This window comes from Zea mays, chromosome 2 (genome assembly GCF_902167145.1).
Source record: "Zea mays cultivar B73 chromosome 2, Zm-B73-REFERENCE-NAM-5.0, whole genome shotgun sequence".
Lineage (NCBI taxonomy): Eukaryota > Viridiplantae > Streptophyta > Magnoliopsida > Poales > Poaceae > Zea > Zea mays.
Window position 1 is genome coordinate 35,097,779 of NC_050097.1, and position 144,179 is coordinate 35,241,957.

At 48.3% G+C, this 144,179-nt stretch overlaps 1 pseudogene; it reads left to right on the forward strand.

Annotated features, from left to right (window-relative positions):
• The first annotated feature begins 1,834 nt into the window (after positions 1–1,834).
• LOC109944153 (uncharacterized) lies at positions 1,835–106,083 on the forward strand (annotated as a pseudogene).
• The last annotated feature ends 38,096 nt before the right edge of the window (positions 106,084–144,179 follow it).

Here is a 144,179-nt window from a genome sequence, read left to right on the forward strand (position 1 = left end):
ATACAAAGGGATTGAACTTTTTTTTTTCAAATTACAACTTTGTAGTCCTTTTGGCTAAAATAAATTGTAATATTTGTTATTACGTGTCATTGCAACGTAAAATTATTGTACTAGTTTATACTTAAAAAGCGAATTAAATAAAACTAAAATATGCCGCAGCAGGCTGAACTGCTGAGCGGACAGAACCCAATCAAAGCAATCTTTCGCCTCCTCGCTTGGTCCAGTCGAATGTCCAACAACATCTGTATATGGTCCTGAATTCCAAATATAGCAGTTTATGTGCTTCTTTTCTTCTCCAACAAAGGCCGGTAAAAGGTGCGCTAAAATAGAGGACCATCACCGCGTCCGCTATCTGTGGACGATTCTGTTGGTCTGTTGGTCCGCTATCTAGCACTGACACGGCTTGATTGGCGCTGTGTACATGCAAGCAACAATATATCTGTCCTTGAACCACATGCTTGTAGTGTAAACAATAGTGCAGTTTTTGTTTAGCTATTTTACTGCAGCCAGCAGTATTTCTTTAATATTATAGATGATGGAATTAAGAGGACGTTGTTGGAGACGGTGGAGATATTGAGAACGAAATCTTTTAGAAAGAACTGTAAAAGACAAAGAATATTTCTTTAGGGGATCAAATTTAGAGAATGTTGCTGGAGATAGCCTTAACCCTATCCCTCCGCTTCCATCTCCGCTTCCTAGATCCGACGCCGCCACCGTTGGTCTTCAGGTAACCGTAACACGGTGACGCCTCTGTCTGTGTGGATAGCTTTCTGGATCTGGGTGCCTCCCCATTATGTTTGCGACTTTGTGTAGGGTTTTAGAATGCTTATTAGGTGCGGGATTAGGATGGGTGAGGGGAGCCTTTCCATTTTTTAAGTTTGGATTGCTGGGCGATGGAAGGGTTGATATTGGCAGCTCCACTTGACATGCCAGCAAATAACTAGGATGATATTGTACTGCTATTCCCTGATTGTGTTTTGTATGCTGAAAATGAGAATCAGGGGCCGCAGAATGTCCCCAATCCATTTCACAATTTGGAGCACGTGGAATGGAATTTAAAGTTAGGAGTTAGGACTACTTACTGGTTATGTACTGCGTATACCTAGCTTTCAAGATAAGTATCAACTTTAACTGTTATGATCTGCTAAAGTTTCACTTTGTTGGATAGGACATCCACCATTTTACTCTTCATTACTCTTGTAGTCTGACTCCTTATTAAAAATATTACAACATTCTTTTATAGGGTGTTTGGTTTGAGGAATAAGCTAGTCCATCATCATCTCACTTCTCATTTTTTATTTGGTTTGTGTAATGGAATGAGTTGATCCGTCATCACCTCATTCCTCATAGTTAATTAGTTAGTAATAACATGAGGAATGAGGTCATTCCACCAAGTTTGAGGAATTGATTCGTGATACACCACTTCATCTTGGATGAAATGATTCCTCAAACCAAACAACCCCTTAGTCTTTCACAACATCCATGCAGAACTCAAGTTCTGAAATGGAAACGTATGAGCAAAGTCATGCCCTCGTGTTGGATAGAAGATCAGATCATCTTGCTTTCTTTAAGTAAAATTTGTGACTTCTGGAGTTCTTCGGAATAATTTGATCTGTGACTACTGTCTACTACTAGTGACTAAAAACTGCTATGTCATAGAACAGAAGCTATGTCGTTTTGCTTTATATTGTTTGAGTTGATACTGATTCTACATTCAGATAAGCTACACTCTTGTCTCAGATTCATGTGTGCTTGTACTTACATCTCCGTTTCAGTTGTACTGTGTTAGGCCTTTTGGCTCTAAGCTATTCTTTGATTCAAGAAGTACGGAAACATGAGCTACTTCCACACTACAATACACAAGCCTCATAGTGTTCTCGCTCTGTATAGGCCAGTAGCCGGTCTTGGAAGGGCCCATGAGCTACTTCATCAACATTCGCTATGCCCACATTCTACCAGATCTTTCGAGCTGCAGGGGGCAGGTGTATCCAAGGCTTGTTCTTGTTTCTGCTTGCCATAAAAGGCTCGGTCCTGTATATGCTTCGAGTAGGAAAGAGAACCCTAAGATTATCAGTGATGTAACAAGTGCTGCTTTTCCCCTGGATTATTTCTTTCCTTCTCCGATTCTAAGCTATTGTAGTGCAGTAACTGTTTGTTTTACCTAACGCGGACCATACTGTAAGACCCTTGACACTGCAGAATAAACTCTCCACCGCCAGAACACACAAGAACCAAATCTGAGATAACGAGCACGACTCCTGGTACTCTCCTCCTCTCACGAAGATCAAATTTAACTGGGGTTTCCAGAGTACAGGTGGGAATTCGCTATTACAGAGATCGAGTCTAGCTCTCTCTCACCAGATCGCCGCACGCAGTCGGTATTCAGACTCCAGTTCCAACCCAAAAACCCTACTCTTCCCCCGGCTGGCTAAAAACCAGGAATGCTCCCCGGGCACCGCTTCACGCGTCATTTGGCCCATTCCGGCCCAACCCATTTCATGTTGGGCCTTCTCTCCCATCTTGGTTTCTCTGGCTTCAAGTTTGTGTCTAGTTCTGTGACATTCCTCCCCCCTTGAAAAGAGGCTTGACCCCAAGCCGACGCTTTAGGAAAACGACGCTTGAGGTGATCTTCCACTTCCCATGTTGCAAGTTCTTCTGGCCACTCCGACCACTTGACCAGGACCTGTGTTACTTCTCCATTGTCAGTAGCCACCTTCCTGCGCTGCAAGATAGACTCTGGCCATTGTAAGGGATCAGAAAAAGGAGGTAGAGTTGGACTGACTTGCACCTAGGACCCACAACTTTTTTCAAAAGGGACACATGAAAAACTGGGTGTATTGAGGTCTATTCAGGGAGGCCAAGTTTATATGCGACCGCGCCTACTTTGGCCACCACTAGAAAAGGCCCAAAGTATTTAAAAGTCAGTTTATGGTTTGCTCTTTTCACTAAGGAGGATTGCACATATGGCTGCAACTTCAAGTATACCATGTCCCCAACCTCAAAAGTTCTCTCCGAGCGATGCTTATCCGCTTGGGTTTTGTAACACTGCTGAGCACGAGCGAGCTGTTGTTGCACCAACTGAACCATTAGTTTCCTTTCGTGCATCCAATCTTGTAGTGCAGGGACTGTACAGGAATCCCTCAGGTCCAGACCGAGTTGCCTTGGAAGGTGTCCATACAAAACTTCAAAAGGAGTGTATCCCAGAGATGAGTGGTAACTGGTGTTGTACCAGTACTCCGCGAGTGAAAGCCACTTCCTCCATTTTGAGGGGCACGCATGAACAAAACAGCTCAAGTAGGTCTCTAGGCATTGGTTCACCCTTTCGGTTTGGCCGTCAGACTATGGGTGATATGCTGTGGTCATGCGAAGGTCTACTCCCACCAACTTGAATAATTCCTTCCAGAAGGCGCTGGTAAAGATCATGTCCCGATCAGAAATAATGGCTTGAGGCAACCCGTGAAGTTTGAACACTTGATCCATGAACTGTTGTGCCACAGACAGAGCTGTGAAAGGATGAGTCATAGGGATAAAATGACCATATTTAGAAAAAGTATCCACAATCAATAAAATGCAAGTTGGAGTGACAAGAATGAGGGAGTCCTTCAATAAAATCCATTGAAATTGTTTTCCAAGCACCATCAGGACAGGTATTGGTTGGAGAAGTCCTGGGTATTTGACTTTTTTAGGTTTTGCTTGTTGGCACACGGAGCACTCACTACACCAAGTTTTGATCATCTTTTTCATTCCTGTCCAAACAAAAAGCTCCTTGATTTTATGATACGTAACTGCAAACCCTGAGTGACCACCAATTGGAGCTGCATGAAGACTAAGGAATACTTTCCACGGAAATCCTGATGTTGCTGGCAACAAAATTCGGTTTTTGAGGTATATGAGACCATCTTTCAAAGAGTAAGATCCTGAATAAGAATCAGTAGCTAGAGCTTGAAGGAGTTCGATAGTTTCAGGAAACTGGAGATAAGCATCAGATATATCCTGCAGCCATGTGGGTTGAGTAACCGAAACTGCTAAGAGTTGCTCCACAGTTCTCCTAGATAAGGCATCAGCCACCCTATTGTTTTTCCTGCTTTATAACATATTTTATATCTTAGCCCCAATAGTTTCGTGAGCGCTTTTTGTTGCCATTGAGTGGTCATGCGTTGATCATCAAGATCTACCAGACTGCGTTGATCAGTGCGTATGATGAATTCGCCCCCTAACAGATACGAGCGCCAATGGTCCACAGCCATGAGAATGGCTAAACATTTTTTTTCATACGTTGACAATCCCAGGTGTCGAGGACCCAAGGTTTTATTGATAAAAGCTATTGGATGGCCTGTTTGGTGTAACACTGCCCCAATACCTTTGTCCGAAGCATCAATTTCTATTTCAAAAGGTTGACTGAAATTAGGCAGAGCTAGCACTGGAGCAGAAGTAAGAGTTGTTTTCAGGGCCAGAAATGCTTGTTGTTGATCATCCAACCATACAAAAGCCTGTCCTTTCTTCAGCAATTTTTTCAAGGGTTGACTGATAATGCCAAAATTTTGGACGAATTTTCTGTAATACCCAGCTAGACCCAGGAAACTGCGAATATCTTTCACATTTTTGGGCGTAGGCCATGATTTGATCACTGCTACCTTGTCCGGGTCTGTTGCAACCCCTTCTCTGCTGACCACGTAACCCAAATACTGCAGTTTGTTTTGGGCAAAAGCACACTTTGACAATTTTACCTTGAACTGGTTTTTGTCTAATATGGAGAATACTGCCTTCACATGTGCCATGTGGTCTTCCCAAGTTTGACTGTAAATTAAAATGTCATCTATGAAGACTGAAAGTCGCCTAGAGAGGGGGTGAATAGGGCGAAACTGAAATTTACAAAAATAATCACAACTACAAGCCGGGTTAGCGTTAGAAATATAATTGAGTCCGCGAGAGAGGGTGGAAAAACAAATCGCAAGCAAATAAAGAGTGTGACACGCGGATTTGTTTTACCGAGGTTCGGTTCTTGCAAACCTACTCCCCGTTGAGGTGGTCACAAAGACCGGGTCTCTTTCAACCCTTTCCCTCTCTCAAACGGTCCCGCGGACCTAGTGAGCTTTTCTTCTCAATCACTTGGAACACAAAGTTCCCACAAGGACCACCACAAGATTGGTGTCTCTTGCCTCAATTACAAGTGAGTTTGATCGCAATGAAGAATCAAAGAAAGAAGAAAGCAATCCAAGCGCAAGAGCTCGAAAGAACACAAGCAAATCTCTCTCACTAATCACTAGGGCGCTGTGTGGAGTTTGGAGAGGATTTGATAACTTGGGTGTGTCTAGAATTGAATGCTAGAGTTCTTGTAAGTAGTTGAAGTGGGAAAACTTGGATGACTTGAATGTGGGGTGGTTGGGGGTATTTATAGCCCCAACCACCAAACTAGCCGTTTGGTGGTGGCTGACTGTCGTATGGTGCACCGGACAGTCCGGTGCACACCAGACATGTCCGGTGCGCCAGCCACGTCATCAGGTCGTTGGGATTCGACCGTTGGAGCTTCTGATTTCTGGGCCCGCCTGGCTGTCCGGTGTACACCGGACAAGTACTATAGATTGTCCGGTGCACCGTCTCGCGCGTGCCTGACTTCTGCGCGCTTCTGGCGCACATTAAATGTGCCTGCAGGTGACCGTTGGCGCGAAGTAGTCGTTGCTCCGCTGGCTCACCGGACAGTCCGGTGTACACCGGACAGTCCGGTGTACACCGGACAGTCCGGTGAATTATAGCGGAGCGAATTCCCGAGGCTGGCGAGTTCCAGAGCCACTCTTCCTTGGGGCACCGGACACAGTCCGGTGTACACCGGACGGTCCGGTGAATTATAGCGGAGCGCCTCTGGATTTTCCCGAAGGTGAAGAGTTCAGCGTGAAGTCCCCTGGTGCACCGAACACTGTCCGGTGGTGCACCGGACACTGTCCGGTGCGCCAGACCAGAGGTGCCTTCGGTTATCTCTTGCTCTCTTTGTTGAACCCCATACTTGGTCTTTTTATTGGCTAAGTGTGAACCTTTGGCACCTGTATAACTTGTACACTAGAGCAAACTAGTTAGTCCAATTATTTGTGTTGGGCAATTCAACCACCAAAATCATTTAGGAAATAGGTGTAAGCCTAATTCCCTTTCAATCTCCCCCTTTTTGGTGATTGATGCCAACACAAACCAAAGCAAATATAGAAGTGCATAATTAAACTAGTTTGCATAATGTAAGTGCAAAGGTTGCTTGGAATTGAGCCAATATGAATACTTATAAGATATGCATGGATTGTTTCTTCAATTTTTAACATTTTGGACCACGCTTGCACCACATGTTTTGTTTTTGCAAATTCTTTTGTAAATTCTTTTCAAAGTCCTTTTGTAAATAGTCAAAGGTAAATGAATAAGATTTTGCGAAGCATTTTCAAGATTTGAAATTTTCTCCCCCTGTTTCAAATGCTCTTCCTTTGACTTAAACAAAACTCCCCCTAGATGAAACTCTCCTCTTAGTGTTCAAGAGGGTTTTGATATATCATTTTTGAAATACTACTTTTCTCCCCCTTTTGAACACAATAAGATACCAATTTTTTAAATTTATCAATTGAGAATCATACCAATTGAAAAACTCTTTTTAGAATTAGGTGGTGGTGCGGTCCTTTTGCTTTGGGCTATTACTCTCTCCCCCTTTGGCATGAATCGCCAAAAACGGAGTTATTAGAGCCCTTAGAATTACTTTCTCCCCTTTTGGTCATAAATAAATGAGTAAAGATTATACCAAAGTAGGAGAGATGCTTTCTCCCCCAAAGATGGAGAGTTGCTCGGAGTGATGGCGAAGAATGAGTTATGGAGTGGAAGCCTTTGTCTTCGCCGAAGACTCCAATTTCCTTTCAATACACCTATGACTTGGTTTGAAATAGACTTGAGAACACATTTGTCGGCGTTTCGAGACTGGGGGGGTCCCCGGGCCGATGTCACACCCGGTTTTAGAAGGCAAACCGAATGCGAACCATGTACATGCCAGGATCAGTTATTCACGTACACAGCAGTTACATAACATGGACATCATCACACAGTGCTCAAAATAGTATTAAAAGGGAACTAATAGTCGATTACATCATACGTCTGAGACGTCCATATAGTTCTTACAATAAATCAAAGTGCGGAAAAGAAACGTAGATAACCGCGGCCTTCACAGGCAGCCGACTGGGGGTTGCCGCTAACCCACGCCTAGAACTCGTCGTAGTCTTGGAACTCCTGGAAGTCTCCTTCCACAGCTTCATCTTCGCCTGAGCAGTGGTTGCAATGCTGACAACCTGGGGATGGGGGGGGGGGGTTTGGTGTGTAGAGCAAGGGTGAGTACACATCAACATACTCAGCAAGTATCCTGTTTGGCTGTAGTGGACTAGCTTTATGTGGGGATAAGTCAAGCAGTTGCTTTTAGTTGGTCAGATTATTATTTACCTATAGAAAGCCAAGTTTTAGCACTAACCCAAGTTATTAGCCCGATGTATCCTTTCCAAACGGAAAGAATACCACTTACCAGCACCATAGTCATAACCAAAACCATCAATCTCATTGCCACCTGTAAACCAAAAGGTCTCTGATCAAGTACCACTAATCACTGGAGCTCCCTTGGCCGCTCATAACCGTGAGCACGGCTGATATATCAGTTTTTCAAACACTCTGCAGAGGTTGTGCACTTTACCCATAAGCCGTGATTCCCTCTTGCCTCGGGCCGATCAAACCCTTAAACACTACCAAGGTGAACAGGCAGGGTCTCACTACGTAGCCTTTACAAAGATTCCTCGGGGCTGTAGCCGCTCGTTAAATTTCCTAAATGTACCGCACTCCTCCCCAAGGGACGAATCAACCTTGGCAGAGCGAGCCGCATACACCGAGCCCCATTGACGGCACGACGGCGAAGTGAACTACACCCCGGATCCTCTAATTATTCAGCTAAGGGCACCCCATTCTACCCTCATGGTTGCACTGTTTTCCCGGGCGGTCATCCATAGAACAGGTCCTTACAGAGAGGCACTCGAGAAACCGCTCGAGCCCCCTTGAAGACCACAAGTACAACATCATAATAAGAGAAGGGAAAACAGCGTATCATAGATAATCTCATCATGTTCATTGATTAGAGTTGAGCAATAGCATAAAGCTAAACAATAATAATCCAACCCAAATAGGTAAACAAGGACATGGATAACAAAAGCTAGTCAATCCTTAGGTATAAAGGTGTAATGCGGGAGGTGAATTAAGTAATGAATAGGACAAAGATAGGTCAAAGGACACTTGCCTCCACCAACCGACTGCTGCTCAGGGGCTTCTCCTGCGAGTTCTTCGGGCTCTCCAACCGGATCGTTCTCTATGCGATTGCAAGCATACATACATTCATCCATTCAAATTGGGAAACAAACAGTACATCATACAAGGGAACAAATAAAGTAAATATGCATCAAGTATGACATTCGATATCGCATTCATTATGGTTAGAAAGAAACGGGAAAGGGTCTCGCGGGGGGGGGGGGGTTTAAAGCTTATGCACTAATGACTAGTTACAATTGGTTCTAACAAAAGAATTTAGTTATATGCACTAATGGAAACCTAGTCATTTTTAGTTGATCAACATTGAACTGGATAAACAATTGATTATATGAATCAACTAGCGTAACGGAATTCTAAATTAAGTTTCCTATTTCAATAACATGAACAATGATTAACCTGCCTAAAATAAAATATATAACAGTAATGAAAGAAAATAAAATAAAATAAAATAAAATAAAAAAATAAATAAAAAAATGGGGGCGGTTGAACCGGCCAGGGGGCGGTTGAACCGGCCTGGGGCAGGGGCGGCTGGGCAGGGCGCGGGCGCGGGGCAGGGGGCGGCCGAGCCGGCCAGGGGGCGGGGCAGGGCGCGCAGGGGCGGCCGAGCCGGCCAGGGGCGGCCGAGCTGGGCGCGCAGGGGCGACGGCGGCCGAGGGCGGGGCAGGGCGCGCAGGGGCGGCCGAGCCGGCCAGGGGCGGCCGAGCTGGGCGCGCAGGGGTGGCGGCGGCCGAGCCGGCCATGGGGCGGCCGAGCCGGGCGACGGTTGGGCCGGGGAGGGGGGGGGAAGGGAGAGGGAAGGGAGGAGAGGGGAAGGGGGACCTCACCGAGGACGGGGACGGGCGGCCGAACCGGCGACGAGCAGGGGCGACGGCTAGGGCAGGGGCGGCGGCTAGGGCAGGGGGCGGTGGCTAGAGAGAAAATGGGAGAAAGGGAGGGAGAGAGGGGGATTTGGGGAAAAGAGGGAGGGGCGGCTGGGCGAGCTGGGCCCAAAGGGGGCGCGGGGGGGGGGGGCGACTGGGCCGGCTGGGGCGGCCCACGGCGCGGGAGAGAGAAAAAGGAGGAGGGAGAGAAAGAAAAAGAAAAAGAAAGAAAAGGTTTTTTCTCCTTTTTGAAATCCGATCTTCCTAGATGAATGCACTTACATTTCTAAGCAATCAAAGAATGCATAGTTCGGCATGGTGCTTCACCCAAAATAAAGTATTTTAAGGTTTTGCTTTACACGGGGTCTAAAGCCAAAACCCGCTATAACTTTGGAAAAGATCAAGGTTTAGCGGGGGAACGAGAAAAGAAAAGGGTAACGCCTGAATTTGGTGAGAGAAAAGAAGAAAAAAAATTCTACCCCCAAATTCAGGGCGTTACAAACCTATCCCCCTTAAAAGAATCTCGCCCTCGAGATTGAGGCGTGGCTAGCAAAGAGCTCTGGGTACTTGGCCATCAGATCATCTTCACGCTCCCAGGTTGCTTCTTCCTCAGAGTGGTGATTCCATCTGACTTTGCACATTCTAATGGTCTTCCTTCGGGTGACTCTGTCTGCAACCTCAAGGATTTGCACTGGCTTCTCAACGTAGGTCAAGTCCTCCTGGACTTCAAGACCTTCCACTGGCAACTGCTCTTCTGGCACACACAAGCACTTCTTCAACTAAGACACATGAAAGACATCATGCACAACAGACAAATTCTCTGGCAAATTGAGCTGATATGCCACTTCTCCACGTCTCGCAAGAATCTGATACGGACCAATGTAGCGGGGTGCTAGCTTGCCTTTCACTCCGAATCTTCTGACTCCTCGGATCGGTGACACTTTCAGATAGACAAAGTCTCCGACTTCAAAACTCAGCTCTCTTCTTCTTGTGTCTGCATAGCTTCGCTGCCTCATATTCAACTCTTACTGAGTGAATATGTACTTCAGACTCTTGTGATCTGTGTAAACATCGCATTTCTGTCCATACAGGTAGTGCCTCCATGTCTTCAGTGCGTGAACCACTGCTGCCAACTCTAGATCATGGATTGGGTAATTCTTCTCATGAACCTTCAACTGTCGGGACGAGTAGGCCACAACTCTTCCCTCTTGCATCAACACACATCCCAAACCTGTGTAACAAGCATCACAATACACCGAGAAGGGCTTGTGCACATCAGGCAAGACTAGGACAGGCGCTGTAGTCAACTTCTCTTTCAGCGCTTCAAAGGCCTCTTGGCATTTCTCGGTCAACTTGAACTCAACCTTGTTGCCTAGCAACGCTGTCATTGGTTTCGCAATCTTCGAAAACCCTTCAATGAATCGCCGATAATATCCGGCCATTCCAATGAAACTCTTGATTCCTCGAGCATCTGTTGGCGCTTTCCAGTTCAGAATGTCTGCCACTTTCTTCGGATCCACAGCCAATCCTTCTTTGTTGATTATGTGACCCAAGAACAGGACTTCATTGATCCAGAATTCACACTTGCTCAACTTTGCATACAACTGGTGCTCTCGCAATCTCTGCAATACCATCCTCAAATGATCTGCATGCTCTTCTTCGCTTTGAGAATAAACCAGAATGTCATCAATGAATACCACCACAAACTTATCAAGATAATCCATGAATACACTATTCATCAAGTTCATAAAGAACGCTGGCGCATTGGTCAAACCAAAAGACATCATGGTGAACTCATACAACCCATACTTGGAAATGAATGCCGTCTTCGGAATGTCCGAAGGTCGGATTCTGAGCTGATGATAACCTGACCTCAGATCAATCTTGGAAAACACACTGGCTCCTCTCAACTGGTCGAACAGATCTTCTATTCTGGGCAAGGGGTACTTGTTCTTGATCGTGACTTCATTCAAAGATCGATAATCGATACACATCCTTTTGGTGCCATCTTTCTTTTCCACGAACAAGACAGGGGCGGCCCAAGGCGAGGTGCTTGGCCGGATGTAACCTTTCTCTGACAGCTCATCAATCTGCTTCTTAAGCTCAACCAACTCTGGTCCAGATATTCTGTAGGCTCTCTTAAAGATAGGGGCGGTTCCAGGAAGAAGCTCTATAGCAAACTCAACTTTCCGCTCTGGTGGCATACCCGGTAAGTCCTTTGGAAACACATCCGGGAACTCGGACACAACCCTGATACTCTCAATTGGGTCTGCTTCACTGCTATCAACAGCTAGCTGATAACAACTTCCTTTCTTTGGCTCAGGCGGGACTAACTCGGTCACCACTTCCTCTCCTAGTGGGGACACCAACTTGATTGTCCTTTTATCACAACTGATAACTGCCTGATACTTATCTAGCCAATTCATCCCTAGGATGACATCTATTCCCTGAGTACCCATTACTATAAGGTTAGCGGGAAACGCTATCCCCCTTATTTCCACACATATATTCAAACAAATGCTATCGGCTCGAATTCTACCACCGGCTGAGTCAATTTGAATGGGGGTTGACATGGTAGTAATTGGAAGATTATGTGCTTCTACCCATGATGCAGTAATGAAAGAATGCGTTGCTCCAGTATCAAATAACACTTCTGTAATATGGGAGTCGACTGGGAACATACCTACTATCATGCCGGGGGTCTCCTGAACTGCTTCAGCCTCCAAGTGATTCAGCCTTCCATGATTATAGCGCGGCTGAGGGCGATTGCCTGCTCCAGGCTGAGGCACATTCTGCTTTGCTGGGGCATTGGGGCCTGACTGCTGCTGGGCTGCCTTCTTCGGACATTGCATCACCCAATGGCCTTGCTCTCCACAGTGGAAACATGCCCTGTTTCCAACCTGAGCTGGTGCTGCCTGATTGTTCTGCTGATTTGCTGGGGCAGGAAGACGAGATGCCTGCTGATTCTGCTTCTGAAACTGACCTCCTGACTGATTGCTCTGACGGTTCTGGTACTGGTGCTGAGGATACTGCCTTTGAAACTGCTGATGCTGCTGAGGTGGACGCTGGTTCTGCCTGAACTGCTGAGGTTGATTGCTTGAGAAACGAGGACGATTGCTGCTTCCAGGCTGGGGTCCACTGATCTTGCGCTTACGATCCTCCATCTCCTTACGCTTCCTCTCTGTCATGATTGCTCTATCAATCAGGTGCTGGAATGTCGGGAAGGTGTGATTCATCAGCTGATAATGTAGAGGGTCAACCAAGCCTCTCAGGAAACGGTACTGCCGCTTGGCGTCGGTGTTGACATCTTCAGGAGCATAGCGAGACAATTGCAGAAACCTGTCTCGGTACTCACTGACAGACAATGGCCCTTGCTTGAGGGCCAGGAACTCTTCCTTCTTCACTGTCATCAGACCTGCAGGCACGTGGTACTGACGAAAGCTTCCTCTGAACTCTTCCCAGGTGATGGCGTCAGGGTGGGCATGGGTGGCGAGATAAGACTCCCACCATGATTGGGCTGCTCCTCTCAACAGACGGGGACCATACAGAACTTTCTCTCTGTCATCGCACTGAGCGGTATGCAACTCCCGCTCCACAGTGTGCAGCCAATCTTCAGCATCCATGGGGTCAGAAGAGTGAGCGAACGTTGGTGGATGACCTCTCATGAATTCAGCACGCTTGTCTCTGGGCATCTGAGGCATCTGAGGCTGAGGTGGGGCCTGCTGCTGTTGTTGCTGCTGCTGCTGAATGGCGGCCAAAGTCTGACCGATGGCTTGAACTGCCTGAGTCTGCATCAGAAACATCTGCTCGATCGACATCGGGGGCGGAGGCGGCAGGTGCTGCTGCTGAGGCACCTCCTCCTGTTGAGCGGCTCGCTCCTGCTGAGCACACCTTCCTCCTCTGCGCCTGTTTTCTGACATCTGCAGAATGCAACCACACATCAGAACTGATCTGGCAAAACTTGCAGCATAAGAAAAGAGTATAGAATTCTTCAACAGCACTGAACATATGAGCATCTTCACTGATCTCCAACACAGACCACACAGCTTCTCAGATAAAGAGGAAAGTAGAATAAAGGGTTTCCCAACTATATAACTAACTCCATTAACATAATAGGTAAACCAAAATGCAGGGGATACCCACACTCTGGTGACAATCATTACAAAGATCCAAACCAAACAAAGTTCATCATGACAAACATAAATGCACAGGATATAGCAAACTACCCTGTCTAACTAAGACTAACTAAGAGCGAGACTAACGCTAAGACTGTAGCTTCCACGTATATATTTTGTATTAATTACAAGATCCAACTCTAACGAGCTATAGTTCTAGAGTTATCTTGGTCTTACAGTCGGGATTGCCATAAGACTAGTGTCCACGCCGAGGTGAGCGGTACAGGTGCTGAGTCCCGACGGGAGCGGGGGAACCATCATCCAGGTGACGACGTTCCGCGCGCTCAGCCCGCAGCAGGGCGATCTCAGCACGAGCCCTACTCAGCTCGTCTAGTGCATGGTCCAGCTCCGTGTTTAGCACGGCGGCTAGGTTGACTGTGCTGCTCAACCTAGGATTGCCCTCACCGACCGGTGAGACAATCACGCCTCCTGTGCTGCCAGATGGACGGCGGGGGTAATACTTCAGGTCAAGACCGTCAGCTACCCCACCGAAAACCGAGGAGTAGTGCGAAAGCGCCCGCCGTGCAGCATCTTGCATGGCTGCCTCAGCTGAGCCCCGCTCAGAGATAGAATAGTGCTCTGAGCAGGCCTCCGCACCCTGGAGACTGTTCTCCGGGCGGCGCACCAAGCTGGTTGCCTCCCAGCGGTCCGGGTAGACCCCGCGACTATGCTGGTAGACCACACAGCGATACTCGATGGACCAAGTATGCCGGTTAAGTGCCCGACGTAGCAGGGTGTCGAGCGCATCGTGGAAGTGACACCCGCGAGCGGCGTCGCGAGTGATGGATCGAGCAAACCATCCTTCCAGCTCATGGTTAGTAGAGAAGTCAGTGTCGTGGCTCAAGCTGTCGTCGCCATCTCCGTCGTCTGGGTCTCCTCCAGCAGCTACTCCAGAAGCTGGGGCACCCAGTGGTGGTGCAGGGGGCCCCTCCAGGGGAAGCACAGGGGAGCAGCTCCTCACAGACTCTATCTCCTGCTGGAGCGAGAAGGAAGAGCCCTGCTGCTCCTGCCGTCGACGTTCCTGCTCCTCATGCAGGCGGTGGTGCAGTCTCTCCAAGTGGCTGGACTGTCCGGCCACGGGACGGCGAAGCGGACGCTCAGCAAGGCGGGAGGGTAAGAAGGGGATGACGGACTTTCGTGCAGTGTGTCTAAGTCGAGCCATCTACAAAAGACATCGCAAGCAAAAGGGTGAGAACAGAATCAATATGACCAGCAAGTAATGAATCATAAGTAAATGAAGGATTAGAATAAAACATGATTTTCAGCAAGGTATAATATATAGTAGAACATAGGTGTGGTCGGTATGACCAACTTTTTGAAGGGATATCAAAGTCAAGGAAGGGACAGAGGTCTATAGTCCTTAGAACGACCATTCTATTCTAGGTTAGCGGTCCTACAGTCAGCACGGCTTTGATACCACTTATGTCACACCCGGTTTTAGAAGGCAAACCGAATGCGAACCATGTACGTGCCAGGATCAGTTATTCACGTACACAGCAGTTACATAACATGGACATCATCACACAGTGCTCAAAATAGTATTAAAAGGGAACTAATAGTCGATTACATCATACGTCTGAGACGTCCATATAGTTCTTACAATAAATCAAAGTGCGGAAAAGAAACGTAGATAACCGCGGCCTTCACAGGCAGCCGACTGGGGGTTGCCGCTAACCCACGCCTAGAACTCGTCGTAGTCTTGGAACTCCTGGAAGTCTCCTTCCACAGCTTCATCTTCGCCTGAGTAGTGGTTGCAATGCTGACAACCTGGGGATGGGGGGGTTTGGTGTGTAGAGCAAGGGTGAGTACACATCAACATACTCAGCAAGTATCCTGTTTGGCTGTAGTGGACTAGCTTTATGTGGGGATAAGTCAAGCAGTTGCTTTTAGTTGGTCAGATTATTATTTACCTATAGAAAGCCAAGTTTTAGCATTAACCCAAGTTATTAGCCTGATGTATCCTTTCCAAACGGAAAGAATACCACTTACCAGCACCATAGTCATAACCAAAACCATCAATCTCATTGCCACCTATAAACCAAAAGGTCTCTGATCAAGTACCACTAATCACTGGAGCTCCCTTGGCCGCTCATAACCGTGAGCACGGCTGATATATCAGTTTTTCAAACACTCTGCAGAGGTTGTGCACTTTACCCATAAGCCGTGATTCCCTCTTGCCTCGGGCCGATCAAACCCTTAAACACTACCAAGGTGAACAGGCAGGGTCTCACTACGTAGCCTTTACAAAGATTCCTCGGGGCTGTAGCCGCCCGTTAGGTTTCCTAAATGTACCGCACTCCTCCCCAAGGGACGAATCAACCTTGGCAGAGCGAGCCGCATACACCGAGCCCCATTGACGGCACGACGGCGAAGCGAACTACACCCCGGATCCTCTAATTATTCAGCTAAGGGCACCCCATTCTACCCTCATGGTTGCACTGTTTTCCCGGGCGGTCATCCATAGAACAGGTCCTTACGGAGAGGCACTCGAGAAACCGCTCGAGCCCCCTTGAAGACCACAAGTACAACATCATAATAAGAGAAGGGAAAACAACGTATCATAGATAATCTCATCATGTTCATTGATTAGAGTTGAGCAATAGCATAAAGCTAAACAATAATAATCCAACCCAAATAGGTAAACAAGGACATGGATAACAAAAGCTAGTCAATCCTTAGGTATAAAGGTGTAATGCGGGAGGTGAATTAAGTAATGAATAGGACAGAGATAGGTCAAAGGACACTTGCCTCCACCAACCGACTGCTGCTCAGGGGCTTCTCCTGCGAGTTCTTCGGGCTCTCCAACCGGATCGTTCTCTATGCGATTGCAAGCATACATACATACATCCATTCAAATTGGGAAACAAACAGTACATCATACAAGGGAACAAATAAAGTAAATATGCATCAAGTATGACATTCGATATCGCATTCATTATGGTTAGAAAGAAACGGGAAAGGGTCTCGCGGGGGGGGGGGGGGTTCAAAGCTTATGCACTAATGACTAGTTACAATTGGTTCTAACAAAAGAATTTAGTTATATGCACTAATGGAAACCTAGTCATTTTTAGTTGATCAACATTGAACTGGATAAACAATTGATTATATGAATCAACTAGCGTAACGGAATTCTAAATTAAGTTTCCTATTTCAATAACATGAACAATGATTAACCTGCCTAAAATAAAATATATAACAGTAATGAAAGAAAATAAAATAAAATAAAATAAAATAAAAAAAATAAATAAAAAAGGGGGGCGGTTGAACCGGCCAGGGGGCGGTTGAACCGGCCTGGGGCAGGGGCGGCTGGGCAGGGCGCGGGCGCGGGGCCGGGGGCGGCCGAGCCGGCCAGGGGGCGGGGCAGGGCGCGCAGGGGCGGCCGAGCCGGCCAGGGGCGGCCGAGCTGGGCGCGCAGGGGCGGCGGCGGCCGAGGGCGGGGCAGGGCGCGCAGGGGCGGCCGAGCCGGCCAGGGGCGGCCGAGCTGGGCGCGCAGGGGCGGCGGCGGCCGAGCCGGTGTTGGGGCGAAGGCAGAGACGCCACCCTTCGCTCGTCGCCTTTCGCTGCAGTCGCTGGTTTGACAAAGACAAAACGGGCAGGGACACCCTTCGCTTCATTCAGCACCAGACGAAGGCCTGCGGTGACGTCTCCCCGCGGCACGGCCTCGTCCTGCTCTGAGGCCCACGTGTGATCTGGCCCATTGTAACGGGCCCCGCGTGACCGCCGTTGTGTTACGGGCCTAGTTTGTAAAGGCATTCTTGTAAGTACAGCTTGTAACCCTGCTTTATGGGAATATTCTGGGGATAAACTAGGTGTCCGAGGGCACATGCGTCCTTAACACGAGGCGCTGGGCACTCAGATACCTATAAATACCCCCACACAGTGCCCGTGAGAGGCTAGACATTAACAGAGCTATTTGCCCCCGAGCACGTATCCCTGTTGTCACCACTGTTCATCCTTGTTGGCCTCCTTGCTGCTGAGAGCAAGTTCCAACATTTGGCGCCCACCGTGGGGCAACGACAAGACCACCCGCGATGGCACCCAAGAGAGCTAACCCGAAGGCTGACGAGGCTGCGAAGGCAGCACTGCTGGCCGTGAGAAAGGGCAAGGCCCTCGTCCTCACCCAATCCACCCACCAAGAGCCCACTGAAGACAACATTCCCCGCACCTGCGAAGACGACACCTTCCGCACCTGCGGGCCCGAAGGACAATCGCAGCCGCCCCCAGGCTTCGACCCAGTGGAGGGCACGGATCTCACCGAGGACGGCGAGGTCCTCGGCGTCTCAACAGAAGAACAGTTACAGCTGCGCGCCCTGCGCCTCAAGAACCGCAATCTCCAGAGGCAGAAAGAGATACTGGAAGCCAAGCGCCAACGTTTGTCCGCACTAGCCAAGGTGCGGCAGATGATACGCGACGAGGAGCAGAAGGCCCAAGACCTCGAGCGCGAGATCGCGCTGATGCAGCGCGAAGGCCACTTCGGTCTACAGCAAGAGCCACCCCTCCAGCAGCGCGCGCAACCGGAGGACACGCGCGAAGGCCACCTCGGCCTGCAGCATGGCCCACCCCTGCAACACCGGGCGCAGCCGGAGAACCCGCGTTTCCCCCAGCATGACCACGCCTTCCAGCACGGCGCGCCATTCCAAGGGGTCAACTACCTCGACGAGCGAAGTCCCCTGGCGCCACACCTCCAAGTGACGCCTTGGCCAGCTAACTTCCGAGCAGGGGCATATCCCAAGTACAACGGCAGCACCGATCCGGCGCAGTACATAATGAGTTATCAAGTCGCCGTTGCATCCGCCGGAGGGGACGACGCCACTATGGCGAAGTCTTTCATCATCGCCCTAGAGGGCCCAGCACTCACCTGGTTCACCAGATTGCCTCCGCTGTCCATTGATTCATGGAGAAGTCTCAGAGACAAGTTCCTGCTCAACTTCCAAGGGTACCGCCCAGACACCGACGCCCTGGCCGAGCTCTCGCTTTGCAAGCAGCTGGAAAAGGAGACTCTGCGGGAGTATTACCGCAAATTCCTAACACTCAAGTCACAGCTGCCCTCCGTCGATGATCAGATCGCTATCCACTACGCCATCAGTGGCCTTCGTGCCGGCGTCCTCTACAGTCATTGTATCAGAGATCCACCCAAAAACCTCCAGGAGCTATATCAGCTCTTTGAAAAATATGCCAAATCCGAAGAGCTCCACCAGCGCAAGATTGAGTCGCAGCGGAAGCCCAAAGATGCCCCGCAGTCCAGCCGCACGTGGACGAGGACTCCGCAACCAGACTCCGGTCGAGATGGCCGCAGTCAACAGCAAGTGCACAACATCGCCAACCAGCAGCCTGCTGCTGACCCCCCTCGTCGCCAGGAATATCCCCCCCAGGGCCACGGAAACGGAACTCGCGGCAGGGGCCGAGGGCGCGCGCAGCCGCCGCGCCGGTTCTACTGCCTTTTCCACGGCGAAGACTGCGCCCACCAAACCAAAGACTGCCCCGAAACGAAGGCCACCAGAGACAGAATGGCGCGGGCGCAGCCAGCCGACAATCCTAGAATTGTCGCGCATAATTACCAACCACCCCCTCCACCATATATCCATGCTCCCGCTCCGCATCCACCGCACCACGCTTACCAACACCATCAGGAAGTACAAATCGTACCTCCTCCACCCCCACCACCACACCAGCAACACCAAAACATCCCCCATGCCCCAAAGCAGGAAGACTTCGCCGATCAACCATATCGCGGAGTCATTCACATGATAACAGGGGGGTCCAGCACTGACTTCGACACCAAGCGGCAGAAGCGGGACCACTACCGCAGCATCAACCATGTCGCGGTCACCGGCCCAGTCGTGCAGATGAAGTGGTCCCACATACCGCTAACCTTCGATGCACGAGACGTCGACCTGCGCAGCGCCCCCCACATCGACGCTATGGTCATCAATTGCAGCGTGGCAGGCTGGGACCTACACAAAGTCCTAGTCGACAACGGCAGCTAGGCGGATATCATCTTCCTCCACGCCTTCGACCGCATGGGTATAAGCCACAGTCTGCTCAAGCCTTCGGACAATCCGTTGTATGGCTTCGGTGGCAAGGGCACCTTTCCCGTTGGCAAAATAGAGCTTCCCCTCTCCTTCGGTGTAGCACCCAATGCCCGAAGTGAGCAGGTAACCTTCGACATTGTCGACATGGTATATCCGTACAACGCCATCATGGGCCGGGGCTCCATCAATAAGTTCGAAGCTGCCATCCACGGACTGTACCTATGTATGAAGATACCAGGTCCGCTAGGCGCTATCACGATCTACGGCAACCAGCAGACGACGCGCAACATAGAGCGGGACTTCGTGCCTGGTCAGAGGAACGTACACTGCCTCACGACCCAGCGCGAGGTCCCCGCGCCCGCCAGCCCAGCCGACAAGCAGCACGAGAAGGCACAGTTGCAGAGCCAAGACGGAACCAAGACTGTTCCCCTTGATCAGGCCACGCCCAAGCAGACAGTCACTATCAGCGAAGACCTCACGTCACATGAAGAAGAGAAGCTTCTCTGCTGCCTGGCCAAGAATAAAGATGTCTTCGCCTGGTCCGCCCTAGACCTGGTCGGAGTCAGCCGATCCATAATTGAGCACAACTTGGGAATTGACCCTTCGGTGCGACCAAAAAAGCAAAGGCTCCGCAAAATGTCCGACGAAAAGACAGAGGCCGCCAAGGCGGAAGTGCACCGCCTCCTAGAAGCTAAATTCATCGAGCCAGTGGCTTACCCCACGTGGCTCTCCAATGTCGTAATGGTGCAGAAAAAAGCGGGAAATGGCGAATGTGCATAGACTTCACCAGTCTCAATAAGGCCTGCCCGAAGGACAATTTCCCGTTGCCGCGGATCGACAAGATAGTCGATAGCGTGGCCGGATGCGAGGTCATGTCACTCCTCGACTGCTTCTCCGGCTATCACCAGATATACATGAGGGAGGAAGACAAGGCTAGCACCAGTTTTATAACACCCTTCGGCACTTATTGCTTCACCAGGATGCCGGAGGGACTCAAGAATGCGGGGTCCACTTTCTCCAGACTCACCAGAACAGTACTCGAAGGGCAGGTCGGTAGAAACATATTTACATATGTGGACGACATCATCGTCGCCGGCAAGAATAAGGAGGACCACCTCGCCGACCTCGCCGAGACATTCGCGAAAATGCGAGATGCACGACTCCGCCTGAACCCGGAAAAGTGCGTCTTCGGTGTTCGCCAGGGCAAGATATTGGGTTACCTGGTGTCACACCGCGGCATCGAGGCCAACCCAACCAAGATCCAGGCCATCGTCGACATGTCGCCTCCGCAGTCCGTCAGGGACGTCCAGCGTCTGACAGGCAGACTGGCCGCTCTCAACAGATTCATCTCCAGGTCCGCCGAGCGAAGTCTCCCCTTCCTCAAAACACTCCGCGGCGCGAAAGACTTCGCCTGGGGACCGGAGCAAGCAGCGGCCTTCGCCTCACTCAAACAGTACCTGTCGGAGCTGGCCATCCTCACCAGCCCCGACTCCTCGCTCCCCCTATTGCTCTATGTCGCGGCTTCGCCGCACGCGGTCAGCGCGGCACTAGTGCAGGAGCAGTCAGTCGAAGGCGCAGTCAGACAGTGCCCTGTTTACTATGTCTCCGAAGTCCTGACACCGTCCAAATGCAACATGACAGAGCTGGAGAAGATCGCCTACGCAGTTGTCATGTCCTCGCGCAAACTGCGCCATTACTTCGAAGCATTCAAGGTCTGAGTCACCTCTGACAGAGGGCTCGGCGAACTATTCAGAAACCCGGAGGCATCGGTGAGGATTGCCAAGTGGGCAGCCGAACTCTCCGGCTACCACATCAGCTTCGAGCCCGGGACAGCCATCAAGTCGCAAGTCCTGGCAGACTTCGTCGTCGACTGGACTGGGCCAGCAACACAGCCGGACCCGTCCACAGAGAAGATCTGGACCATCCACTGCGACGGTGCATGGTGCCATGCGGGGGCAGGCGTCGCTGCAGTCGTCACCTCACCAGCCGGAGTCAAGCACAGATATGCAGCACGCCTCAACTTCGCTCTGGAATCCGACAAATGTACAAACAATATAGCAGAGTATGAAGCGGTTATCCTCGGCCTCCGCAAGCTAAGGGCCCTCGGAGTCACCACATGTATCATCAAGACAGACTCCAAGATAGTTGCCGGACAGGTCGAGAAAGACTATGCAGCAAAAGACCCTGCCCTCATGCAATACCTCGCGGCTATCCGAAGTCTCGAGAGACAATTCAAGGGATTCACCCTGCAGCATGTGGATAGGGCCAGGAACGAGGAGGCCGATGCCTTAGCCAAGGCCGCCGCCAGGGGCGAGCCCCTGCCCTCCGACGTGTTCTTCCACACCATCGGCACGCCAGCCGTCCGGAGCCCCGAAGGGCTCCAGAAAACTAATGATAGCGAAGGCCACCGTATAGTCAACCTAATCATGACCGAAGACTGGAGGGCACCAATAACCCTGTTCCTACAGGGGTACTATCATCCAGCCGACGTCAGTGAGGCAAAGCGCCTCAGACATCGAAGTCGGGACTTCGCTCTGATCGAGGGCCAACTATACAAGAAAGGGGTCAGTCAGCCAATGCTCAAATGCGTCACCGAAACCGAAGGCATGCAGATCCTACGCGAAGTCCACAGTGGCACGTGCGGCTCGCACGCAGGGCCAAGGGCCCTGGCAGCCAAGGTGATCCGACAAGGGTTTTACTGGCCTGCAATGATCTGCGCCGCAAATCGAGTCACAAGGTCCTGTGAAGCCTGCCAGAAGTTCTCTCCTCGGTCAGGCAACCCCTCGCAATATACAAAGCTGATCGCCCATACATGGCCTCTCCAGCGCTGGGGCCTGGACATTGTCGGGCCCCTGCCCACCGCTCAGGGGAACCTTAAGTTCGCCTTCGTAGCCGTCGAATACTTCACCAAATGGATTGAAGCGAGGGCTGTTTCCACAATCACATCAAAGACTGCCCAAAAATTCTTTTGGCAGAACGTTGTTTGCCGCTTCGGAGTGCCGTCCGAGCTAACAGTCGACAACGGCAAGCAGTTTGACAGCCAAGATTTCAAGGATTTTTGTTTCTCCATCGGCACCAAGCTTGCCTTCGCTTCAGTCTATCATCCGCAGTCCAACGGGGTCGTGGAGCGTGCCAATGGGAAAATCTTCACAGCTGTCAAGAAGATGCTCCTCGATGAAAAAAAGGCAGATGGACCGATTTGTTACCGGAGGCAGTCTGGGCGCTAAACACAACTGAGTGCAGGGCGACCGGGTTCACTCCTTTCCGCCTTCTATACGGATCGAAGGCAATGACCCCGCAAGAAATAAAGCATGGGTCCCTGCGTACAGTTCCGTCAGCCGTCCCTGACGTGGACGAGCCAACTTCAAAAGATCTCATTGACGGAGACCGGGTCTTCGCCCTACAGGCCCTAAACAAATACCAAGCCCAGACCAAAGCATGGCGCGACCACGCAGTCATCCCGAGGGAGTTCAGCGAGGGGGACCTCGTACTCATCCGAACAGCTCGGACGGAGTCCAAGGGCAAGTTGGAGCCCAAGTGGGAGGGCCCCTTCATAGTCAAAACAAAAGCTTCCCCCAGCGCCTACAGGCTCACAACGCCAAATGGCGAGGACCTGGAGCACTCCTGGAACATCGACAACCTTCGCAAATTTTTTGTTTGATCCACTTAGGGCTGATTTCGCCCTTGTAATTCACCGCAAACACTCTTGTACCGGCCCGCACTCTTTTCCTCCCGGGGGGTGAGGTTTTTAACGAGGCGGAGCCATGTAATATATGTGAGAAAAATCCCCCGCAAAAACATGTGTCGAAAGAAGACCGCGACACCGGTCTTCGGCATTCGACCAATTCGAAGTCACCGCGAGGCTAAGCGCTAGCCACCCTCGCGTGCGACAAGTCCGCGCAGAAGTCGCCTAAGGGTGCAGCCGGACTTAGCACAACAAGTGCGAAAAAATTCCGATGTCTATCGCGAAGACTATCCGCGCAGAAGTCGCCTAAGGGTGCAGCCGGACTTAGCACAACAAGTGCGAAAAAATTCCGATGTCTATCGCGAAGACTATCCGCGCAGAAGTCGCCTAAGGGTGCAGCCGGACTTAGCACAACAAGTGCGAAAAATTCCGACGTCTATCGCGAAGACTATCCGCGCAGAAGTCGCCTAAGGGTGCAGCCGGACTTAGCACAACAAGTGCAAAAAATTCCAATGTCTATCGCGAAGACTATCCGCGCAGAAGTCGCCTAAGGGTGCAGCCGGACTTAGCACAACAAGTGCGAAAAAATTCTGATGTCTATCGCGAAGACTATCCGCGCAGAAGTCGCCTAAGGGTGCAGCCGGACTTAGCACAACAAGTGCGAAAAAATTCCGATGTCTATCGCGAAGACTATCCGCGCAGAAGTCGCCTAAGGGTGCAGCCGGACTTAGCACAACAAGTGCGAAAAATTCCGACGTCTATCGCGAAGACTATCCGCGCAGAAGTCGCCTAAGGGTGCAGCCGGACTTAGCACAACAAGTGCGAAAAATTCTGACGTCTATCGCGAAGACCATCCGCGCAGAAGTCGCCTAAGGGTGCAGCCGGACTTAGCACAACAAGTGCGAGAAATTCCGATGTCTCTCACAAAGACTCCGCGCAGAAGCCGCCTCAGGGCGCGGTCAAACCAGTACAGCAAAATCAGAAGCGACAGCATCAAACCAACCGCGCTAAGACCGACTATAATCACACCAGCACAGCATAGCCAACCATGCCACACAAAGTACACAGCGCCCTCGAAGGCACAGGCACGCGAGGGCACACAACTTCATCTTACAACCCTTTACACATATACAAGCGAGGGCACCACACTCTACATCGGCTCCACCTTAGGAATAATCCCCATCTCCCTATAATTAAATAACATTATCCTAAGCTCCTCACCCGCAAAAAGACTTCGCAGTTCCCCTTCCCCTGTGCTCGCGGCAGCCGGCAAAGACAACAGTTCCTGCCGACCAACCCTACTCACGCGAAGCCGAGCCCCTTCCTCCGCGCTAACCCTACGCTTTGCAACCGCCCTTCGTCGCCGGCGCCCGGTGCTAGGACCCGGCACGTCTGGCGCGTCCGCAGCGTGTGGCGAAGCCTCCGCCGCAGCCACGTCCAAGGCCGCGAAATAATCCAAGTCCTCCTCCGACGACTCCTCACTCCACTCAACCGAGCTCCCAGAGTCAGTAAAATCAAAAAACTCAGATACAGACCCACCATATTCATTTCCACCTTCCGCGGTCGAAGCCGCCAAAAACTCAGTAGTAGCGGTTGCGTGCGCAGGCCCAAACTCTTGAACCTGCGCAGCAACCAAAGTTCAGTACAACATCCAAAAAGTCCCCAACCCTAAACACCCACTACGCCACCTGCGAAGGCCCTGCCGCTGCGGGAGCCTCCGCTGTCGCCTCCGCCGCTGCTTCCGCCACCACCGCCGCGGAATCTTCAGCGCTCGGCGCAGCAGCTGCGGGGGCGTCAGGCGCGCCTTCGGCCACCTTTGGGGGCAGGCCTTCGCCGGCCACAGCAGAGGTGGGGACGCCCGGCGCGTCTTCCGCAGTCTCCAGGGTTGTTTCCAGGGCGACTCCAGTCGCAGCCTCCGCGAGGGTCAGCTCCGGGTCCGGCAGCGCGTTGTTCAGGGCCCCGAAGTCGTCCACCCGCTCGCCGCGCTCCGCCTAGAACAAGACACACAGATTCAGCAAACACACGCACAGCCCGCATACAGCAAACGCCAAACAAACGACGTTACCTGAGCCCTCGCAGCCTCGGCCCGCTCCCTGACCACCTCACGACCGTACAGACCCCACATCCGGTCATAGAGGGCCCCGGCGGATTCCTTCACCACGGGGTCTTCGACCTTATAGATATCTCGATCAAAATCTTCATCCGCCTGGTCGAAGGCCTCGAAGTGCCAGCACCCTTCGCGGGAGAGCGCGTTCATCGCCCCCTCGCAGGTGACCAGGGAGGCGTACGACATCAACCCCCCCACGACGGCGGGAAGTTCCAGCAGCTCCTCCTGCACCCATTGCAGACAATGAAGCCCGGACTCTCGGTCCGGCACTTCGAAGTCTCCGGTCCGCGCACCCAGCTCACGATATGTATCCATAAGCTGCGTGCGCGTCCGTTCGGCCTCCGCATGCGTTGCGGCCTCGGCCTCCTTAGCGCGGCTCTCCAGGGCGGTGAGCCGCTCCTGCAGATGTTCGGCGAGCTCCTTGGCAAGATTGCCCTCCGCCCGCGCCAGCTTGGCCTCCGCCTGCGCAGCCTGCCCCTTGGCGACGGCCTCGTTAGCTTCCCTCCTCTCCGCCGCCAGTTGGCGCCGGAGGTCAGCCTTCTCCCTCTCCAGGGCGGCCACCCTGTCCGTCAGCTTACGGCACTTGCTGTCGGAGGCCGACTTCTCACGGACAACGTCAGCATGTTGTGTCCGAAGTCTCTCGACTTCGGCAGACACAGCTGCCGTGAGGGCCCCCGACGCAGTACGGCTGGCAAAGTCAGCCACCTGCAGAGCCGCGACGCAGTACGTAAGGCCGTCGCCCCAAAAGAGGTGGGGGAGAGAGTATGGCTCAACGGACCTGACTCAGCGCCTCCGTTGCCTGACTCAGCGCCTCCGTCACCACCTTCAGCCGGCGGGTCGCCGCGCCCGCCTCGTCCCTGACCAGCGCGAGGACCGACACCTCGCCTCCGGCGCCAAGCGCCTCGCCCCCCGCCTTCGGCGCCTTGGCGGCCGTCGCGATCGCCGCGCCAGGCGCAACTATAGCAAGCTGGCCCTCGTCCGGCCCTGCAACGCATCCACAAATTTAAAAAAAACAATAATAGACCAGTGACTTACCACCAAGATAGTCATCCACAGTAATGTCGGTGCCGAAGTCGGCAACACGTTTGCCCGCCAACGGCAGCGCTCGGGCCGCCTTCGAAGCCTCCGCCACTCCGCTGGCCGGGGGCGCCACCTTCGTTGACTTGGAGTCTCCGGCGCCCGCCGTTGCCTCCGGCGCCTTGCTAGGCGCAGAGGCGCCCGCCTTCACCGCCAGCGGCGGCTTGCCTCCACCGGAGGCCGCAGCCTTCGCAGTTCCCCGCTGCTTTTTCGGCCGAGCTTCGTGAATCCTGACAGTCGCCTGGCGTTTTTGCGCCGCCCCTTGGCGATCCTTGTCCATCACTGTCCACACAACAGCACCGATATTTCGCCCGTATGGAAAAACTCTCCACCGATGAACCATACGAGATGTAAAACAGTCCTCCTCAGCCGCGCAGGGGATAGGAACATTTTTCGGCCAGCAACCCCCGGTAACCCTCAGCATCCGAGCCGAAGACTCCCGGAGCTCGGGCGAAGACATCCTTTCCCCCGGGGCCGCACACGTCCTCATTAACTCTCTAGCAAAACTATCAGACACCCCAAGTTCCCCCATCGCAGTACCTAATTTTCTCTTTTTTGAGGAGGGGGCGGCCGCCAGCGCAGGGTCGCCTCCAGTCTCCACCGCCGGTTTCTTCCCACGGCGGTCCGCTTCGTCTTGACCAGGATAACCGTCGTACGGCAATTGATTTAATTCGAAGACCCTGTTCAAGCGCTCATTTGACCCGCGGATATCAAAGCTGCGCTGGCCTTCAGTCCTCGGCACGTAACGTCCCACGAGCCGCACCGCCAAGTCCTCCGCATCACGCACAAAGGCGGCCGGGTCACGATTTCGCAAGTTCAGTGCGAAGGCAGGACTTCGCACCACCCTTCCTCCGTGAAAAGGCATCTGGCGAGGGCACACTTCGCCCAGCGCCCAGCCGTGCGCCAAGGGCCAGACCCCGTACGCCACGAACTCTTCAACTAAATCACGCCCACTGCTCTGACCGGCAGCGCATCGGAGGGCCCCTTCGTCTGCATCCTCTTCTGCCACTTCAAAAGGCGGATACGCAGAATAATAATGAGAGCACATCTCAGACACGGGGAGTCCTTTATGGCCTTCGACAGTACCCTCCGCAACATAAAACCAAAATTCATTCCAATTGCCCCACTTGTTGCGGGCGCACGGAACCAACTCCACTACTGGCATTGTGGTCTTGCCAGTCTTCGGCGTGAATGTGCATGACCCGAACTGGGCAACTCCGTCCCCAACCATCCTCTTCTGCCAATGCAAACAATAATTCTTTGCAAAAACTTCAACAGACGGCTGCCCGCCATACGAAGTCGTCGCCCAGACATACTTCGCCAGCGCCACCATGACATTCGGTGTCAGCTGATGTATCTGAACATTGAATCTACGCAGGACTTCGCCGACAAACCGGTGCGCAGGCAAGCGGAGACCGGCGGCGAAGAACGCCTCGAAAACGACCAACTCACCCTCCGGCTCGGGGACTTCCTCCGTCCCCGGAGCACGAGCAACTCCGCCGCCAAAGTAGCCCAACCGCTGCATATCTTCAACGCGGGCTGACGTCATCCGTGACACACCAAAATCAACAGAGTCGCCGGCGCGCAACTCCTCCACCATCACGCTACTCAACGTCTCCTCAGACGAGGCGGCGGCCAGCGGCGTGGTGTCGGAGGAAGAAGAAGAGGACGGCATTGCTACGTACCGTCGGCGGCGGCGGGCGGTTTGCTTCACTCGAGCCAGCACTCCGGCGAGCAAAAGGAGCAGCGGAAGAAGAAGAGCAGCAAGACGGCGGGAGGCTAGGGTTTTTACGGAGCGCGGAAGGCAAAGTTCAAACAGCGCCGACCCCCGCCCCCTTTTATAGGCAGGGCGCGGCTCTTCGGGAAATCCGCAATCCGACAGGGCGCGACGCTTCGGGAAACCCGCAATCCAACAGTACGCCGTCCATCAACGGTCACATCAAAAACCCCCGCGGAACCACTTCGAGCGAGGGCAGCGTCTCCGCCATCTAGCGACGTCTTCGGCACCAGGTGACTTTGTCGAACTGGTCCCTCGGAGGGCAAATGTTGGGGCGAAGGCAGAGACGCCACCCTTCGCTCGTTGCCTTTCGCTGCAGTCGCTGGTTTGACGAAGACAAAACGGGCAGGGACACCCTTCGCTTCATTCAGCACCAGACGAAGGCCTGCGGTGACGTCTCCCCGCGGCACGGCCTCGTCCTGCTCTGAGGCCCACGTGTGATCTGGCCCATTGTAACGGGCCCCGCGTGACCGCCGTTGTGTTACGGGCCTAGTTTGTAAAGGCATTCTTGTAAGTACAGCTTGTAACCCTGCTTTATGGGAATATTCTGGGGATAAACTAGGTGTCCGAGGGCACATGCGTCCTTAACATGAGGCGCTGGGCACTCAGATACCTATAAATACCCCCACACAGTGCCCGTGAGAGGCTAGACATTAACAGAGCTATTTGCCCCCGAGCACGTATCCCTGTTGTCACCACTGTTCATCCTTGTTGGCCTCCTTGCTGCTGAGAGCAAGTTCCAACAGCCGGCCATGGGGCGGCCGAGCCGGGCGGCGGTTGGGCCGGGGAGGGGGGGAGGGAAGGGAGAGGGAAGGGAGGAGAGGTGAAGGGGGACCTCACCGGGGACGGGGACGGGCGGCCGAACCGGCGACGAGCAGGGGCGGCGGCTAGGGCAGGGGGCGGCGGCTAGAGAGAAAATGGGAGAAAGGGAGGGAGAGAGGGGGATTTGGGGAAAAGAGGGAGGGGCAGCTGGGCCAGCTGGGCCCAAAGGGGGCACGCGGGGGGGGGGGCGGCTGGGCCGGCTGGGGCGGCCCACGGCGCGGGAGAGAGAAAAAGGAGGAGGGAGAGAAAGAAAAAGAAAAAGAAAGAAAAGGTTTCTTCTCCTTTTTGAAATCCGATCTTCCTAGATGAATGCACTTACATTTCTAAGCAATCAAAGAATGCATAGTTCGGCATGGTGCTTCACCCAAAATAAAGTATTTTAAGGTTTTGCTTTACACGGGGTCTAAAGCCAAAACCCGCTATAACTTTGGAAAAGATCAAGGTTTAGCGGGGGAACGAGAAAAGAAAAGGGTAACACCTGAATTTGGTGAGAGAAAAGAAGAAAAAAAATTCTACCCCCAAATTCAGGGCGTTACAGCCGACGAGTGAAATGTCGCCGCGTGCCCCAGCCCAGATGGGTCGGCGCGAGGCTGAGCGCGAAGGGGGGAAGTGAGGTCGCCGGAGGCGGGCGTGAGAGAGGTGGAAATCCCGCGGCCTTCGTGTTCGTCCCGCGCCCAGGTCGGGTGCGCTTGCAGTAGGGGGTTACAAGCGTCCACGCGGGAGAGGGAGCGAGCGGCCTCACGCGAGCGCCTGTCTCGTCCTCGTCCCCGCGCGGCCAACCCTCTGTAAGAGGGCCCTGGACCTTCCTTTTATAGGCGTAAGGAGAGGATCCAGGTGTACAATGGGGGGTGTAGCAGAGTGCTACGTGTCTAGCGGAGGGGAGCTAGCGCCCTAAGTACATGCCATCGTGGCAGCCGGAGAGGTTTTGGCACCCGGTTCGTGTGATGTCGTGGCCGTCGGAGGAGCGCCGGAGCCTCGCGGAAGGACAGCTGTCGGGGTTGTCGAGTCCTTGCTGACGTCCTCTTGCTTCCGTAAGGGGGCGAAGAGCTGCCGTCGTCAGGGAGCGTGCGGGGCGCCATCATTGCCTATCTGGCGGAGCGAGCCAGATGGGACGCCGGTCTTGTTCCCCGTAGCCTGAGTCAGCTTGGGGTAGGGTAATGATGGCGCCTCCTGTTGACGTGGCCGGCCCGTGCCCTAGGTTGGGCGATGTGGAGGCTCCTCCGAGGTCGAGGTCGAGTCTGTCTTCCGTGGCCGTGGTCGAGTCCGAGCCTCTAGGTCGGGCGAGACGGAGATCCTCCGGGGTCGGCTGCCCTTGTCCGAGGCTAGGCTCGGGCGAGGCGTGATCGAGTCCCTCGAATGGACCGATCCTTGACTTAGTCGCACCCATCAGGCCTTTGCAGCTTTGTGTTGATGGGGGTTACCAGCTGAGAATTAGGAGTCTTGAGGGTACCCCTAATTATGGTCCCCGACAGTAGCCCCCGAGCCTCGAAGGGAGTGTTAGCACTCGCTTGGAGGCTTTTGTCGCACTTTTTTGCAAGGGGACCAGCCTTTCTCGGTTGCGTTTTGTTCCGGTGGGTGCGCGCGAGCGCACCCGCCGGGTGTAGCCCCCGAGGCCTCGGAGGAGTGGTTTGACTCCTCTGAGGTCTTAATGCCTCGCGTAATGCTTCGGCTGGTCTGGTCGTTCCCTCATGCGAGCTGGCCATAGCCCGGGTGCACGGTCGGGTTCCAAGTTCTCGGGCTGGTATGTTGACGCTGTCAACGGTTTGGCCGGAGCCGGGTTTGCGAGAGCAGCCCCCGAGCCTCTGCACAGGGCGAGAGGACGATCGGGGACAGACTCGGCTTTTTTACATACGCCCCTGCGTCGCCTTTCCGCAAGGAGGGGGGGGGGAAAGCGCCATGTTGCCCTCGGTGGGCGCCGAACATGGTGTCTCCGGTGAGTTGCTGGCGGGTAATCCGAGCGGACGTCCGTTCCCCATTTGCTAGGGGTCGGCTAGAGGCCCAGAGGCGCGCCCAAAAGTACCTGCGGGTGATCTGCCGGACCCGGTCCCCTGTCGACGGGGTCCGAGGGCTCGATGCCTCCCTCTGATGGGATTCCGTTACAAGATCGTTCCCGCTGGTCTCGGAAATGTCCTAGGGTACCTCGGGAGCACAGCCCGAGCCTTGGTTATGTATCGAACGTACCCATGGTCATCCCTCGCTCTGTGTCTGAGGCGGATGTGAACCCTTCGAGGGCCAGCCTTCGAACCCTTGATCAGTAGTGGGCGCGGAGCCCGAGTAGCCTGAGGCGGTCGTTGAACCCTTCCGAGGGGCCGGCCTTCGAACCTCTGACCAGTAGTGGGTGTGGAGCCCACGCGCTCTGAGGCGGCTGTTGAACCCCTCCGAGGGGCCAGCCTTCGAACCTCTGATCAGTAGGGAGGCTCGGAGCCTGGTTCCTTCACGGGGAAGGATCCTTTTCGGGGTATCCCCCTTTCCCGGTCCCTGTTGTAAGAGAGAGAAAGAGGAAAAAGGAAAAGGATTCGAAATCGAATGACGTGGCGTACCTTTTTTTTTGACGCGGTCATTATGGCGAAGGCGAAGCGCCGCTCGCTTCCCCTGCCAGAGGCGCCGCCTTTCCCACCGCGGAGTTAATGCGACGGGGCGTGCGGTTCACGGGGCGGCCGTTGCGCGTGCGCGAGCTGTTCGAGGAACGGAACACGGGTGCGTTGTCTTCACGCCGTGAGAGTGGGTTCTCTCGCTGCCCCCGGATGGGACGTAAGCCTGGCTGATGACGTGACCGCTGCTCCTGCCCGCCTGCCACCGCCATTACTGCCGGCCCATTTTGGCCGCATTGACCGTCACGCCAGGCTGGCGCTGCTGGGTCGTGCGTAGGGTTGCCTCGAGTCGCGGTATTGGTTCCGCAGTCGAGGAGGCGTGGCAGTGGCGCGGGTGGCGGTGTAGTTGCTCGCACGCAGCATCCGGCGCGCCGGTTGCATGATGCGTGGGCCTGGGCCTCTATGCTGGGCGTGTTGGAAGTCGGAGAAGTGCGCCCACTTGGCGCGGTTGCATGCCGCCTGCATGGGTGCCCGCCCTTCCGCCCGCTGGTCTGGGCAAAAGTGGAGGGCCGCTTGTAACCGCTGGGTGGTTGCATGCACCACGCGCGGCGGTTCGGCTTCTTCTGCTCTGGGCCGGCTTGCGTGACGTGTGGGGCCCAGCCCCCGCGCCGTAGGGGGAGGACCTTGGAGCGTGTTGGAGAAGACTCAGCCCACGACGGTTGGGGACGCAAGTAGGGAGAGTCGCCTTTAAAAGGTGGGTGCCCCCCTTGAAAGGCGACCATGTCTTCGTGCTCCCTTATGCATCGTGTCTTTCCACCTTTCAAGCCCCCGGATGGAGGATGCCCGCAGCCCTTCCGCCTTGTCGTTGGGGGAACGCAACTCCGTGGGAGTTGGTACCTTTCAGCCATCGTTCGGCTTCAAGGATTTTCATCAGGCAGCCCGGCTGCACCCCTCCGCCGGCGGTCACCCGAGACGGTGACCACCAGCCCCTGGGTGGGGAGAAGCAAGCCGGGCTGCGATCTTGGTCCCACCCTCAGCTTCAAGGATGTTCATCATCCTCGCTGGGGTGGAGGCCGGGCTAATCCGGAGCTCTATCTCTCGCGCGGGTTCGTGGGTCGGCCTCTCCTTCGGTGTTCGAGGGAGAGGGCGCTCACTGGCCATGCGGGCGGGTCAGACTTCGACAACGCGGGGCTGGTCGACGGCGGGCGTCGTCAACCTCAGCGCGTCGGGCTCGTCGGCTTGGCTCCTGGTGCCCCCTCCTGCCGGAAGGCGGTTGCCGCGCCGTGTGCACGGGAGGACCGCCCAAGATATCGCGCGCTGCCAGGGCGACGTTCGTGTTCTGGGGCGGTCCTGCCTTTGCACCGGTACGACGCCTCCACGCGGAGGTCGGTGCCCCACTCGTCCGGGAGGATCTGAGTGGGGATCTGCCGGAGGGCTGATGGCCCCTGTCGTCGGTGCCGAGGTGGAGGCGGCTCGAGAAGTCCCCGTTGCCGACGGGATCACCGCCACCATCCGCGCTTCGGGCCTCCGGCTCTTTGTACTTGTCCTCGCCCCTCGAGCGTCGGCGTGGGCGAGGGCAAAGTTGCGGCAGCGTCCGCCCTGAGGCCCTCGCTGCTGCAGTTCGGCCACCCGAAGCGGGGGTCGTTGTCGTTGCTGCCGGAGCGGGCGACGGCGAGCCGCCCATCAGTCTTCTATTGCTCCGCAGGCCCCCCCATCGAGTGGGGTTGTTCGTACCTGCGGAGGCGGAACCGGAGTTCCGTTTGTAATGGCACTTTGGATGCCAGTGTTTTTGTTCATTGCGGCTGTCGAGGCCTGAACATGTATGTATTTTTGGCACGGAGCCGTGTTTTTTCCTCATTTTCGAGCACTAAGACTCGCATGTTGGTTGTCTGAACCGCTTCACCAAGCGTGAGTCGCCCCGTGTAAAGGTGACGAGTGAGGTATCTGTATCCCGGAGGCGTAGGAGTCCCTCGGCTCGGTCAGCCTTGTTGTCCGAGGCTTCTCTTGCCTAGTTAAAGGAACCCCTCGGCCGCTCTTCGATGAGCCGAGGCCAGGGGTAGCGGTGTCAGCACGGACAGAGACAGAGTTGGCTCAAAAAAGAAGACTTGGTCGGCTGAAGCCTGGCCGGGTTGTCCGTTAGCGGGACCGACGCCGGAATTGATCTGCCGAGGCCTCGGGCCGGGCTGATGTCCTCGGAGGACAGCTGGCCGAGGCCTCGGGGTGACCAGCCGAGCCGCCCGCTCGGGCCGGACTTTCGGAGGAGACCCGGGCGGCGATGGCCCGGGCGTGATGATGAAGTCGTCCTTCAGAGCGGAGATCCTCGGACCGCGTTGCCGTCCGAGGCTAGGTCGGGCCTCGCCGAAGTTGTTGTTGACGCCGAGGGTGCTGCGGCTCCCTTCAACTGTCCAGATCCGAGCCTGCAGGATCGGATTATCTTGTAGTGTGTGTTTTCTGCGGCCGCCGAGGCCCAAACACACCCTCACCATGTTGTAAAGCTGCGCTTCTTTTCCTCTTGTTTCGAGTATCTGGACTTTTTCGTCGGTAACAGAATTGTCTGTGCGAGCGAGAGTTGCTTTTCACGGAAGGTGATGAGTGAGGTATCCGTATCCCGGAGGCGTAGGAATCCCTCGGCTCGGTCGGCCTTGCCGCTTACGCGCGCTCTTGCCTGTCCATGGGGTTCTGTCACCGACGCAGTCGAGAAGGCCCGAAGAACCGCTTCGGCAAAGGAGCTTTCGAACGTGAAGACTTGTTCGGTTCGCGGAATCACTTATCCGAGCGTGAGTTACTTATCGCAGAAGGTGATGAGTGAGGTATCCGTATCCCGGAGGCGTAGGAGTCCCTCGGCTCGGTCAGCCTTGGCTACTTACGTGTACTCCGTCGTTTTCAGGATCCACTTTCGAAGTAGTCGAAAAGCACGAAAGACATTCTGGCAGAAAGGATCTTTTTTCGAGGAAAAAATTCAACGCAGAGGGGGTTCCCCCCCTTTTAGCCCCCGAGGGAGGGTCGGGCTTTGCCGAGGCAAGGCTGACCCTTCCTTGACGACTAAACTTTACGTGGGAGCGAGGTATATGAACAACTTGAAAACATCTTAAGGATAGAAGCGACGTAGCTGTTGGATGTTCCAAGCGTTGCTGTAGACCTCGCCTTGGCTGTTGGCCAGCTTGTACGTTCCGGGCTTCAGAACTTTGGCGATGACGAACGGCCCTTCCCAGGGAGGCATGAGCTTGTGCCGCCCTCGGGTGTCCTGTCGCAGCCGAAGCACCAGGTCGCCCACCTGGAGGTCTCGGGACCGGACCCCTCGGGCGTGGTAGCGTCGCAGGGCTGCTCGTACCGTGCCGAGTGTAGTAAGGCCTTGTCCCGAGCCTCTTCCAGCTGGTCCAGCGAGTCTTCTCGACTAGCTTGGTTGCTTTGGTCGGCGTAGGCCTTCGTCCTCAGGGAACCGTATTCTAAGTCTGTGGGCAAGATGGCCTCGACCCCATAGACTAGAAAGAACGGCGTGAAGCCCGTGGCTCGGCTCGGCGTTGTCCTCAGGCTCCAGACCACCGAGGGGAGTTCCTTCATCCATCGCTTGCCGAACTTGTTGAGGTCATTGTAGATCCGAGGCTTGAGTCCTTGTAGAATCATGCCGTTGGCACGCTCTACTTGCCCATTCGTCATGGGGTGAGCCACGGCGGCCCAGTCCACTCGGATGTGGTGATGCTCACAGAAGTCCAGGAACTTTCTGCCGGTGAACTGGGTGCCGTTGTCGGTGATGATGGAGTTCGGGACCCCGAAGCGATGGATGATGTTGGTGAAGAACGCCACCGCCTGCTCGGACCTGATGTTGTTTAGGGGTCGGACCTCGATCCACTTGGAGAATTTGTCGATGGCGACCAACAGGTGCGTGTAGCCCCCGGGTGCCTTCTGCAAGGGGCCGACGAGGTCCAGACCCCACACGGCAAAAGGCCAGGTGATGGGTATGGTCTGCAGAGCCTGAGCAGGCAGGTGGGTCTGCCTTGCGTAGAACTGACACCCTTCGCAGGTGCGGACAATTCTAGTGGCGTCGGCCACCGCCGTCGGCCAGTAGAAACCTTGCCGGAAAGCGTTTCCGACAAGGGCTCGAGGCGCTGCGTGATGGCCGCAAGCCCCCGAGTGTATCTCTCATAGGAGTTCCTGACCTTCGGCGATGGAGATTCATCGCTGGAGGATGCCTGAGGGGCTGCGGTGGTAGAGCTCCTTCCCATCTCCCAGCAAGACGAACGACTTGGCGCGTCGCGCCAACCGCCGAGCCTCGGCTCGGTCGAGGGGTAGCTCTCCTCGGTGGAGATATTTCAGGTACGGGGTCTGCCAGTTTTGATTAGGCGTGACCCCGCTTCGCTTCTCCTCGATGCGCAGTGCCTCACCCTCGGGCGCCGAGGGTGCCTCGGGCTGAACCGAGGGTGCCTCGGGTCGTGCCGAGGATGCCTCGGACTGAGCCGAGGGTACCTCGGGCTGGGCCGAGGGTGCCTCGGGCTCGGGCGTGTCGTTGATCTTGATGGAGGGTTGATGCAGGTCTCGGGAGAAGACGTCTGGGGGAACCATTGTTCGCCCCGAGGCTATTTTAGCCAGCTCGTCCGCAGTCTCGTTGTAGCGCCGGGCGATGTGGTTGAGCTCGAGCCCGTAGAACTTGTCTTCCAGGCGCCGAACCTCATCGCAGTAGGCCTCCATCTTCGGGTCGCGGCAGTGGGAGTTCTTCATGACTTGGTCGATGACGAGCTGCGAGTCACAGCAAGCGTCGAGGCGTCGGACCCCTAGCTCGATGGCGATCCGCAACCCGTTGACCAGAGCCTCGTTCTCAGCCACATTGTTGGACGCTGGGAAATGGAGGCGTAGCACGTAGCGTAGGTGCTTCCCGAGGGGCGAGATGAAGAGTGGGCCTGCGCCGGCTCCTGTCTTCATCAACGACCCGTCGAAGAACATGGTCCAGAGCTCCGGTTGGATCGGAGCTGTTGGGAGCTGGGTGTCGACCCATTCAGCCACGAAGTCCGCCAGGACCTGGGACTTGATGGCCTTCCGAGGGGCGAACGAGATTGCTTCGCCCATGATTTCCACCGCCCACTTTGCGATTCTACCCGAGGCCTCTCGGCACTGGATGATCTCTCCCAGGGGGAAGGATGACACCACAGTTACCAGATGGGACTCGAAGTAGTGTCGCAGCTTCCGCCGCGTCAGGATCACCGTGTACAACAGCTTCTGAACTTGTGGGTAGCGGATCTTGGTTTTGGACAGTACCTCACTGACGAAGTAGACTGGCCTCTGAACGGGCAATGCATGCCCCTCTTCTTGCCTCTCAACCACAATCGCAGCGCTAACCACCTGGGTGGTCGCGGCGACGTAGATCAAGAGGGCTTCTCCGGCAGCTGGGGGCACCAAGATAGGCGCATTCGTGAGGAGCGCCTTCAGGTTCCCGAGGGCTTCCTCGGCCTTGGGGGTCCAAGTGAAGCACTCGGCCTTCCTTAAGAGGCGGTACAGAGGCAGACCTCTTTCGCCGAGGCGTGAGATGAAGCAGCTCAGAGCCGTGAGACATCCCATGACCCTATGTACGCCCTTCAAGTCCTTGATGGGCCCCATGCTGGTGATGGCTACGATCTTCTCCGAGTTGGCTTCGATGCCCCGTTTGGAGACGATGAACCCCAAGAGCATGCCTCGGGGTACCCCGAAGACACACTTTTCGGGATTGAGCTTCACGCCTTTCGCCTTGAGACATTGGAATGTCACTTCAAGGTCGAAAAGGAGGTCGGAGGCTTTCCTTGTCTTGACTACGATGTCATCAACGTAGGCCTCGACCGTCCGGCCAATGTGTTCGCCGAACACATGGTTCATGCACCGCTGGTACGTCGCGCCCGCATTCCTCAAGCAGAACGACATGGTGACATTGCAGTACATGCCGAAGGGTGTGATGAAAGAAGTCGCGAGCTGGTCAGACTCTTTCATCCTGATTTGGTGATACCCTGAGTAGGCATCGAGGAAAGACAGGGTTTCGCACCCAGCAATGGAATCCATGATTTGATCGATGCGAGGCAGAGGGTAGGGAACCTTCGGACATGCTTTGTTTAGACCAGCGTAGTCTACACACATCCGCCATTTCCCTCCTTTCTTTCTCACAAGCACAGGGTTGGCAAGCCATTCGGGATGGAATACCTCTTTGATGAACCCTGCCGCCATTAGCTTGTGGATCTCCTCGCCTATGGCTCTGCGCTTTTCCTCGTCGAATCGGCGTAGAGGCTGCTTGACGGGTCAGGCTCCGGCTCGGATATCCAGCGAGTGCTCGGCGACATCCCTCGGTATGCCGGGCATGTCCGAGGGACTCCACGCGAAGACGTCGGCGTTCGCGCGGAGGAAGTCGATGAGCACTGCTTCCTATTTGGGATCGAGCTCGGAGCTGATCCGGACTTCCTTGGAGGCGTCGCTGCTGGGGTCGAGGGGGACGGACTTAACCGTCTCCGCTGGCTCGAAGTTGCCAGCATGACGCTTCACGTCTGGCACCTCCTTAGAGAGGCTCTCCAGGTCGGTGATGAGGGCCTCGGACTCGGCGAGGGCCTCGGCGTATTCCACGCACTCCACGTCGCATTCGAACGCGTGTTTGTACGTGGGGCCGACGGTGATGACCCCGTTGGGGCCCGGCATCTTGAGCTTGAGGTAGGTGTAGTTGGGGACGGCCATGAACTTCGCGTAGCATGGCCTTCCCAGTACCGCGTGGTAGGTTCTTCGGAACCCGACCACCTCGAACGTCAGGGTCTCCCTTCGGAAGTTGGACGGTGTTCCGAAGCAGACGGGAAGGTCGAGTTGTCCGAGGGGCTGGACGCGCTTCCCGGGGATGATCCCATGGAAAGGCGCAGCGCCTGCCCGGACCGAGGACAGATCGACACGCAGGAGCCCGAGGGTCTCGGCGTAGATGATGTTGAGGCTGCTGCCTCCGTCCATGAGGACCTTGGTGAGCCTGACGTCGCCGACGACGGGGTCGACGACGAGCGGGTATTTCCCCGGGCTTGGCACGTGGTCGGGGTGGTCGGCTTGGTCGAAGGTGATGGGCTTGTCGGACCAGTCTAGGTAGACTGGCGCCGCCACCTTCACCGAACAGACCTCCCGACGCTCTTGCTTGCGGTGCCGAGCCGAGGCGTTCGCCGCTTGCCCACCGTAGATCATGAAGCAGTCGTGGACCTCGGGGAACTCTCCTGCCTGGTGATCTTCCTTCTTGTTGTCGTCGTGGGCCCTGCCACCCTCCGCGGGTGGCCCGGCCCTGTGGAAGTGGCGCCGAAGCATGACACACTCCTCAAGGGTGTGCTTAACGGGCCCCTGGTGATAGGGGCACGACTCCTTGAGCATCTTGTCGAAGAGGTTGGCACCTCCGGGGGGTTTCCGAGGGTTCTTGTACTCGGCGGCGGCGACGAGGTCCGCGTCGGCGGCGTCGTGTTTCGCTTGCGACTTCTTCTTGCCCTTCTTCTTGGCGCCGCGCTGAGTTGACGCCTCGGGGGCATCTTCCGGTGGGCGGCCCTGGGGCTGCTTGTCCTTCCGGAAGATAGCCTCGACCGCCTCTTGGCCAGAGGCGAACTTGGTGGCGATGTCCATCAGCTCGCTCGCCCTGGTGGGGGTCTTGCGACCTAGCTTGCTCACCAGGTCGCGGCAGGTGGTGCCGGCGAGGAACGCGCCGATGACATCCGAGTCGTTGATGTTGGGCAGCTCGGTGCGCTGCTTCGAGAATCGCCGGATGTAGTCCCGGAGAGACTCTCCTGGCGGCTGTCGGCAGCTTCGGAGGTCCCAGGAATTCCCAGGGCGCACGTACGTGCCCTGGAAATTGCCGGCGAAGGCTTGGACCAGGTCGTCCCAGTTGGAGATCTGCCCCGAAGGCAGGTGCTCCAACCAGGCGCGAGCGGTGTCGGAGAGGAACAGGGGGAGGTTGCGGATGATGAGGTTGTCATCATCCGTTCCACCCAGTTGGCAGGCCAGCCGGTAGTCTGCGAGCCACAGCTCCGGTCTCGTCTCCCCCGAGTACTTTGTGATAGTAGTCGGGGGTCAGAACCTGGTCGGGAACGGCGCCCATCGTATGGCCCGGCTGAAAGCCTGCGGACCGGGTGGTTCGGGCGAGGGACTCCGATCCTCCCCGCTGTCGTAGCGTCCTCCGCGCCTGGGGTGGTAGCCTCGGCGCACCCTCTCGTCGAGGTGGGCCCGACGGTCGTGGTGATGGAGCTCGTTGCCGAGGCGACTCGGGGCCGCAGGCGCTGTGTTGCGCGTGTGCCCGGTGTGGACCAAGGCTTCCCGCATGAATCGGGAAGTCGCGACATGATGTTCCGAGGGGTACCCCTGCCTTCGGGAGGTGGAGCTCTCGGCCCATCGGACCGCGGCGCCTTCCAGGAGATTCTTGAGCTCTCCCTTGATTCGCCGCCCCTCGGTGGTTGATGGCTCTAGCATCGCACGGAGAAGCATTGCTGCTGCAGCCAGGTTCTGGCCGACCCCACTGGATGCGGGTGGCGGCCTAAACCTGACATCGTCGGTGATGCGGTACTGGAAACCCTGGGGTAGATGACGCATTTCTCCGGCCGGAGGTTGGCCCACCCATTCCTGCCCGATGTCCCGGTGGATCGGCTCAAGCGCTCCTGCTCTCTCGTCGAGCCTGGCCTGCACCCCGCGGATTTGCTCGAGCTGTGGGTCATGGCCCCCCGCCTGAACGGGGACCACAGCTAGCTCCCATGGGATGTCAACGCAAGGCACCGGCCTAGGGAGATCACCGTCCTCCAGCATACCGAGATGGTTGCCTTCGGAGGGACCCCCTAGATCGACGTGGAAACATTCGCGGCTTGGGCCGCAATCCTCGTCGCCGAGGCTGCGGCTACCGTCGGAACAGTCGGAAAGGCAGTAGTCGCATGCGGTCATGAAGTCCCGCATGGCACTGGGGTCGCCAAGTCCAGAGAAATCCCAACAGAAGTCAGGCTCGTCATCTTCCTCGGACCCCGAGGGCCCGTAGGTCGAGACGTCCGTCAGCCGGTCCCAAGGTGATCGCATACGATACCCCAGAGGGTTTGGACTCGCCCCTACGAGAGCGTCCGCCAAAGCGAAGCCGCTTGGCGGGTCGAGGCTGAGTCCGAAAGGCGTGAGATGGGAATCGGTTGGTACCTCTCGGTCGACGGGCGGTGATGAAGTCACGTCGGGGACTGACTGCACCGTCATCTCAGGTACGAGGGTGACGTCCAACAAGCCTTTCGCGAGCATGCTGGCGTCGTCCGTTTGCTCAGAACTGGCGTGTCGCGGGGAGACGGCGCTCGTCTTCGTCTCAAACGCGAGGTCGATGCCCGACGCGCCCCCCGTTGGGGCGCTGGCGCCGTCGACCCGCTCAACAGCCGATGAGGCGCTGCCTTCTGCTTGGCCTTGGTTGCCCCGCCCCCTCCTCCGTCGGCGGGGGAGAGGACGGGGTGAGCTCGAATGTTGTTCTTCCACCACGCGGGGAAGACGTCGTCGATTCCGCCGCCGACGGGCGGGCTGTCGGCCGCCATTGTCGCTGTCGCACGGCGGTGGAAGGAGTATCATGTCGTAGCTGCCGTCGAGGGACATGAACTCAAGACTCCCGAAACGGAGGACCGTCCCGGGCCGGAGAGGTTGCTGGAGATTGCCCATCTGGAGCTTGACGGGAAGCTGTTCATCAACACGCAGCAGGCCCCTACCTGGCGCGCCAACTGTCGGCGTTTCGAGACCAGGGGGTCCCCGGGCCGACGAGTGAAATGTCGTCGCGTGCCCCAACCCAGATGGGTCGGCGCGAGGCCGAGCGCGAACGGGGGAAGTGAGGTCGCTGGAGGCGGGCGTGAGAGAGGTAGAAATCCCGCGGCCTTCATGTTCGTCCCGCGCCCAGGTCGGGTGCGCTTGCAGTAGGGGGTTACAAGCGTCCACGCGGGAGAGGGAGCGAGCGGCCTCACGCGAGCGCCTGTCTCGTCCTCGTCCCCGCCTGTAAGAGGGCCCTGGTCCTTCCTTTTATAGGCGTAAGGAGAGGATCCAGGTGTACAATGGGGGGTGTAGCAGAGTGCTACGTGTCTAGCGGAGGGGAGCTAGCGCCCTAAGTACATGCCATCGTGGCAGCCAGAGAGGTTTTGGCACCCGGTTCGTGTGATGTCGTGGCCGTCGGAGGAGCGCCGGAGCCTCGCGGAAGGACAGCTGTCGGGGCTGTCGAGTCCTTGCTGACGTCCTCTTGCTTCCGTAAGGGGGCGGAGAGCTGCCGTCGTCAGGGAGCGTGCGGGGCGCCATCATTATCTATCTGGAGGAGCGAGCCAGATGGGACGCCGGTCTTGTTCCCCGTAGCCTGAGTCAGCTTGGGGTAGGGTAATGATGGCGCCTCCTGTTGACGTGGCCGGCCCGCGCCCTAGGTTGGGCAATGTGGAGGCTCCTCCGAGGTCGAGGTCGAGTCTGTCTTCCGTGGCCGTGGTCGAGTCCGAGCCTCTGGGTCGGGCGAGACGGAGATCCTCCGGGGTCGACTGCCCTTGTCCGAGGCTAGGCTCGGGCGAGGCATGATCGAGTCCCTCGAATGGACCGATCCCTGACTTAGTCGCACCCATCAGGCCTTTGCAGCTTTGTGCTAATGGGGGTTACCAGCTGAGAATTAGGAGTCTTGAGGGTACCCCTAATTATGGTCCCCGACAACATTAGTCATAGCATATGAAAGAGACATGATCAAAGGTATATGAATGAACTATGTGTGCAATTTTAACAAAAGAAGTTCCTAGAATCAAGAATATTTAGCTCATGCCTAAGTTTGTTAAAGGTTTGTTCATCAAGAGGCTTGGTAAAGATATCGGCTAATTGATCTTTAGTATTAATGTATGAAATCTCGATATCTCCCTTTTGTTGGTGATCCCTTAAAAAGTGATACCGAATGACTATGTGTTTAGTGCGACTATGCTCAACGGGATTATCCGCCATGCGGATTGCACTCTCATTATCACATAGAAGAGGGACTTTGGTTAATTTGTAACCATAGTCCCTGAGGGTTTGCCTCATCCAAAGTAGTTGCGCGCAACAATGACCTGCGGCAATGTACTCGGCTTCGGCGGTAGAAAGAGCAACGGAATTTTGCTTCTTTGAAGCCCAAGACACCAAGGATCTTCCCAAGAACTGGCAAGTCCCCGATGTGCTCTTTCTATTGATTTTACACCCTGCCCAATCGGCATCCGAATAACCAATCAAATCAAATGTGGATCCCCTAGGATACCAAAGCCCAAACTTAGGAGTATAAACCAAATATCTCAAGATTCGTTTTACGGCCGTAAGGTGAGCTTCCTTAGGGTTGGCCTGGAATCTTGCACACATGCATACCGAAAGCATAATATCAGGTCGAGATGCACATAAGTAGAGTAAAGAACCTATCATCGACCGGTATACCTTTTGATCCACGGATTTACCTCCCTCGTCGAGGTCGAGATGCCCATTGGTTCCCATGGGTGTCTTGATGGGTTTGGCATCCTTCATCCCAAACTTGTTTAGAATATCTTGAGTATACTTAGTTTGGCTTAAGAAGGTGCCCTCTTGGAGTTGCTTCACTTGAAATCCTAAGAAATACTTCAACTCCCCCATCATAGACATCTCGAATTTATGTGTCATGATCCTACTAAATTCTTCACATGTAGACTCGTTAGTAGACCCAAATATAATATCATCAACATAAATTTGGCATACGAACAAGTCATTTTCAAGAGTTTTAGTAAAGAGTGTAGGATCGGCCTTTCCGACTTTGAAGCCATTAGCGATAAGGAAATCTCTAAGGCATTCATACCATGCTCTTGGGGCTTGCTTGAGCCCATAAAGCGCCTTAGAGAGCTTATAGACATGGTTAGGATACTCACTGTCTTCAAAGCCGGGAGGTTGCTAAACATAGACCTCTTCCTTGATTGGTCCATTGAGGAAGGCACTCCTCACATCCATTTGGTAAAGCTTGAAGCCATGGTAAGTAGCATAGGCTAATAATATTCGAATTGACTCAAGCCTAGCTACGGGTGCATAGGTTTCACCGAAATCCAAACCTTCGACTTGGGAATATCCCTTGGCCACAAGTCGAGCTTTGTTCCTTGTCACCATACCATGCTCATCTTGCTTGTTGCGGAAAACCCACTTGGTTCCTACAACATTTTGGTTAGGACGTGGAACTAAATGTCATACCTCATTCCTAACGAAGTTGTTGAGCTCCTCTTGCATTGCCACCACCCAATCCGAATCTTGTAGAGCTTCCTCTACCCTGTGTGGCTCAATAGAGGAAACAAAAGAGTAATGCTCACAAAAATGTGCAACACGAGATCTAGTGGTTACCCCCTTATGAATGTCGCCGAGGATGGTGTCGACGGGGTGATCTCGTTGGATTGCTTGGTGGACTCTTGGGTGTGGCGGCCTTTGTTCTTCATCCTCCTTGTCTTGATCATTTGCATCTTCCCCTTGATCATTGTCGTCATCTTGAGGTGGCTCATTCGATTGATCTTCTCCTTCATCAACTTGAGCCTCATCCTTATTTTGAGTTGGTGGGGATGCTTGCGTGGAGGAGGATGGTTGATCTTGTGCATTTGGAGGCTCTTCGGATTCCTTTGGACACACATCCCCAATGGACATGTTCCTTAGCGCGATGCACGGAGCCTCTTCATCACCTATCTCATCAAGATCAACTTGCTCTACTTGAGAGCCGTTAGTCTCATCAAACACAACGTCACAAGAAACTTCAACTTGTCCGGAGGACTTGTTAAAGACTCTATATGCCCTTGTGTTTGAATCATATCCTAGTAAAAAGCCTTCTACAGTCTTAGGAGCAAATTTAGATTTTCTACCTCTTTTAACAAGAATAAAGCATTTGCTACCAAAGACTCTAAAATATGAAATATTTGGCTTTTTACCGGTTAGGAGTTCATAAGATGTCTTCTTGAGGATTCGGTGTAGATACAACCGGTTGATGGCGTAGCAGGCGGTGTTGACCGCCTCGACCCAAAACCGATCCGAAGTCTTGTACTCATCAAGCATGGTTCTTGCCATGTCCAATAGAGTTCTATTCTTCCTCTCCACTACACCATTTTGTTGTGGGGTGTAGGGAGAAGAGAACTCATGCTTGATGCCCTCTTCCTCAAGGAAGCCTTCAATTTGTGAGTTCTTGAACTCTGTCCCGTTGTCGCTTCTAATTTTCATGATCCTTAAGCCGAACTCGTTTTGAGCCCATCTCAAGAATCCCTTTAAGATCTCTTGGGTATGAGATTTTTCCTGGAAAAAGAACGCCCAAGTGAAGTGAGAATAATCATCCACAATAACTAGACAGTACTTACTCCTGCCGATGCTTATGTAAGCGATCGGGCCGAATAGGTCCATGTGTAGGAGCTCCAGTGGCCTGTTGGTCGTCATGATGTTCTTGTGTGGATGATGGGCACCAATTTGCTTTCCTGCTTGGCATGCGCTACAAACCCTGTCTTTCTCAAAATAAACATTGGTTAGTCCTAAAATATGCTCTCCCTTTAGAAGCTTATGAAGATTCTTCATCCCAACATGGGCTAGTCGGCGGTGCCAGAGCCAACCCATGTTAGTCTTAGCAATTAAGCAAGTCTCGAGTTCAGCTCTATCAAAATCTACCAAGTATAGCTGACCCTCCAACACTCCCTTAAATGCTATTGAATCATCACTTCTTCTAAAGACAGTGACACCTATATCAGTAAAAAGACAGTTGTAGCCCATTTGACATAATTGAGATACGGAAAGCAAATTGTAATCTAATGAATGTACAAGAAAAACATTGGAAATGGAATGGTCAGGGGATATAGCTATTTTACCCAAACCTTTGACCAAACCTTGGTTTCCATCCCCGAATGTGATAGCTCGTTGGGGATCCTGGTTTTTCTCATAGGAGGAGAACATCTTTTTCTCCTCTGTCATGTGGTTTGTGCACCCGCTGTCGATAATCCAACTTGAGCCCCCGGATGCATAAACCTACAAAACATGTTTAGTTCTTGACTTTAGGTACCCAAATGGTTTTGGGTCCTTTGGCATTAGAAACAAGAACTTTGGGTACCCAAACACAAGTCTTTGACCCCTTGTGCTTGCCCCCAACATACTTGGCAACTACTTTGCCGGATTTGTTAGTCAAAACATAAGATGCATCAAAGGTTTTAAATGAAATGTCATGATCATTTGATGCACTAGGAGTTTTCTTCTTAGGCAACTTAGCATGGGTTGGTTGCCTAGAACTAGATGTCTCACCCTTATACATAAAAGCATGGTTGGGGCCAGAGTGAGACTTCCTAGAATGAATTCTCCTAATCTTGCTCTCGGGATAAACGGCAGGGTATAAAATGTAACCCTCGTTATCCTGAGGCATGGGAGCCTTGCCCTTAACAAAGTTGGACAATTTCTTAGGAGGAGCATTAAGTTTGACATTGCCTCCCTGTTGAAAGCCAATGCCATCCTTAAATTTTTCATTTTCAAGTTCATGCTCGGCAATTTTAGCATCTGATTTTGCTATATGATCATTTTGTTGCTTAATTAATACCATATGATCATGAATATCATCAGTATCAACATCTCTACATCTAGTGCAAATAGAAGTATGTTCAACGGTAGATGTAGAGGGTTTGCAAGATTTTAATTCTACAACCTTAGCATGTAATATATCATTTTTACCTCTAAGGTCGGAAATTGTAACATTGCAAACATCAAGTTCTTTAGCCTTAGCAAGCAATTTTTCATTTTCATTCCTAAGGCTAGCAAGAGTAATGATTAATCCTTCAATCTTAGCAAGCAAATTATCATTATCATTTCTAAGATTGGGAATTGAAACATCACAAACATTTAAATCAACCTTAGCTAACAAATTAGCATTTTCATTTCTAAGATTGTCTATAGTCTCATGGCAAGTGCTTAGCTCACTAGATAGTTTTTCACATTTCTCTACTTCTAGAGCATAAGCATTTTTCACTTTAACATGCTTTTTGTTTTCCTTGATTAGGAAGTCCTCTTGGGAGTCCAAGAGATCATCCTTCTCATGGATGGCACTAATTAATTCATTTACTTTCTCTTTTTGTTGCATGTTTAAGTTGACAAAAAGAGTGCGCAAGTTATCTTCCTCATCACTAGCATTTTCATCACTAGAGGATTCGTATCTAGTGGAGGATTTAGATTTAACCTTCTTCTTTTTGCCGTCCTTTGCCATGAGGCACTTGTGGCCGACGTTGGGGAAGAGAAGTCCCTTGGTGACGGCGATGTTGGCGGCGTCCTCATCGTCGGAGGAGTCGCTAGAGCTTTCGTCGGAGTCCCACTCACGACAAACATGGGCATCGCCGCCCTTCTTCTTGTAGTACCTTTTCTTCTCCTTTCTTCTCCCCTTCTTGTCATCACCCCTGTCACTGTTACTAGAAATACGACATTTAGCTATAAAGTGACCGGGCTTACCACATTTGTAGCAAACCTTCTTGGAGCGGGGCTTGTAATCTTTCCCCCTCCTTTGCTTGAGGATTTGGCGAAAGCTTTTGATGACAAGCGCCATTTCCTCATTGTCGAGCTTGGAGGCGTCGATTGGTTGTCTACTTGGCGTAGATTCCTCCTTCTTCTCCTCCGTCGCCTTGAATGCAACTGGTTGAGCTTCGGACGTGGAGGGACCGTCAAGCTCGTTGATCTTCCGTGAGCCCTTGATCATAAATTCAAAGCTCACAAAATTCCCGATTACTTCCTCGGGAGTCATTAGTGTATATCTTGGATTACCACGAATTAATTGTACTTGAGTAGGGTTAAGGAAAATAAGAGATCTTAGAATAACATTAACTACCTCGTGGTCATCCCACTTTTTGCTCCCGAGGTTGTGCACTTGATTCACCAAGGTCTTGAGCCGGTTGTACATATCTTGTGGCTCCTCCCCTTGGCGAAGACGGAAGCGACCAAGCTCCCCCTCGATCATTTCCCGCTTGGTGATCTTGGTGAGTTCATCACCCTCGTGCACCGTCTTGAGCACGTCCCAAACTTCCTTGGCGCTTTTTAGTCCTTGCACCTTGTTGTACTCCTCCCTACTTAGAGAGGCGAGGAGTATGGTTGTGGCTTGGGAGTTGAAGTGCTCGATTTGGGCCACCTCGTCCTCATCATAATCCTCATCCCCTATGGATGGTACCTGTGCTCCAAACTCAACAACATTCCATATACTTATGTGGAGTGAGGTTAGATGAAATTTCATTAAATCACTCCACCTAGCATAATCTTCACCGTCAAAGGTTGGTGGTTTGCCTAATGGAACGGAAAGTAATGGAGTATGTCTTGAAGTATGAGGATAATGTAGGGGGATCTTACTAAACTTCTTACGCTCATGGCGCTTAGAAGTTATGGAGGGCGCGTCGGAGCCAAAGGTAGATGGTGACGAGGTGTCGGTCTCGTAGTAGACCACCTTCCTCATCTTCTTTATCTTGTCGCCACTCCGATGCGACTTGTGGGAGGAAGTTTTCTTCTCCTTCTTCTTCTCCTTCTTCTTCTCCTTGTTGCGGGACTCTCCCGATAGAGCTTTCCCGTTGCTTGTAGTGGGCTTTTCGCCGGGCTCCATCTCCTTCTTGGCGTGATCTCCCGACATCACTTCGAGCGGTTAGGCTCTAATGAAGCACCGGGCTCTGATACCAATTGAAAGTCGCCTAGAGGGGGGGTGAATAGGGCGAAACTGAAATTTACAAAAATAATCACAACTACAAGTCGGGTTAGCGTTAGAAATATAATTGAGTCCACGAGAGAGGGTGGAAAAACAAATCGCAAGCAAATAAAGAGTGTGACACGCGGATTTGTTTTACCGAGGTTCGGTTCTTGCAAACCTACTCCCGTTGAGGTGGTCACAAAGACCGGGTCTCTTTCAACCCTTTCCCTCTCTCAAACGGTCCCGCGGACCGAGTGAGCTTTTCTTCTCAATCACTTGGAACACAAAGTTCCCACAAGGACCACCACAAGATTGGTGTCTCTTGCCTCAATTACAAGTGAGTTTGATCGCAATGAAGAATCAAAGAAAGAAGAAAGCAATCCAAGCGCAAGAGCTCGAAAGAACACAAGCAAATCTCTCTCACTAATCACTAGGGCACTGTGTGGAGTTTGGAGAGGATTTGATCACTTGGGTGCGTCTAGAATTGAATGCTAGAGCTCTTGTAAGTAGTTGAAGTGGGAAAACTTGGATGACTTGAATGTGGGGTGGTTGGGGGTATTTATAGCCCCAACCACCAAACTAGCCGTTTGGTGGTGGCTGACTGTCGTATGGTGCACCGGACAGTCCGGTGCACACCGGACATGTCCGGTGCGCCAGCCACGTCACCAAGCTGTTGGGATTCGACCGTTGGAGCTTCTGACTTCTGGGCTCGCCTGGCTGTCCGATGTACACCGGACAAGTACTGTAGATTCTCCGGTGCACCGTCTCACGTGTGCCTGACTTCTGCGCGCTTCTGGCGCGCATTAAATGTGCCTGCAGGTGACCGTTGGCGCGAAGTAGTCGTTGCTCCGCTGGCTCACCGGATAGTCCGGTGTACACCGGACAGTCCGGTGAATTATAGCGGAGCGAATTCCCGAGGCTGGCGAGTTCCAGAGCCGCTCTTCCTTGGGGCACCAGACACTGTCCGGTGTAATACCGGACAGTCCGGTGAATTATAGAGGAGCGCATCTGGATTTTCCCGAAGGTGAAGAGTTCAGCGTGAAGTCCCCTGGTGCACCGGACACTGTCCGGTGCGCCAGACCAGAGGTGCCTTCGGTTATCTCTTGCTCTCTTTGTTGAACCCCATACTTGGTCTTTTTATTGGCTAAGTGTGAACCTTTGGCACCTGTATAACTTGTACACTAGAGCAAACTAGTTAGTCCAATTATTTGTGTTGGGCAATTCAACCACCAAAATCATTTAGGAAATAGGTGTAAGCCTAATTCCCTTTCAAAGACTGAAAGGGAATTAGGCTTACACCTAGTTCCTAAATAATTTTGGTGGTTGAATTGCCCAACACAAATCTTTGGACTAACTAGTTTGCTCTAGTGTATAAGTTATACAGGTGTCAAAGGTTCACACTTAGCCAATAAAAAGACCAAGTGTTGGGTTCAACAAAAATGCAAAGGAGCAACCGAAGGCTCCTCTGGTCTGGCGCACCGGACTGTCCGGTGCGCCACCGGACATGTCCGGTGCACCAGAGGACTCAGGTTTCAAACTCGTCACCTTCGGGAATTTCCAGAGGCCACTCCGCTATAATTCACCGGACTGTCCGGTGTGCACCGGACATGTCCGGTGCTCCAAGGAAGGGCGGCCCAGGAACTCGCCAGCCTCGGGTTTTCATTCCAGCCGCTCCGCTATAATTCACCGGACTGTCCGGTGTGCACCGGACTGTCCGGTGCATCTGCGGAGCAACGGCTACTTCAGGCGCCAACGGCTACCTGCAGCGCATTTATTGCGCGCCAGCGCGCGCAGTGGTCAGGGACGCCCATGCTGGCGCATCGGACACTCTACAGTACATGTCCGGTGCGCCACCGGACATCAAGGCGGGCCCAGAAGTCAGAACTCCAACGGTCGATTTCCAACGGCACTGGTGACGTGGCGGGGGCACCGGACTGTCTGGTGTGCACCGGACTGTCCGGTGCGCCATCGAACAGACAGCCCAGCCAACGGTCAAGTTTGGTGGTTGGGGCTATAAATACCCCAACCACCCCACCATTCATTGCATCCAAGTTCTCTACTTCCCAACTACTACAAGAGCTCTAGCATTCAATTCTAGACACACCAAAGAGATCAAATCCTCTCCATATTCCACACTACACCCTAGTGACTAGAGAGAGAGATTTGCTTGTGTTCTTTCGAGCTCTTGCGCTTGGATTGCTTCCTTCTTTCTTGATTCTTTTTGTGATCAAACACTCACTTGTAATTGAGGCAAGAGGCACCAATTGTGTGGTGGCCCTTGCGGGAAGTTTGATTCCCAAGTGATTTGAGAAGAGAAGCTCACTCGGTCCGAGGGACCGATTGAGAGAGGGAAGGGTTGAAAGAGACCCGGCCTTTGTGGCCTCCTCAACGGGGAGTAGGTTTGCAAGAACCGAACCTCGGTAAAACAAATCCGCGTGTCACACTCTTCATTTGCTTGCGATTTGTTTTGCTCCCTCTCTCGCGGACTCGTTTATATTTCTAACGCTAACCCGACTTGTAGTTGTGATTATTTTTGAAAATTTCAGTTTCGCCCTATTCACCCCCCTCTAGGCGACTTTCAATTGGTATCAGAGCCCGGTGCTTCATTAGAGCCTAATCGCTCGAAGTGATGTCGGGAGATCACGCCAAGAAGGAGATGGAGACCGGCGAAAAGCCCACTACAAGCCACGGGAGCACTTCATCGGAAGAGTCCCGCACCAAGAGGAAGGAGAAGAAGAAGATCTCCTCCAACAAAGGGAAGGAGAAGAAATCTTCTTCTCACCACAAAGAGAAGAAGGAAAAATATTCTTCCCACAAGCCGCGTCGGAGTGGGGACAAGCAAAAAAGGATGAGGAAGGTGGTCTACTACGAGACCGACACTTCATCAACATCAACCTCCGACTCCGATGCACCCTCCGTAACTTCTAAACGCCAAGAGCGTAAGAAGTTTAGTAAGATCCCCCTACACTATCCTCGCATTTCTAAACATGCACCTTTACTTTCCGTCCCATTAGGCAAACCACCAACTTTTGATGGTGAAGATTATGCTAGGTGGAGTGATTTAATGCGATTTCATCTAACCTCACTCCACAAAAGTATATGGGATGTTGTTGAGTTTGGTGCACAGGTACCATCCGTAGGGGACAAGAATTATGATGAGGATGAGGTGGCCCAAATCGAGCACTTCAACTCTCAAGCGACAACAATACTCCTCGCCTCTTTAAGTAGAGAGGAGTATAACAAAGTTCAAGGGTTGAAGAGCGCCAAGGAGGTTTGGGATGTGCTCAAAACCGCGCACGAAGGAGATGAGCTCACCAAGATCACCAAGCGGGAAACGATCGAGGGGGAGCTCGGTCAGTTCCGGCTTCGCAAAGGGGAGGAGCCACAACACATGTACAACCGGCTCAAGACTTTGGTGAACCAAGTGCGCAACCTCGGGAGCGTCAAGTGGGACGACCACGAAATGGTTAAGGTTATTCTAAGATCTCTCATTTTCCTTAACCCCACTCAAGTTCAATTAATTCGTGGTAATCCTAGATATACTAAAATGACCCCCGAGGAAGTAATCGGGCATTTTGTAAGTTTTGAGTGCATGATCGAAGGCTCGAGGAAGATCAACGAGCTTGACGATCCATCTACATCCGAAGCTCAACCCGTCGCATTCAAGGCGACGGAAGAAAAGAAGGAGGAGTCTACACCAAGTAGACAACCAATCGACGCCTCCAAGCTTGACAATGAGGAGATGGCGCTCGTCATCAAGAGCTTCCGCCAAATCCTCAAACAAAGGGGGGGGGGGGAAAGACTACAAGTCCCGCTCCAAGAAGGTTTGCTACAAATGTGGTAAGCCCGGTCATTTTATTGCTAAATGTCCTATATCAAGTGACAGTGACCGAGGCGACGACAAGAAGGGGAGAAGAAAGGAGAAAAAGAAGTACTACAAGAAGAAGGGCGGCGATGCCCATGTTTGTCGAGAGTGGGATTCCGACGAAAGCTCAAGCGACTCCTCCGACGACGAGGACGCCGCCAACATCGCCGTCACCATTGGCCACAAGTGCCTCATGGCAAAGGACGGCAAACGGAAGAAGGTTAAATCTAACTCCTCCACTAAATATGAGTCTTCTAGTGATGATAATAATAGTGATGAGGAGGATAATCTGCGTGTCCTCTTTGCCAATCTTAACATGGAGCAAAAAGAAAAATTAAATGAGTTGATTAGTGCTATTCATGAAAAGGATGACCTTTTGGACTCCCAAGAGGATTGTCTAATTAAAGAAAACAAGAAACATGTTAAGGTTAAAAAGGCTTATGCTCTAGAAGTAGAAAAATGTGAAAAATTATCTAGTGAGCTAAGCACTTGCCGTGAAATGATTGACAACCTTAGGAATGAAAATGCTAGTTTAAATGCTAAGGTTGATTCTCATGTTTGCATTGTTTCAACTTCCAATCCTAAAGATAATAATGATGATTTGCTTGCTAGGATTGAAGAATTGAATATTTCTCTTGCTAGCCTTAGAGTAGAAAATAAAAATTTAATTGCTAAGGCTAAAGATTATGATGTTTGCAAAGTTACAATTTCCGATCTTAGAGATAAAAATGATATTCTTCATGCTAAGATTGTTGAACTTAATTCTTGCAAACCCTCTACATCTATTGTTGAGCATGTATCTATTTGTACTAGATGTAGAGATGTTGATGTTAATGCTATTCATGATCATATGGCTTTAATTAAACAACAAAATGATCATATAGCAAAACTAGATGCTAAAATTGCCGAGCACAACTTAGAAAATGAGAAATTTAAATTTGCTCGTAGCATGCTTTATAATGGGAGACGCCCAGGCATCAAGGATGGCATTGGCTTCCAAGGGGGAGACAATGTCAAAATTAGTGCCCCTCCTAAAAGATTGTCTAATTTTGTTAAGGGCAAGGCTCCCATGCCTCAGGATAACGAGGGTTACATTTTATACCCTGCCGGTTATCCCGAGAGCAAAATTAGGAGAATTCATTCTAGGAAGTCTCACTCTGGCCCTAATCATGCTTTTATGTATAAGGGTGAGACATCTAGCTCTAGGCAACCAACCCATGCTAAGTTGCCTAGAAAGAAAACTCCTAGTGCATCAAATGATCATAACATTTCATTTAAAACTTTTGATGCATCTTATGTTTTGACTAACAAATCCGGCAAGATAGTTGCCAAATATGTTGGGGGTAAGCACAAGGGCTCCAAGACTTGTGTTTGGGTACCCAAAGTTCTTGTGTCTAATGCCAAAGGACCCAAAACCATTTGGGTACCTAAAGTCAAGAACTAAAATTGTTTTGTAGGTTTATGCATCCGGGGCCTCAAGTTGGATACTCGATAGCGGGTGCACAAACCACATGACTGGGGAGAAGAAGATGTTCTCCTCATATGAGAAAAACCAAGATCCCCAACAAGCTATCACATTCGGGGATGGAAATCAAGGTTTGGTCAAAGGATTGGGTAAAATTGCTATATCACCTGACCATACTATTTCCAATGTTTTTCTTGTAGATTCTTTAGATTACAATTTGCTTTCCGTTTCACAATTATGTCAAATGGGCTACAACTGTCTATTTACTGATGTAGGTGTCACTGTCTTTAGAAGAAGTGATGATTCAATAGCATTTAAGGGTGTGTTGGAGGGTCAGCTATACTTGGTAGATTTTGATAGAGCTGAACTCGACACATGCTTAATTGCTAAGACTAACATGGGTTGGCTCTGGCACCGCCGACTAGCCCATGTTGGGATGAAGAATCTTCATAAGCTTCTAAAGGGGGAACACATTTTAGGATTAACCAATGTTCATTTTGAGAAAGACAGGATTTGTAGCGCATGCCAAGCCGGAAAGCAAGTTGGTACCCATCATCCACACAAAAACATCATGACGACCGACAGGCCACTGGAGCTCCTACACATGGACCTATTCGGCCCGATTGCTTACATAAGCATCGGCGGGAGTAAGTACTGTCTCGTTATTATGGATGATTATTCTCGCTTCACTTGGGTATTCTTTTTGCAGGACAAATCTCATACCCAAGAGACCTTAAAGGGATTCTTGAGACGGGCTCAAAATGAGTTCGGCTTAAGGATCAAGAAAATTAGAAGCGACAATGGGACGGAGTTCAAGAACTCACAAATAGAAGGTTTCCTTGAGGAGGAGGGCATCAAGCATGAGTTCTCTTCTCCCTACACGCCACAACAAAATGGTGTAGTGGAGAGGAAGAATCGAACTCTTTTGGACATGGCTAGAACCATGCTTGATGAGTACAAGACACCAGATCGGTTTTGGGCCGAGGCGGTCAACACCGCTTGCTACGCCATCAACCGGTTATATCTACACCGAATCCTCAAGAAGACATCCTATGAACTCCTAACCGGTAAAAAGCCCAACATTTCCTATTTTAGAGTTTTTGGTAGCAAATGCTTTATTCTTGTTAAAAGAGGTAGAAAATCTAAATTTGCTCCTAAAACTGTAGAAGGCTTTTTACTAGGATATGACTCAAACACAAGGGCATATAGAGTCTTTAACAAGTCTTCAGGACTTGTTGAAGTTTCTTGTGACGTTGTGTTTGATGAAACTAACGGCTCTCAAGTAGAGCAAGTTGATCGTGATGAGATAGGTGAAGAACAGGCTCCGTGCATCGCGCTAAGGAACATGTCCATTGGGGATATGTGCCCTAAGGAATTCGAAGAGCCTCCAAATACACAAGATCAACCATCCTCCTCCACGCAAGCATCTCCACCAACCCATGATGAGGACGAGGCTCAAGTTGATGAAGGAGAAGATCAAAAGGATGAGCCACCTCAAGATGACGGCAACGATCAAGGGGGAGATGCAAATGATGAAGACAAGGAAGACGAACAACCAAGGCCGCCACACCCAAGAGTCCACCAAGCAATCCAACGAGATCACCCCGTCGACACCATTCTCGGCGACATTCATAAGGGGGTAACCACTCGATCTCGTGTTGCACATTTTTGTGAGCATTACTCTTTTGTTTCCTCTATTGAGCCACAAAGGGTAGAAATATAATTGAGTCCACGAGAGAGGGTGGAAAAACAAATCGCAAGCAAATAAAGAGTGTGACACGCGGATTTGTTTTACCGAGGTTCGGTTCTTGCAAACCTACTCCCCGTTGAGGTGGTCACAAAGACCAGGTCTCTTTCAACCCTTTCCCTCTCTCAAACGGTCCCGCGGACCGAGTGAGCTTTTCTTCTCAATCACTTGGAACACAAAGTTCCCACAAGGACCACCACAAGATTGGTGTCTCTTGCCTCAATTACAAGTGAGTTTGATCGCAATGAAGAATCAAAGAAAGAAGAAAGCAATCCAAGCGCAAGAGCTCGAAAGAACAAAAGCAAATCTCTCTCACTAATCACTAGGGCACTGTGTGGAGTTTGGAGAGGATTTGATCACTTGGGTGTGTCTAGAATTGAATGCTAGAGCTCTTGTAAGTAGTTGAAGTGGGAAAACTTGGATGACTTGAATGTGGGGTGGTTGGGGGTATTTATAGCCCCAACCACCAAACTAGCCGTTTGGTGGTGGCTGACTGTCGTATGGTGCACCGGACAGTCCGGTGCACACCGGACATGTCCGGTGCGCCAGCCACGTCACCAGGCTGTTGGGATTCGACCGTTGGAGCTTCTGACTTCTGGGCTCGCCTGGCTGTCCGATGTACACCGGACAAGTACTGTAGATTCTCCGGTGCACCGTCTCGCGTGTGCCTGACTTCTGCGCGCTTCTGGCGCGCATTAAATGTGCCTGCAGGTGACCGTTGGCGCGAAGTAGTCGTTGCTCCGCTGGCTCACCGGATAGTCCGGTGTACACCGGACAGTCCGGTGAATTATAGCGGAGCGAATTCCCGAGGCTGGCGAGTTCCAGAGCCGCTCTTCCTTGGGGCACCAGACACTGTCCGGTGTATACCGGACAGTCCGGTGAATTATAGAGGAGCGCATCTGGATTTTCCCGAAGGTGAAGAGTTCAGCGTGAAGTCCCCTGGTGCACCGGACACTGTCCGGTGCGCCAGACCAGAGGTGCCTTCGGTTATCTCTTGCTCTCTTTGTTGAACCCCATACTTGGTCTTTTTATTGGCTAAGTGTGAACCTTTGGCACCTGTATAACTTGTACACTAGAGCAAACTAGTTAGTCCAATTATTTGTGTTGGGCAATTCAACCACCAAAATCATTTAGGAAATAGGTGTAAGCCTAATTCCCTTTCAAAGACTGAAAGGGAATTAGGCTTACACCTAGTTCCTAAATAATTTTGGTGGTTGAATTGCCCAACACAAATCTTTGGACTAACTAGTTTGCTCTAGTGTATAAGTTATACAGGTGTCAAAGGTTCACACTTAGCCAATAAAAAGACCAAGTGTTGGGTTCAACAAAAATGCAAAGGAGCAACCGAAGGCTCCTCTGGTCTGGCGCACCGGACTGTCCGGTGCGCCACCGGACATGTCCGGTGCACCAGAGGACTCAGGTTTCAAACTCGTCACCTTCGGGAATTTCCAGAGGCCACTCCGCTATAATTCACCGGACTGTCCGGTGTGCACCGGACATGTCCGGTGCTCCAAGGAAGGGCGGCCCAGGAACTCGCCAGCCTCGAGTTTTCATTCCAGCCGCTCCGCTATAATTCACCGGACTGTCCGGTGTGCACCGGACTGTCCGGTGCATCTGCGGAGCAACGGCTACTTCAGGCGCCAACGGCTACCTGCAGCGCATTTATTGCGCGCCAGCGCGCAGTGGTCAAGGACGCCCATGCTGGCGCACCGGACACTCTACAGTACATGTCCGGTGCGCCACCGGACATCAAGGCGGGCCCAGAAGTCAGAACTCCAACGGTCGATTTCCAACGGCACTGGTGACGTGGCGGGGGCACCGGACTGTCTGGTGTGCACCGGACTGTCCGGTGCGCCATCGAACAGACAGCCCAGCCAACGGTCAAGTTTGGTGGTTGGGGCTATAAATACCCCAACCACCCCACCATTCATTGCATCCAAGTTCTCTACTTCCCAACTACTACAAGAGCTCTAGCATTCAATTCTAGACACACCAAAGAGATCAAATCCTCTCCATATTCCACACAACACCCTAGTGACTAGAGAGAGAGATTTGCTTGTGTTCTTTCGAGCTCTTGCGCTTGGATTGCTTCCTTCTTTCTTGATTCTTTTTGTGATCAAACACTCACTTGTAATTGAGGCAAGAGGCACCAATTGTGTGGTGGCCCTTGCGGGAAGTTTGATTCCCAAGTGATTTGAGAAGAGAAGCTCACTCGGTCCGAGGGACCGATTGAGAGAGGGAAGGGTTGAAAGAGACCCGGCCTTTGTGGCCTCCTCAACGGGGAGTAGGTTTGCAAGAACCGAACCTCGGTAAAACAAATCCGCGTGTCACACTCTTCATTTGCTTGCGATTTGTTTTGCTCCCTCTCTCGCGGACTCGTTTATATTTCTAACGCTAACCCGGCTTGTAGTTGTGATTATTTTTGAGAATTTCAGTTTCGCCCTATTCACCCCCCTCTAGGCGACTTTCAATTGGTATCAGAGCCCGGTGCTTCATTAGAGCCTAATCGCTCGAAGTGATGTCGGGAGATCACGCCAAGAAGGAGATGGAGACCGGCGAAAAGCCCACTACAAGCCACGGGAGCACTTCATCGGAAGAGTCCCGCACCAAGAGGAAGGAGAAGAAGAAGATCTCCTCCAACAAAGGGAAGGAGAAGAAATCTTCTTCTCACCACAAAGAGAAGAAGGAAAAATCTTCTTCCCACAAGCCGCGTCGGAGTGGGGACAAGCAAAAAAGGATGAGGAAGGTGGTCTACTACGAGACCGACACTTCATCAACATCAACCTCCGACTCCGATGCACCCTCCGTAACTTCTAAACGCCAAGAGCGTAAGAAGTTTAGTAAGATCCCCCTACACTATCCTCGCATTTCTAAACATGCACCTTTACTTTCCGTCCCATTAGGCAAACCACCAACTTTTGATGGTGAAGATTATGCTAGGTGGAGTGATTTAATGCGATTTCATCTAACCTCACTCCACAAAAGTATATGGGATGTTGTTGAGTTTGGTGCACAGGTACCATCCGTAGGGGACAAGAATTATGATGAGGATGAGGTGGCCCAAATCGAGCACTTCAACTCTCAAGCGACAACAATACTCCTCGCCTCTTTAAGTAGAGAGGAGTATAACAAAGTTCAAGGGTTGAAGAGCGCCAAGGAGGTTTGGGATGTGCTCAAAACCGCGCACGAAGGAGATGAGCTCACCAAGATCACCAAGCGGGAAACGATCGAGGGGGAGCTCGGTCAGTTCCGGCTTCGCAAAGGGGAGGAGCCACAACACATGTACAACCGGCTCAAGACTTTGGTGAACCAAGTGCGCAACCTCGGGAGCGTCAAGTGGGACGACCACGAAATGGTTAAGGTTATTCTAAGATCTCTCATTTTCCTTAACCCCACTCAAGTTCAATTAATTCGTGGTAATCCTAGATATACTAAAATGACCCCCGAGGAAGTAATCGGGCATTTTGTAAGTTTTGAGTGCATGATCGAAGGCTCGAGGAAGATCAACGAGCTTGACGATCCATCTACATCCGAAGCTCAACCCGTCGCATTCAAGGCGACGGAAGAAAAGAAGGAGGAGTCTACACCAAGTAGACAACCAATCGACGCCTCCAAGCTTGACAATGAGGAGATGGCGCTCGTCATCAAGAGCTTCCGCCAAATCCTCAAACAAAGGGGGGGGGGAAAGACTACAAGTCCCGCTCCAAGAAGGTTTGCTACAAATGTGGTAAGCCCGGTCATTTTATTGCTAAATGTCCTATATCAAGTGACAGTGACCGAGGCGACGACAAGAAGGGGATAAGAAAGGAGAAAAAGAAGTACTACAAGAAGAAGGGCGGCGATGCCCATGTTTGTCGAGAGTGGGATTCCGACGAAAGCTCAAGCGACTCCTCCGACGACGAGGACGCCGCCAACATCGCCGTCACCAAGGGCCACAAGTGCCTCATGGCAAAGGACGGCAAACGGAAGAAGGTTAAATCTAACTCCTTCACTAAATATGAGTCTTCTAGTGATGATAATAATAGTGATGAGGAGGATAATCTGCGTGTCCTCTTTGCCAATCTTAACATGGAGCAAAAAGAAAAATTAAATGAGTTGATTAGTGCTATTCATGAAAAGGATGACCTTTTGGACTCCCAAGAGGATTGTCTAATTAAAGAAAACAAGAAACATGTTAAGGTTAAAAAGGCTTATGCTCTAGAAGTAGAAAAATGTGAAAAATTATCTAGTGAGCTAAGCACTTGCCGTGAAATGATTGACAACCTTAGGAATGAAAATGCTAGTTTAAATGCTAAGGTTGATTCTCATGTTTGCATTGTTTCAACTTCCAATCCTAAAGATAATAATGATGATTTGCTTGCTAGGATTGAAGAATTGAATATTTCTCTTGCTAGCCTTAGAGTAGAAAATAAAAATTTAATTGCTAAGGCTAAAGATTATGATGTTTGCAAAGTTACAATTTCCGATCTTAGAGATAAAAATGATATTCTTCATGCTAAGATTGTTGAACTTAATTCTTGCAAACCCTCTACATCTATTGTTGAGCATGTATCTATTTGTACTAGATGTAGAGATGTTGATGTTAATGCTATTCATGATCATATGGCTTTAATTAAACAACAAAATGATCATATAGCAAAACTAGATGCTAAAATTGCCGAGCACAACTTAGAAAATGAGAAATTTAAATTTGCTCGTAGCATGCTTTATAATGGGAGACGCCCAGGCATCAAGGATGGCATTGGCTTCCAAGGGGGAGACAATGTCAAAATTAGTGCCCCTCCTAAAAGATTGTCTAATTTTGTTAAGGGCAAGGCTCCCATGCCTCAGGATAACGAGGGTTACATTTTATACCCTGCCGGTTATCCCGAGAGCAAAATTAGGAGAATTCATTCTAGGAAGTCTCACTCTGGCCCTAATCATGCTTTTATGTATAAGGGTGAGACATCTAGCTCTAGGCAACCAACCCATGCTAAGTTGCCTAGAAAGAAAACTCCTAGTGCATCAAATGATCATAACATTTCATTTAAAACTTTTGATGCATCTTATGTTTTGACTAACAAATCCGGCAAGATAGTTGCCAAATATGTTGGGGGTAAGCACAAGGGCTCCAAGACTTGTGTTTGGGTACCCAAAGTTCTTGTGTCTAATGCCAAAGGACCCAAAACCATTTGGGTACCTAAAGTCAAGAACTAAAATTGTTTTGTAGGTTTATGCATCCGGGGGCTCAAGTTGGATACTCGATAGCGGGTGCACAAACCACATGACTGGGGAGAAGAAGATGTTCTCCTCATATGAGAAAAACCAAGATCCCCAACAAGCTATCACATTCGGGGATGGAAATCAAGGTTTGGTCAAAGGATTGGGTAAAATTGCTATATCACCTGACCATACTATTTCCAATGTTTTTCTTGTAGATTCTTTAGATTACAATTTGCTTTCCGTTTCACAATTATGTCAAATGGGCTACAACTGTCTATTTACTGATGTAGGTGTCACTGTCTTTAGAAGAAGTGATGATTCAATAGCATTTAAGGGTGTGTTGGAGGGTCAGCTATACTTGGTAGATTTTGATAGAGCTGAACTCGACACATGCTTAATTGCTAAGACTAACATGGGTTGGCTCTGGCACCGCCGACTAGCCCATGTTGGGATGAAGAATCTTCATAAGCTTCTAAAGGGGGAACACATTTTAGGATTAACCAATGTTCATTTTGAGAAAGACAGGATTTGTAGCGCATGCCAAGCTGGAAAGCAAGTTGGTACCCATCATCCACACAAAAACATCATGACGACCGACAGGCCACTGGAGCTCCTACACATGGACCTATTCGGCCCGATTGCTTACATAAGCATCGGCGGGAGTAAGTACTGTCTAGTTATTGTGGATGATTATTCTCGCTTCACTTGGGTATTCTTTTTGCAGGACAAATCTCATACCCAAGAGACCTTAAAGGGATTCTTGAGACGGGCTCAAAATGAGTTCGGCTTAAGGATCAAGAAAATTAGAAGCGACAATGGGACGGAGTTCAAGAACTCACAAATAGAAGGTTTCCTTGAGGAGGAGGGCATCAAGCATGAGTTCTCTTCTCCCTACACGCCACAACAAAATGGTGTAGTGGAGAGGAAGAATCGAACTCTTTTGGACATGGCTAGAACCATGCTTGATGAGTACAAGACACCGGATCGGTTTTGGGCCGAGGCGGTCAACACCGCTTGCTACGCCATCAACCGGTTATATCTACACCGAATCCTCAAGAAGACATCCTATGAACTCCTAACCGGTAAAAAGCCCAACATTTCCTATTTTAGAGTTTTTGGTAGCAAATGCTTTATTCTTGTTAAAAGAGGTAGAAAATCTAAATTTGCTCCTAAAACTGTAGAAGGCTTTTTACTAGGATATGACTCAAACACAAGGGCATATAGAGTCTTTAACAAGTCTTCAGGACTTGTTGAAGTTTCTTGTGACGTTGTGTTTGATGAAACTAACGGCTCTCAAGTAGAGCAAGTTGATCGTGATGAGATAGGTGAAGAACAGGCTCCGTGCATCGCGCTAAGGAACATGTCCATTGGGGATATGTGCCCTAAGGAATTCGAAGAGCCTCCAAATACACAAGATCAACCATCCTCCTCCACGCAAGCATCTCCACCAACCCATGATGAGGACGAGGCTCAAGTTGATGAAGGAGAAGATCAAAAGGATGAGCCACCTCAAGATGACGGCAACGATCAAGGGGGAGATGCAAATGATGAAGACAAGGAAGACGAACAACCAAGGCCGCCACACCCAAGAGTCCACCAAGCAATCCAACGAGATCACCCCGTCGACACCATTCTCGGCGACATTCATAAGGGGGTAACCACTCGATCTCGTGTTGCACATTTTTGTGAGCATTACTCTTTTGTTTCCTCTATTGAGCCACAAAGGGTAGAGGAAGCACTCCAAGATGCGGATTGGGTGATGGCGATGCAAGAGGAGCTCAACAATTTCACAAGGAACGAGGTATGGCGCTTAGTTCCACGTCCTAACCAAAATGTTGTAGGAACCAAATGGGTCTTCCGCAACAAGCAAGATGAGCATGGTGTGGTGATAAGGAACAAAGCTCGACTTGTGGCCAAAGGATACTCCCAAGTCGAAGGTTTGGATTTCGGTGAAACCTATGCACCCGTAGCTAGGCTTGAATCAATTCGCATATTATTAGCCTATGCTACTTACCATGGCTTCAAGCTTTATCAAATGGACGTGAAGAGTGCCTTCCTCAACGGACCAATCAAGGAAGAGGTCTATGTTGAGCAACCTCCCGGCTTTGAAGACAGTGAGTATCCTAACCATGTCTATAAGCTCTCTAAGGCGCTTTACGGGCTAAAGCAAGCCCCAAGAGCATGGTATGAATGCCTTAGAGATTTCCTTATTGCAAATGGCTTCAAAGTCGGCAAGGCCGATCCTACTCTATTCACTAAAACTCTTGACAATGATTTGTTTGTATGCCAAATTTATGTTGATGATATCATATTTGGGTCTACTAACGAATCTACTTGTGAGGAATTTAGTAGGATCATGACACAGAAATTCGAGATGTCTATGATGGGGGAGTTGAAGTATTTCTTAGGATTTCAAGTGAAGCAACTCCAAGAGGGCACCTTCCTTAGCCAAACGAAGTATACTCAAGATATTCTAAGCAAGTTTGGGATGAAGGATGCCAAGCCCATCAAGACACCCATGGGAACCAATGGGCATCTCGACCTCGACACGGGAGGTAAGTCCATGGATCAAAAGGTATACCGGTCGATGATAGGTTCCCTACTCTATTTATGTGCTTCTCGACCGGACATTATGCTTTCCGTTTGCATGTGTGCAAGATTCCAATCCAACCCTAAGGAATCCCACCTTACGGCCGTAAAACGAATCTTGAGATATTTGGCTTATACTCCTAAGTTTGGGCTTTGGTACCCTCGGGGATCCACATTTGATTTGATTGGTTATTCGGATGCCGATTGGGCGGGGTGTAAGATTAACAGGAAGAGCACATCAGGGACTTGCCAGTTCTTGGGGAGATCCTTGGTGTCTTGGGCTTCAAAGAAGCAAAATTCGGTCGCTCTTTCAACCGCCGAAGCCGAGTACATTGCCGCAGGTCATTGTTGCGCGCAATTACTTTGGATGAGGCAAACCCTGCGGGACTACGGTTACAAATTAACCAAAGTTCCATTGCTATGTGATAATGAGAGTGCAATCAAAATGGCCGACAATCCCGTCGAGCATAGTCGCACTAAGCACATAGCCATTCGGTATCATTTTTGTTGGGGTCGTGCTTCGGTACGCCGAAGGTCTCACACGAAGAAGCAGCTTCGGCCAAAGTCGTTTCTAAGAGATGGCCGAAGGTCCCTTTTCATGGAGCTTCGGCGTTTTAAACCGACATAGAGGCAGAATGACCTTTTTATACATGTATGTCCGAGTCAATGTTGTAAACTTCCGCAAGGGGCATAATTGTAATTTGTCACAGGCTGCGACCTGTGTCTATAAATAGATGAACAGTACCTCTGTACTGTTCACGCGAACCTGCTTTTTGCCTTCGCATCACATTCGTACTTTTTGCCTTCCGCAAGACCGAAGGTACATTTGTACTTCAAAGTCATTTATATTCATTAATACAAGTAGAGATAATTCTATGATAATATTTACATGTTTATTTCATGATTTATGTGAATGCTTTATTCTTCGTTATTATGCTTACGAAGGTATGTTCTTTGTAACCTTCGTCCGAGATGCTATATATCCCGAAGGGATATATCATTATGAAGGACGAAGGACCTTAATACTTAACATTTTCCGTGTTGCCTTGTTCTTAATTCGAAGCATTTGAGAACAAGTCCCCAACATTGGCGCCCACCTCCGGTGAACTCACTTCCACTTCGAGTTTTTTGAACACCTTCGGAAGCTATAGACCCTCGCTATGGCGCCGAAGAAAGCTTCAGCGACTGGGGCTGCAGCACCGCAACCGCTGGACCCCAACCAGCTCAATACTTTGCTAGGAAGCCTCCTCAGACCCTGGAGAAGCTGCTCCAAAAGATGGACGAGTACATTCGTGCTGACAATGACTTTCGCCAAAGAAGGGAGGAGGCCTTCAGATTTTCTGAAATGACCAGGGGCTTCGGAGGAAGATCCTATCCGAGGCATGTCAGGTCCATCCACAACTCTACTCAGAATGATGATAAGGGGAGTCAGCAGAACAGACCGCAGTGCTCCTCACAGGCTTCGGGGCAACAACAAACTTTCTTCCGGCCACCAGCTTCAAGAGGCAGAGGCGCCAGGGGCTTCGGCGGAAGATTCGGAGATCAACCAAGGAAACTGTTTTGCTTGTTCTGTGGAAAAAGCAAGGGCCATACCACCAGGACGTGCCATATTACAATCCAGAAGCAAAAGGAAATAGCCGAAGCTGCATCTCAACAAGCTCAGCCGAAGCAGGTCATGCATACTGCTTCGTATCATTCACCTTACATCCCACAATACATAGACAACCACCCTGCAACTTCTGTAGCTTCGGCAAGTCAACCTCAAGCTTCCTGGCAGCAGCCTCCGCCTCCACCTCCACTGCAACAGGGTCAACAGCCAGAAGGGAGTCAATATGCCCCACACCAAAGGGACTTCAGAGAACAATCCGAAGCTCGCACAGTCAACAGCACTCTGCCAGAGTCGAAGCACATTTATTGACACATATCCTACCTTTGATAGCAGTCTTTTCTATTCAGTTTTATTTTCTGTGAAACAAAGAACATTGTTAGTTTTCATGTAATAATTTCGTTGTTTCCCGCGAGGAAAACCCATTTTCTTCACAGGCTTTACCCCATTCAAGTTATTATTCGGAGACGAAGCAATAACCCCGGAAGAAGCCAAAGCTGGATCAATAAGAGTAGTAGCTTCGGCAGAATCAGGTCCCGAAGATGCTTGCCTTGTGGAAAAGGATGCTTTAGAAGGGATCAGGCTTCAGGCCGTGGAGAATATCAATAAATATCAGGCTGAAACAGTTAAATGGCGAGATAGAAAAGTCCGGTTAAAAAATATTGAGCCAGGACACTTGGTGCTTCGGAGAGTGGCCAATCCGGATACAGTGGGCAAATTGCAACTGAAATGGGAAGGGCCTTTCTTAGTAGCATCTTCGTCAAGGCCTGGTTCGTACAGACTGAAGGACATGGATGGCAATGAAATTCCAAGATCTTGGAATGCGGATGAGCTTCGGCGGTTTTATGTATAACTCGATGTAATTTTGACTTTTCTTTTCTTTTTCATGGCACCCTTTTCCTTTCTAAAGGGGGAGAAAGGTTTTTAATGGGGCCATCATATGTAATTTCCTTTTTAGTTTTATAAGAGCAAAATCCCCCAAAGAATGTAAATGTAAAAGCTGAGAGCGCACCATCGAGTGCCGAAACTAAAAAAGAGAAAAAGCTCCGAAGACGTCCCTAAGGGGATGCAGAGCTCACAGCGAAAAGTCAACGCTGATTCCGCCGAAAGTAAAAGGCGAAGAAGCTCCAAAGTCGTTCCTAAGGGAATGCAGAGCTTATACCGTCTAAGTAAAAGACGAAGAAGCTCCAAAGACGTCCCTAAGGGGATGCAGAGCTTACAGCGAAAAGTCAACGCTGATACTGCCTAAGTAAAAGGCAGAGATGCTCCAAAGTCGTTCCTAAGGGAATGCAGAGCTGACGTGTGTTTGCTCCTAAGAAAATGATGAATAACTGTGGCTTCGGACATACGCTTCGGACATTCATTTGCACATTACATCATGGCATTTGCATGCATAAGCATTCATTCATAGCATTTGTGTTCCTAAAAGGTTGCTTCGGCACAGAGAAAAATTCGGATAAATGGTTTGTTATGATTCGTTATGTAAAAGAAAGGTTTTGAAGAAGTGGTTTTTTATGAATCGTTGTGTAAAAGAATAGTCTCGGCTTAGGGGAGAATTGGTTTTTTATGAATCGTTGTGTACAAGAGTAGTAGTCTTTTATGTTTTGTTATGTAAATAAAAGCTTCGGCAGATAAGAGTAGCAGTCCTTTATGTTTTGTTATGTAAGGAAAGGCTTCGGCAAAAAGAGGAAGCGGCCTTTTATGCTTTGTTGTGTACGAAAAGAAGGGAAGGTGTTTTTTCGCCTTCGGCTCAAAAAACTGATTTCGTCCACATCAAAGCACCTCAATCGAAGGGTAAGAATATATTACAAGTCTTCATTAAGCTTCAGCTTCGACGACAACTTCGGCGACATATCCTAGGCATCATCTTCACCTTCGTCATCCTACATAAGTCAAGGAATCATAAGAATCAAGCCCAAAGGAAAAGGTAAGCACGAAATGTCATTTCTTACTGGTTCAAGATGACTTCGGGCTTCGTCTCCAGCTTTCTCTCGCCCGCCCTTTGTCCATACCATTTTTATAAATCTATTGGAGATACTTCGGGCGAGGTCGGGCATATCATCCAGGATTGATGAAGATAAGGAGAAGTTGGGCCTGTTGACAACCTTTCCATGTTCGCAGCCGGCCTTCAGGAATGCAGCAGCGGTACCCCGAGAAGCTACCCAGGCACAGAAGTCGCCGTGCCCGGCTATAACTTCGTCAAGCTCTTCGATTTCAGCTTCAATATGATCGAAGGCCTGGGGTAAATTTTCCGCCGAAGGGTTAAATTTCCCACTGCTGGCTCCAACAGAGTAAAATATCTTTTTTAATCGTCCAATACAATTATTGCCAAAGTTCAAGCATCTGTCTTGAAGGCTTGTTAATGCTTTCTTCAATTCTGAGCTGGTCTGGACTTCGGCTTTAAGCTTCGAATTCAGTTCTAGCTTCTCCTGATCAAATTGTTTTGATTGATTGATAAGCTTCGAATTTAACTCTAATATTTTAGCCTCAGTTTCAGCCAGCAAGCCTTCGGTCGATTGGAGCTCGAAGTCTTTCTTTTCAATGATGGCAGATTGCTCTTTTATTTTGCTTTCCAAGTTTTCAATTATAGCTTCGTGCTTTTTGTCCTCCAAGTCTTGTTGCATCTTCAGAGCTTTGCTCAGTAGCATGCTCTGAACAGAAACAACTTATGTTAAGTAATATTTTCATTGTTAACGGCAATAAAAACCAGAGAAAAAGGTTGTTTACCTTGAAGTTAGAATAAAACAAGCTGCCGACGATATGTTGTCGTCGGTAGCGGCTGATGTCTGTCTCTAACTTCGGAAAACCGATACTCTTTGATAGAGTACCGATGACTTTAGCCCCAGCTGAGTCCCGGATGCAGCCCAGTTTTTCATCATCAATACCTCCAAATAGGAGAGCTCCTGGCTTGTATCCGCAAGATTTGGCGTATTCTTTAAGCTCTTCTTTTTCGGCCTTCGACAGTTTTTGCCCGACTAAATTTTGAAATAAGTAGGCTTCGTCGTCCGAAGTGTCTTCGGCTATTTCTTTCTCTTTCCCTGGCACTGTGGCCAGGATTTCTTCAGTAACGGTGGCAGCTTCTTCAATGTTTTCCGTCAAAATTTTGTCAATATTTTCAAGAGTAGTTTCTAAATTTACATCTTCGGGTGTGGCAGCTTCGGTAGCCGCGACTTCCGAAGCTCTACCTTCAGCAGCTGCCGTTTTCTGAATTGACAACCTAGGTGGAGTTTTGTCGATAACCTCAGTTACCGCAATAATTCTTTGCCGTTTGGGTTTGTTTATCTTCGGTTGATCCGGCTCGTCCACCTTTTCAAAAAGCTTCGTCAGTTGGAGCCCTAGTGGACTTAGCTTCGTAGGCATGGGTTCAGTCATTACCTTTAAAATTTCCTCCACGTCGCTGGTAGAAGGCGGTGTGGGGGTCTCCTCTTCTTCGGGTGATTTGCGCTTCGGAGCAGATATTTTTCTTTTCTTGAGAACTTTCTTCTCCTTTGCTGGTATTTCTTCATCCCTGATCAGAGCTTCGGCTACTCTTTTTCTTTTGAGGCCCTCGGCGCCCTTGTTCAATTGTTCGTAGTCTGGGTATTCGAAGCCTAGGGCGTCAAGCACTCGGTTCAGCCTTCGTTTCGGTCGGGCACCGAAGGCTGCTGTCATTAGTTGATCCTCTTTTTTGGAGTAATTCCCCAGGATTTCGTTGCACATCACCTCAACAGTGTCTAACCATTCTTTGCAGGGTTTTTTGAAGAACTTCTTGAACTTGAAGTAATAGGGAAGCCGGACAAGCTCCCCCTTCTTCTTCTCTCCCTCCAGCTTCGGCATCTCCCACTCTTTTAGAGTAGGGAAAACTCTGAATGCCAAGAACTCTTGAACTAGATCCCTGGTGCCAATATGTTCTGAGATAATTTCAAATTCATTCAGAGCAGCCCAGGTGGGACCATTTAGGTCGCCAATGCGGCATTGTGGCCTTGTCTCTCCGAAGATTAACTCCAGAGGGCTTTGTACCAATTTTTCTTTGTCTTCATCGACTTTTACATAAAACCACTCAGATTTCCAACCTGCTGGCCATTTGCTTCGGTAGCTGATGACAGGGCACTTTGTTGTCTTCCGGTAGGCAAAATTATAGCAACCGAAATTATCATGTAGCCCATCTTTTCTGGCCTTTGTTTGGTAATGTAATTCGTGAGCTCGGCAGAAGCTGTCAGCAAATGGTTCCACAGCTTGGCTTCGGAGGGCCCAGATATAAACATTGAGCCTAACGATGGCGTTAGGAGTCAATTGATGAAAGTAGATACCAAACCTCCTTAGTATCTCCGCAACAATACCGTGGAGAGGGAATCTAAGCCCAGCTTTTAAAAAACTCTTGAAAATAACAATCTCATCCTTCCTTGGCTTCGGGGTGGTTTCTTCTTCCCCGAAGCGGAGTAGCTTCTTCTGGTCCTCATTGAAATAACCTGCTTTCACCATCTTCGAAAGGTCAGCTTTTGAAACAGTTGATTTCCCAAAATCCAGGTGACTGGGCTTGCTGGGCACAGCAAGGTGATAGTCATCTTCGGAGTCAGTCCCTTCAATGTTTTCTTTTCCTTCGGCAGTTGTTGGGCCTGCTTCAGCAGCAGGCATTTCTTCTGTAGTCAGTAGACCGGAACGCTGCATTGCTTCGGAGATGGGCATAGTGTCTGAACCTTCGGCTTCGTCTCCCTCACGTACAACTTTGGCAGTAGATCGTATTCTCGCTATTTGATTCTAAGTTTGGGAAGTCAAAAAACTTTTTCCTTTTTTCTTTTCTCCGAAGCTCTTCTTTCTGACGAAGCGGACGTTGAGAAGCACCTTCGTTCGATTCTGAGACTTAAGCTTCGGCTATGGTGAAAAATTTTGGCAGCGAAACAGTGCAAATAGCAATGAATGCTGTGGTAACTTCACACCCACCTGTTTGTTTATATAGTGCTGCAGGTAGGAAGGCGAAGCGGTGGAACTGTTACACCAGGCGCGCAGTAACTCATACCCGCTGTGCAGTGGACCGCAAAGACCAAACAGTAACTCTACAAAGTGGGCTTGGCACGCGCTCGGAAGTCGGATCGTTTCTCCGCAACGAGCTCAGGGAAGGTGTTTTTTGGACCTTCGGCTTCCCGAAGCTGAAGAGGTTTTTTTTCACGGGCCAAGCTCGTTACGAAGAACGATCTAGCACCGCGAAAGGGGCTACTGTTGGGGTCGTGCTTCGGTACGCCGAAGGTCTCACACGAAGAAGCAGCTTCGGCCAAAGTCGTTTCTAAGAGATGGCCGAAGGTCCCTTTTCATGGAGCTTCGGCGTTTTAAACCGACATAGAGGCAGAATGACCTTTTTATACATGTATGTCCGAGTCAATGTTGTAAACTTCCGCAAGGGGCATAATTGTAATTTGTCACAGGCTGCGACCTGTGTCTATAAATAGATGAACAGTACCTCTGTACTGTTCACGCGAACCTGCTTTTTGCCTTCGCATCACATTCGTACTTTTTGCCTTCCGCAAGACCGAAGGTACATTTGTACTTCAAAGTCATTTATATTCATTAATACAAGTAGAGATAATTCTATGATAATATTTACATGTTTATTTCATGATTTATGTGAATGCTTTATTCTTCGTTATTATGCTTACGAAGGTATGTTCTTTGTAACCTTCATCCGAGATGCTATATATCCCGAAGGGATATATCGTTATGAAGGACGAAGGACCTTAATACTTAACATTTTCCGTGTTGCCTTGTTCTTAATTCGAAGCATTTGAGAACAAGTCCCCAACAATTTTCTTAGGGATCACCAACAAAAGGGAGCTATCGAGATTGCTTACATTAATACTAAAGATCAATTAGCCGATATCTTTACCAAGCCACTTGATGAACAAACTTTTACCAAACTTAGGCATGAGCTCAATATTCTTGATTCCCGCAACTTCTTTTGTAAGATTGCACACATAGCTCATTTATATACCTTTGATCATGTCTCTTTTATATGCTATGACTAATGTGTTTTCAAGCGTATTTCAAACCAAGTCATAGGTATATTGAAAGGGAATTGGAGTTTTAGGCGAAGACAAAGGCTTCCACTCCACAACCCATCCTTCGTCGTCGCTCCAAGCCACTCTCCATCTTTGGGGGAGAGAACAAAAGGACTTCATCTTTGGTATAATCTTAACTCATTTGTTTATGACCAAAGAGGAAGACATTACTTCGAGGGCTCTAATAATTCCGTTTTTGGCGATTCATGCCAAAGGGGGAGAGAGTATGAGCCCAAAGCAAAAGGACCGCACCACCACCAATTTCAAAAACTTAGTGTTTTCCAAGAGTATTTATCAATTGGTATCCTATTGTGTTCAAAAGAGGGAGAAAGTAGTATTTCAAAAATGATATATCAAAACCCTCTTGAACACTAAGAGGAGGATCTCCTTTAGGGGGAGTTTTGTTTAGTCAAAGGAAAAGCATTTGAAACAGGGAGAGAAAATTTCAAATCTTGAAAATGCTTTGCAAAATCCTATTCATTTACCTTTGACCATTTGCAAAAGAACTTTGAAAAGGATTTACAAAAGAGTTTGCAAAAACAAAACATGTGGTGCAAGCGTGGTCCAAAATGTTAAATAAGAAAGAATCAATCCATGCATATCTTGTAAGTAGTTATATTGGCTCAATTCCAAGCAACCTTTACACTTACATTATGCAAACTAGTTCAATTATGCACTTCTATATTTGCTTTGGTTTGTGTTGGCATCAATCACCAAAAAGGGGGAGATTGAAAGGGAATTAGGCTTACACCTAGTTCCTAAATAATTTTGGTGGTTGAATTGCCCAACACAAATCTTTGGACTAACTAGTTTGCTCTAGTGTATAAGTTATATAGGTGTCAAAGGTTCACACTTAGCCAATAAAAAGACCAAGTGTTGGGTTCAACAAAAATGCAAAGGAGCAACCGAAGGCTCCTCTGGTCTGGCGCACCGGACTGTCCGGTGCGCCACCGGACATGTCCGGTGCACCAGAGGACTCAGGTTTCAAACTCGTCACCTTCGGGAATTTCCAGAGGCCACTCCGCTATAATTCACCGGACTGTCCGGTGTGCACCGGACATGTCCGGTGCTCCAAGGAAGGGCGGCCCAGGAACTCGCCAGCCTCGGGTTTTCATTCCAGCCGCTCCGCTATAATTCACCGGACTGTCCGGTGTGCACCGGACTGTCCGGTGCATCTGCGGAGCAACGGCTACTTCAGGCGCCAACGGCTACCTGCAGCGCATTTATTGCGCGCCAGCGCGCGCAGTGGTCAGGGACGCCCATGCTGGCGCACCGGACACTCTACAGTACATGTCCGGTGCGCCACCGGACATCAAGGCGGGCCCAGAAGTCAGAACTCCAACGGTCGATTTCCAACGGCACTGGTGACGTGGCGGGGGCACCGGACTGTCCGGTGTGCACCGGACTGTCCGGTGCGCCATCGAACAGACAGCCCAGCCAACGGTCAAGTTTGGTGGTTGGGGCTATAAATACCCCAACCACCCCACCATTCATTGCATCCAAGTTCTCTACTTCCCAACTACTACAAGAGCTCTAGCATTCAATTCTAGACACACCAAAGAGATCAAATCCTCTCCATATTCCACACAACGCCCTAGTGACTAGAGAGAGAGATTTGCTTGTGTTTTTTCGAGCTCTTGCGCTTGGATTGCTTCCTTCTTTCTTGATTCTTTTTGTGATCAAACACTCACTTGTAATTGAGGCAAGAGGCACCAATTGTGTGGTGGCCCTTGCGGGAAGTTTGATTCCCAAGTGATTTGAGAAGAGAAGCTCACTCGGTCTGAGGGACCGATTGAGAGAGGGAAGGGTTGAAAGAGACCCGGCCTTTGTGGCCTCCTCAACGGGGAGTAGGTTTGCAAGAACCGAACCTCGGTAAAACAAATCCGCGTGTCACACTCTTCATTTGCTTGCGATTTGTTTTGCTCCCTCTCTCGCGGACTCGTTTATATTTCTAACGCTAACCCGGCTTGTAGTTGTGATTATTTTTGAGAATTTCAGTTTCGCCCTATTCACCCCCCCTCTAGGCGACTTTCAAAGACCACTACACATTTTCGAAGAAGGGGAGCTAGGATAGAGTTCATGGTGAGTTGAAAAGTGGCTGGACCCCCAGTGACACCATACGGCATAACTCTGTACTCGTAATGTCCGTTGTGGGTCTGGAATGCTATTTTTGGAACATCTATTGGTTCAATTCTAATTTGGTGGTACCCCGAACAGAGATCCAAACTAGTGAACCATTGTGATCCGTGTGATTCATCCAATAATTCATCAATAATTGGCAGGGGTATTGTTCTTAACTGTCATCGCGTTGAGCCTGCGATAATCCACACACAATCACCAATCACCAGTTTTCTTACGAGCCAAGATGATAGGAGAGGCGAAGGGACTAGAACTTGGTTGTATCATACCGCTCTGGAGTAGTTCTGAAATCTGTCGTTCAATTTCATTCTTTTGCGCAGGATTGTAACGGTAGGGTCTCAGCCTAAAAGGTGCAACCCCCGGAAGTAGGGGTATAGAGTGGCAGTGAGAACGGGGAGGAGGCAGGCCTGATGGTTTGTCAAAAAGGGAATTATATTGTTGAATTAGGCGTTGAATCTCGTCTGGGACAGCAATTGTGACATCAGAGTTGACTTTTTTATGTAGTTCAACTGTACACCAAAGTTCATCCAATCTTTCTAAATGATAGAGATGGGAAGCTGAAATGTGATCCATTGTGAATAAATCAGGGATCAGACCTTGCAACACCACCCTTTGTTGTCCAACTGTGAAAGCTAGCCATTTCTCTTCCCAGTGAACTTCCATCGGACTACGTGAAGTTAACCAATCCATACCCAATATAACATCGTAGCACTGGAGGGGTAACACCTTGAGGTTCAAGTAGAATGTGTGGTCTTGAAGTGTTATCTTGCACTGAGGGAGGTAATGTGTGCAGCTAATGATCTGACCATTTGCTACTTGAACTTGGACCGGTTGGGAAAGAGGAATTAAGTTTGGACCCAATTTTGCCAGAGGTTGGCTGATGAAGGAAGAGGAGCTGCCAGAATCAACAAGCATGATAATCTTTTTTGCAAATAAGTGAGCCATCAGTTTCACTGTTTGCGGAGCTTCTGTTCCTTGCACGGCATGCACAGACAAAACCATAAGGTCGTCACTAGAGTCTTCAGGTGTTGTCTTGTTTTCCACAGGAGCTTCCTCAGTTTCCAAAAGTTGCCAATGTTCTTCCACTACGTGGAGAGGGACAGTTGCACTGCACTGGTGAGTTGGATTCCAACGTAATCCACATTTATAACATAATCATTTCGCCTTACGGTAAGCCATAAGAGCTACCACCTTACGGTCATCCTGACCCGGTTTGCGAAGATCAGGTGATGTCTGTTTCAGCATTCCTTGTCCTACTGCAGCCGGTGGAGATGAGGCTGTGTTAAATTGCCGATGAACAACTTTGTGTGTTGAAGAATGATTCATTCGGCTTGAAGATGGGGACACTAGAGGTTGCACCAATTCTTCCTGTAACAAAGCGAGAGAGACGACAATATCCAAATCGAGGGGACGATGAATAAAGACTATGGAACGAATTTCAGGTGCAAGACCATCTATGAATCTATTCACAATGGCAGAAATACTAAATTGAGGATCATGTGCAAGAATTTGGTGCATGAGGGTATCAAACTGTTTAACGTATTCAGTAATTGTATCACTTTGTGCAATGTGGAAAAATTTTCTCATAAGAGAGTTGTGTTGATCCCGCTCAAAGCGAGCACACACTGCAGCACAAAACTCTGGCCATGGTGCCACACGTAACACTGGATCAGATGACTGTAACCAAAACGCCGTTGACCCCACAAAATGCATTGTTGCAATTTTAACCCAACGCTCCCGGGGTATGGTGAACACATCAAAATAAGTCTCACTTTTAGCCTTCCACATTTTAGGATGATGTCCGCCAAATGAGGGAAAATTAAGTTGGGGTAAGGTTGCGGTTAAACATGACTCATAAGACACCTAATAAGGATCTTGCGCATGAATCACAGGGGAATGAAAGACATCAGGCGGTGGGATTTTAGATGTACCTTTGACCGGAGGTGGAGTCAGGGTGGTTACCACCCCAAGTCCATCGCTCCGGTGCAGAGATGCAAGGTGAAGATCGTGATTCCCTGGACTCGCCTGGTGCAGAGATAAACCCAGAGAGGTTGATGGTAAAAACCCAGACTCCAGAGCCCCGGTGTCGAACACCTTCTGAGTAGTGGTGTGCGCCTCTTTACTCGCCATCAATTCATCCAATTTATCCGACAGAGATCCCACATCTTGACGAAGATTCAACACTTCAGTTTCGATCTAAGGTTTCCAGACAGAAAGATCTCTCACCGCTGTTGTATTGGCATCCAAGGATTGCTTGATAGACTCGTTTTGCAGTTGCAACGCTTGCAGCAGCGTCGTGAGATCCCCCACGCTTTGCTCCATGCTTTGAAGATCACGTTGCAGGCGAGTCTTGTACTGCGGACGGAGAAGATACTCCGAAGGATCCGCTAGGATTGCTGTGACGGAACCTCCCAAGTAATTAGGCCCACCTACAGTTGTCCTTGTCTAACAGACATCAGACACCCTGTAGATGTTCCTAAGTCACTTGACAAGTTCGGTATCTTTCCTTACCTTTCCAGGAACGTCTCACCCGTCTTGCAGACATTACAGAACATCGGAGTTAAAGAAATGCGGAAGCGATTACATAAACTTACATTTATTTAAAAAGTAAGATCAGGTTGGTTGTTACAGACCAGAAATATAAAGCGAGTGCTGAGTAGTATTATTACATAACTAAGGGAGGCAAAAACTCCTCCCGATAAGTTTTTCATAAAAGTTCTATATGGAGGACCAAGTCCTCCCGCATCTTCACTCTTGTTTCTCCTCCTTAGGAACCACCTTGGTATAGAAGCAACAGAAATCTGCTACTTTCTCACCTAAAAACAACGAAGGGATAAACCCTGAGTATGGAATTACTCAGCAAGTCTTACCCGACTAAAGAAAAGACTCTCAAGGGTATGCTGGCTTAAGGGAGTCAAGGTAAGGCTTTTCAATAATCAAAGACTCTGTTTTGCAGAAATGCTTACTAAAGTGAATCCTTAAAAATCCAGTTTTATTTGTCAAGTTAAGTACAATTACCTGCAACTAGAGTTCTTTCTACCCTAGTTCAATCACTGGTCCTGCACTAGCCAATTTCTTAACAAAAACCCATCAACTTTAGTGGATTGCTACGTGTAAGTCAGTGACCAAGTCTTCATAACCGCGAAGGTACGGCGATCCGAATCGATTATACTCAGCTGAGGATCTCCAATCACACGACATATGTAGCACTTAACCCTTGCATATGTCAACCCGCCACCAGGGTTCTTAAGACCAGATCAGGTTCACGCAAACCGAGAGCACAGATACACCACCGTCTAGCCTCTTGCCACGGAGGGTACACGCTACTCTCGCCACCGCTCCACGCCCATTTCGTGTTATCTTATTCTGGCCTTAGTCTGCCCGAGGCAAGGCTTACCCATAACGAGGCATGTGACCAGTTAAAGGGTCCTCGTTCATCAAGCCTACATCGACAAGGTCCTTAATCGACTCAGACGGAGACACTACACCGAGACTCTCTTCTCGTGCAAGTCACCCGCCCGGTCTCAGCTTAATCATTTAAAACCCAAAGCTTGATACCTGGCAGAGGTACATCTTTTCCGATGTTGAATCCATCACGGCCGTGATGGATTCACCATCAAGTTTTATTTTTGAAAACAACCCTCCCACTTTGCCAAACATCTTTTGTAAAACAAATCCTTTTGTTTTTCTAAAGCAATACTAAGCATAGGAAAACCTTTTCGTAAAATCAGGGTTTCAAGGAAGGTAATCAAGTTCAAGGAAGGTAATGCAAGAATTGTTTTATCAATCAACTCCTATCACCTAATGCAGCAAGCAAGTGAGAAAGATTTAAAAACATCAAGGGAGGTGGCAAATGCACCGGGGCTTGCTTTCGTTCACAGGTGAGTCTGGCTCGGATCCACAAATATCAAAGTAGAAGCAGTTACCTGCCTGAGAATCCGAGGGTGGTGGTGTCCTTTCTTCGGTGACTTCCACTTCTTCTTCGCGTTCTAACATAACCATATATATATACATATATAAGAATGAATGCCATGTAATGCTCATGAGAGTCGAAGATAATAAAGATTTATTATCTAAATCTTGAATACAACTTTCCTTCACGGAACTCCGAGAACTTAGAGTTTCCGGAGTCGATAAAGGAGTTCAAAGAGCAGGGGGGTTTGGGTTCTAGTTATCAAACATGGTCCAAATCAATTCAAACTCTACCCAAGGCTTCTAAATAATGTGGGGAGTTCATATAAAAATTTTGAACATTTTTGGGATTACCATTTATCTTTTAAAAATCCAGAACTATTTCTTGAAGCTATTTTAAAGCCCTAAAATTTCTTATTTAACCTAAAAATCATGAAACTATTTTTATTAAATTCTAGGGAAAATAACAAACCTAAGAAAATTAGTTTCATAATTTTAGGAATTTTCTACCATTTTCTAGAGTTTTTCAAAGCTCTGCTGAAAAAGAAAAAGGAAAAACAGAAACAGTGCTGGGCCGATTCCAGCCCAGCCGGCCCAGACCCAGACAGAAACGCGCTCGCGCGCGCGCTCTGGCAACTTTGCGCAAGGGTCCGCGGGGTTTTGGCTAATGGAAGTTGGGTTCGGTTACTATGCTTATGAGTCACTGACAGTTTGCACAGAGGCCCTTGAAGTTCTATTTCTTTACAGTGGGAGGTCCACGACGGCGACGCGCGCGGCCGAGCTCCGGCGAGCACCAAGACCGGCCAAACGGGGCAACGACTGGTTCCTAACTTCGGCCGAAACCAAATCCGAGTCCGTATGAATGTTTCCCCCAATTAAATTTCAAGAATAGTCAACTGGTTAGCTCAGGCCACGGTGACAGTGCGGCTGACTAAAGGAATAGCACGTTCCCGATTATCTAAGGCAGCTCGATTCAAATGGGTGGGTCAAGGAGCATGAGGAGGGCCTAGGGACGCTAGAACAAGAGACGGAGAGCCTTGGACTAACCTGAGTTAGGCTGGCCGCGGTGAAGCGTCCCGATCCTTCGGGACTCAAATGTGATACAATTACTAGTCCCAGGAGGCTAGTAATCACATTCATTACTTCAAATAGTTACAGAGTCTGAATAATGTTATTACAATACCGGGGATACAAGCTCGAAAGGGAGCCGAAAAACATATATCGCAATGGAAGATAAAATAGCCCAGGCCACAGGCAGAACTGGGTGAAGACACAGCCCCATCAATCAAGCATAGCAGAAAAGAAGTCTTCAGCTGCTGAAAAACATAAATAAATCTGGGTGAATACGCTAGGTATTCCGCAAGCCCACCCGGCTCCCGTAAAGAGAAAGTGACCTAAATTGTACATGCTTTTTATGGTGGAGTTGAAGTCACTCATACTTTTTCAGAGAAAGGCAGTACTCAATAGTGAGGGTTTTCCCAAAAAAAACGATAGAAGTAACAACATGCTTAACTACCACTGAGCTTCCCGCTCCTGTGGTACTACTTTCTTTCCAGAACATACACACACATTTCCCTGTTCCCAGTTGTAGTAGAAACACTAATTGTCATACCATACCAGACTCGTCCATACCAGTGGACACGGACTATTCGAATAGGTTTAGACTCTGCGCAGAGGGGTACACTTTACCCACTAGTCCGGCTCTGCGATCTCATGGCCAATGAGACCCGAATCCGAAACTCTTTCCTTCCTTGCACGTCCGAACCTTAATGGTTATACCGGAAGGAGTCAGGCCACCACCATGTCCAAAACGGACAAAACATTCCCCTTCCTTATCCTCCCGGTGCTACCCCAGCCTTCATAACCCTGGGGTGGGACCGTACGAGTTCAGATTGAGTGGCTGCCCACACAGCCTCGAGTGGTTGTACTTCTAAAGAGTACAGGTAGTGAAGATGACAAACCGGTCCTTATACGAGGGGACAATCCTTCTGCTCACGCCTAAACCAGCTGAGCCATCACCTTAGGCCCTCCCCTAAACCAGGGAGTCCCTGATCATCCCACTTCACTAGGTGATGAGGGTGAGTACCCTTCATCGCACTCTTTTTGGAAAACATTTCACTTATACTCCTTTTTACTTGCCCCATATCTTTTAATCGAAGTAATAGTTAATGCGGGCTCTCTCATGCTTACCATGCGATTCGATTCCCATCCCATAATCCAGGCATAGGCAGTGGTAGAGAGAAATAGGTAAATAATGCATCAAGGGAAGGATGGACTTGCCTTTGTCGAAGCTTTCCTGGCACAAAAGGTTAATCTCGGAGGGGTCGGGTTCCTGCCCTTCTTCCGGAGCTAAGAGTTCCGGAGGATCGGATCCCTCTTCCACTAATTAAAACATAGCCAAAAACAATACATCAAACATGGTGACTTTTGGTGGAGTGTGCAAATTGTTATACTTTATTATTTTTGTGCCCTAATAATTTATTTAAACTATTTTTGGTGCATAAAATATCAGCATATAAGTATATATGGGAAAATGGGAAAAGAAATGGGAAAAGAAAAAGAAAAAGGATTTCCTTTCCTTGTGGGCCGGGGGGAATTTCGGCCCACATGGGCGCGGGCGCTCGCGCGGGCGAGGCAGGCGGCCCAGCTGGCCCAGCTGTGCGGGGAGACGGCGGGTGACGGCGTGGAGGCGCGGGCCCACCAGCCAGGGAGAGGGGAGGGGGGGCTGACGGTGTTAGCGACAACGGAGGGGGAGAGGGACTCGACCGGGGCTGACCGGTGGTGAGGATCCGCGGCGGTTCTCCGCCGTCGGTCCGGTTTTGCGACAGGGAGGCGGTGGCGGAGCATGAGTGGTAGATGGGGATCACAGGGGCGGGGCTAATTTCGCCTGCGGGGGCCTAGGGCGGCCGGTCCGCGGCACGGTGGCGGGTGCCCGCGGCGGCTTCGCCGCCGGTGAGTTTTCCGGCCGAAATAGAGTGGGGAAGGTGGCGGGTCGTGATCGTGGGAGTGTGGTGGAACTCTTGGCACCATTTAATTGAACTGAAGGTCGCCAGGGAGGGAGAGGGGAGCTTACCGGAGCGGTGGAGGGAAGCACGACGGCGCTGCTAGCTCGATTGAGCTCGGGGAGGAGTGGAGGAGATGGCCGTGGCTGGTGTGGAGGGCTCGGGCTCGGCTATCCCTTTTATAGGCGCCCGGGAGGGGGAGAGGGATGGAGGGGACGGCGAGCTCCGACGAGCTTCCATGATGGCGGGCATGGAGCAAAAGGCGACGAGACGACTCGGGCAGGCTGAGGATGAGGGGACGGCTCGGGCACAGAGGCGGGTCGGTCGCGGAAGTCGGGGCGAGCTTTAATGGCGAGGCGACGGGGCGTGCAGCGCTCGGCGGCGAGCGCGCCAGTGAGGCATGGGCGAGAGAGATGGAACTGACGAGTGGGGTCGGCTGCCAGTGAGAGGTCCGCGCGAGAGAGAGAGGCGGGGCGCTGACGGGCGGGGTCGGGCTGTCAGCGGCGGGAGTGGCGCGCGGCTTGGGCCGCCTGGGCCGGAAGGAGAGGGGAGGGAGGCGGGCGCGCGCGAGGTGGGCTGAAAGGAGGCCCAGCCGAGGGAGGGAAAGGTTTTTCTTTTTTTCTTTTTCTGATTTCCATTTCTCTCCCTTTTTCTTTTTTTTACTTTTGTGTCCTTTTGTTTCTTTTCTTCTTAACAAAAGTTCTCTAGATGAACTAGATGATAAATATGGCCTATGTGAGGTGCTCAAATAACTTTAAGTATATGCAAATGATAGGGTGACCTAGGGGGGGTAGGGTTAGGGAAAAGAATAAAACAAAAGGGGAAAATTAGGGGGGGTTAGGGTTTCAAACCTGGGTTGGGATTTTAGGATGTTACAAACCTACCCCACTTAAAGGAATCTCGCCCTCGAGATTTAGACTGGATTTGGGAAAAGGTAAGGGTATTCCCTCCTCAAGAAGTCCTCACTCTCCCAGGTGGCTTCCTCTTCTCCTTCTCTGCTCCACTGAACTTTACAGAGCTTCACTTCTGAGGTGCGGGTCTTTCTGACTGCTGAATCAAGAATCTTCACTGGTTTCTCACGATATTGAAGATCTTTCTGAATCTGCACTGTTTCTTCCTCGAGGTGACTTTCTGGTGCTTGCAGGCACTTGCGGAGCTGGGATACGTGGAACACATTGTGGATGTCGGACATGGATTCTGGTAGTTCCAGGCGGTATGCGGCGGGTCCTACCTTGCCAATGATGGGATAGGGACCTACAAAACTTGGGGCTAGCTTCCCTTTGACTTGGAACCTTCTGACCCCACGCATTGGAGAAACCTTAAGGTAGACGAAGTCTCCTTCCTCAAATCGGAGTTCCCTCCGCCTGTTGTCTGCGTAACTCTTCTGTCGACTCTGAGCTTCAAGCAACCTTCTGCGGATCAGTGCAACTTTCTCCTCTGCCTCCTTGACAAAAGCAGGTCCTTCTAGTGCTTTTTCCTCCACGTTGGACCACATGAGAGGGGTCTGGCATTTTCGTCCGTACAGAGCTTCGAATGGTGACATCTTGATGCTGGACTGATAGCTATTGTTGTAGGAGAACTCTGCGTAAGGTAGACTGGACTCCCAACTTCTATCAAAAGCTAAAACACATGCTCTTAACAGATCTTCAAGGACTTTGTTGACCCTTTCTGTCTGCCCATCTGTCTGAGGGTGGTACGCGGTGCTGAAATCTAGCTTGGTGCCCATAGCTTTCTGAAGGCTTGTCCAGAATTTGGATGTGAACTGGGTTCCTCTGTCTGATACTATCTTCCTTGGGATGCCATGGAGTCTGACTATCTCCTTGAGGTAGATCCGGGCAAGGGTGGCTCCTCCTAAGGTAGTTTTCACTGGAATGAAATGGGCTACCTTGGTGAGGCGATCTATTATTACCCAGATGGAGTCATTCCCTTTCTGCGTCCGGGGTAGTCCGGTCACGAAGTCCATGCCTATTTCTTCCCACTTCCATTCAGGTATCGGGAGGGGTTGCAGTAGACCAGCAGGTTTTTGGTGTTCGGCCTTCGTCCGTTGGCAGATGTCACATCGGGCCACATACTGAGCTATTTCTTTCTTCATCCCCTTCCACCAGTATCTGGTCTTGAGGTCTAGGTACATCTTGGTAGTTCCGGGGTGGATGGAGTAGGCCGAGTCGTGAGCTTCCTTGAGTAGGACTTCTCGGGCCTCCCCTTTTGGTACACACAGACGGTGTTTGAACCAAAGGACTCCTTGGTCATCTGTCCTGAGATCCGGGAGTTGTTCCTTGCGGGCTTTCTCCACAAGCCTTGTCGTCTCTGGGTCTAGACGTTGAGCTTTGCAGATGATGTCTTCTAGCATTGGCTTGACTTCGAGACTGTCGTTGTTTCCTAGACATGCATTTAGTTGTGCCGATTCTTCCTTCCAGTCTTCTAGAAAGTTAGTCCCTTTTATTCCGAATGGCTTTCGACTGAGAGCGTCGGCTACCACATTGGCCTTCCCGGGGTGATAGTGGATTTCTAGGTCATAATCCTTGATCAGCTCTAACCATCTTCGCTGACGGAGGTTGAGATCAGGTTGAGTGAATATGTACCTCAGACTCTTGTGATCGGTGAAAATATGGCATTTGTTTCCGATTAGGTAATGCCTCCATATCTTTAAGGCATGCACTATGGCTGCCAATTCCAGATCATGGGTGGGGTAATTCTGCTCATGCGGCTTGAGTAGGCGTGATGCGTAAGCAATGACTCTCTCGTTCTGCATTAGTACACACCCTAAGCCTTGCCTCGAAGCATCACAGAAGACGACAAAATCTTGATGAATATCTGGCAGTGATAGAACGGGTGCCGTTGTGAGTTTCTCTTTTATGATTTGGAAACTTTCTTCACATTTTGGGGTCCACACAAATTTGTGATCTTTCTTGAGAAGTTCTGTCATTGGTCTTGCTATGCTGGAGAATCCTTTGATGAAGCGGCGGTAATACCCTGCCATTCCTAGGAAGCTTCGAACTTCACTGACGTTGGTTGGTTGCCTCCATTTTGACACTGCTTCTACTTTGGAGGGGTCCACTTCTATTCCTTCTGTGGTTAAGATATGCCCAAGGAAGGCTATCTTTTCCAACCAGAATTCACATTTACTGAGTTTGGCATACAGCTGGTGTGCTCTGAGTTTCCCAAGGACGATCCGAAGGTGACGCTTATGGTCTTCGCGGTTCTTGGAGTAAATAAGGATGTCGTCGATGAAGACTACGACAAACTTATCTAGCTCTTCCATAAACACTTTATTCATGAGGTTCATGAAAAAGGCGGGTGCATTTGTCAGCCCGAACGGCATTACTGTGAATTCATATTGCCCGTATCGGATGACAAATGCAGTCTTTTGGATGTCCGCTTCCTTGATCCTCAATTGATGGTAACCAGATCTCAGGTCTATCTTGGAGAAGTACTTGGCTCCTTGAAGCTGATCGAAGAGGTCGTCGATCCGAGGAAGTGGATACTTGTTCTTGATGGTGACTTCATTTAACAATCGATAATCAATGCACATTCTCATACTTCCATCCTTCTTGGAGACGAACAGAACTGGCGCTCCCCAAGGTGATGAGCTGGGACGAATGTATCCTTTTTGCTGAAGATCTGAGATTTGAAGCTTCAGTTCTGCTAACTCAGTTGGGGCCATGCGGTATGGTCTCTTTGCGATGGGTGCTGTTCCAGGAATCAGATCTATGTAAAATTCCACTTCTCTTTCTGGTGGCATTCCTGGCAATTCTTCGAGAAACACATCCATGAATTCCTCTGCTACTGATATTCTTTCCGTTGTTATATTGAACATCATTGGGTCACTGGCGGGTGGCTGTGCCTGGCAAGAGACTGACTCTCCCTGCTGGTCGGTGAGGAGGATTGTCTTGTCTGCGCAACTGATGATGCCTTTGTGTTTAGTTAGCCAATCCATCCCTAGGATTACATCAATTCCCTTGGATGGCAAGACGGTTAAGTCTGCCAGGAATACTACCCCACTTAAAAGGATTCTGACCTGAGAACATTTTAGCTGGCATAGGAGGTCGGACCCTGGGGTTCGGGTGACCAAAGGAATCTCTAGGGGAGTAGAGGGAATGCCATATTTTTCCACAAAGCTAGTGGCTATGAAAGAGTGGGATGCTCCAGAATCGAAAAGTACGGTAGCGGGAGTAAATTCAACAAGGAACTCACCGAGTACTACTCCCGGAGCCTGCTGAGCTTCCTGGGCATCGACGTGATTTATACGTGCCCTTCCTTGGTATGGAGTCTTGTTCTGCTGGCTGACGGCGGAGGGCGCTTTGGGGGCGGGTGCCGAGGTATTCTTCGGGCCATTCACCGAGTTGGAGTAGGCGGGTCCCTGCGGCTTCAGCTGCGAACAGTTGCTCTTGAAGTGGCTTGGATCACCGCAGTGCCAACATGCATTTGCCGGAGGTTGGTTGCTTGCCACCGAGGGAGAAAGGAAAGAGTTCTGACTCTGTTGGCTGAATCGTGACGGAGTGGGTCCAGCTGGTCTACTGAAATTGGGCCCTTTGGGTGGAAACCCAAATGATCGAGTCTTCTGGTGTCGGTCCTGCTGTTGTGCCCGGAGAACCTGGAACTTCCTTTTGAGGTGCCCTTTTTCTTCCTCCTTAGCTCTTTCAACTTGCATGGCTTTGTTGGAAAGGTGAGAGAAGTTGAGGAAGTCTTGGCTAGCCAGAATTGTCTTGAGTTCTGGCCTGAGTCCCTTAAGGAAACGGGCCATCTTCTTGCTCTCAGTATTGACATCATCTGGTGCGTAGCGGGCTAGCTCCGTGAACTTGTGCACATATTCGCTGACAGATCTTCCGTCTTGAGTCAATTCTCGGAACTCGTCCTCCTTAAGCTGTACCAATCCTTGGGGCACATGGTGCTCCCGGAAAGCTGCCTCAAATTCCGCCCAGGTAGCATCTCTGATGGTGACGTTGAAGGTGTCCCACCAGGCTAAGGCCATCCCAGAGAGTTGATGGGCAGCCAGTTGAACACGCTGGTTTTCTGGGCAACCAATGGCTTCCAGCTTCCTTTTGATCGTGCGCATCCAATCGTCTGCATCGAGGGGGTTGCTTGATCTGGCGAACGTGGGAGGTTTGAGTCTTAGGAAGTCCCCCATTCTGTCTTGCGGTCTTCCACCATTTGGTCGTTGATTCTCCAGATTTCGAGTGAGGACCTCGATGAGTCGGGTCTGATTGGCTAGAACTTGAGCTAGGTCTAAGGGTAGGGGTGGAGGTGCGGGGAGGTGGGTCTCACTTTCCTCTCTAACGACTTCCCCTTCAGCTCTTCAGGGGAAACCTGCTCCAATCCCTGAGGCGGTAAGCGTGGTTTTATCCGAAGCCATCTGCCAGGGAAGAGAGTCACTATTATGCACATGCAAATTGTTCTCAACCAAGTTATTTTATTCATTACACCATCACATTACAAGCATAAGACTACTACAGAAAAAAAAACTACACGAGGGCGTTCTTCGAGGTGCTAGCGAGTTCCTTGTCTAAGGTATCCCCAAATGCCTTGAGAAGATCATCGAGGCTGGCTAGGGATACATCTTCTTCGTCGGACCAGTCATCGGTTCTGGGGGAAGGTAGGGCTAGAGGGGCCTTCTTCTTCTTCTTCTCTGTCTGGCATCCTTGGTTAGTGGTCTTCTTTTGGATCTTCTTTTTGGGGGGCGAGTGCCTTCAGCTTCTTGTCAAAGTCTGACTTCAAGGTTCGGTAGGCCTCACGGGTGTTGGCTTCCTCGCCTTCCGCTATGCTGAGACTCTCCTGGAGGGATACCTTCTCTTGCGTAAGCTCTTTGACTTGCTGCTCTAGGCATTCCACTCGGGAGTTTAGGTGGGTACAATGGGAGGAGAGCTCATCGTAGTGGTTGTCGAGGGTGTGGAGGTATCCGGCCATGTAGACGATAGTGGGATCATCTTCTATGGGATCTCCTCCTGACAGAGCCTGGAGTCTTTTCTTCCAGGTGGGGGTGTTTTTGTTGCTGGGTGGGAAATATCGGAGGGGAGTTTCAAAGGTCTCTCGGCTATAGTTTTGGCACAGTTGTTTGAGGGCTTTTCGAGCAACGCTCTGGCATGTGTCTGGGAAGCGGTGCCCGATGAAGGTAATTTGGAATGGAGGGTGGTTTGGGTAGTTCCGGCTTTCTCCCAGGTAGACTGCCATAGAGCACTTTTCCATTCCATTTTCACGGTACTCCTTCCAGACATATTCGGGCTTCTTGCGGATCCCCAGGCGTAGTGCGCAGCTTCGAAGTAGGTGAGGAAAGCCTTCCTCCTCTGAGCAATAGGAAGTCCTAATCACCCAGGGGTTTTCCATCTGGTAGACGAAAAGAAAGGTCTATTAATCTCGGGGAAAAGGGGAAAGAGTGTTTCTTGAAGGTAAGAGGTGTTTTTCTTGTTAAGGCAACTTTTAAGGTCAGGGCTGTGGTCTACGGCCAGTTCTATAGGCTCTGATACCACCTGAAGCGTCCCGATCCTTTGGGACTCAAATGTGATACAATTACTAGTCCCAGGAGGCTAGTAATCACATTCATTACTTCAAATAGTTACAGAGTCTGAATAATGTTATTACAATACCGGGGATACAAGCTCGAAAGGGAGCCGAAAAACATATATCGCAATGGAAGATAAAATAGCCCAGGCCACAGGCAGAACTGGGTGAAGACACAGCCCCATCAATCAAGCATAGCAGAAAAGAAGTCTTCAGCTGCTGAAAAACATAAATAAATCTGGGTGAATACGCTAGGTATTCCGCAAGCCCACCCGGCTCCCGTAAAGAGAAAGTGACCTAAATTGTACATGCTTTTTATGGTGGAGTTGAAGTCACTCATACTTTTTCAGAGAAAGGCAGTACTCAATAGTGAGGGTTTTCCCAAAAAAAACGATAGAAGTAACAACATGCTTAACTACCACTGAGCTTCCCGCTCCCGTGGTACTACTTTCTTTCCAGAACATACACACACATTTCCCTGTTCCCAGTTGTAGTAGAAACACTAATTGTCATACCATACCAGACTCGTCCATACCAGTGGAAACGGACTATTCGAATAGGTTTAGACTCTGCGCAGAGGGGTACACTTTACCCACTAGTCCGGCTCTACGATCTCATGGCCAATGAGACCCGAATCCGAAACTCTTTCCTTCCTTGCACGTCCGAACCTTAATGGTTATACCGGAAGGAGTCAGGCCACCACCATGTCCAAACCGGACAAAACATTCCCCTTCCTTATCCTCCCGGTGCTACCCCAGCCTTCATAACCCTGGGGTGGGACCGTACGAGTTCAGATTGAGTGGCTGCCCACACAGCCTCGAGTGGTTGTACTTCTAAAGAGTACAGGTAGTGAAGATGACAAACCGGTCCTTATACGAGGGGACAATCCTTCTGCTCACGCCTAAACCAGCTGAGCCATCACCTTAGGCCCTCCCCTAAACCAGGGAGTCCCTGATCATCCCACTTCACTAGGTGATGAGGGTGAGTACCCTTCATCGCACTCTTTTTGGAAAACATTTCACTTATACTCCTTTTTACTTGCCCCATATCTTTTAATCGAAGTAATAGTTAATGCGGGCTCTCTCATGCTTACCATGCGATTCGATTCCCATCCCATAATCCAGGCATAGGCAGTGGTAGAGAGAAATAGGTAAATAATGCATCAAGGGAAGGATGGACTTGCCTTCGTCGAAGCTTTCCTGGCACAAAAGGTTAATCTCGGAGGGGTCGGGTTCCTGCCCTTCTTCCGGAGCTAAGAGTTCCGGAGGATCGGATCCCTCTTCCACTAATTAAAACATAGCCAAAAACAATACATCAAACATGGTGACTTTTGGTGGAGTGTGCAAATTGTTATACTTTATTATTTTTGTGCCCTAATAATTTATTTAAACTATTTTTGGTGCATAAAATATCAGCATATAAGTATATATGGGAAAATGGGAAAAGAAATGGGAAAAGAAAAAGAAAAAGGATTTCCTTTCCTTGTGGGCCGGGGGGGAATTTCGGCCCACATGGGCGCGGGCGCTCGCGCGGGCGAGGCAGGCGGCCCAGCTGGCCCAGCTGTGCGGGGAGACGGCGGGTGACGGCGTGGAGGCGCGGGCCCACCAGCCAGGGAGAGGGGAGGGGGGGCTGACGGTGTTAGCGACAACGGAGGGGGAGAGGGACTCGACCGGGGCTGACCGACGGTGAGGATCCGCGGCGGTTCTCCGCCGTCGGTCCGGTTTTGCGACGGGGAGGCAGTGGCAGAGCATGAGTGGTAGATGGGGATCACAGGGGCGGGGCTAATTTCGCATGCGGGGGCCTGGGGCGGCCGGTCCGCGGCACGGTGGCGGGTGCCCGCGGCGGCTTCGCCGCCGGTGAGTTTTCCGGCCGAAATAGAGTGGGGAAGGTGGCGGGTCGTGATCGTGGGAGTGTGGCGGAACTCTTGGCACCATTTAATTGAACTGAAGGTCGCCAGGGAGGGAGAGGGGAGCTTACCGGAGCGATGGAGGGAAGCACGGCGGCGCTGCTAGCTCGATTGAGCTCGGGGAGGAGTGGAGGAGATGGTCGTGGCTGGTGTGGAGGGCTCGGGCTCGGCTATCCCTTTTATAGGCGCCCGGGAGGGGGAGAGGGATGGAGGGGACGGCGAGCTCCGACGAGCTTCCATGATGGCGGGCATGGAGCAAACGGCGACGAGACGACTCGGGCAGGCTGAGGATGAGGGGACGGCTCGGGCACAGAGGCGGGTCGGTCACGGAAGTCGGGGCGAGCTTTAATGGCGAGGCGACGGGGCGTGCAGCGCTCGGCGGCGAGCGCGCCGGTGAGGCATGGGCGAGAGAGATGGAACTGACGAGTGGGGTCGGCTGCCAGTGAGAGGTCCGCGCGAGAGAGAGAGGCGGGGCGCTGACGGGCGGGGTCGGGCTGTCAGCGGCGAGAGTGGCGCGCGGCTTGGGCCGCCTGGGCCGGAAGGAGAGGGGAGGGAGGCGGGCGCGCGCGAGGTGGGCTGAAAGGAGGCCCAGCCGAGGGAGGGAAAGGTTTTTCTTTTTTTCTTTTTCTGATTTCCATTTCTCTCCCTTTTTCTTTTTTTTTACTTTTGTGTCCTTTTGTTTCTTTTCTTCTTAACAAAAGTTCTCTAGATGAACTAGATGATAAATATGGCCTATGTGAGGTGCTCAAATAACTTTAAGTATATGCAAATGATAGGGTGACCTAGGGGGGGTAGGGTTAGGGAAAAGAATAAAACAAAAGGGGAAAAATTAGGGGGGTTACGGTTTCAAACCTGGGTTGGGATTTTAGGATGTTACACGCGGTGAGGGTGTTCTTGCGGTGGCGCAAACCGAATTTGGGGAAACTGTGAAATTCAAGCTCGCTGGCGATCAACTGGGGGCAATACTGGGTGTCGGGGTACTTAACTACCCTACGGAGCTTGTGGTGGCTTCAATTTATAGAGAAGTTAAGCGGTGGCATCCAATTTTGCGCAGAGAGACCGGCGGCCGAGACGAAGGGTGAGTCACTGATGGCCACGCAACGTGGCTTTTACCGTGGCGGCACCTCCGGCGATCACCGGATATGCGTAGCACGGTTAGCCGCGACGTGGTAAAGTGTCTGGACACGCGGCGGGCGACAGTGATGGCTCAACGGCGGCGGAAATCTATCCGAGCGACCGATGAGCAAGGGGAGGGAGGTACGGCGGCTAGCCGGAATAGTTTACTGACCGGGCTTATCCATGGCGGCGTGCTCCGAGCGTTTATCTAGTCATCCTGAGCACGAATTGAGACGGCGGCGGCGCGAATCTTAGCGCAGGGAGGTCGCCGTCGACGAGCAAGCCGCGCAGGCGTTCTGATCCACTCGAGCTACTGTACCATGGCGAGACCCCATCAGAACACCTGACAGAGCACTTTGGAGCGCCTATTTCTCTTAATTTTGTGTGGTGACTAAGCTAGCTCTCTGTATCAAAATTATAGCCTGACAATCCAGCTACAATTTTGTCATAGCAATCTTGATCAAATTCTCAACAATTCAAGCTTGAATTCATGCTTAAAGTTTCAGTGATCACACTGTCTGTCTGAAAATTCAGACATAGGCACCCTGACAGCCCAACTTCAACCTTAATTATCTCCAGCTTTTTCTCAATAACATGGCTTGCACTCTTAAGCAAAGTTGTTCACCTAAGATAGATCTACATAGTTGATGTGGTGACCTAGGGCAAATTCTCAATAATTTGGAAGATGCAGAGCTCCAAAGTTGAGCCAATGTCACTGAAAATCAGACTTAAACATTTGAGAAAAAGTGTGGCTCTTTTGCACTTAAGTCCAAATCTCAGGGTTTAGATTGCAAATTCACATATGAGTGACCCAAATGACTTAAGATACTTATTTAACTTGGTTTTTGCACTTTAGTCCAAAAGTGGACTAATTTTGCACATAGGTCCCTAGGGTTTGGATTTAGGGTTTTCAAGGGTTCCAATTAGGGTTTCTGGCATCCCAGGGGTATAAATGTGATTTAACTTTATTTTTGGGGACATTTTATGACTATTTCCCTAAAGCCTTTAGGTTTTCTCAATTTGGGTTAGGTCTTACCCCTTTAATCCCCATTTAGGGTTAAGTCCCCTATCCAGGGTTCTATTTGCAAAACACTAAAACAATACAACTTGTTTGAAATTTTTGCCTAGTGAATGCACTCTAGGTGTATCAAACATATGCAATGTCAATGCTTATGATGCCATGCTCAAGTTTTAGTTATAGTAACACCAGGGGTGTTACATCCTTCCCCCCATAAAAGAATCTCGTCCCGAGATTAAAAGTCCTAGGGTAAGTAATGGAAAAGGAAACGCGACATACTTTTATTTCCTTATTTCTGGTACAAGGCAGGGGTGGTTTGGGAATTTACTCCTTTATTACAACAGTTATACAGGCTTTACAATTTACAAGAGGCTAAAAAGCCTAGGAAATTCTTATCTAAAAAGTCTTGAGTTTCCCACGTAGCCTCATCTTCGGAATGCTGGTTCCACTGTATCTTATAGAACTTGAGAGTTTTTCTTCGGGTAACCCTGTCCTTTTGATCCAAGACTCGAATAGGGTGCTCAGAGTATGTCAAGTCCGGTTCAAGGACAACATCTGTTACTTCAACGATTCGATCGGGAATCCGAAGACACTTCTTCAATTGGGACACATGGAACACATTATGTATAGCAGACAAAGTTTCGGGGAGCAGTAGTCGATACGCCACTGGTCCACATTGCTCAAGTACCAGGAATGGACCAATGTACCTAGGTGCAAGCTTCCCTTTAACCCCGAAACGCGATACTCCCTTCATTGGTGAAACTTTCAGGTAGACATAGTCCCCTTCATGAAAATACAAGGGCATTCGCCGTTTGTCTGCATAACCCTTCTGACGAGCTTGTGCTTTCTTCATATTATGAATAATTTTCTGAACCTTTTCCTCAGCCTCCTTCACCATATCAGGCCTAAAGAAGCACATTTCCCCAGGTTCAGACCAATTTAGCGGAGTACGACATCTTCGTCCATATAAAGCTTCAAAGGGTACCATCTTGATACTTTCTTGATAGCTATTATTATACGAAAACTCCGCCAAGGGCAAACATTCATCCCATTTTTGTGAGAAGTCCAGAACACATGCCCGCAGCATATCTTCAAGTACTTGATTAATCCTCTTAGTCTGTCCACTCGTTTGGGGATGATAGGCCGAACTGTGGAGCAGCTTGGTACCCAGGGATTTATGGAGTTCTTCCCAGAATTTGGATACAAATTGTGGTCCACGATCCGACACTATAGTCTTTAGAACACCATGCAAACTGAGAATGTGGGCAATGTACAACTCTGCATAGGTAAGTACCGGGTAATATGTCTTGACCGGTAGAAAGTGAGCAATCTTTGTAAGTCGATCAACAATCACCCAGATAGAGTCATACCCTTTTGCAGTCCTGGGCAATCCCACAATAAAGTCCATACTTATGTCTTCCCATTTCCATGTCGGTATTGGTAGTGACTGTAATGGACCGGCGGCTTTCAAATGTATGGCTTTGACATGTCTGCAGGTGTCACATCTCGCCACATAGCGTGCAATTTCGATCTTCATCTTTGTCCACCAGTAATGTTGCTTCAAGTCTTGGTACATCTTAGTGCTTCCGGGGTGAATAGAATAGCGGCTAAGATGTGCTTCATCAAGAATTTGCTGGCGGAGCTCTTCATTCTTCGGCACCACTATGCGGTTATTAAACCATACAATGCCTTGATCATCTTCTTTGAAACATTTGGCCTTTCCAGCCCTTAACTTCTCACGAATGTGTTTCATACCCTCATTATCCTTTTGGGCATCAATTATCCTTTGCAAGAGGACTGACTCAAGCTTTAACTGATTCAAAGTTCCTTGTTGGACCATTCCCAGGTTTAGCTTCTCCATCTCTTGACATAAAGTGTTGTCAGAGGTCTTCATTGTAAGACAATGACAGGAAACCTTACGGCTTAGCGCATCTGCCACAACATTGGCTTTGCCTAGGTGATAATGAATTTCCAATTCATAGTCCTTAATAAGCTCAATCCATCGTCTCTGCCTCATATTCAATTCTGACTGGGTGAAGATATACTTCAAGCTTTTATGATCTGTATAAATGTGACAAATATTTCCCAGCAGATAGTGACGCCAAATTTTCAGGGCATGAACAACAGCAGCTAGCTCCAGATCATGAGTTGGGTAATGCTCCTCATGTCGGCGCAACTGCCTTGAAGCATATGCAATTACTCGGCCCTCTTGCATTAATACACAGCCGAGTCCACTGCCAGATGCATCACAATATACATCGAAAGGCTTGGTGATGTCTGGTTGAGCCAATACCGGAGCAGTGGTTAATAATGTCTTCAATTGTTCAAAGGCTTCATCACACTTTGAAGACCAATTGAACTTAACATCATTCTTCAATAAACTTGTGATTGGCTTCACAAGCTTAGAAAAGTCTGGTATAAATCTGTGTTAATATCCCGCCAGTCCAAGGAAACTTCGGACCTGATGAATAGTGGTCGGGGGTTTCCACTCCAAAATGTCCTTGACTTTGCTGGGGTCTACCGCAATCCCTCTGGCAGATAGAACATGTCCCAGAAATTGAATTTCCTCCAGCCAAAACACGCATTTGCTGAACTTGGCATATAACTGATGTTCCCTCAAGCGCGTTAACACGATCCGTAAATGTTGGGCGTGCTCCTCTTCATTCTTGGAATATATCAAAATGACATCAATGAAGACCACTACAAACTTGTCCAACTCGGGCATGAATACCGAGTTCATCAAATATGTGAAGTGGGCCGGAGCATTTGTTAACCCGAAAGACATTACCAGATATTCAAACAACCCATATCGCGTAGTGAACGCAGTCTTTGGTATATCTTCGGGCCGAATACGGATCTGGTGATAGCCTGATCGGAGATCAATCTTTGAAAATACCCTTGCTCCAGTCAATTGATCAAATAAAATATCAATCCTTGGAAGAGGGTACTTGTTTTTTATGGTGACCTCATTCAAGGGTCGATAATCCACACACATTCGTAAGGTTTGATCCTTCTTTTTGACGAATATGGCTGGACAACCCCATGGCGATGAGCTTGGCCGGATAAATCCTTTCTCCAGGAGATCTTGTAATTGAATCTTCAATTCTGCCAACTCATTAGGAGGCATACGGTACGATCTTCGAGAAATGGGAGCCGTACCGGGCTTCAACTCTATTACAAATTCTACCTCCCGCTCAGGTGGCAATCCCGGCAACTCCTTGGGAAAGACATCAGGAAACTCGCATACTATCGGAATATCCTTGATTTCCGGTACCATAACTTCATAAACTCTGCCAGTAATTTTGTTTGGAATAGGGATGGGCAAAAGAATTTCTTCTTGATTATGACTCAACCTGATGGTTCTTTGATCAGTATTGAGTGTTGCTTTATGCTTGGCCAACCAATTCATACCCAAAATAACATCTATGTCTTGGCCTTTCAGGACGATCATATTGGTAGGAAAGTCCCGTCCGGCCAATGATACGGGCACTTGATAGGCCACTTCTCTAGTAAAGATTTGTCCCCCAGGTGAGTGTATTTTAAATCCCTCTTTTGATTCATGGCATGCAATGTGATGTTGCTCCACAAATTTCTTGCTAATGAACGTATGCGAAGCACCAGAATCAAAAAGAATGACTGCAGGATGACTGGCCACGAGAAACGTACCCATCATCACCAGTTCACCTTCCGGTGTAGTGGCCACTTGAGTATAGTATATCCGCCCCGTCTTCTTTGTATTCTTCCCCACATTGTTTCCCTTGGGCTAAGCTGATTTCCCAGATCCTTGCTGAGCATTTATTTGATTCTGCCTGGGATATGGGCAATCCTTGATGAAATGTCCAGACTTGCCACAGTTGAAACATCCGGTTGAAGAGCTGGGCAAAGCAGGGAATCGAGTGCCTGGGGCACCCGGCTGACTTGGGGCAGTGGGGGCATTGTTGGGACGAATAATGATTGGCTGCTTGAAAGGGAATGAGGGCGGTCGAGAAAAAGAGCGATTTTGGCTAGAAGGCCGGATCACAAACCGTTGCCTTTTTGCCTGGCTCTGATTAGACTTCTCACCACCAAATTCCTTGTTCTTTCCGGAACCTGCATATTTTGCTTCAACAGATAGGGCTGTGCTGACAGCTCTTCCATAAGTCAAGTCAATGCAAGTAGCCATCTTCCTTTGCAATCGATCATTTAATCCTCTCATAAAGCAATTTTTCTTTTTCAGATCAGTGTTCACCTGATCGATTGCATATTGCGACAGGTGATTAAACTTGTTGAGATACTGATTGACAGTATCTCCTCCTTGTTTTAGCTTCATGAACTCTTCTTGCTTCATATGCAGAACACCTTCGGGTATATAATGCTCGCGGAAGGCTACTTTGAATTCTTCCCAGGTTATTTGATGATTGGCCGGCTGAACGGCCACAAAATTACCCCACCAAGTGCTGGCAGGGCCGCGTAGTTGTTGCGCTGCGAATAAAGGCTTATGTGTCTCTGAACAACGCAGAAGACCAAATTTTTGCTCAATAACCCGTATCCATTCATCGGCTTCCAGTGGATCTTCGGCTTTAACAAACAAGGGCGGACGTGTCTCTGAGAAGTCCGGATAAGAAGTTTTGCGGGGGCCCTGTTGATAGCCCCGCCCACCAGGCTGCTGGAACTGTTGGCCCGCCATTTCTCTCAGAAAGCGGGTATTGTCAGCAGTTGCGTTCACTAAGGCGGCAATTGCCTCAGCCAATGTGGGAGGAACAGGAGGTGGATTGGGTGTGGATTCCCCTCCCCGGGAGGTACCAGCTCCGTCCTGAGCTCGAGTCTTGGAAGGCATCTGTGGCAACAATATTTGAAAACAATATGATATGCCAAAGAAAAAAAGCCATCCCTTTTACATTACCAAAAGTAATGTTACAGACTCAAGACTCTTACAACCAGATACAATACCTAGTATACAATAGCACTACCTATTATACACTAGTACAACCTATAATACACTACACTACTTCTACTTCTACTACACCATTAGTCCTGCTTCCCGTTGCTTTTGGCGGCCTCGTCATCGGGTGTGGGAGACCATACGTCGACCAGCCTCATGGAAGGAGGGGGTTCAAAAAGGTCTAACTCCCCACCAAGCGCGTGTCCCGCAACATGGGAGGGTCCGGCTTCCGCCTCAACAGGGTGCGCAGGTGCACTAGGGTGTAATTGCGAATACAATACATGGACTTCCTCATGTAACGTATTGCAATAGACCTGCAAGTCGTCGATAGCTGAGCTAAGTTCCTTGATTCGGGCTTGAGCCCTTGCTTCCTTAGCACAAGCCAGCAAACGGGACTGAACTGCCCAGTCGAGCGCCAAGTCCCGATCAGCAAGCTGATCCCGCAGGTGGCGGATGTCCCTTCTTAATTCATTTATTCTATCTCCATCCGCAACCCATATGTTGGTCCTGTGTTGCAATTCCGCTTGAAGTCGATTTACTCGTGCTTCAAGATCTCCTATTGGATCATTACTCCTGCTGCTACTGTCCTCATGTCGAGGGGCCAGTTGATGTCGGGGCACACCGATTGGTCCAGTTGACTTGCGCGCCGTTTTCCTTGTGCGCGGCGGCATCTTTCTAAGGGGAAAATTTTATTAGTATAATTCTTAGCATGATGCATGTATAAGTACAGAATCAACCTTAGTTGATTCAACCTTCTATACATTGCACTCTTCCTATCTGGTCTTTAAGATAGATTCTTCAGAATACTTAGGTAAGAAGAGAAGAGAGTTTCTAGGTAAGACTTTTAGAAAATCCTTTTGAAGATGCCTCATAATATCTGCAAAGAAGGGCTACGCTCCGATACCAGCTGTGACGGAACCTCCCAAGTAATTAGGCCCACCTACAGTTGTCCTTGTCTAACAGACATCAGACACCCTGTAGATGTTTCTAAGTCACTTGACAAGTTCGGTATCTTTCCTTACCTTTCCAGGAACGTCTCACCCGTCTTGCAGACATTACAGAACATCGGAGATAAAGAAATGCGGAAGCGATTACATAAACTTACCCGTCTTGCAGATCAGGTTGGTTATTACAGACCAGAAATATAAAGCGAGTGCTGAGTAGTATTATTACATAACTAAGGGAGGCAAAAACTCCTCCCGATAAGTTTTTCATAAAAGTTCTATATGGAGGACCAAGTCCTCCCGCATCTTCACTCTTGTTTCTCCTCCTTAGGAACCACCTTGGTATAGAAGCAACAGAAATCCGCTACTTCCTCACCTAAAACAACGAAGGGATAAACCCTGAGTATGGAATTACTCAGCAAGTCTTACCCGACTAAAGAAAAGACTCTCAAGGGTATGCTGGCTTAAGGGAGTCAAGGTAAGGCTTTTCAATAATCAAAGACTCTGTTTTGCAGAAATGCTTACTAAAGTGGATCCTTAAAAATCCAGTTTTATTTGTCAAGTTAAGTACAATTACCTGCAACTAGAGTTCTTTCTACCCTAGTTCAATCACTGGTCCTGCACTAGCCAATTTCTTAACAAAAACCCATCATCTTTAGTGCATTGCTACGTGTAAGTCAGTGACCAAGTCTTCATAACCGTGAAGGTACGACAATCCAAATCGATTATACTCAGCTGAGGATCTCCAATCACATGACATATGTAGCACTTAACCCTTGCATATGTCAACCCGCCACCGGGGTTCTTAAGACCAGATCAGGTTCATGCAAACCGAGAGCATAGATACACCACCGTCCAGCCTCTTGCCACGGAGGGTACACGCTACTCTCGCCACCGCTCCACACCCATTTCGTGTTATCTTATTCTGGCCTTAGTCTGCCCGAGGCAAGGCTTACCCATGACGAGGCATGTGACCAGTTAAAGGGTCCTCGATCATCAAGCCTACAACGACAAGGTCCTTAATCGACTCAGACAGAGACACTACACCGAGACTCTCTTCTCGTGCAAGTCACCCGCCCGGTCTCAGCTTAAAAATTTAAAACCCAAAGCTTGGTACCTGGCAGAGGTACATCTTTTCCGATGTTGAATCCTTCACGGCCGTGATGGATTCACCATCAAGTTTTATTTTTGAAAACAACCCTCCCACTTTGCCAAACATCTTTTGTAAAACAAATCCTTTTGTTTTTCTAAAGCAATACTAAGCATAAGAAAACATTTTTGTAAAATCAGGGTTTCAAGGAAGGTAATCAAGTTCAAGGAAGGTAATGCAAGAATTGTTTTATCAATCAACTCCTATCACCTAATGCAGCAAGCAAGTGAGAAAGATTTAAAAACATCAAGGGAGGTGGCAAATGCACCGGGGCTTGCCTTCGTTCACAGGTGAGTCTGGCTCGAATCCACAAATATCAAAGTAGAAGCAGTTGCCTGCCTGAGAATCCGAGGGTGGTGGTGTCCTTTCTTCGGTGACTTCCACTTCTTCTTCGCGTTCTAACATAACCATATATATATACATATATAAGAATGAATGCCATGTAATGCTCATGAGAGTCGAAGATAATAAAGATTTATTATCTAAATCTTGAATACAACTTTCCTTCATGGAACTCCGAGAACTTAGGGTTTCCGGAGTCGATAAAGGAGTTCAAAGAGCAGGGGGTTTGGGTTCTAGTTATCAAACATGGTCCAAATCAATTCAAACTCTACCCAAGGCTTCTAAATAATGTGGGGAGTTCATATAAAAATTTTGAACATTTTTGGGATTACCATTTATCTTTTAAAAATCCAGAACTATTTCTTGAAGCTATTTTAAATGCCCTAAAATTCCGTATTTAACCTAAAAATCATGAAACTATTTTTATTAAATTCTAGGGAAAATAAGAAACCTAGGAAAATTAGTTTCACAATTTTAGGAATTTTCTACCATTTTCTAGAGTTTTTCAAAGCTCTGCTAAAAAAGAAAAAGGAAAAACAGAAACAGTGCTCGGCCGATTCCAGCCCAGCCGGCCCAGACCCAGACAGAAACGTGCCCGCGCGCGCGCTCTGGCAACTTTGCGCAGGGGTCCCTGGGGTTTTGGCTAATGGAAGTTGGGTTCGGTTACTATGCTTATGAGTCACTGACAGTTTGCACAGAGGCCCTTGAAGTTCTATTTCTTTACAGTGGGAGGTCCACGACGGCGACGCGCGCGGCCGAGCTCCGGCGAGCACCAAGACCGGCCAAACGGGGCAACGACTGGTTCCTAACTTCGGCCGAAACCAAATCCGAGTCCGTATGAATGTTTCCCCCAATTAAATTTCAAGAATAGTCAACTGGTTAGCTCAGGCCACGGTGACAGTGCGGCTGACTAAAGGAATAGCACGTTCCCGATTATCTAAGGCAGCTCGATTCAAATGGGTGGGTCAAGGAGCATGAGGAGGGCCTAGGGACGCTAGAACAAGAGACGGAGAGCCTTGGACTAACCTGAGTTAGGCTGGCCGCGGTGAGGGTGTTCTTGCGGTGGCACAAACCGAATTTGGGGAAACTGTGAAATTCAAGTTCGCTGGCGATCAACTGGGGGCAATACTGGGTGTCGGGGTACTTAACTACCCTACGGAGCTTGTGGTGGCTTCAATTTATAGAGAAGTTAAGCGGTGGCATCCAATTTTGCGCAGAGAGACCGGCGGCCGAGACGAAGGGTGAGTCACTGATGGCCGCGCAACGTGGCTTTTACCGTGGCGGCACCTCCGGCGATCACCGGATATGCGTAGCACGGTTAGCCGCGACGTGGTAAAGTGTCTGGACACGCGGCGGGCGACAGTGATGGCTCAACGGCGGCGGAAATCTATCCGAGCGACCGATGAGCAAGGGGAGGGAGGTACGGCGGCTAGCCGGAATAGTTTACTGACCGGGCTTATCCATGGCGGCGTGCTCCGAGCGTTTATCTAGTCATCCTGAGCACGAATTGAGACGGCGGCGGCGCGAATCTTAGCGCAGGGAGGTCGCCGTCGACGAGCAAGCCGCGCAGGCGTTCTGATCCACTCGAGCTACTGTACCATGGCGAGACCCCATCAGAACACCTGACAGAGCACTTTGGAGCGCCTATTTCTCTTAATTTTGTGTGGTGACTAAGCTAGCTCTCTGTATCAAAATTATAGCCTGACAATCCAGCTACAATTTTGTCATAGCAATCTTGATCAAATTCTCAACAATTCAAGCTTGAATTCATGCTTAAAGTTTCAGTGATCACACTGTCTGTCTGAAAATTCAGACATAGGCACCCTGATAGCCCAACTTCAACCTTAATTATCTCCAGCTTTTTCTCAATAACATGGCTTGCACTCTTAAGCAAAGTTGTTCACCTAAGATAGATCTACATAGTTGATGTGGTGACCTAGGGCAAATTCTCAATAATTTGGAAGATGCAGAACTCCAAAGTTGAGCCAATATCACTGAAAATCAGACTTAAACATTTGAGAAAAAGTGTGGCTCTTTTGCACTTAAGTCCAAATCTCAGGGTTTAGATTGCAAATTCTCATATGAGTGACCCAAATGACTTAAGATACTTATTTAACTTGATTTTTGCACTTTAGTCCAAAAGTGGACTAATTTTGCACATAGGTCCCTAGGGTTTGGATTTAGGGTTTTCTAGGGTTCCAATTAGGGTTTCTGGCATCCCAGGGGTATAAATGTGATTTAACTTTATTTTTGAGGACATTTTATGACTATTTCCCTAAAGCCTTTAGGTTTTCTCAATTTGGGTTAGGTTTTACCCCTTTAATCCCCATTTAGGGTTAAGTCCCCTATCCAGGGTTCTATTTGCAAAACACTAAAACAATACAACTTGTTTGAAATTTTTGCCTAGTGAATGCACTCTAGGTGTATCAAACATATGCAATGCCAATGCTTATGATGTCATGCTCAAGTTTTAGTTATAGTAACAGCAGGGGTGTTACAATTGCGACCAGAATCTGATACCAATTTGTAAGACCATTGACACTGCAGAATAAACTCTCCACCGCCAGAACACACAAGAACCAAATTTGAGATAACGAGCACTGCTCCCGGTACTCTCCTCCTCTCACAAAGATCAAATTTAACTGGGGTTTCGAGAGTACAGGTGGGAATTCGCTATTACAGAGATCGAGCCTAGCTCTCTCTCACCAGATCGTCGGACACAGCCGGTATTCAGACTCCAGTTCCAACCCAAAAACCCTACTCTTCCCCCGGCTGGCTAAAAACCAGGAATGCTCCCGGGGCACCGTTTCACGCGTCATTTGGCCCATTCCGGCCCAGCCCATTTCATGTTGGGCCTTCTCTCCCGTCTTGGTTTCTCCGGCTTCAGGTTTGTGTCCAGTCCTGTGACACATACTTGATACTTTCCGGTTATTATGTTATCTTAAGGATGGTGTTGTAAAACTTGTAATGCTTGTTTGTATAATTGTATCGACAAAAAGTCAAAAAGTGCATGCTTGTCACCTTTTTCTTTATCATTTTTCTGTGGCTTCCAAATTATTTGGAGGGCATTGTGTCGGAAACCTGTTTAATTCTGTGTTGCTTGACAATTAGACCAGTCTGATCTGATCTGGTATTTCGTTTGAGTATTTTGGTACATGTTGAACTAAGGCACTTTGTTGAAGTGTTTTGATACTCTATGTTAATTATACTAAATTACTCTAGAATAATGTAGGGTGATATAGCTTATCTGGTTGGACTTCATGCACATGGCCATTTTTACGATATAATTCAAGCATATTAGCATGTCCAAAAAACCTTTTTCTGTAACAATGTGTTAATTCTTCATTGCCTTCTTTCTAGCCCTTCTCAATGGAATCCTTGAACAAAGCTATGGCAGAAGCAGAAAGGGCAAGGTCAATTCAAGGCGTGTGTTGATGGAGCAAATGGCTAAGATTTGAGGACTAGGATCTGGTGGAAATGGAGGAAACAAAAACCGTTCATGGACATGGTGGTGGTGGTGGTTCTGATGGCCCAGAGGACGAGTCTTTTAAGCAATCATTATATGAGATGATCCAGATTATGATAGCAACTGTTGCGTTCATGATTTTTTCTGAGAGCATCAGCAAGAAGGATAGCACGCAAGAAGGACTACTACGGAGGATCAGCATCAGCTTCTTCGGAGCCCACGTGGTGGCAACAGCTCGTTCGTCGCATGCATGGAGGAGCTCTGCAGAGGCTATTTGTTGCGCCCGCACGGCGCACGCACAGGAATCGTAGGCCGCACTGTTTTGTCGGCCTCCGAGTTTTCCAGCTGTGGTGATGTAGACGAGCTCACGAGTCTGCTGCTAGTGGGGTCCGGTGCCGTTGGTCGCCCTCATACTGTGTGGACCGTGGTCGTCTGTGTTGGCTACAGAACATAAAAAGATGGGAGAGATTTGTGTCACAGATCAATGAGATGCACGTCTGCCGGTCAATGAGATGCCGGTGGCAACTTGAATGCTACGTCTGACGGATCATAACTGCACATAGAACGTACTATAGAAGCACCAGAAGACGTTGCCACTGCAACTGCAACCTTACCCTGCCAGCATTGGACTTTTCGTGACGAGTATGGTGTCCGATCCGACCGTGTCTTGGTTTCCTGTCTGTGGAATGTGTCTTCATCATTTCACAGAGCTCGTTTCCGTTAGCGGAGTAGTTTTCGTATCCCCGCCGCTAGCTTGGGGGGGGGGGGGGGGGGGGGGGGGGGTGGGGGGGGGGGGGGGGGGTTTGAAGGCTTTCTGGTGGAGAAATTTGTGTATCTGATACGGGTTTGTTCGGTTACATCAATCCAGAGGGGTATTGGAGGGGTTTAAATCCCCGTCTAGTCATTTTTGACTATAAGGGGATTTAATCCCCTTCAATCTCTCTCTGGATTAGTGTAACCGAACATGCCCTGATGTGTTTTGGCTGCACTCTTGATTTTGTCGACCCCAGCCCATCCCCATGAACGCTACGTTTGACTGCAACTGGAAGCCAGTATTATACGCTTCAGCAGTCAGCACCCCGTGATGATCTAGATCTTGGCGGTTTTCTGGTATCTTGATTAGGAAGGAACGCATGCATCATATGATTAACCCGGCGGCACGTCAATTTCATAACAAATTCCAAGTGGGACAGAAACAGATTGTTCTCGCCTCCTATATGATCGAAGCTCCAATCCAAATATCCAATCAAACAGGTCATAAAACAACAGGGTCGTGGTAGGTTTCCTTCCTATAGTGAAGCCGCGATTTCCGGAGGAGACCGAATAAAGCCACCAGCAAGACGAATTAGGAAGCTATATATAAGCACATGCGATGCTATATATCACCGGAAAGCGGAAAGCGAGTTAAACAAACCACCCATCTGGGTAGAGTTAGACACATGTATAGGCTTTGCGACTTTGAGCAGGACATGCCCCGGGCCGGGCCACTTGCACGACGGCGCCCCCCTGAACCGCCGGGTGGAGATTGCAAATTGTATCATCTGTTTGTTTTTATTTAATTTGCCTCCTATGTGCCCCCACTGTACCTATATGCATGCAAGAGCTCCATATAACTAGTTGACTGTTTGCTGTCTTTGTCTCATCTTCTTTTTCTGCATCTCTGTGACTCAATTTTTTTATTGTTGTCTATAAGAATTATTTTGTATTGTTATACACGGTAGACTATACTGTTCGTATAGTGAAGTCTGCATATAGATATGTGTATGGGTAAGCCGCTCGAAGGTAACAAACCAACAGTGGATCAACTGGACGCTAAATGCACTACCAGAATCGCGTTCTTTGCCGAGTGTCTAAGACACTCGGCAAAAACTATTTTACACTCGGCAAAGGCTTTGCCGAGTGTAACACTCGGCAAAGAACACTCGGCAAAGATTTCATCGGCAAAGGGTTCTTTGCCGAGTGCTTTTTTTCAGACACTCGGCAAAGACTTTGCCGAGTGTCAAAAAGCGAGTGGCAAAGAAAAACACTCGGCAAATTAAGAATCGAAAAAATTTAAAAAAACAGCAAAACATTTTTTAAATTCTAGGAACAACTCTCCAACCCTACCCTATTACCTTACCTGTTGCCCTATCATTTTTCACTATTATTTTGAATCAAACTTATATGTTTTGTAAATGGTGAGATTCGAACTCGCAACCTCTCTCTCGCGCATACCCTCCTATACCACTACACTACTACACCAATTATGTATATATTACGTTTCCATTCCCCATGTACTATAACAAATCGAGAGTAATTTGATTATTTAAGGCACTAAATGAGTTCATTTGAAAATGTGACCAACTATAAAGTTGCATAACTTTTTGAGATCTAAAAGTTTTATTTTAATAGTTTCTACATCCGAGACCGTTTATAAAATTTGAATCTTACATTTAAAAACTTCACACGAAATTTTCAATGATAAGATGATTTCAAATTAAAAAATTGTCAACTACAAAGTTTCATTACATTTCAAGACCTACAACTTTTATTTTGGTGGTTTTTCCATCCGAGACAGTTTGAAAAATTCAAATTTCAAAATTCAAACATAGTTTTGCGTAACAAGATGATTTCAAACTAAAACATTGTCAACTACAAAGTTTCATAACTCTTCAATACCTACAACTTTCATGTTGGTGGTTTTTCCTTTCGAAGTCGTTTTCAAAATTTCAAATTTTAAATTTTTTAAATTCAGACGTAGTTTTCGTTGACAATATGACTTGAAATGAAAAAGTTGTCAACTATAAACTTCTATAGCTTCTCAACATCTACAAAGTTTATTTTGGTTGTTTGGTAATTTGTTTATCTCAGATGATGGTTCTAACAATATGCACAAATTCTATACGTCTCTCTCGTAGTTTCATAAACTACGAGAGAGATATATGTTTTATGAACAAATTTATTTTTATTTTGTCATATGAAGAAATGTTCAATATATAAATTGTACATCATGATGAGTTATACAAATTTGTAGTTGAAATTTTTTTCATTTGAATTAATTTACTACTTTAAAATGTGATTTTTAAATTGTCTTTGCCTAGTGTTGGAGAAAAAACACTCGGCAAAGAGCTCTTTGCCGAGTGTTGTATTTGTGACACTCGGCAAAGAGTTTTTTGCCGAGTGTCAAAAAAAGACACTCGGCAAAAAAACTCTTTGCCGAGTGTCAAAAATAAAACACTCGGCAAAGAGCTTCTTCGCCGAGTGTTTTCTTTTACCGAGGGTTTTTTGCGTGGCACTCGGCAAAGAGCTCTTTGCCGAGTGTCCGAAATAAAACACTCGGCAAAGAATTTGACACTTGGTAAAGAGCCAAATTCCGATAGTGATGTCAGAAAAGCCGATATGTACGTTGTAATTATAAGCCTAGACAAGCACTTGTCTAGGTTGGTAACTAAAACAGCGTTCTCTCGGAACTGGTCTAGCTCTAGCTGAAATGGTCATGGAAATGCAAACCCGGAACTGGTCTAGCTGAAGAGAGCGCAAAATGGGGGTGATTAAAAAGATGAGGCGCCGCCGCTGCAGATAAAAATCTCTTTCATCTCGCGACTGCGACTGCGAGTCGCGAACTGCGAGTCGCGAGAGGCGGTGGAAGCGCGTGGACCCCGTCCGTCCGCCTGTGATCGTGTCGTGTGTACTCGTGCATGGCGCGGCGCGCGCTCTGAATGATGAGCTGGAGGCAAAGCCGCCGTCACCGTCGCCGTGGACCGGGACAGGCGGGACAGCGACAACCGGGGCCGTGCCCGCGCGCATTGGGTGCCTGAAATCCCTTCCTGCCTACAGCAGCAGCGAGCCGAGCGCGAGCCCGGTCGGGCTCGGGCGAGCTCTTGGCTCTGTCAACGAGTGCAGTGCAGCCGGTGGTCATGACGGAATGCGAGGGAGGGAGAAGTCACGATTGGGGTCCCTGTTGAATCATGTGAGGTGAACGAGAGCCGCCGAGAGAGACGGGATGGCATGGAATCTGCGGTGCAGGAACAGGGAGCTACTCAAAGACCTGAGTGGGTAACTGTCGATCGGGGACGGCCGTCGATATTGATTCCGCCCAGAAAAAAAAAAGCGAAAGATCGATCGACACGCGTACTATCATTGCATGCATTGCATGCGACGGTTCCCGTCAAGACAAGCGGCTGGCTCGTAGGAGGACTAGAGTACGTAACACGGTTACATTAACGTACTGATGCGTCTAGAACTTCTCGTACTCGAACGGGAAAGAAAAGGCGGATGACCCAATTGTCTGAAGGACTCATGCATGGGCGCCAAACAGAAAGAAGCTTCGGCTTACGTACGTAAACATCGTCGTCATATCATATAGGAGTACCGAAAAACAAGTGCCGTGAGAGAGTGAAACTACATTGCTAACCCGTACTGCTAGCACACACAGATGACGACCTACCTCAGCAAGCATTACTGCTTTCAGAGAGTTAAGATTCCGATCCCCTCTAAGAGCAACTCCAACAGAGCACGCTAAAACACCCCAAAAAAGATTTATTAGCAAAACAGCTCTTTTCAGCGCTCCAACAGTCCATCTATTCCCCCCCCCCACCCAAACCCGAATAACCAGCGCTCGTCCCCGCATATTTCCGCGTCACGACTCCGTCCCCAATCTTGCGCGCGCGCGAAATCTACTATTCCCGTGCCAAAATTTGCTGAAGCAAGTTCGCGTTCGTGCTGGAAGGAGCTGCTCCATGGCGGGATCTGGCTTGAGCGGCGGAGGCAGTACCGGAGGGGGAGGATTGGGCAGCAGTGGAGGAGGCGGACGCGGTCGCGGTCGCGGCTGTGGAGGAGACGGACGCGGTCGCGGCTGTGGAGGAGCAGGGCGATTCGGTGGTGCAGGAGGAGCCGAACATGGTGGAGGAGGCGGACTCGATGTTGGGGCAGGAGGCGGACACGACGGTGGAGGTGGTGGAGGCGGACGCGGCGGCGACTACTGGCAGTGTGGATCAACGTCTGCTCGATCTGCGACTCCTACTGTTCCGGCAAACTCCATTGGCGGTGGGTTCCCCCAAATGCATGTCACCTGCGGAGAAGAAATCGACCTCGACGGTGGACATACCGTGCCAGGCACATTCCATGGTGGACCTTTCCGGCCAGCTGTGCCTGCACATGCGAGAGTCGTCGCAGATCCGTTAGCGTCGACCATGTTCAGCTGCAGGGACGAGTTGCCTTCATCCTTCAACCGAGGGGAAGGTATGAACTGAAGCTTGTCTCGTTGATAGTGGTCAGACCGTCAGACACAAGTTTGATGTAGTCTGAAATGTTAATGACCTGCATATTGTTGATTCAATATAGTGAGCCTTATTGTTCAGTAAATGAATAGGTAGCTTATAGCAGTATAGAAAGAAAAGAAATTGTGCGTACATGCTTTGTTTGAGCATATGAATACAAGACTAGGAATAATATTGCTTATGTGTCGATGTTGCTTGAATATATATCCATTCACTTTGCAAGATAACTTAGTGTGTTCAGTTGTCTCAGTTTGGTTCATGCTTTGTTTGAGCATATATTTTGTCCAGAAGGTTGGCTTCCTGCCTGAACTTGCAGTCACCATGTACCATTTATGTGAGGCATAGTAGACCTGTCTTGACTTTACAGTACCATTTTTTAGATGTAGTTCGAGGGAATGGATACTTTTCAAACATGATGATGGATGACAACATTGAAGGAGAATTTGATAATAATAGCAATACATGTCCTGATATTCAGCCACAATCAATGCAAGTTGGACCAATAGTCCCCACATCGAGGCCAAACCATAAGAGATCAAAAAATTTCAGTGATCAAGAAGATGAAATTTTGGTTTCAGCGTGGTTGAATATCAGTATGGATCCTGTGGTAGGTAAAGATCAAAAAGTAGGAAGGTATTGGTCTCGTATCTACGAATACTTCAATGAACATAAACCATGCCAATCACAACGTACTGTTAATTCTCTAATGCACCAATGGGAGACAATTCAGAAATGTGTTAACAAGTTTTGTGGTTGTTTAACAAGGATTCAGTTAAGACGACAGAGTGATACTACAATGCAAGACATGGTAATTAAACATCATGCAGTATCACATTTTCTTTCATTTTTAGTATTTGAGCCTAACACATGCAAATGTTTTGCCCAGGTTGCACAGGCATGTGCATTGTACAAGTCCGAAGATGAACATGAAAAAGGATTTCAATTCATGCACTGCTGGAATAAGCTCAGATTACAACCCAAATGGCTTGGTAAAGTAGATGATTTGGCTGCTGCTAAACCTTCAAACAAGAAACAGAAGACCACTCGTGAAGGGGATGCCAATGGAACATTACCATATGAAACCAAAGAATCTCAAGTTCAAGTCGTAGAGAATTACCAATTGACCCGGCCTCCCGGGAAGAAAACAGCTAAAGCAGCACTAGTACAAGAGAAGAGGAAAAGTGTGATTGTAGCAATAGAAAATTTGTGGGCAGCAAAGAAAGAAAGTGATGCTGAGAAAGAGCAGAAGAAAGAGGAGAGATTCAATAAAGCATTTGCACTTGAAGTTGATCGAGTTAACACAGAAAAGGCACTTATGGAGGTGAGGAAAGAGGAGATTGAATTACAGAAGCGAAGAGACGAAGAGAGGATAATAAATATGGATCTTAGTGGGTTGACAGAAGAGCAACAGAGTTACTACACGAAGTTGTGAGCTAAGATTTTGGACCAACTTTCTGATGCTTAGGTAAAAATGCCTTGATTCACAATTACTTATTACTTGTGGCTGCAATTATTACTTACACAAATTCCTATCTACTTGTATGTTGCAGGTGCTCACCAATCTACTTGTAGGTTGTATGGTGCTCGACGGTTAGTGCTACCAGTTTACTAGTCTCATATAGTGGAGTCCATTTCAGTGTTTCAGTTGATGTTTACTAGTCTCGAATAGTTCTGTCATTGCTTCAAGTTTATTTACTATTTTCAGTGGATACTTGTTATTTATGATAGTAGTCTCAAATCAGTGGATACTTGCTATTTACCTTTGGGTTCTCTCTTCCTAATTTATTGGCTTTGTTCTTTCTCTAAATTTATGTTCCTATTTGTAAAACGAAGGTGTGTGAATGGGTGTGACGCATGGATTTTAGAAATCATTTTCTGCTGACGCATGGGTTCACTAGAGCACCTTCTATAGTTCTATGGCAGCATGAAGAGCATCATCAGATGCAAATGCAATATCGATCTGTATTTTGGGGTACTAGTTGATGCCTAACGAATGACGCTGGTAGCTGGTGGTCGAACTTTATTTTGCAGCTCCAGGATGCACTACCGGAATTCAGCTCTTTGCTGAGTGCCGGTGTCTTTGCCGAGTGCTTTTTATCGGGCACTCGGCAAAGCCGACTTTGCCGAGCGCCGCACTCGGCAAAGTCTTACGCTCGGTAAAGATCTTATTTACTGAGTGCGGGACACTCGGCACAGCCCAGCACTCGACAAAGACTGCTTTGCCGAGAGTCAAACACTCGGCAAAGGGCCATTAGCGGCCGTCTACAGCTGACGGCCGTCAGTCTTTGCCGAGTGCCTTCTCTAGACACTCGGCAAAGTATATTTTTATTTTTTTTATTTTGTCTCCCAAACTTTTTGTGGTATGTTCCTACACTATGTAGACCTATATTTATCATTTGTGGACAATTATAACAGAGTTTTCAATCGTTAGTAGATTTAGTTCGTTTATTTGAATTTCTTCGGAAAATTCAGATTTGAACTGCAGGTCACTCGAAACTTGGAAAACCGTGCATGCAAAAATGATATTCATGTTACTTACCATAAGTTACGACCGATTCCAGGAGCGTACCGAAAACTTCGAGCAACATGCTCACTAAACATGGTCGTGAACTTGGCATCCACATGTTTAAAAATTGTATAAAACACAAACAAAGTCAGAAAATCATGAAACTTGTCTACGTGTCATGATATCATATGTTAAGGCTGTGATAAAAAATTGAAAAATTTTCGAGAAAACTATGACGCGCTATGTGTACAAACCTAAGAGATCCACATTGAAACTCTATGATTTCATGTGTAGTTCTCTTAGATTTCTACACATTATGTCTCACAACTTTCTCCAAACATTCTAAAATTTTTATCACAGCCTGTACATATGATATCATAACACGTGGACAAGTTTCATGATTTTCTGACTTTGTTTGTGTTTTATAAAAATTTTAAACAGCTAGATGGCAAGTTCACGGCCATGTTGAGTGAGCATGGTGCTCGAAGTTTCCGGTCCGCTCCTGAAATCGGTCGTAACTTGTGCTAAGTAGCATGGATATCATTTTTGCATGCACGGTTTTCCAAGTTTCGAGTGACTTGCAGTTCAAATCTAAATTTTCCGAAGAAATTCAAATAAACGAACTAAATATACTAGCTATTGAAAACACAGTTATAATTGTCCCAAAATGGTACATGTAGGTCTACATAGTGTAGAAACATACCACAAAAAGTTTCATAAATAAAATAAAAAAATTAAAATATATTTTGCCGAGTGCCCCAGCTTGGACACTCGGCAAAGCTTTCTTTGCCGAGTGTCCAAGCTGGGGCACTCGACAAAATATATTTTAATGCTTGTTGTGCGGCACTCGGCAAAGTTTTTGTAAAAACCCTAAGTCTAGTCTTTGCTGAGTGCCAACAGAAAGGCACTCAGCAAAAAAGCCTTTGCCGAGTGCCAGATCAAAGGCACTCGGCAAAGTATATTTTTTAATTTTAAAAAAATCTTTGCCGAGTGCCCGCTATCTTGCACTCGACAAAGACTATTTCGTTGGCAGTAAACCGAGCACCGCCGCACTCTTTCCTCTCACTCTCTCAATCTCACCACTCTCACCCGCCGCTCGCCGCCTCACCGCGCGGACGCCGCCCGGACGCCGCTCGCCGCTCGCCGCCATTCGCACGCCGCTCGCCGCCATTCGCACGCTGCTCGCCCCGTCCCTCCCCGCCATAGCTCGCCGCCCGGACGCCGCCTCGCCGCGCGCGCCACCCGCCTCGTCGCTGCCGCGCCACCCAACCGCTGCCGCGCCGCCCGGACGCCGCCTCGCCGCTCCCCGCCATTCGCACGCCGCCCTGCCCCTCCCCGCCCCTCCCCTCCGTCCTCACGCCGCCACGGTCGCCGCCCATCCACGCTGTCCTTACGCCGCCACGGTCGTCGCCCTCCCCGCGCGCCATCCTCTGGTAAGAGCTGTAACAATCCAAGTTTTAGCATCGTTATAGCAAATTTGTGTAGTCTGTGGTAAAATCTTAGATGTTTGTGAAATGTAGATGTAAATTATATGTTGTGTTTGTGAAATGTAGATGTAAATTATCTGTTTTATGAATGTTTTTAAAATTTAACCATGCCACTAAATAATTATACTTAATTATCTAATATTTGTTTTCATGAACTTAGAACGGATATTGAAGTAAGCACAACCTGTCAACATCTATACTTAATTATCTAAGATTTGTTTTCATGAACTCGGTGGTGTGTCATGTGCTACGACCCGCGGGAAGCCCGGGTCAGGGGTCCTAGTTTTAGTTGTATGCCGATTAGATATGATTGTGTGGCGATAGTAAAATAGTTTCTATATAATGTGATGGTGGATATGGATGTCGATTAAATGTGATTGTCGGCCATCGTGTCGTTGATATATGTGTGGATGTCAGCCATTGTGTTGTCAGTTTTATTTGCAGGTTTTGGAAACCTCCCCGTGCAGGGGAGGTGCTGCCGAAATTTTTTATTGACAGGCTTGTTTATTTTTTGCAGAGGTCTTCCTAGCCGCTGCGGGTCTGCCTGCACCGCGTCGAGTCGCCATAGCACCAACCCGCCACAGCCCCGCTAGCCTGACTCCACCGTCACCCTAGGTATAACCTCAATTTCCGCATCATGGTCGTAGATCACGTAACCCAGTTAGTCGTCTCCCGTTCGAAAGAGAACGATGTAGATATGCAGATCTTTGCATATCTACAAATGTATCAGTTTCGAATTGTCCACGTTTTTTGGACAGCCCGCGGTTGCGTAGATGGTGTTAGTTTCATGCTCTACTCCGGTCCGAGATAGAGTTTCGGCGTCACCTCCCTGTTGTTCTCCGGACAGTACACTCTCCCTGCCAGGACGTGTATCCGGAGAACAGCGGGGAGGTGCTGCCGAAATTCTATCTCAGATCGGAGTAGAGCATGGAAACTAACTCCATCTACGCAACCGCGGGTGGGATTAGGACCTATCATCACCTATTAGAAGGTAGGAACGTAGTGTACATGCATTACATGTCTATATTAAACTATACTCGGTTATATATGTTAGAGGATGGATGACCGTGAGTGGATGTACACGGGCCGCGTTCGACGTAATGATGTCACCCCTGAATGGATTAGGAAGACCGATGCTTTCTTGGAACGGGCATATGGCGAAGCTGCTAAAGGAGCTAGCCTAGTCCCTTGTCCGTGCAGCAAATGTGACAACCGGAAAAGAAAACCAAAGAAGGCCATGGTAGAACATATTTGGAAGAATGGGTTTACGCCGGACTATACTCGGTGGATCTTCCATGGTGAAGCGCATCGCACGAGAGAGGAGGTGGTGAGACAACGCGTCGAGGATTACGATGCTGATGCGGGGGTAGCGGACATGTTGAACGACTATCACGAGGCGCAGTTCGCCGAAGGACGTACGGAGGACGAGCCAGAGGCGACCGCAAAGGCATTCTACGACATGTTTGACGCGGCACAGAAACCCCTTCACGGCAAGACAAAGGTTTCTCAACTGGATGCCATTGGGCGTATAATGGCGTTCAAGTCGCAGTATAGCATGAGTCGAGACGCCTTCGATGGTTTGTTGACAGTTATTGGCAGCCTGCTTCCGGAGGATCACGTTCTGCCAAAGAGCATGTACGAGGCACAGAAACTCCTTCGTGCACTCAAGATGACGTATGAGCAGATACATGCTTGTCCGAAGGGCTGTGTCCTATTTAGGAAAGAACACACTGAGGCAAAGTACTGTCCGAAGTGTAAATCGTCTAGGTTCATGGAGGTAGACTCTGGTGATGGACAGAAGAGGCAGCTCGACATCCCCGTGACAATCATACGCCACCTTCCGTTCATACCGAGGATCCAGCATCTATACATGACAGAGGAATCCGCGAAACAGATGACATGGCACAAAAAAGGCAAACGATACAATCCTGACAAGATGGTTCACGCATCCGATGGTGAAGCATGGACCCACTTTGATGCCATTCACCATGAGAAAGCCAAAGAGGCTCGTAATGTTCGTGTTGCGCTGGCCACAGATGGGTTTAATCCCAATGGAATGACCGCTGCCCCATACACATGTTGGCCCGTGTTCGTTATCCCCATCAATCTCCCCCCCAGCGTATGCTTTCAAAGACAGAACATATTCGTGTCGTTGATAATTCCTGGACACCCGGGGAATAAAATGGGCGTGTACATGGAGCCTTTGATTGATGAATTGGTCCGTGCTTAGGAGGAAGTGAAAGGGAATTAGGCTTACACCTAGTCCCTAATTAATTTTGGTGGTTGAATTGCCCAACACAAATAATTGGACTAACTAGTTTGCCCAAGTGTATAGATTGTACAGGTGTAAAAGGTTCACACTCAGCCAATAAAAAGATCAAGTTTTGGATTCAACAAAGGAGCAAAGAGGCAACCGAAGGCACCTCTGGTCTAGGGGCACCGGACTGTCCGGTGTACACCGGACAGTGTCCGGTGCACCAGAGGACTCCAACTCGAACTCGCCATCTTCGGGAAAATCCAGAGCCAGCGCGCTATAATTCACCGGACTGTCTGGTGTACACCGGACAGTGTCCGGTGCTCCAACGGGACGCGGCTCTGGAACTCGCCAGCCTCGGGATTTTACGAAGGCTGCTCCGCTATAATTCACCGGACATGTCCGGTGTGCACCGGACTGTCCGGTGCATCCTCGGAGCAACGGCTACTTCGGCGCCAACGGCTACCTGCGATGCATTTAATGCGCGCGCAGCGCGCGCAGAAGTCAGGCGCGCCCATACTGGCGCACCGGACAATGAACAGGTGATGTCCGGTGTGCACCGGACATCCAGGCGGGCCCAGAAGTCAGAATCTCCAACGGTCAGAATCCAACGGCATTGGTGACGTGGCTGGGGCACCGGACATGTCCGGTGTGCACCGGACTGTCCGGTGCGCCATCGAACAGACAGCCTCCACCAACGGTCAAGTTTGGTGGTTGGGGCTATAAATACCCCAACCACCCCCACATTCATGGCATCCAAGTTTTCCACTTCTCAACCACTTACAAGAGCTAGGCATTCAATTCTAGACACACCAAAGAGATCAAATCCTCTCCAATTCCACACAAGGCTTTAGTGATTAGCGAGAGAGATTTGCCGTGTTCTTTTGAGCTCTTGCGCTTGGATTGCTTCTTTTTTTTCTCACTTGTTCTTGTGATCAAAACTCCATTGTAATCAAGGCAAGAGGAACCAATTGTGTGGTGGCCCTTGCGGGGAAGTTTTGTTCCCGGCTTTGATTTGAGAAGAGAAGCTCACTCGGTCCGAGGGACCGTTTGAGAGAGGGAAGGGTTGAAAGAGACCCGGCCTTTGTGGCCTCCTCAACGGGGAGTAGGTTTGCGAGAACCGAACCTCGGTAAAACAAATCCGCGTGTCACACTCTTCATTTGCTTGCGATTTGTTTTGCGCCCTCTCTCGCGAACTCGTTTATATTTCTAACGCTAACCCGGCTTGTAGTTGTGTTTATATTTGTAAATTTCAGTTTCGCCCTATTCACCCCCCCTCTAGGCGACTATCAATTGGTATCAGAGCCCGGTGCTTCATTAGAGCCTAACCGCTCGAAGTGATGTCGGGAGATCACGCCAAGAAGGAGATGGAGACGGGCGAAAAGCCCACTACAAGCCACGGGAGCACTTCCTCGGAAGAGTCCCGCACCAAGAGAAAGGAGAAGAAGAAGAGCTCCTCCAACAAAGGGAAGGAGAAGAAATCTTCTTCTCACCACAAAGAGAAGAAGGAAAAATCTTCTTCCCACAAGCCGCATCGGAGTGGGGACAAGCACAAGAGGATGAGGAAAGTGGTCTACTACGAGACCGACACTTCATCAACATCGACCTCCGGCTCCGATGCGCCCTCCGTAACTTCTAAACGCCAAGAGCGTAAGAAGTTTAGTAAGATCCCCCTACGCTACCCTCGCATTTCTAAACATACTCCCTTACTTTTCGTCCCATTAGGCAAACCACCAACTTTTGATGGTGAAGATTATGCTAGGTGGAGTGATTTAATGCGATTTCATCTAACCTCACTCCACAAAAGTATATGGGATGTTGTTGAGTTTGGTGCACAGGTACCATCCGTAGGGGATGAAGACTATGATGAGGATGAGGTGGCCCAAATCGAGCACTTCAACTCTCAAGCAACAACAATACTCCTCGCTTCTCTAAGTAGAGAGGAGTATAACAAAGTACAAGGGTTGAAGAGCGCCAAGGAGGTTTGGGATGTGCTCAAAACCGCGCACGAGGGAGATGAGCTTACAAAGATCACCAAGCGGGAAACGATCGAGGGGGAGCTCGGTCGCTTCCGGCTTCGCAAAGGAGAAGAGCCACAAAACATGTACAACCGGCTCAAGACCTTGGTGAACCAAGTGCGCAACCTCGGGAGCAAAAAGTGGGATGACCACGAGGTGGTTAAGGTTATTCTAAGATCTCTTATTTTCCTTAACCCTACTCAAGTTCAATTAATCCGTGGCAACCCAAGGTATACACTAATGACCCCCGAGGAAGTAATCGGGAATTTTGTAAGTTTTGAGTGCATGATCGAAGGCTCGAGGAAGATCAACGAGCTTGATGATCTCTCCACATCCGAAGCTCAACCCGCCGCATTCAAGGCGACGGAGGAAAAGAAGGAGGAGTCTACACCAAGTAGGCAACCAATCGACGCCTCCAAGCTCGACAATGAGGAAATGGCGCTTGTCATCAAGAGCTTCCGCCAAATCCTCAAACAAAGGAGAGGGAAAGATTACAAGTCCCGCTCCAAGAAGGTTTGCTACAAGTGTGGTAAGCCCGGTCACTTTATAGCTAAATGTCCATTATCAAGTGACAGTGACAGGGGCGACGACAAGAAGGGGAGAAGAAAGGAGAAGAAGAGGTACTACAAGAAGAAGGGCGGCGATGCCCATGTTTGTCGGGAGTGGGAATCCGACGAAAGCTCTAGCGACTCCTCCGACGACGAGGACGCTGCCAACATTGCCGTCACCAAGGGACTTCTCTTCCCCAACGTCGGCCACAAGTGCCTCATGGCAAAGTACGGCAAAAAGAAGGTTAAATCTAAATCCTCCACTAAATATGAATCCTCTAGTGATGATAATGCTAGTGATGAGGAAGATAATTTGCGTACTCTTTTTGCCAACCTCAACATGCAACAAAAAGAAAAACTTAATGAATTGATTAGTGTCATCCATGAAAAGGATGATCTCTTGGACACCCAAGAGGACTTCCTTATTAAAGAAAATAAGAAGCATGTTAAGGTTAAAAATGCTTATGCTCTAGAAATTGAGAAATGTGAAAAACTATCTAGTGAGCTAAGTACTTGCCATGAGACAATAGACAACCTTAGAAATGAAAATGCTAATTTGTTAGCGAAGGTTGATTCTCATGTTTGTAATGTTTCAACTTCTAATCCTAGAGATGCTAATGATGATTTGTTTGCTAGGATTGAAGAATTGAACATTTCTCTTGCTAGCCTTAGAATTGAGAATGAAAAATTGCTTGCTAAGGCTAAAGATTTTGATGTTTGCAATACTACCATTTCCGACCTTAGAACTAAGAATGATATCTTGCATGCTAAGGTTGTAGAATTAAAATCTTGCAAACCCTCTACATCTACCATTGAGCACACTTCTATTTGCACTAGATGTAGAGATGTTAACATTGATGCTATACATGATCACATGGCTTTAATTAAACAACAAAATGATCATATAGCAAAATTAGATGCTAAAATTGCCGAGCATAACTTAGAAAATGAAAAATTTAAATTTGCTAGAAGTATGCTCTATAATGGGAGAAGCCCGGGCATCAAGGATGGCATTGGCTTCCAAAGGGGAGACAATGTCAAACTTAGTGCCCCTCCTAAAAGATTGTCTAATTTTGTAAAAGGCAAGGCTCCCATGCCTCAGGATAACGAGGGTTACATTTTGTACCCTGCCGGTTATCCCGAGAGCAAGATTAGGAGAATTTACTCTAGGAAGTCTCACTCTGGCCCAAATCATGCTTTTATGTATAAGGGTGAGACATCTAGCTCTAGGCAACCAACCCGTGCTAAGTTGCCTAAGAAGAAAACTCCTAGTGCATCAAATGAACATAGTCTTTCATTTAAAACTTTTGATGCATCTTATGTTTTGACTAACAAATCCGGCAAGGTAGTTGCCAAATATGTTGGGGGCAAGCACAAGGGATCAAAGACTTGTGTTTGGGTACCCAAAGTTCTTGTGTCTAATGCCAAAGGACCCAAAACCATTTGGGTACCTAAAGCCAAGAACTAAACTTGTGTTGTAGGTTTATGCATCCGGGGGCTCAAGTTGGATACCCGTCAGCGGATGCACAAACCACATGACTGGGGAGAAGAAGATGTTCTCCTCCTACGAGAAAAACCAAGATCCCCAACGAGCGATCACATTCGGGGATGGAAATCAAGGTTTGGTCAAAGGTCTTGGTAAAATAGCTATATCTCCTGACCATTCTATTTCCAATGTTTTTCTTGTAGATTCATTAGACTACAATTTGCTTTCTGTATCTCAATTATGCAAAATGGGCTACAACTGTCTATTCACTGATATAGGTGTCACTGTATTTAGAAGAAGTGATGATTCAATAGCATTTAAGGGTGTGTTAGAAGGTCAGCTATACTTAGTAGATTTTGATAGAGCTGAAATCGACACATGCTTAATTGCTAAGACTAACATGGGTTGGCTCTGGCACCGCCGACTAGCCCATGTTGGGATGAAGAATCTTCACAAGCTTCTAAAGGGAGAACACATTTTAGGATTAACAAATGTTCATTTTGAGAAAGACAGGATTTGTAGCGCATGCCAAGCAGGAAAGCAAGTTGGAGCCCATCATCCACACAAGAGCATCATGACAACCGACAGGCCGCTTGAGCTACTCCACATGGATCTATTCGGCCCGATTGCTTACATAAGCATCGGCGGGAGTAAGTATTGTCTTGTAATAGTGGATGATTATTCTCGCTTCACTTGGGTATTCTTTTTACAGGAAAAATCTCAAACCCAAGAGACCTTAAAGGGATTCTTGAGACGGGCTCAAAATGAGTTCGGCTTAAGGATCAAGAAAATTAGAAGCGACAACGGGACAGAGTTCAAGAACTCTCAAATCGAAGGCTTTCTTGAGGAAGAGGGCATCAAGCATGAGTTCTCTTCTCCCTACACCCCACAACAAAATGGTGTAGTGGAGAGGAAGAATCGAACTCTATTGGATATGGCAAGAACCATGCTTGATGAGTACAAGACATCGGATCGGTTTTGGGCCGAGGCGGTCAACACCGCTTGCTACGCCATCAACCGGTTGTATCTACACCAAATCCTCAAGAAGACATCATATGAACTCCTAACCAGTAAAAAGCCCAACATTTCATATTTTAGAGTCTTTGGTAGCAAATGCTTTATTCTTGTCAAAAGAGGTAGAAAATCTAAATTTGCTCCTAAAACTGTAGAAGGCTTTTTACTTGGTTATGACTCAAACACAATGGCATATAGGGTCTTTAACAAGTCCACTGGACTAGTTGAAGTCTCATGTGACGTTGTGTTTGATGAAACTAACGGCTCTCAAGTAGAGCAAGTTGATCTTGATGAGATAGGTGATGAAGAGGCTCCGTGCATAGCGCTAAGGAACATGTCCATTGGGGATGTGTGTCCTAAGGAATTCGAAGAGCCTCCAAGAACACAAGATCAACCATCCTCCTCCACGCAAGCATCTCCACCGACTCAAAATGAGGATGAAGCTCAAGTTGATGAAGTAGAAGATCAAGCAAATGAGCCACCTCAAGATGACGGTAATGATCAAGGGGGAGATGCAATTGAGGAAGACAAGGAGGATGAAGAACAAAGGCCGCCACATCCAAGAGTCCACCAAGCAATCCAACGAGATCACCCCGTCGACACCATCCTCGGCGACATTTATAAGGGGGTAACTACTAGATCTCGTGTTGCACATTTTTGTGAGCATTACTCTTTTGTTTCCTCTATTGAGCCACACAGAGTAGAGGAAGCACTCCAAGATTCGGATTGGGTGGTGGTGATGCAAGAGGAGCTCAACAACTTCACTAGGAATAAGGTATGGTATTTAGTTCCACGTCCTAACCAAAATGTTGTAGGAACTAAATGGGTCTTCCGCAACAAGCAAGATGAGCATGGTGTGGTGACAAGGAACAAAGCTCGACTTGTGGCCAAGGGATACTCCCAAGTCGAAGGTTTGGATTTCGGTGAAACCTATGCACCCGTAGCTAGGCTTGAGTCAATTTGCATATTATTGGCCTATGCTACTTACCATGGCTTTAAGCTTTATCAAATGGACGTGAAAAGTGCCTTCCTCAATGGACCAATCAAGAAAGAGGTCTATGTTGAGCAACCTCCCGGCTTTGAAGACAGTGAGTATCCTAACCATGTCTATAAGCTCTCTAAGGCGCTTTATGGGCTCAAGCAAGCCCCAAGAGCATGGTATGAATGCCTTAGAGATTTTCTTATTGCAAATGGATTCAAAGTTGGAAAGGCCGATCCTACACTCTTTACTAAAACTCTTGAAAATGACTTGTTTGTATGCCAAATATATGTTGATGATATTATTTTTGGGTCTACTAACGAGTCTACATGTGAAGAGTTTAGTAGGATCATGACACAAAAGTTCGAGATGTCTATGATGGGGGAGTTGAAGTATTTCTTGGGATTTCAAGTAAAGCAACTCCAAGAGGGCACCTTCATTAGCCAAACGAAGTACACTCAAGACATTCTAAACAAGTTTGGGATGAAGGATGCCAAGCCCATCAAGACACCCATGGGAACCAATGGACATCTCGACCTCGACACGGGAGGTAAGTCCGTGGATCAAAAGGTATACCGGTCGATGATAGGATCTTTACTCTATTATGTGCATCTCGACCGGATATTATGCTTTTCGTATGCATGTGTGCAAGATTCCAAGCCGACCCTAAGGAAGCTCACCTTACGGCCGTGAAACGAATCTTGAGATATTTGGCTTATACTCCTAAGTTTGGGCTTTGGTATCCTAGGGGATCCACATTTGATTTAATTGGTTATTCGGATGCGGATTGGGCGGGGTGTAAAATCAATAGGAAGAGCACATCGGGGACTTGCCAGTTCTTGGGAAGATCCTTGGTGTCTTGGGCTTCAAAGAAGCAAAATTCGGTCGCTCTTTCCACCGCCGAAGCAGAGTACATTGCCGCAGGCCATTGTTGCGCGCAATTGCTTTGGATGAGGCAAACCCTGCGGGACTACGGCTACAAATTAACCAAAGTCCCTTTGCTATGTGATAATGAGAGTGCAATCAAGATGGCGGATAATCCCGTCGAGCATAGCCGCACTAAACACATAGCCATTCGGTATCATTTTCTTAGGGATCACCAACAAAAGGGAGATATCGAGATTTCTTACATTAACACTAAAGATCAATTAGCCGATATCTTTACCAAGCCTCTTGATGAACAATCTTTTAACAAACTTAGGCATGAGCTCAATATTCTTGATTCGCGCAACTTCTTTTGTTGATTTGCACACATAGCTCATTTATATACCTTTGATCATATCTCTTTCATATGCGATGACTAATGTGTTTTCAAGTCTATTTCAAACCAAGTCATAGGTGTATTGAAAGGAAATTGGAGTCTTCGGCGAAGACAAAGGCTTCCACTCCATAACTCACCCTTCGCCGTCGCTCCAAGCCCCTCTCCATCTTTGGGGGAGAGAGCAAAAGGACTTCGTCTTTGGTATAATCTTAACTCATTTATTTATGACCAAAGGGGAAGAAAGTACTTCAAGGGCTCTAATGATTCCGTTTTTGGCGATTCATGCCAAAGGGGGAGAAAGTATGAGCCCAAAGCAAAAGGACCGCACCACCACCAATTTCCAAAACTTCGTGTTTCCAAGAATATTATCAATTGGTATCCTATTGTGTTCAAAAGGGGGAGAAAATAGTATTTTAAAAATGATATATCAAAACCCTCTTGAACACTAAGAGGAGGATCTCATTTAGGGGGAGTTTTGTTTAGTCAAAGGAAAAGCATTTGAAACAGGGGAGAAAATTTTAAATCTTGAAAATGCTTCTCAAAATATTATTCATTTTCCTTTGACTATTTGCAAAAAAAAAACTTTTGAAAAGGATTTAGAAAAGAGTTTGCAAAAACAAAACATGTGGTGCAAGCGTGGTCCAAAATGTTAAATAAGAAAGAAACGATCCATGCATATCTTGTAAGTATTTATATTGGCTCAATTCCAAGCAACCTTTGCACTTACATTATGCAAACTAGTTCAATTATGCACTTCTATATTTGCTTTGGTTTGTGTTGGCATCAATCACCAAAAAGGGGGAGATTGAAAGGGAATTAGGCTTACACCTAGTCCCTAATTAATTTTGGTGGTTGAATTTCCCAACACAAATAATTGGACTAACTAGTTTGCCCAAGTGTATAGATTGTACAGGTGTAAAAGGTTCACACTCAGCCAATAAAAAGATCAAGTTTTGGATTCAACAAAGGAGCAAAGAGGCAACCGAAGGCACCTCTGGTCTAGGGGCACCGGACTGTCCGGTGCACCAGAGGACTCCAACTTGAACTCGCCATCTTCGGGAAAATCCAGAGCCGGCGCGCTATAATTCACCGGACTGTCCGGTGTACACCGGACAGTGTCCGGTGCTCCAACGGGACGCGGCTCTGGAACTCGCCAGCCTCGGGATTTTACGAAGGCTGCTCCGCTATAATTCACCGGACATGTCCGGTGTGCACCGGACTGTCCGGTGCATCCTCGGAGCAACGGCTACTTCGGCGCCAACGGCTACCTGCGATGCATTTAATGCGCGCGCAGCGCGCGCAGAAGTCAGGCGCGCCCATACTGGCGCACCGGACAATGAACAGGTGATGTCCGGTGTGCACCGGACATCCAGGCGGGCCTAGAAGTCAGAATCTCCAACGGTCAGAATCCAACGGCATTGGTGACGTGGCTGGGGCACCGGACATGTCCGGTGTGCACCGGACTGTCCGGTGCGCCATCGAACAGACAGCCTCCACCAACGGTCAAGTTTGGTGGTTGGGGCTATAAATACCCCAACCACCCCCACATTCATGGCATCCAAGTTTTCCACTTCTCAACCACTTACAAGAGCTAGGCATTCAATTCTAGACACACCAAAGAGATCAAATCCTCTCCAATTCCACACAAGGCTTTAGTGATTAGCGAGAGAGATTTGCTGTGTTCTTTTGAGCTCTTGCGCTTGGATTGCTTCTTTTCTTTCTCACTTGTTCTTGTGATCAAAACTCCATTGTAATCAAGGCAAGAGGCACCAATTGTGTGGTGGCCCTTGCGGGGAAGTTTTGTTCCCGGCTTTGATTTGAGAAGAGAAGCTCACTCGGTCCGAGGGACCGTTTGAGAGAGGGAAGGGTTGAAAGAGACCCGGCCTTTGTGGCCTCCTCAACGGGGAGTAGGTTTGCGAGAACCGAACCTCGGTAAAACAAATCCGTGTGTCACACTCTTCATTTGCTTGCGATTTGTTTTGCGCCCTCTATCGCGAACTCGTTTATATTTCTAACGCTAACCCGGCTTGTAGTTGTGTTTATATTTGTAAATTTCAGTTTCGCCCTATTCACCCCCCTCTAGGCGACTATCAGGAAGGGGTATGGACGTACGACCGAGCTATGAAGACAAACTTCAAAATGCATGTTTGGTACCAGTACTCCATGCATGACTTTCCGGTGTATGGGCTATTTTGCGCCTGGTGTGTTCACGGTAAGTTCCCATGCCCACTTTGCAAGGAAGCTCTTAGGTTCATTTGGTTGAAGAAGGGTGGCAAATATTCGTCATTCGATAAACATCGACAATTTCTCCCTCCTGACCATGCATTCCGACTAGACATCAAGAACTTTACGAAAGGTGTCGTGGTGACAGACCACCCACCTGCAATGATGACTGGTGACGAAGTTCGCGAACAGATAGATGGTCTCGTGGCCAACCTAGAAGGTGGTTTTGTGGGATATGGTGAGCAACATATGTGGACACATAAGTCGGGCTTGACTCGGCTCCCCTATTATGACGACCTGCTCCTTCCACACAACATTGACGTGATGCACACTGAAAAGAATGTCGCCGAGGCACTTTGGGCAACAATTATGGAGATTCCTGATAAGTCAAAGGATAACGTAAAGGCAAGAGTGGATCTGGCAGAGTTATGTGATAGACCAAACCAAGAGATGAAGCCGCCTAGTGGTGGTAAGACATGGAGAAGGCCTAAGGCCGATTTCGTCCTGAGCAGGGCCCAGAGGAAGGAAGTACTACAGTGGATCAAGATGTTAATGTTCCGTGATGGGTATGCAGCTAACCTTAGTAGGGGGGGTGAACTTATCTACTCTGCGAGTCTTAGGGATGAAGAGTCATGACTTCCACATATGGATTGAACGAATTCTTCCGGCGATGGTTCGAGGCTATGTCCCTGAGCATGTCTGGCTAGCGCTTGCAGAGTTGAGCTATTTCTTCCACCAGCTTTGTGCAAAAGAGTTAGCTCGGACCATGATTGCAGACTTGGAAAGGATGGCACCCGTGTTACTGTGTAAGCTGGAGAAGATCTTTCCACCCGGCTTCTTCAATCCGATGCAGCATTTGATTATTCATCTCCCGTATGAGGCACGAATGGGGGGGCCCGTGCAGGGACGTTGGTGCTATCCAATCGAGAGATGTCTAAAGACTATCCGAAAGAAATGTAGAAATAAATGCAAAATCGAGGCTTCCATTGCAGAGGCATACATACTGGAGGAGGTGTCAAACTTCACAACAACTTACTGTGGTGACAAACTGCCGAGCGTGCATAATCCACCCCCTCGTTACAATGATGGCGACAATGAATCGAACCTCAACATTTTTCGAGGGCAACTCGGAAGCGCAAGTGGTTCGACCACCAAGATCCTGAGACATGAAGAGTGGCGCCATATCATGCTATATGTATTGACCAACCTTGAAGAGGTGACGCCATACATGGAGCAATTTCTTCATGAATTCTGGCGTCGATCAAGGGACCCAACTCCACAGGAATATGATACCCTTCTTCGAAAGGGTGCGGGAAATGGATTGCCCGATTTCATTTCCTGGTTTAAACGTAAGGTACGTGCTTAGTTTGTCATTTGAAGTTGCTCTTACGTGCGAATAATATAACAATCTAGCGTGTTTGAACTTGCAGGGCCAAAGAGAGCCGTCTATGAGTGCCGAGTTGAGACAAGTAGCCAATGACTTTGCCTATAGGGTCAGAAAATTTTCTGGGTATGACGTCAATGGATACCGTTTTCGCACAACAAGCTACGACCAAAGTCGGCCCAATCGAAAAACCATGTGTTCTGGAGTCTTTACGCCCGGGCTTGACGAGGTCGAGTATTATGGAAGAATTGAAGAAATATATGAACTCAATTTTTATGGTTCCAAACCTCTTACTCCAGTGATATTCAAATGTCATTGGTTTGACCCTGAAGTTACGAGACGGACACATTCTAATCTTAGGCTAGTCGAAATTCGACAGGATTCCACCTTACCAGGAGACGATGTCTATATTGTGGCCCAACAGGCCACACAAGTGTATTATCTTCCATATGCGTGCCAAACGAAACAACATCTTAAGGGTTGGGAAGTTGTGTATAAGGTATCACCGCACGCTAAATTACCTGTTCCAAACGATGAAGATTATAACTTAGACCCGGACACATATGACGGAGAGTTCTTCCAAGAAGATGGGCTCGAAGGGTAATTTGAGATAGACTTAACCGAAGCGATCGGAATGGAAGTAGATATTGAAATGGTTGTTGATGACGAGGATGATGAGGTGCAAAATGAGAATGACTTAGAAATACTTGAAGGCAATGCCAATGACGAAATTGCGCCTTCAGATGATGTTGACTATGAAATGGTTGATAGTGATGATGACACTTATGATCCGGCTAACCCGGACACATATGAAGATTATTTTTAATCGATGTAATGCTATATTTCATTTATTTTGCATATGTTTCTAAATACATATTTTTTTATCTGTGCTTAATTGTTTACTCTTAATTGCAGGTTGTTGGACAAAGATGGTGGGCGGTGGGACGAGGACGAGGAGGGGGAGGGGGAGGAGGAGCACCCGTAGGAAGGAGGAGGAGGCGCAACAGGACGACGCCGTACAACAGCAGGTGGAGCAGCAAGCCACTGTCGATGCGGCACAGCAGGACGACGACGACGACGACGCCGCTCAACAGGACGTCTCAGGTTCTGGCTCCTCAGGTTCGAGGAGTATCTACCTGCGAGGTCCCGCGAGTCTCCCTAAGCGACCCATACTTCGTGACAGACGTCCGCTGATACGACCCGATGGAGAGAGGTAGGTAACTTTAGATGTTGTTGCTGCTTTTTCATATTATATGTTCAAATTAATAATAGAAACTAATACTTCATCTTAATCACTTGGACAGGTCTTCGATGGTTTTGGAGACTGCAGGGGGTCACGGCCGCAACCCCAATGGCATCCTCGGCCTTCTATGCAGGGAACACTTCCCTGGACTTGTCGAGTACGCCGGAGTGACGAGCCCAGCATACACCTTCGACCACTACACCGTCGCCCCCGATGCAGTAGATCGGGACGGCAGACAATTCAACAACAAGGCGGAGCGGGTGAAGCAAGAGCTGTGGGTAAGTCTTCCTCGCACTATATTGTTTAATAAGTCGCATTTGTTGCATGTTCTTGAAATAATGTATGGATACATCGTCTTTGTATGTAGGATTTCTTCAGATGCGATGCTGGATACGAGGCCAGGGCGGATGTGGTGTCTACTACGTGTTGTAAGAAGCTCGTCGTGGACATGCACTACGAGGTGCGTATCTAGGCCATCATCACTTACTGAAAGTCGCCTAGAGGGGGGGTGAATAGGGCGAAACTGAAATTTACAAATATAAACACAACTACAAGCCGGGGTTAGCGTTAGTAGTAAAGAAACGAGTCCGCGAGAGAGGGCGCAAAAACAAATCCCAAGCGAGTAAGCAAGTGAGACACGGAGATTTGTTTTACCGAGGTTCGGTTCTTGCAAACCTACTCCCCGTTGAGGAGGCCACAAAGGCCGGGTCTCTTTCAACCCTTCCCTCTCTCAAACGGTCCCTCGGACCGAGTGAGCTTCTCTTCTCAAATCAAAGCCGGGAACAAAACTTCCCCGCAAGGGCCACCACACAATTGGTGCCTCTTGCCTTGATTACAATGGAACTTTGATCACAAGAACAAATGAGAAAGAAAAGAAGCAATCCAAGCGCAAGAGCTCGAAAGAACACAAGCAAATCACTCTCTCTAGTCACTATGGCGTTGTGTGGAATTTGGAGAGGATTTGATCTATTTGGTGTGCCTAGAATTGAATGCTAGAGCTCTTGTAGTAGTTGGAAGTGGAAAACTTGGATACAATGAATGGTGGGGTAGTTGGGGTATTTATAGCCCCAACCACCAACTTGACCGTTGGTGGAGGCTGTCTGCGCGATGGCGCACCGGACAGTCCGGTGCCCCCTGCCACGTCATCACTGCCGTTGGATTCTGACCGTTGGAGCTTCTGACTTGTGGGCCCGCCTGGGTGTCCGGTGCACACCGGACAGGTACTGTTCCTTGTCCGGTGTGCCGGAATGGGCGCGCCTGACATCTGCGCGCGCACAGCGCGCAATTAATGCGCTGCAGGTAGCCATTGGCGCCTGAAGTAGCCGTTGCTCCGCAGATGCACCGGACAGTCCGGTGCACACCGGACAGTCCGGTGAATTATAGCGGAGCGGCCGGAGTGAAAACCCGAGGCTGGCGAGTTCCTGAGGCCGCCCTTCCTTGGAGCACCGGACAGTCCGGTGCACACCGGACATGCCGGTGAATTATAGCGGAGTGGCCTCTGGAAATTCCCGAAGGTGGCGAGTTGGAGCTGGAGTCCTCTGGTGCACCGGACACTGTCAGGTGTACACCGGACACTGTCCGGTGTACACCGGACAGTCCGGTGCTCTCAGACCAGAGGGCCTTCGGTTCCCACTATGCTCCTTTGTTGAATCCAAAACTTGGTCTTTTTATTGGCTAAGTGTGAACCTTTTACACCTGTGTAATCTATAAACTTGGGCAAACTTAGTTAGTCCAATTGTTTGTGTTGGGCAATTCAACCACCAAAATTAATTAGGAACTAGGTGTAAGCCTAATTCCCTTTCATCTCCCCCTTTTTGGTGATTGATGCCAACACAAACCAAAGCAAATATAGAAGTGCATAATTGAACTAGTTTGCATAATGTAAGTGTAAAGGTTGCTTGGAATTGAGCCAATATAAATACTTACTAGATATGCAAGGATTGTTTCTTTCTTATTTAGTATTTTGGACCACGCTTGCACCACATGTTTTGTTTTTGCAAACTCTTTTGTAAATCCTTTTCAAAGTTCTTTTGCAAATAGTCAAAGATAAATGAATAAGATTTTGCAAAGCATTTTCAAGATTTGAGATTTTCTCCCCCTGTTTCAAATGCTTCTCCTTTGACTAAACAAAACTCCCCTAAATGAGATCCTCCTCTTAGCGTTCAAGAGGGTTTTGATATATTTTTGAAATACTATTTTCTCCCCTTTTTGAACATAATAGGACACCAATTGAAAGTATTCAACATTATACCAATTGATACGAATTTTTTGAAATAGGTGGTGGTGCGGTCCTTTTGCTTTGGGCTCATTTCTTATTTCTCCCCCTTTTTGGCATGAATCGCCAAAAACGGAATCATTAGAGCCCTCGAAGTGCTATCTTCCCCTTTGGTCATAAATGAGTTAAGATTTTACCAAAGACGAAGTCCGGTCCTTTTGCCTTGAGCTCATTTCTCCCCAAAAAATAGAGAGTTGCTTGGAGTGATGGCGAAGTATGAGTTACGGAGTGGAAGCCTTTGTCTTCGCCGAAGACTCCAATTCCCTTTCAATATACCTATGACTTGGTTTGAGATAGACTTGAAAACACATTAGTCATAGCATATAAAAGAGACATGATCAAAGGTATATACAAGAGCAATGTGTGCAATTTTAACAAAAGAAGTTCCTAGAATCAAGAATATTGAGCTCATGCCTAAGTTTGTTAAAGGATTGTTCATCAAGAGGCTTGGTAAAGATATCGGCTAATTGATCTTTAGTATTAATGTAAGAAATCTCGATATCTCCCTTTTGTTGGTGATCCCTCAAAAAGTGATACCGAATGGCTATGTGCTTAGTGCGGCTATGCTCGACGGGATTGTCGGCCATTTTGATTGCACTCTCATTGTCACATAGTAAAGGGACTTTGGTTAGTTTGTAGCCGTAGTCCCGCAGGGTTTGCCTCATCCAAAGCAATTGCGTGCAACAATGGCCTGCGGCAATATACTCGGCTTCGGCGGTGGAAAGAGCGACGGAATTTTGCTTCTTTGAAGCCCAAGACACCAAGGATCTTCCCAAGAACTGGCAAGTCCCCGATGTGCTCTTCCTATTGATTTTGCACCCTGCCCAATCGGCATCCGAATAACCAATCAAATCAAATGTGGATCCCCTAGGATACCAAAGCCCAAACTTAGGAGTATAAGCCAAATATCTCAAGATTCGTTTCACGGCCGTAAGGTGAGCTTCCTTAGGGTCGGCTTGGAATCTTGCACACATGCATACGGAAAGCATAATATCCGGTCGAGATGCACATAAATAGAGTAAAGAACCTATCATCGACCGGTATACCTTTTGATCCACGGACTTACCTCCCGTGTCGAGGTCGAGATGCCCATTGGTTCCCATGGGTGTCTTGATGGGCTTGGCATCCTTCATCCCAAACTTGGTTAGAATATCTTGAGTGTACTTCGTTTGGCTGATGAAGGTGCCCTCTTGGAGTTGTTTGACTTGGAATCCTAAGAAATACTTCAACTCCCCCATCATAGACATCTCGAACTTTTGTGTCATGATCCTACTAAACTCTTCACAAGTAGATTCGTTAGTAGACCCAAATATAATATCATCAACATAAATTTGGCATACAAACAAATCATTCTCAAGTGTTTTAGTAAAGAGCGTAGGATCGGCCTTTCCGACTTTGAATCCATTTGCAATAAGAAAATCTCTAAGGCATTCATACCATGCTCTTGGGGCTTGCTTGAGCCCATAAAGCGCCTTAGAGAGCTTATAGACATGGTTAGGATACTCACGGTCTTCAAAGCCGGGAGGTTGCTCAACATAGACCTCTTCCTTGATTGGTCCATTGAGGAAGGCACTTTTCACGTCCATTTGATAAAGCTTAAAGCCATGGTAAGTAGCATAGGCCAATAGTATGCGAATTGACTCAAGCCTAGCTACGGGTGCATAGGTTTCACCGAAATCCAAACCTTCGACTTGGGAATATCCCTTGGCCACAAGTCGAGCTTTGTTCCTTGTCACCACACCATGCTCGTCTTGCTTGTTGCGGAAGACCCATTTGGTTCCTACAACATTTTGGTTAGGACGTGGAACTAAATGCCATACCTCATTCCTAGTGAAGTTGTTGAGCTCCTCTTGCATCGCCACCACCCAATCTGAATCTTTGAGTGCTTCCTCTACCCTGTGTGGCTCAATAGAGGAAACAAACGAGTAATGTTCACAAAAATGTGCAACACGAGATCGAGTAGTTACCCCCTTATGAATGTCGCCGAGGATGGTGTCGACGGGGTGATCTCGTTGGATTGCTTGGTGGACTCTTGGGTGTGGCGGCCTTTGCTCTTCATCCTCCTTGTCTTGATCATTTGCATCTCCCCCTTGATCCATGCCGTCATCTTGAGGTGGCCCATTTGATTGATCTTTTTCTTCATCATCTTGAGCCTCTTCCTCATTTTGAGTTGGAGGAGACGCTTGCATGGAGGAGGATGGTTGATCTTGTACATTTGAAGGCTCTTCGGATTCCTTAGGACACACATCCCCAATGGACATGTTCCTTAGCGCGATGCATGGAGCCTCTTCTTCACCTATCTCATCAAGATCAACTTGCTCTACTTGAGAGCCGTTAGTCTCATCAAACACGACGTCACATGAGACTTCAACTAGTCCAGTGGACTTGTTAAAGACCCTATATGCCCTTGTGTTTGAGTCATAACCAAGTAAAAAGCCTTCTACTGTCTTAGGAGCAAATTTAGATTTTCTACCTCTTTTAACAAGAATAAAGCATTTGCTACCAAAGACTCTAAAATATGAAATGTTGGGCTTTTTACCGGTTAGGAGTTCATATGATGTCTTCTTGAGGATTCGGTGTAGATATAACCGGTTGATGGCGTAGCAAGCGGTGTTGACTGCCTCCGCCCAAAACCGATCCGAGGTCTTGTACTCATCAAGCATGGTTCTTGCCATATCCAATAGAGTTCGATTCTTCCTCTCCACTACACCATTTTGTTGTGGAGTGTAGGGAGAAGAGAACTCATGCTTGATGCCCTCTTCCTCAAGAAAGCTTTCAATTTGAGAGTTCTTGAACTCCGTCCCGTTGTCGCTTCTTATTTTCTTGATCCTTAAGCCGAACTCATTTTGAGCCCGTCTCAAGAATCCCTTTAAGGTCTCTTGGGTTTGAGATTTTTCCTGTAAAAAGAATACCCAAGTGAAGCGAGAATAATCATCCACGATAACTAGACAGTACTTACTCCCGCCGATGCTTAAGTAAGCGATCGGGCCGAATAGATCCATGTGTAGGAGCTCCAGTGGCCTGTCGGTCGTCATTATGTTCTTATGTGGATGATGAGTGCCAACTTGCTTTCCTGCCTGGCATGCGCTACAAATCCTGTCTTTCTCAAAATGAACATTTGTTAGTCCTAAAATGTGTTCTCCCTTTAGAAGCTTGTGAAGATTCTTCATCCCAACATGTGCTAGTCGGCGATGCCAGAGCCAGCCCATGTTAGTCTTAGCAATTAAGCAAGTGTCGAGTTCAGCTCTATCAAAGTCTACCAAGTATAGCTGACCCTCTAACACTCCCTTAAATGCTATTGAATCATCACTTCTTCTAAAGACAGTGACACCTATATCAGTGAAAAGACAGTTGTAGCCCATTTGACATAATTGAGATACAGAAAGCAAATTGTAATCTAAAGAATCAACAAGAAAAACATTGGAAATGGAATGGTCAGGAGATATAGCAATTTTACCCAAACCTTTGACCAAACCTTGATTTCCATCCCCGAATGTGATCGCTCTTTGGGGATCTTGGTTTTTCTCATATGAGGAGAACATCCTTTTTTCCCCTGTCATGTGGTTTGTGCACCCGCTGTCGAGTATCCAACTTGAGCCCCCGGATGCATAAACCTACAAAACAAGTTTAGTTCTTGATTTTAGGTACCCAAATGGTTTTGGGTCCTTTGGCATTAGACACAAGAACTTTGGGTACCCAAACACAAGTCTTTGACCCCTTGTGCTTGCCCCCAACATACTTGGCAACTACTTTGCCGGATTTGTTAGTCAACACATAAGATGCATCAAAAGTTTTAAATGAAATGTTATGATCATTTGATGCACTAGGAGTTTTCTTAGGCAACTTAGCACGGGTTGGTTGCCTAGAACTAGATGTCTCACCCTTATACATAAAAGCATGATTAGGGCCAGGGTGAGACTTCCTAGAATGAATTCTCCTAATTTTGCTCTCGGGATAACCGGCAGGGTACAAAATGTAACCCTCGTTATCCTGAGGCATGGGAGCCTTGCCCTTAACAAAGTTAGATAATTTCTTAGGAGGGGCACTAATTTTGACATTGTCTCCCCTTTGGAAGCCAATGCCATCCTTGATGCCCGGGCGTCTCCCATTATAAAGCATGCTACGAGCAAATTTAAATTTTTCATTTTCTAAGTTGTGCTCGGCAATTTTAGCATTTAGTTTTGCTATATGATCATTTTGTTGTTTAATTAAAGCCATGTGATCATGAATAGCATTAACATCAATATCTCTACATCTAGTACAAATAGATACATGCTCAACAATAGATGTAGAGGGTTTGCAAGAATTAAGTTCAACAATCTTAGCATGAAGAATATCATTTTTATCTCTAAGATTGGAAATGGTAGCATTGCAAACATCAAAATCTTTAGCCTTAGCAAGTAATTTGTCATTTTCATTCCTAAGGCTAGCAAGAGAAATGTTTAATTCTTCAATCCTAGCAAGCAAATCATCATTATTATCTCTAGGATTGGGAATTGAAACATTACAAACATGTGAATCAACCTTAGCATTTAAACTAGCATTTTCATCTCTAAGGTTGTCAATCATCTCACGGCAAGTGCTTAGCTCACTAGATAATTTTTCACATTTCTCAATTTCTAGAGCATAAGCATTTTTAACCTTAACATGTTTCTTGTTTTCTTTAATTAGACAATCCTCTTGGGAATCCAAAAGGTCATCCTTTTCATGAATAGCACTAATTAATTCATTTAATTTTTCTTTTTGTTCCATGTTAAGATTGGCAAAAAGGGTACGCAAGTTATCCTCCTCATCACTAGCATTTTCATCACTAGAGGTTTCATATTTAGTGGAGGATCTTGATTTTACCTTCTTCCTTTTGCCGTCCTTTGCCATGAGGCACTTGTGGCCGACGTTGGGGAAGAGAAGTCCCTTGGTGACGGTGATGTTGGCGGCGTCCTCGTCGTCGGAGGAGTCGCTTGAGCTTTCGTCGGAATCCCATTCCCGACAAACATGGGCATCGCCGCCCTTCTTCTTGTAGTACCTTTTCTTCTCCTTTCTTCTCCCCCTCTTGTCGTCGCCTCGGTCACTGTCACTTGATATAGGACATTTATCAATAAAATGACCGGGCTTACCACATTTGTAGCAAACCTTCTTGGAGCGGGACTTGTAGTCTTTCCCCCTCCTTTGCTTGAGGATTTGGCGGAAGCTCTTGATGACGAGCGCCATTTCCTCATTGTCGAGCTTGGAGGCGTCTATTGGTTGTCGACTTGGTGTAGCCTCCTCCTTCTTTTCTTCCGTCGCCTTGAATGCGACGGGTTGAGCTTCGGATGTGGTGGGTTCGTCAAGCTCGTTGATTTTCCTCGAGCCTTCGATCATGCACTCAAAACTTACAAAATGCCCGATTACTTCCTCGGGGGTCATTTTAGTATATCTAGGATTACCACGAATTAATTGAACTTGAGTAGGGTTAAGGAAAATAAGAGATCTTAGAATAACCTTAACCACTTCGTGGTCATCCCACTTTACGCTCCCGAGGTTGCGCACTTGGTTCACCAAGGTTTTGAGCCGGTTGTACATGTGTTGTGGCTCCTCCCCTTTGCGAAGCCGGAACCGACCGAGCTCCCCCTCGATCGTTTCCCGCTTGGTGATCTTGGTGAGCTCATCTCCCTCGTGCGCGGTTTTGAGTACATCCCAAACCTCCTTGGCGTTCTTCAACCCTTGCACTTTGTTATACTCCTCTCTACTTAAAGAGGCGAGGAGTATCGTTGTTGCTTGAGAGTTGAAGTGCTCGATTTGGGCCACCTCATCCTCATCATAATCCTTATCCCCCACGGATGGTACCTGTGCACCAAACTCAACAACATCCCATATACTTTTGTGGAGTGAGGTTAGATGAAATCGCATTAAATCACTCCACCTAGCATAATCTTCACCATCAAAAGTTGGTGGTTTGCCTAATGGGACGGAAAGTAAAGGTGCATGTTTAGAAATGCGAGGGTAGTGTAGGGGGATCTTACTAAACTTCTTACGCTCTTGGCGTTTAGAAGTTACGGAGGGCGCATCGGAGTCGGAGGTCGATGTTGATGAAGTGTCGGTCTCGTAGTAGACCACCTTCCTCATCCTCTTTTGCTTGTCTCCGCTTCGATGCGGCTTGTGGGAAGAAGATTTTTCCTTCTTCTCTTTGTGGTGAGAAGAAGATTTCTTCTCCTTCCCTTTGTTGGAGGAGATCTTCTTCTTCTCCCTCCTCTTGGTGCGGGACTCTTCCGATGAAGTGCTCCCGTAGCTTGTAGTGGGCTTTTCGCCGGTCTCCATCTCCTTCTTGGCGTGATCTCCCGACATCACTTCGAGCGGTTAGGCTCTAATGAAGAACCTGGCTCTGATACCAATTGAAAGTCGCCTAGAGGGGGGGTGAATAGGGCGAAACTGAAATTTACAAATATAAACACAACTACAAGCCGGGGTTAGCGTTAGTAGTAAAGAAACGAGTCCGCGAGAGAGGGCGCAAAAACAAATCCCAAGCGAGTAAGCAAGTGAGACACGGAGATTTGTTTTACCAAGGTTCGGTTCTTGCAAACCTACTCCCCGTTGAGGAGGCCACAAAGGCCGGGTCTCTTTCAACCCTTCCCTCTCTCAAACGGTCCCTCGGACCGAGTGAGCTTCTCTTCTCAAATCAAAGCCGGGAACAAAACTTCCCCGCAAGGGCCACCACACAATTGGTGCCTCTTGCCTTGATTACAATGGAACTTTGATCACAAGAACAAATGAGAAAGAAAAGAAGCAATCCAAGCGCAAGAGCTCGAAAGAACACAAGCAAATCACTCTCTCTAGTCACTATGGCGTTGTGTGGAATTTGGAGAGGATTTGATCTATTTGGTGTGCCTAGAATTGAATGCTAGAGCTCTTGTAGTAGTTGGAAGTGGAAAACTTGGATACAATGAATGGTGGGGTAGTTGGGGTATTTATAGCCCCAACCACCAACTTGACCGTTGGTGGAGGCTGTCTGCGCGATGGCGCACCGGACAGTCCGGTGCACACCGGACAGTCCGGTGCCCCCTGCCACGTCATCACTGCCGTTGGATTCTGACCGTTGGAGCTTCTGACTTGTGGGCCCGCCTGGGTGTCCGGTGCACACCGGACAGGTACTGTTCCTTGTCCGGTGTGCCGGAATGGGCGCGCCTGACATCTGCGCGCGCACAGCGCGCAATTAATGCGCTGCAGGTAGCCGTTGGCGCCTGAAGTAGCCGTTGCTCCGCAGATGCACCGGACAGTCCGGTGCACACCGGACAGTCCAGTGAATTATAGCGGAGCGGCCGGAGTGAAAACCCGAGGCTGGCGAGTTCCTGAGGCTGCCCTTCCTTGGAGCACCGGACAGTCCGGTGCACACCGGACAGTCCGGTGAATTATAGCGGAGTGGCCTCTGGAAATTCCCGAAGGTGGCGAGTTGGAGCTGGAGTCCTCTGGTGCACCGGACACTGTCCGGTGTACACCGGACAGTCCGGTGCTCTCAGACCAGAGGGCCTTCGGTTCCCACTATGCTCCTTTGTTGAATCCAAAACTTGGTCTTTTTATTGGCTGAGTGTGAACCTTTTACACCTGTGTAATCTATAAACTTGGGCAAACTTAGTTAGTCCAATTGTTTGTGTTGGGCAATTCAACCACCAAAATTAATTAGGAACTAGGTGTAAGCCTAATTCCCTTTCACTTACCACGGCTCTGTCCTTGGGGAGAAGGTGAACAAGAAGGACGCCCGAACCATGTCGTTGACTCCGGACCAGTACTTGCAGGTAAATACAAAACTTTATTATTGGTACTAAATATGCTTATTTTTATCTTCTGATATGCGGTGTACTTATATTTTTTAGATGATTCCTCATTGGCGCGCCGCGCATCCTGAGTGCTGGGAGCAGATGGTGCAGAGGTGGTGCTCGGCTGAGTGGGACGAGGCGCACAACGCTAGCTGGGAACGGCGTTTGCTGATGCAAGGTCCCTCCCACCATCAAGGCAGCCGTAGCCTGGGCAAATACGCGGAAGCATGGGTACGCGCTCTTTTTATTTAGGTATATAACTTTCGATTAGACATGATTTCTAACCATCTCGTTGGTTTTCTCGCAGTCGGCGGCACATGGTGGCACGCCTTGCTCCACGTTCTCGGCATATGCTATGGCCCACAAGGGGAAGGCGACGTTCGACGTCACCTACAACCCGGATGACGGGCCCGAGGCGTACACCAACCCCGCCATCCACAGCCGCCTCAGTGAGTACACCGCCATGGCCAAGGAGGTCCATGGGCCAGATTACGATCCGAGGACCGAGGACATCGACGGAGATGTCCTCATGAGGGTCGGAGGAGGCAAGAGGCATGGGCGGTACTGGATTGCCGACGGGGCAATCGACTCGTCCTCCACTCCCACTCTCTCTCAGGTGCGAGCAAGGAGCACGAGCGCGAGCCCAGCCATACGACCTCGACAGGACAACTCACAACATCGTATCCAGCAACTCCAGGTTATTCCTTATCTATTCATCGTTCATTGATTATTATATATGTTCTCTTTGCATTATCGTAACATTAGGGCGAAATATTACAGACTCAGCTAGATGATGAGAGGAGGCAACGTGAGGAGCTGGAGAAGAGGATGGCAGAGATGTTCGCGTACATGCAGAGCCTTGGCGCCGCACAGGGTCATGCTCCACCACCTCCGTTGTTCCCTGCAACTGACCCTGCTGAGTTCACTACTCCTGTGAGTATCAAAATTTTAGTACTGCATGATATATATTCATATGTTCTCACACATACAATCTCTTCTCTGTGCAGGGTCAATCGGTGGCGTCGAACAACCCTCATGCTTCGTCGAGCCCTTCGCCGAACCAGTCCAGATGCCCACCTCGTTGATGATCCAGACTTGGTCTTGTGAGTGTTGGTGATGTTTGGCTAGACTTGGTCTTGTGAGATACTTGGTGATGTTAGTGATGATCCAGACTTATATCTGTTTTGTGATGATCCTGACTTATATTTGTGAGACTTATATTAGTGATACTTTGTGATATATATGGTGTTGATGATAAATGTGTTCATTCTGTGATGCGATTGATATATAATGTGATGTGAATGATATATATCTTTTGTTTGTTTGGATGGAACAGCAAAAACAAATAAAAAGGGACATCCTGGTCACTTTGCCGAGTGTAACACTCGGCAAAGGGTCGCTTTGCCGAGTGCTATGACCATGACACTCGGCAAAAAAGGAAACCTGGGAACCGGTAAAGCCATCTTTGTCGAGTGCTGACCATGGCACTCGGCAAAGAAGAAAACCTGGGAACCGGCAAAGCCATCTTTGCCGAGTGCTGTTGCCAAGGCACTCGGCAAAGGGACTGGCAAAGGGGCCCACTGGAGGACTCTTTGCCGAGTGCCGGTCCACTAGACACTCGGCAAAGAGTCCTCCTTTACCGAGTGCCTACGAGAGCTCTCGGCACAGGGACTGGCGGTGGGGCCCACTGGACCCGTCTTTGCCGAGGGCCGTGATAGCAGGCACTCGGTAAAATTGGCCTCTTTGCCGAGTGCCAAAGAAGACACTCGGCAAAGGATTCGTCACCGTCACTTGGTGCCGTGACGGTGACTTTTCTTTGCCGAGTGTCAAATGGCACTCGGCAAATTCTTTGTCGAGTGCCCGACAAAAAGTACTCGGCAAAGAGACCGCTGCCGATGTACAGTTCGCCGAGCGTTCTTTGCCGAGTGTTACACTCGGCAAAGCCTTTGCCAAGTGTAAAATAGCCTTTGTCGAGTGTCTGAGACACACGACAAAAGAGCTGTGTCCGGTAGTGATGTACCTATGATATTGTAAATATGTATGTGTCATTGCTTCCAGGGTATTTACTGTTTAAGATCTGGTAGGTGTCCATCTTTGTCAAATCACTGTACAAGTGTTCAGCCAGCACTATGATTATATGGCTTGAAAAGCATTTCTGATCTCATAGTAATAGTACTTCAGTGCAAATTTTTGTTTTGCATATATATGGGTTCAGTTTGCCTTCTTCCTGTTTGAGACCAACAATTTAGCACATTGTTGTTTTACATATATATGGTTCAGTTCAATTTCTATTTAAATACATGGTTGTTTTACATATGGTTCAGTTCACTTTCTTCCTGTTTGAGACCAACAAAAAAAACACAACATATCTTTACTTTCTATTTGAATCCTGATGAATGAGTGCAAAATGGTGGCTGCCAACTCTGAATCCTGATGATTGAGTGCAAAATCCTGATGAATGATTGATTGCAGTGACCAAATCAGCGCTTAATTCCCTCCATCCAACCCACCCGCTCCCTAAACACGCACTACGGGTTCCCGCCCGCCGCGCACTTTGTGCCCGTGCCGGAGCAGGAACGGAAGTTGCCGCCGTCCGGCTCCGGCCCCTTCCGTCCCTCGCTCGCTGCTGCTAAGGGCTGCGCATATGGCGTCACCTCCTGTCCTCCCGTCTCTCTATCTATCTCTCGACCTTCTGGATATTAGCTGTCACCGAGGCCGATGCGACGACCGAAAAAACAAAAGGGAACGGAAAAGGAGCCACGGGAAGAAAAAAGAAGAAGAAGGCACTCCCTAGTCCCTAGCGCCAGCCATGAAAAGCGGACGGAAGTGCTAGGTGCACATCGGACACCATATACATACATGTACATACGAGTTGCCCATATAGCCCATAGATCAACATGCATGCCTGCCTGCCTGAACCGGTAGCAGTCGGTGTGCAAGCCAGCAGCATCTCCTTTTTCCCTTGTCCCTTTCCACTATACTAGTAGTAGCCCGTCCGGGAGGTGCACGTAACGTTTCAGTGCAAGCTGCAGCACACCCACGCGGCGGACCCACCCAGCAGGTAGCAGTAGCACAACTCTCTTCTCTAGCTTGTTGTGTACGTATATATAATACTAGGTGAGTGCTCGTGCGTTGCAACGGAACACAAACTATTCGTTAAAATGTTAGCCTACGATGATTATAGTAAAAAAAACAACACATAATTTATAATCAACATCGTAGACCTCTGCAGAGACAATGTTTGAGAGAGCTCATGTGAAAGTCGCCTAGAGGGGGGGGGTGAATAGGCAGAACCTGAAAATTAAAACTTTATCCCCCAACTAGATCCCTTGATTAGTGGTTAGAACAAGATATATAAATATCGGAGAATAGAAACTAAGTTCTTGCTTGAAAGGAGTATTGCTAAATAATGCGGGAGAGATAAATCAATACAACTAATAAGTCTATGATAACAAAGCAAGAAAGCTTAGATGAAAAGAGCACTAACTCAAGTTCTTTCTTGCAGAGCGTTGCTTCACTTAAATGAGAGTTTAACTTGAAGCAACACCAAATGATATGAGTAAAGAATAGTGCAAGAGAACTTAGAGTAAGGGAAAGCAAACAAATCACAAGCAAAAGCACAATGAACACGGGTGATTTGTTTTACCGAGGTTCGGCCCTCGAAGGCCTAGTCCCCGTTGAGGAGTCCACTTAAGGACGGGTCTTTTTCAACCCTTTCCCTCTCTCCCGATCACACAAGGATCGGCGAGCTCTTCTTCTTCTCAAGGATCACTCTTGATCCCACAAGGACTACCACAATCTTTGGTGTCTCTTGCTAGCTTTTACAAGCCTCCAACACTTTGGAGGAAGTTCGAATGGGAGTCAAAAACTCCACGCGCAAATGAACACAAAGATGTAGCACACACTATCTCTCAATGAATCTCACAAGGCGCTAGGGCTAAACTCAATTGAGTAGCTCTCAATTGCTTGCTCTCTCTTTTGTGGCACTTGTGTTGGTTGTAGTGGACTAAATCTTGTGTATAGGATGGATCAATGAATATAGGTGGTTGGGAGGGCTTGAGTATGTCAACTATGTGACTTGGAATGTTGCTTGGGCTCCCACACTTGAAGTGGCCGGTTGGGGTGGTATTTATAGCCCTCAACCACCCATATAGCCGTTGGGGCGCATCTGCCAGAAATTGCACTGGCGGACGGTCCGCGGCTAGGGCCCGGACGGTCCGCGACCCTCCAACGGTCGATTCTGACATCTTCAACGGATACTTCTGACAGATCAACGGTTAGATCAACGGCTATCTGCCTCGGTGACACCACGCGGACGGTCCGCCCTTGGTCCCGGACGGTCCGCGCCAGCTCTATAATTCCTTTTGCTCAACTTGTCACCTTCGGGCTGAACTAGGTCTTCACATGCGGACTGTCCGCGAATTATAGCCGGACGGTCCGCACGTTGTAGCTGGACGGTCCGCGGTTTAGTCGGACTGTCCCTGATTTGTAGTTCCTGGTCGAAGTCAACTCGGTGTCGCGGACGGTCCGCCACAAGGGCCCGGACGGTCCGCGTGTGGTCTCAGACGGTGCTTGCTCTTCCATCGGACGGTCCGCAGTAGAGACACATGTTTTTGCATTGGTTCTTGTCCGAGGATCATCCTGGTGTCGCGGACGGTTCGCCGCAAGGGCCCGGACGGTCCGCGCTTAGTCTGTTTATCCAAAAAGCTTCTCCTGTCCGGAATAATCTACGGTATTCCGGACAGTCGATTTAGAATAGTTGTAGATGAACCTTTGGCACCTGTAGAGCATATAATCTAGAGCAAACTAGTTAGTCCAATTATTTGTGTTGGGCAATTCAACCACCAAAATCATTTAGGAAAAGGTTTGACCCTATTTCCCTTTCAATCTCCCCCTTTTTGGTGATTGATGCCAACACAAACCAAAGCAAATATATATATGTGCAGTAATTGAACTAGTTTGCAACAGGTAAGTGCAAAGGTTACTTGGAATTAAACCAATGTTACATTTCATAAGATATGCATGGATGCTTTCTTCATATTTAATGTTTTGGACAATGCATGCACCATTTGTTTTGTTTTTGCAAACTCTTTTGTAAATTCTTTTCAAAGTTCTTTTGCAAATAGTCAAAGGTAAATGAATAAAATTTTGAGAAGCATTTTCAAGATTTGAAATTTTCTCCCCCTGTTTCAAAATGCTTTTCCTTTGACTAAACAAAAACTCCCCCTCAATAAAATCCTCCTCTTAGTGTTCAAGAGGGTTTTAAGATATTGATTTTGAAAATACTACTTTCACCCCCTTTTGAACACAATAAGATACCAATTTGAAATTTACCAATTGAAAATTATCAGTTTTCTAAAACTAGGTGGTGGGCGGTGCGGTGCGGTCCTTTTGCTTTGGGCTAAAACTTTCTCCCCCTTTGGCATGAATCACCAAAAACGGATACTTTGAGTGAAATATAAGCCCTTGAATAACTACTTTCTCTCCTTTGGCAAATAAAACATGAGTGAAGATTATACCAAATACGGAGAGACGGCGGGATACCGGCAAAGAGTGGATAATACCAATGGAGTTGAGTGGAAGCGATGTCTTTGCCGAATACTCTATTTCCCTTTCAATCTAAGACTTAATACATGAGATGCTCATGAAAACATATTAGTCTTAGCCTTGGCACACAATAAAGATAAGAAATATGCAAATGTACCAAAGGAAAGAGACATGATTAAAAAGGATATGTCAATTAAGATTAAACAATTCTATACAATATAGATTGCTCCCCCTAAATATGTGCATGGAGAGGAACATATATTTTGGCCTTAAATGCCAATTGCACATAATTAGGTTAATGAGAACATATCTATATTATACGGAATGTGAAGTGCATTGTGTAACATTATAAGTGTGATGCTCATGTCAGTTGATGCACTTATGAAAGCATGTTGTAAACATTTCAAGCATTTTCCCTTAAGGATTTCAAAGAGGCTTAAGGACCATCCACCTTTGGAATAAAGGCAGCTTATCCTCGTTACAAGGTTAAGCTTTAAGCTCTTTGACAATTAAATCACTTCATCTAGTTTCAACAAAGATGCATTAAAGCATGAATGAATTTTTGAGAAGTTAAACTAGATATGAAGCAGGGATAATACATGGACATGCTTTCTCTTCCTTTTATACAAGATATGCAAAGAATGTATAGAAAAGGAAGATTTAGGTACAAGTTTAAATGAAAGGAGATAGTTTTACCTTTATGTACCTTTACATAGGGACGCTCTCTTCATTGTGCTTGTCCTTAGTCTTAGATGCTTAAGACCAATTCTTAATGACAATATATGGAAATATTTTGCACAAGAGAGAGTTCTACAACTAGTAATCTTTTCAAGTTCTTGTTAGCATATATCAAATGGATCACAAGTTGCATAAATGTATCATGAATTCTCCTTTTAACTTAGTGCATATCAAGATAGATGTCGATTGAAATTACCAATTGAAATCAAATTGAAATTGCATGAGGCACTAAGTAGCATAAGTGATAATTGAAGTTATTCAATGATCAAACAACAGATGCGATCAAAAGAACAACATAGGCATTAGATTTTTAACTAAGCTCAAAAATAGGAGAATCCGATAAGCAAGCTACTTTAGCAATGAAAGCAACAATCATTGATAAAAGCGACATTATTTTAACAAGTTGGTTTGATGTGAAGTAGCATACTATATGAGAAACATTATTCTCATGCAAGAGACTATATGAAATTACTAAGATAAAGCAATAGTCTCAACATAATCAAAATATAATAATGGACTCCCCTAAAGATATGCATCAAGTAATTGAGAGAATTGATTTCAACGCATTCAATTTTAAGAACATAAAAGGAGAATCATTATACATCTTGATCAAGGCTCATAAATTTTGCAATAAACAACTTAAGCCGGGAAACTCCATAATGAAAAAGAATTTAGAATGCTTACAACCACACCATTGATTATTGCGAAGACCTTATTGTCCAAGTAGGTGTTGTTATCCTTGATGTTTTTCCTTTTTCATTTGAGTGACCTCCCTTTGTATTCGTCTCTTTTTCCTTCCAAACTTATTGAAAATACTCAAGAGACATGTTAATAGCGCAAGGGAGTATATGGTGAAAGATGATTACTTTAGATAATTAGCATACAAAATTCATCATCCACAAGTCACACAGACATGAAGTAAAATCCTTAACATAAGTGCATTTCATTTGAGAAAAATGAGTGAGCACCTTTTAAGCATTTTAATAATCATTGGAGATTTTACTTTATCATATTGAAGTTAGTTAATCATCACTTGGAAGCAAATCAATATGATAACATATATATAAATATCGCAGAGGTATTAAATAGATTCTAATGGACATGAGCATTGAGAAAATGATATTTGAAAGCACACTTAGTTAATTTCGGTCCAATAGCGAATCTATTCCTCACAAGGGTAGAATATGATAATTTAGATTAAATACCCATTGAGATGGGAACTAAACTTAATTAAGAAGATGAGTTCCCATACCTTTGCCTTTACCTTTCTTCTTTTGGGTGAAGATCAACCCATGAGGCTTGTGTACTTTCCCTTCTATGCATATTTATAAGTAAGCTCAAGAGATACGTTAGCAACACAAGCACTAGTTTCCATTTAGTAATCATTTTGATAAAGAATGAGAAGTTAGATTAACAAAACATGGAAACTCCATAGAATGAACTAGATTATTCATAGATGATGTTATGCTCAATTTTAACTCATAAAACAAGCATAACTAATCCTTTGAGATTATAGGAATAAATCTAAATCATGATTTGGAAAGCGATAAATGTGAAAGAATCATATCCAATTGAGCAATAAGAGATACAACATGAATTATTGGATAGAATTTCCTAGACATGATGAGATACGCATTTCCATAGAGAAACTTATTCTCTACAAGTGAGACTACTTAAATTACTTAGATAAAAACATTAGTCTCACTTTTCTAGCTATAGAGAGAATTTTTCCTTTTATAAGTGTCCTAAGAATTTGAATTTCTTATATGACACCTTATTCTTTTAAGAACATGAAATATCTCTTTATACCTAGAACATGGCAATAATAGAATAATTAATGTAAAGACATGCCATGTGAACTTGCAACAATTTAAAACATGTAGATTGTCATAATATAGAATTGATAAATACACATTCTACCATATGAAAGGAATTTCTTCAAAGAATGATGACATAATTTTAAAACATCCTTAAGTGCTTTCTATTTCTATGTGACTACACAAGACACATGACAAATTAAGATAATTGTACTTAAGAATATAAATGTTACCATCCCTTGACTTTCCTCCATGTTGTAGGCTTTGAAATTCCGCACATGATAATTCTTTAATTCCTACAACATCAATATCTTCCCCGAGATGATATGGGTTTTGAATAACATATTGAAATAACCTTGGGTCACTCTTGAATATGTAGATCATTTGAAGATTGATAGCTTGAGTTGATAAGAATTGAATTAACTCCCTCAAGCACCCCAAAGGTTCATATCATCTCCTTCTCCTACAAATCTTGTCAAGCACATTTTGGTACCCATCGCTTGATGGGTCCGTTAAGGTTAGTAAACAAAGATCTAGGAACCCAAGTGTCCTTTGTGCTAGCGCTTGGTAAACTTGTTACCTTTCTAGCACAAGTTGCAATTTTGGGTTGCCTAGTTACATGAAAATTAATTGACAAGCTAGGAGTGGAATTGTTACCAATGGGACAATCCTTGCATTGATGTCCCTTTCTTCGGCATGTGTAGCATAGGCGTTTTTCAAGTTTTGAAGTTTTCTTCTTTCCTTGCTTGTTCCCTGCTACATGGTTAGTAAAAACTTTCTTTTCTAACCCTATGCCTTTTTGTTTTAAATGGGGACAAGATCTAAGCAAGTGTCCCTTCTTAGAGCATTTAAAACAAAGTCTATCATCCTTGTTAATAATCAAGCCATTTTTGATGTAGGGACATGACCTAATCAAGTGCCCCTCTTTAAAGCATTCACTACACCTTTTAATGTGACGTGTGGCTTGATCATTACCTTGGATGTTACCTTTTGTGGAGGCGTGGTTGAGGCTTTTGGAGGAGGTGTTGAATTCCATCTTTTGTTTCCTCCTCATGGCAATCCTCAAATCCTTGACATTTTCTTCAAGGGATGTAGTGCATGCCACGGTTGTTCCTGTCTCAAGCTTCTTCACCATGTGATCACGGTTATCTTGAGAAGGTTGGGCAATGCATTTCCCTTTAAGTTGTGTCAAGCTCTTCTTTAGCCTCTCATTTTCTTCTTTGAGCTTTTGATATGAATCATCATTTGTTCCTGTAGATTCTAGCTCAAAAGAAGATTTGCTTGTCGACGAACAACAAGCATTAGCACATGGTAATATAGTATCAATTTGAATACATGTGCATGAGTGAGGTTGTTGGGATTTTAAATTTTCTATCACAACCTCATGAGCAATGTTTAATATGATATGATCATCTATAAGATTTTCATGAGAAC